Here is a 129,460-nt window from a genome sequence, read left to right as displayed (position 1 = left end):
GGAGGGTGTGGGAGAGGAGAGGAGGAGGAGGTTGTGGGAGAGGAGAGGAGGAGGTGGAGGGTGTGGGAGAGGAGGAGGAGGAGGGTGTGGGAGAGGAGAGGAGGAGGAGGAGGGTGTGGGAGAGGAGAGGAGGAGGAGGGTGGGGAGAGGAGAGGAGAGGAGGAGGAGGAGGAGGGTGTGGGGAGGAGAGGAGGAGGAGGAGGAGGAGGGTGTGGGAGAGGAGGAGGAGGAGGGTGTGGGAGAGGAGAGGAGGAGGAGGAGGAGGGAGTGGGAGAGGAGAGGAGGAGGAGGAGGAGGGTGTGGGAGAGGAGAGGAGGAGGAGGAGGAGGGTGTGGGAGAGGAGGAGGGTGTGGGGAGAGGGAGAGGAGGAGGAGGGTGTGGGGGGGGAGGAGGAGGAGGAGGAGGAGGGTGTGGGGGGGGAGAGGAGGAGGAGGAGGAGGGGGGGGAGAGGAGTAGGGGGGTAGAGGAGGAGTGGGGTGGAGGAAGGGGTTGGTGGAGGTGGGGGGGTGTCGGGGAGTAGGGGAGAGGGCGAGGAGAGTAGGGAGGGGGGGGAGTAGGGGAGAGGAGGAGAGAGTAGGGAGTGGGGGGAGTAGGGGAGAGGAGTGGGAAGAGGGAGTTGGGGGAGAGTGGGTGAGAGGAGGAGGGGGAGAGGAGATCGGGGGGAGGAGGAGGAGGGGGTGGAGAAGGAGGGAGGAGGAGGGGGTGAGGAGGAGGGGGTGAGGAGGAGGAGGAGGGAGGAGAAGGAGGGGGGTGGTGGGGGAGGAGGAGGAGGACGAGGGGGTGGGGAGAAGAGGAGATGGGCGGGGGGGAGTAGGGGAGAAGAGGAGATGGGGGTGGGGAGTAGGGGAAGAAGAGGAGGAGGTGGGGGAGTAGAGGAAGGCGGGTAGGGGAGAGGAGGAGGAGGGAGGGGTTGTAGGGTAGGGGAGAGGAGGAGGAGGCGGTGTAGGGTAGGGGAGAGGAGGAGGGAGGGGTTGTAGGGGAGAGGAGGAGGAGGAGGGAGGGGAGGGGATGTAGGGGGGAGGGGGTGTAAGGTAGGGTAGAGGAGGAGGGAGGGGGTGTAGGGGAAAGGAGGAGGGAGTGTAGGGTAGGGGAGAGGAGGAGGGAGGAGGGTGTAGGGTAGGGGAGAGGAGGATGGATGGGGATGGGGTGTAGGGAGAGGGGGAGGGGGTGGAGGTGGGTGTAGGAGGGGGGTGGGGTGGGTGTAGGAAGGGGAGGGGGGTAGGGGAGGGGGGAGGGGAGTGGGGTAGGGGATGATGTAGGGGAGGAGGGAGTGGAGGGGGTGTAGGAGAGGGGAGGGAGGGGGTGTAGGAGAGGGAAGGGGTGGGAGGGAGGTTGGTATATGGGGAGGGGGATGGGAGGGGAGGTGGGTGTAGGAGAGGAGAGGGGAGGGGGATGCGGGGGGAGGAGGGTGGGGAGAGGGAGAGGGAGGAGGGTGTGGGAGAGGAGAGGAGGAAGGTGTGGGAGAGGAGAGGAGGAGGGTGTGGGAGAGGAGAGGAGGAGGGTGTGGGAGAGGAGAGGAGGAGGGTGTGGGAGAGGAGAGGAGGGGGTGTGGGAGAGGAGAGGAGGAGGGTGTGGGAGAGGAGAGGAGGAGGGTGTGGAGAGGAGAGGAGGAGGGTGTGGGAGGAGAGGAGGAGGGTGTGGGAGAGGAGAGGAGGAGGGTGTGGGAGAGGAGAGGAGGAGGGTGTGGGAGAGGAGAGGAGGAGGGTGTGGGAGAGGAGAGGAGGAGGGTGTGGGAGAGGAGAGGAGGAGGGTGTGGGAGAGGAGAGGAGGAGGGTGTGGGAGAGGAGAGGAGGAGGGTGTGGAGAGGAGAGGAGGAGGGTGTGGGAGAGGAGAGGAGGAGGGTGTGGAGAGGAGAGGAGGAGGGTGTGGGAGAGGAGAGGAGGAGGGTGTGGGAGAGGAGAGGAGGAGGGTGTGGGAGAGGGAGAGGAGGGGTGTGGGAGAGGAGAGGAGGAGGTGTGGGAGAGGAGAGGAGGAGGGTGTGGGAGAGGAGAGGAGGAGGGTGTGGAGAGGAGAGGAGGAGGGTGTGGGAGAGGAGAGGAGGAGGGTGTGGGAGGAGAGGAGGAGGGTGTGGGAGAGGAGAGGAGGAGGGTGTGGGAGAGGAGAGGAGGAGGGTGTGGGAGAGGAGAGGAGGAGGGTGTGGGGAGAGGAGAGGAGGAGGGGTGTGGGGAGAGGAGAGGAGGAGGGTGTGGGAGAGGAGAGGAGGAGGGTGTGGGAGAGGAGAGGAGGAGGGTGTGGGAGAGGAGAGGAGGAGGGTGTGGGAGAGGAGAGGAGGAGGGTGTGGGAGAGGAGAGGAGGAGGGTGTGGGAGAGGAGAGGAGGAGGGTGTGGGAGAGGAGAGGAGGAGGGTGTGGGAGAGGAGAGGAGGAGGGTGTGGGAGAGGAGAGGAGGAGGGTGTGGGAGAGGAGAGGAGGAGGGTGTGGGAGAGGAGAGGAGGAGGGTGTGGGAGAGGAGAGGAGGAGGGTGTGGGAGAGGAGAGGAGGAGGGTGTGGAGAGGAGAGGAGGAGGGGTGGGAGAGGAGAGGAGGAGGGTGGGGAGAGGAGAGGAGGAGGGTGTGGGAGAGGAGGAGGAGGAGGGTGTGGGAGAGGAGAGGAGAGGAGGAGTGTGTGGGAGAGGAGAGGAGAGGAGGAGTGTGTGGGAGAGGAGAGGAGAGGAGGAGGTGTGTGGGAGAGGAGAGGAGAGGAGGAGTGTGTGGGAGAGGAGAGGAGAGGAGGAGTGTGTGGGAGAGGAGAGGAGAGGAGGAGTGTGTGGGAGAGGAGAGGAGAGGAGGAGTGTGTGGGAGAGGAGAGGAGAGGAGGAGTGTGTGGGAGAGGAGAGGAGAGGAGGAGTGTGTGGGAGAGGAGAGGAGAGGAGGAGTGTGTGGGAGAGGAGAGGAGAGGAGGAGTGTGTGGGAGAGGAGAGGAGAGGAGGAGTGTGTGGGAGAGGAGAGGAGAGGAGGAGTGTGTGGGAGAGGAGAGGAGAGGAGGAGTGTGTGGGAGAGGAGAGGAGAGGAGGAGTGTGTGGGAGAGGAGAGGAGAGGAGGAGTGTGTGGGAGAGGAGAGGAGAGGAGGAGTGTGTGGGAGAGGAGAGGAGAGGAGGAGTGTGTGGGAGAGGAGAGGAGAGGAGGAGTGTGTGGGAGAGGAGAGGAGAGGAGGAGTGTGTGGGAGAGGAGAGGAGAGGAGGAGTGTGTGGGAGAGGAGAGGAGAGGAGGAGTGTGTGGGAGAGGAGAGGAGAGGAGGAGTGTGTGGGAGAGGAGAGGAGAGGAGGAGTGTGTGGGAGAGGAGAGGAGAGGAGGAGTGTGTGGGAGAGGAGAGGAGAGGAGGAGTGTGTGGGAGAGGAGAGGAGAGGAGGAGTGTGTGGGAGAGGAGAGGAGAGGAGGAGTGTGTGGGAGAGGAGAGGAGAGGAGGAGTGTGTGGGAGAGGAGAGGAGAGGAGGAGTGTGTGGGAGAGGAGAGGAGAGGAGGAGTGTGTGGGAGAGGAGAGGAGAGGAGGAGTGTGTGGGAGAGGAGAGGAGAGGAGGAGTGTGTGGGAGAGGAGAGGAGAGGAGGAGTGTGTGGGAGAGGAGAGGAGAGAGGAGTGTGTGGGAGAGGAGAGGAGAGGAGGAGTGTGTGGGAGAGGAGAGGAGAGGAGGAGTGTGTGGGAGAGGAGAGGAGAGGAGGAGTGTGTGGGAGAGGAGAGGAGAGGAGGAGTGTGTGGGAGAGGAGAGGAGAGGAGGAGTGTGTGGGAGAGGAGAGGAGAGGAGAGGAGGAGTGTGTGGGAGAGGAGAGGAGAGGAGAGGAGGAGTGTGTGGGAGAGGAGAGGAGAGGAGGAGTGTGTGGGAGAGGAGAGGAGAGGAGGAGTGTGTGGGAGAGGAGAGGAGAGGAGAGGAGGGTGTGTGGGAGAGGAGAGGAGAGGGAGGAGGAGTGTGTGGGAGAGGAGAGGAGAGGAGAGGAGAGTGTGTGGGAGAGGAGAGGAGAGGAGGAGGAGGAGTGAGTGGAGAGGAGAGGAGGAGGTGTGGGGAGGAGAGGAGAGGGAGGAGTGTGTGGGGAGGAGAGGAGAGGAGAGGAGGAGTGTGTGGGAGAGGAGAGGAGAGGAGAGGAGGAGTGTGTGGGAGAGGAGAGGAGAGAGAGGAGAGGAGGGAGTGTGTGGGAGAGGAGAGGAGAGGAGAGGAGAGGAGGAGTGTGTGGGAGAGGAGAGGAGAGGAGGAGTGTGTGGGAGAGGAGAGGAGAGGAGGAGTGTGTGGGAGAGGAGAGGAGAGGAGGAGTGTGTGGGAGAGGAGAGGAGAGGAGGAGTGTGTGGGAGAGGAGAGGAGAGGAGGAGTGTGTGGGAGAGGAGAGGAGAGGAGGAGTGTGTGGGAGAGGAGAGGAGAGGAGGAGTGTGTGGGAGAGGAGAGGAGAGGAGGAGTGTGTGGGAGAGGAGAGGAGAGGAGGAGTGTGTGGGAGAGGAGAGGAGAGGAGGAGGGTGTGGGGGTAGAGAGGGAAGGGAGGAGAGAGGAGGAAGGGGGCTGGAGATGCGAGAGGAGGAGGAGGGAAGGGGGCTGGAGATGCGAGAGGAGGAGGAGGGAAGGGGGCTGGAGATGCGAGAGGGGGGGGAGGTCGGGGTAGAGAGGGGAGGGAGGAGAGAGGAGGGAGGAAGGGGGGCTGGAGAGGGGAGGGAGGAGAGGGAGGGGGGAAGGGGGGCTGGAGAGGGGAGGAAGGGGGGCTGGAGATGCGAGAGGGGGGAGAGGTGGGGGTAGAGAGGGGAGAGGGGGGGAGGTGAGGAGGAGGGGGGGAGGAGAAGTGAGGGAGGGGGCGGAGTTGGGGAGGTAGAGATGGTGGAGGATGGCGGAGGGGAGGAGGAGGGAGGGGGAGGGAAGGAGGAGTGAGGGAGACTCTGACAAGGTGTGGGGGGGAGTGGGTGGATGGATTAAAGGGGAGAGGGAAGTCAGAAGACAAATCACGTTCTTCCAACCCCCTACAAGGGACAACGTTTGAGTGGATGATATCCTGAAGTCACAACACTGTCACTATTCACTTCATGCCCACTAAACCTGTGAACAATTGTACACAATGCCTATCCCATCTATGGTTGGGTGAGAGGGGGGATGGATACACTTGGACTGGGGTAAGACACGTCGGCTGGGGGAGGCATGTACTTGGACTCTGGTAAGGCACTTTGACTGGGGAGGCATGCACTTAGACTGGGGTAAGGTTGCTGTCTTCTGGGGAGCTCTGTCCTCTGTCGCTTCAGGAAGTCAAAGTGGATCGAGAAACAATTTGCAAAGTCAGTGAGACCTTGGGATGGAGGTTCCAGTTACACATTCCAGTGAAACTGCAGGGTATGGCTTATCCTCCAAGGAGACCAATGATAGACAAAGGGTTGAGCATGGTGGCCACTCTGGCAGTTCAAATAAGCACAAAATGAAATAAATGCAAGTCCTTTCTTTCTATTTAAACCTAGTGCATTTACAGTTTATATCCTTTACAGTAAATTAACCTGCAATAAAGATTATTTAAAGTTCTGCACATGATTTGATGCATAGTTTCAGAAAGATTTGCTTTTATCTCCTCATCAAAACATTAGAAAATACTTCATGCAGTGAATTACTTTGGAGTGCAGGGATTGCGTTGTTACCTCTCGTGCCTGACATGAATGAATGAGGAAGAATGCGTACAAAGTTGAACATGGCTTTTTATTGAGTAGTGCAATGGTCTTTTTGTTATTTACAAAGAGCTGAAAGAAGCAACATGAACTCTTAAACAGCCAAAGCATTGTAAATTAAGTAAGTACATGAATTGTATATTTGGGAAAGCCAGCAAACTCTTGGCTGGTGGTTCTAATGCAGAATTTACTATTTTGCTGTTAATTCTTTGCATTTGTAACAAAGTAGAAATAACTGCAGAACATTTACTAATTAATACTATAAATTAGGATGTCTATCAAATGGGGAAATGATTTAAACAAAGTGCTGTGATTTATTGTAAAATGCCACTCAGTGATGAGTTCTGGTTTAGTAAAAAGCTGGCTTACTCAAAGTCTTGTTGAGCAGTTGCCAAGTACAGTAAGCTGAGAATCCAGATCTTTCACATCAAGTGTTTTTTTGACCATCATGTTGTCGCTAGGATTTCAGCAAAACACACTGCAAACATTTTGCACGGTCAACTGTGACATTAGTGGTATCAGTATAGATGTAATTCTTCAAAATTTAGAATATTTCTGGAGAGCATTTTGAGCTATTTAACAGTAAGATGAAGTACATGTGGTTGCTGGTCTATCGCTGGTGTTTTGAAATGTATTGTACAGGTACAACGTCCGGAATTCCGCAAACCGGAATTGTCCGAAAACAAAAGCGCACTTCAGATCCTTGCCAAATGACCCTCGAGCCCGGCCCGACCCGACCTGCACGCTGTTTTAATGTCCGACCTGAAATACGGAAAAATACGAAAACCTGCATGGCCTCGGCCCCAAGGTTGTCTGATTCGGGATGTCGGATTTTCTTCTCAAATCCGAAAACTGGCATGGCCTCGGTCCAGATTTTTACCGAATTTGGGATGTTGTACCTGTACAAGAAACTTATTGATATAATCTTAAAACTTAAATTTTATTTTATTTTTTTCCATACCAGTACACTGAATACATGACTGCAGTGAATAAATATTAGTAAGGGTCACTGGAAAATCGGATGTAGTGTAATTGGTTTTTGTGTGGATATGGGCCCAAAATTTAGTCTGAGGCTTCCTGTAGGCGGATGTCTCCGACCTGCAAAAAAATCTACGACTTTGCCTGGTGGTCAGGGAGGTTCGTAGATTCATGCTCTTGGGCCTCTTGGTACCCGTGGGTAGAGGCCCAGGTATCCCAGGGGCGCATGGGGTTTACAAGCGCTCCTGGTATCACATGGGCTTGCCCAACCAATAAAAGAAGGGAATCCCCATTCATACTATGGGGAGATCCGTTTGTACGGCTGGCAATCACTTAAATACACGAACACATGAAATAATAAAAACGTTACATTTAAAATTAATTAAAATGCCATTTAATTAAATATTTTAAACAAAAAATGTAAATGTCAACGCAGCTAAAAAATAAACTTGCCTTAATGGATAGGGTTTTTAATGTATAATTGAGTGATATTTTATTTTTCTATTTTTTTTTAAAAACACTTGCGCTGGTAAAAGAAGGCCATACGCCTGCTTTTACCATACCTAAGAATTTCAAAGGCTTTCACTGGGCAGTAGTTAGGCAAATAGCCCAACTCTCCGCACGCGGAGGGCCTTTTCTTCCAGATGTGTGTGATCTGTGAAGAGGATTCTTGACAGATCGCAAGTTCCGGGTTTCAGCACGTGCGCAGTGCATGTCTAAAGCCGGAACTTACAGGGTTCCTACAGGCATGTGCGCACCTCGTACGTGCCCATAGGGGCCGCAAATTCAGCCCAATTATAATGAGATTTATGTTTACATTGCCTTTTGTAATTAGCTGTAAAGCACTTTGAGACGTCCTGTGATTGTGAAAGGCGCTCTATGAATGCAAGCCTTTCAAGTCGTTTTTTTTCTGCAAACGTATTTTTGAAGCTGTTTGGAACTTGAAGCATACTTAAAGAGTGCACATAGTTGAGACTTTTTAGGACTTTTCTAATAGTGAAATTAGCGCTTTCAGTTAGGTCATTATGCTTCTGAAGGTGAGTATTTGGCATGCAACTGGCCCCAGGCATCGTCAATGATTCCTGTAGTCAGCATTAGCAGACGATGGGGCTCGTCAAGCATGACTCTCTTCTGGTTTCTCTTCCCACAGCAGAGAATGTTTGGAACCTCTGCTCAGCATGACGAAGAATGAATCTGCGTTTGTCCCCATTTCATGGTTGAGAACCAGAAACTAATATGGCACAGAAATAGGCCATTTGGCCCATCAAGTCTCTGCCAATATACCAAATGTGCCAACTAGTCTAATCACTTTGCCCTGGTAACCTCCCTTTTAATTGTTTATGATTTTCATCTGTGCCCGCTCGCGCTGACTAGTGAAATCAATTCATCACTAGGTCTCTGAGTAGTAGCAGTCTAATGCTGAGTGCCATTAAACCAGGCCTTGTACTGCAACAACAACTTGTATTTCGCTTCTCGGCCTTTTGGCTAAGATCAAGTGTAGTATCTGTTCTTATCAGTTTAATATCCCCTATCTGGGGACCAAATATTAAATTATTTTTTGGAACAGGGAGATGGAACAGGGGCTTGCTCCGTCCACTCCACGCATCGACCTGGTATTGCAGTGTTTCCAGGAACGGTGCAGCTTCCCCTCTCGGCCTTTTGGCTAAGATCAAGTGTAATAGCGCAAAGTGATCTTTGGCGCTGGAGTTGATCTGACAAAAATGAACAAAAAAAAACTTGTATTTAGATAGTGCCTTTAACGTAGTAAAATGTCCCAAGGCGCTTCACAGGAGTGTTTTAAAAAAAACCAAATACATTTGACACCAAGCCACATGAAGAAATTACAGCAGATGACCAAAAGCTTGGTCAAAGAGGTAAGTTTTAAGGAGCGTCTTAAAGGAGGAAAGCACGGTCGAGAGATTTAGGGAGAGAGTATGCATTCTTTCAATGGATGTAGGTGGTACTTAGAGAGTGTAAAATCTCCTCCATCTCTCCCAGGGCACAGCAGTTGAGTGAAGAGAAAACTTCCAAATCTGTATTATGCCATTCTTGAGGTGGCTTTCAGGCCGGACAGGTGAATAATCCCGATTATTTCACACTAATTTCATTGAAATATTTGAACCACATCTATGGGGAAGCATCTTACTTCTGCTCGATGCTTATTCTGCCACCAGAGGTCAAGAAGTTTCCATGGTGCTTTTAGAGCTTTGCTTTTGACCAGAAAGGCTCATATTTCATTTTCCGGCTTTCTTCAGTTTTTTTTGTTTTCTTTTCTTCTGGGCCTGTTACTGCCAGTAATTAAGAGGGCTAACTAATGGTCTGCACCTAAGCCCTTGACACTGTCTTTCTGACTTCTGTATGTGAGCTGCTTTCACACTTTGAGACCTGTACCATTGTTTCCTGACAACAAGTTACAATCTTGAAGGTAAGCTTGCCAGGATTCACTTAGATCTTGAGAAATAATAGAAGTATGGATGAAAAGATAAGTTTGAGGTAAGATTTAAAGACAGCGAGTCAGGCAAGAAGAAACTTGCATTTATACAGTGCCTTTTATGCTTTCTAGACATCCCAAAGCACCATGGGATCTTTTACATCCACCTGAGCAGATAGACAGGATCTCAGCTTAACATCTGTTCTAAAATGCAGCATCTCTAATCTGTGCTCAAGTCCTGGAGTGGGGCTTGAACCCACAACCTTTTGACTCTGAGGTGACAGTGCTACCGCTGAACTAAACGTAACGGGATGGTACGGGTTAGGGCAGGAATTCCCAAGTAGAGCTGAGACAGTTAAAGGACACATACTGGCTGCTCGTGGGTTCAGTGAAGAGCTTGAACTTGCAATAAAACAGGTTTGATCTGCACCATTTATTTAAAAAAATATATTTTCAAAGGTTTTGTTTTACTTGGTAATACTCTTTTTCAAAACTGATCATCTGAGATGTATAACAGCTTGCATTTATATACCACCTTTAATGTAGTAAAACGCCTCGAGGCATGTCACAGAAGCGTTGGTAAACACAATTTGATACCGAGCCACATAGAAAGAAAGACTTGGATTTATATAGCGTCTTTCACGAACACTGGAATATTTTTACAGCCAATGAAATATTTTTGGAGTGTAGTCACTGTTGTAGGAAACACAGCAGCCAATTTGCACACAGCAAGCTTCCACAAACAGCAATGTGATAATGACCAGATAATTTTTTTGCTATGTTGATTGCGGGATAAATATTGGCCAGGAGACCAGAGATAACTTCCCTGCTCTTCTTCAAAATAGTGCTATGGGATCTTTTACGTCCACTAGAGAGAGCAGAAGGAGCCTTGGTTTAACGTCTCATCCGAAAGACAGCACCTCTGTAAATGCAGCATTCCCTCCTCACTGCACTGGAGTGTCAGCCTAGATTTTTTTTGTGCATGAGATATTAGAACAGATAACCAAAAGCTTGGTCAAAGAGTTAGGTTTTATATGTACAGTAAGTACAAATGTGATTGGCAGGTGTTCTTTGAAATCCTGTTTATCTAGCTGGACATTTTTAAAAGGTTATATTCATTTATTCTGTAATCGGTGATCTATTTTCTTTTTGATTTTTGTACTGTTGCTATTAGTGGCGTTATTTCAGTATAACAAACATCAGTTGATTTATCTGTTGCAAAGAACATCTGGCTTATTAAATGATTTTGTGAACATATCCAACAAAATCAAATTGAGGTATATTTCCTGCAAGAAGCTGTTGGCTTAGTTTCCAAATGGTAAAGCAGTGGTGGAACATTTTTCATTTAAGCAATAGGTCACAAGTTCAAATACTTGGCCTGCGATAAAATGGAGCTCTTTGCAGAAACACTAATCACCTGTCTCGTCCCACTTGAATTATTTTTCTTAGTGACCAATTAGGAATGACTTTGCTGATCGTTGAAAAGTATCTGATAGCTCAAATTATCCTGTCCTATGGATACATGCTGGTGAATGCCCTTTAGTGAGAATTGGAGGGGAGGAAGAAGAAAAATTAAAAATTCTAAAGAATCAAATAATTAACTGCATGATTTTAGTCTGGAATAATCCTTTGCTTAATTTATTTCTTTAAACTCCAAAGAAATTATATTTGGGAAGACTTTCTTTTGATGGATGCATGCTTACCTGAATTCTGGCATTGTGCTACAGGATTTGCCCTATAGCCAAATACATTGAGTTAAAATGTACTCTGTTTAAAGTAAATTTTCCTTTCAGTTTTATAATTAACAATGTTATTTTGTTACGAAACATTATTTCTCAAGCAACATCATTTCTGCTAACTTGTGGGTGTGACTTTCTTTCCACTTGGATTCTGATTGGTTTACTTTACTGTTCTTGTGTTGTGAACTATATTACGTAAGTCTTCTATCCAAAACACACGCAATTAATAATCTGAGTTTATTAAATGGCAAAAAAATGAATTAGAACAATGATATAATATTTCAAGCCATCTGACTGATTATCCAAATGAATCAGACAACAAGCGGTTCTTGTTGACATTTGATATTTTAACCAATTTGTTATGGACCTGGGTTGTACCTGCTTAATTCTTGTTTTGCTTCTGCTGTCTTTTCATCTCTGATGTAGAAGGAATAGTAGATTTTGTAAGAAGTGAAGTCTTTTTTTTAGTGAGGGGGGCGGGGAGTCAAATTTCCTACTCGTGCCTCCCTTTTTCTTTTTATAAACACTTTGTAGTTGCTTAAAAAAAATCTAGAATTTGAATTCAACCTTTCCATATTTAATATGCTCTTGAATTAATGGTGCAATTTATATGCTGAATTTTGTACTGAGAAAACGGTGACACTAATCCATGGGGTACAAATTCTACAGAAGCTTGCAATTATACAGTAAGATGAATTTACTTTGAAAATGTCAAATCTGTGGCAGTTGACAGTCTGTTGCATTGTTGCAATGGATCAGGGTTCATGTTCCCATAGAAGATAGCTGGTCTATTTCTTAATACCGGAAAAGTAGCTTGACCTTTTAATCTGACGTTGACATGCATTTAATTAGCTTAAGGGTTAAATCACTTTGGTTGCTTATAACTCAGCTGCTGCATTGGACCTACGGTTTTGTGGTCTTAGTACAAAAATAGAAGGACCTGGAGTTTTCTATGAAGTGTCACCGTGCCTTGTAGTGACTTTGTATTGCTGTAGGTAACAGCATGACAGATTTGCTGAGTGAATGACAAATTGCCCAGCTCCCATTGGAGCTACATATTTCTAACTGTATAGTGAACTGTAATGAAATGTCAGAGTAGGTTTGCTTATTATACAACTATTGGCTTGATTTCATATTTGAATGATTGATAATAGCAATTCAACCTCTTAATTAAAAAAAATTACTCCCAAGATACAGTTATACAATGACTTCATCTCTGTTTTCCGAACTGTAATCTAGACTTATTGCAAATTCTAATTGTTTTTTTAATAAACCTAAACTCTGAATGAATGCGCACTTTGTAGCTATGACTTTTCCAGAGTCTCATCTTGGAATGTACTTCAAATTCCTTGCACTACTCAAAGTAGAATCAATTTGTTTATAGCATTGATTCAAAGCCCACAATTTTAAAAAAAATACATGCACTATTACAACACTATTTGTAACTGAAAAACATCGCTGCTTCTTTCACTTTCAAGTTCCCTGTGCTTCTTTCTCATGGCATTCTGATTGAACTGCACAGTCTCACTGTGACGCGATTCTTCCGAATGAAGCACTTACACATAAACATTATTCATTGTCGAGGCTGGGCCTCTGCTGGTAAATGCAGGCACGCCTATGTTGCATTCATTTTCCTTTCCAACTAGTTTTCCTTCACCTCTGTCTGCTCTCCTTCACTCTATCTGCGATGGGATGCTATTTACATGGACATTTTGTGAAACACCTGTGTTCTGAGAAGTGAATAATTTATTTGTACCATTAAATATTAATTCAGCATGGAAACTGATATAGTATCATTACATACAGAATGATTTTCTTTTTAGAACATTGCAGGTAATGCATAAAATTCTTTGCAAATATGGGTTTTATATTCAAAGTAGCAAGGAATAAGTCAATACACCTGTGCAATCTTGCATTCCTATGGCCTGAGTAATGTATATCGTGCAATGTTTTGGAGTAATAACGATAATTTTCACAATACCATGCACGCTTGGTACCCCTGTCACATATGTTGAGTTATCCAGAGGAGTGACACTCAAATGGAATTTTGTGATCTTCCAGTACTGTGCTCTCCTATTTACTTCTATTCCTCCAATTCCCATTGTTACAATGGAGGGACTCCAACTCTGGGCTTAAAGTTTTGACATAAAACCAGTGACAGCTTATGAGGCTTGAGACTGTGGAACTCTGAGGTTGCAGCACTGCCCCTGCCACCCACCCCTCCACCCTCAAAGGTTTTGGCCAACAACTGCAGGAGGACATTTCCAACTGTAAATAACAAATGAATTTCAATAAAAATAAGTGTGCGTTTTGGTAGGAGGAATCGGAGGTGACCTACTCTTCGGAAAATAAGAGTCTAAATGGGGTAGAGTGCAAAGGGATCTTAGGGGTATAGCTTCATAAATCATTAAAAATAACATGGTTTAAAAAAGCCACAAACAGTGCAAATAAAGCACTGGGGTTTGTTTCCAGAGAAATAGAATCCACATCCAGGGTAGTTCTGTTAAACTTGTATAGAACCTTATCTGATTGACTCATGATTTGAGACCGTGAGGTGGCAATATGGCATTATTGCAGATATGCTTTTAAGTGGTTGCTGTAAACATTTTTTTTAATTCATTCACGGAATGTGGATGTCGCTGGCATGACCCGCATTTATTGCTCATCCCCAATTGCCCTTGAGTGGCTTGCGAGACCGTTTCAGAGGGGAGTTAAGATTCAACCACATTGCTGTGGGTCTGGAATTACATATATAAAACAGACTAGGTAAGGACATTAGTGAACCAGTCTGGTTTTTACAACAATCCGGTCATTTCATTATCACCATTACTGATGCTAGCTTTTTATTCCAGATTTATTTAATTAACTGAATTTAAATTCCCCAGCTGCCGAGGTGAGATTTGAACTCGCGTCTCTGGATTACTAGTCCAGGCCTCTGGATTACTAGTCCAGTAACATTACCACTATGCTACCGTTCCTCCATTAAGTTTTTGTTGTAAACATTCTTACATAGGATATAGAGAACAGAAACAGGTCAGTACAAAAAAATTAGAGGCAACATTTCTCCCTCCCTAACAGTACTGTGGAGGTACCTTCACCACACGAACTGCAGCGGTTCAAGACGACGACTCACCATCACCTTCTGAAGGGCAATCAGGGATGCGCAATAAATGCTGGCCTTGGCACCAATATCCACATCCCAGAAATGAATGAATAAAAAAAAAATTGAGCACATTTCAGGAAGCCACAGTGACTGATATCACTAATCCTAATTAAGCCATCTACTTCTATAATTCAAGCTAACTTCCACTTGCAGGAATTCATCCAGCCCCCAAAATGATGCAGGTCCCTCACTGAAGTGAGCCATCAATTTTGTACCATTTATAGTTGTTTATTGATTACAGTTGACTCAGTCATATATTCGATCTGCTATTTCTGTCGGCCAGGACTAGTCACCCTTCTCTCGCAAGTAACAAGCAGGCCAAAGGATGGCTTTGCATTAGGTTTAAATTGTAATTGGGATAATGTGAAGAGTACAAAGAGGTAAAATACTTCTATTTTACTAATTGGTGAACAGAAAGATGCTTCTGTTTTGTGATGCCGTTTAAGCAGTGAGTGCTGGCAATTTAAAACTGTTGTATCTTTTTCCAGGAGTTTGCAGCACTTACAAAAGAGTTAAACGTATGCAGAGAGCATCTGCTGGAACGAGAAGAAGAAATTTCTGAACTAAAAGCAGAAAGAAATAACACTCGGGTAAGTGAACTACAAGTGTTCAAAATATGCCATTGCTTCATTTAATTTATGTTAACTTCCAACTGTAATGAAGGCTGCCATTCGTAGCCTCTGCAGGTGCAGTCGTATTTATCCTACGTCACTTATTTTAAAAGGAGTAAATGTTTTTTTTTAATTGTCCTAATGTGGGTGAGTTCCTTTTATTTCTACATTTCCCAGACTGAAAGTGAAACGTTATTTGTATCCAGTATTTTATCTCATCTCCCCCGATATCCACCTCATAAGCATGCTGATCCTGGAAGCTAGGTCAAGTGCTGTAAAAGGGGTTTGTGTATGGACTTAGGAACCTAACAAAGTGGCGATTCTGCTTAGAAGGAGGCCAAAGCAAATTCATTGCGAGTTTGAAAATACGTTGAATTATAGAACTGTGTGGATACTTCTTTTCAAGGCTCGAAATGCACAAATATTTATTGGCTGAAAATTTCCCCAGATATATTTTAGTTTGTCAACTAATTGAAATAGTTGTGCAAGTATAAGTGTGTCAAATAGAGTAATTTAACTGTAGTACTTTCAGAATTCCTTTCTAGCTGTTAATACTCCAGCACTCCAAAAAAAAACACATGCTGCCTGATAACCACAACTTAGTGGTTAAATGTGACTTTTGTGGTGTGATACTGATTCATACAGATCAGAAAACTTCCAGATTCCATCTGCGCTGAGTGAGCTGATTTGAGCAGATGCTGTAGCATGGACACTATATTTGACTGCCAAGTAGTCGAGCTGAAGAGGTAGTAATCCTCCTGATCCAGTGAACTCTGCTGCAATGCATATGTTATCAGATTCTACCTCTTTTTTTTTTCTCTCCCCACCCCGCCAGCTGTTACCTCAGTACTTTGCCCTAATTGCTGTCTGTCCAGGAGCCAGTGGTGAAGAGCCCAGTGAGTGAGTGTGTGTGTGTGTATAATCTGGCCTGTGAATGGATTTTCTTTTAATTCACGCTGAGGTAACCTACAAAATTAGATCATTATAATAGTAACAGTTTTAATAATTAATTGAGACAAATAGATTCCATGACTTCAATATTTCTACTGCAACACTAATACAGAGAGTGGTATATTTAGAAAATGTTTAAATATCGTAACAATCTAATTTTTGTTGTTTGTTTTGTAGCTGCTTTTAGAACACCTTGAATGTCTTGTTTCTAGACATGAACGGTCCCTCAGAATGACAGTAGTAAAGAGGCAAGCTCAATCACCAGCAGGTGTATCTAGTGAAGTAGAAGTTCTCAAAGCACTCAAATCATTATTTGAACATCACAAAGCTTTAGATGAAAAGGTATTGTATTTCTGTACATCAGATTGTTCCAGACCGTAAATTTCACGATGTAGTTTGCTTTTCCTGGTATCTCAGATTGTGATAAATAAAGAGAATGCTCAGACAATTATTGCTACAATTGACCTGAAAGTAGATAAGCTTCCATAGGCTCTAAATCTTCAGTCAAATATTTTGGTGTGTGGGCTACTGATTCTCGGGGATCCTATCAGTCAGCAACAATGTGGGGGAAGAGGAGAAGGAGAGAAAAGAAGTGGAGGGCAAGTTAACCTGGGCACTTTTCATCAATTAGCCAAAAACAGGACACTCGTTCTGTCAGGTGCTGAGGGGTGTGAGAGGGGAGGGAGGAAAAATTAAGTGGAGAAAAACTAGGACTATTTTTTCCCCCTTACTGTCTGAGAATGTTGGAAGATTTTTCTCATGTTTCAGTCCACCCTCATCCATACTTTTATTACCTCCAGACTCATCTATTCCAAGATGAGATCAGCTTCTCATCTTGTACCCTTCATAAACTTAAGCTCAACAAAAACTCTGCCCGTTTCCTAACTAACTCACACCAGTCCCATTCACCCATCACCCATCACCCGTCTGCTCGCTGACTTGCATTGGCTCCTGGTTCAGCAGAGATTTAAAAAAAAATCTTCTTCCTCATATTCTGATCTCTTCGTGGCCTCGCCCCTCTCTATCTCTGTAACTTCCTCCAGCCTGACAACTTCCAAGGATTCTGCGTTCCTCCAACTCTGTCCTCTGTGCATTCCCCCACGTCCTTCGCCCCACAATTGACGGCTGTGCTTTCCTAAACTCTGAAATTCCCTCCCTAAACTTCTCCACCTCTCTCTCCTTTAAGACTCTGCTTAAAACCTACCTCTTTGACCAGCTTTTGGTCACCTGTCCTAATGTCATTTCTTTGGCTTGGTATCCATTTTTGTGTGCACTCCTGTGAAATTCCTTGGAATGTTTTACTATGTTAAATGTGCTACACAAAGGCAAGTTGTTGTTGGATAGTAATAGCACAAGAGTTATATTTTTGCAGTTTCATAATTTATATTTCGGGTGACAAAGGCATAAAGTTTTCAGATCGCCCCTTCCCTATCTCTGTAATCTCCTCCAGCCCCACAACCCCCTGCCCCCCTGGAAATATCTACGCTCCTCTAATTCTTCCCTCTTGAGCATCCCTGATTTATAATCGCTCAACCATTGGTGGCCATATCTTCTGCCTGGGCCCTAAACTCTGGAATTCCCTGCCTATTCCTTTCCGCCTCTTTACCTCTCTTTCCTCCTTTAAAAACACTCCTTAAAACCTACCTCTTTGACCAAGCTTTCGGTCACCTGCCCTAATTTCTCCTTGTGTCGCTCGCTGTCAAGTTTTTTTTCTTTCATAACTCTTCTGTGAAGCGCCTTGGAACGTTTTACTATGTTAAAGGTGTTATATAAAGCTTTCAGAAATAAAAAAATCTGTAGATGCAGAAATCTAATTTTTCAATTTGTGCAGGCTTTTGCTCTTTAGTTTTGCTATTGTAGAGCAGGCACTTTTATACAGGCTGAACTGCATGTGCCAGTGAATTGGCCTCTGGTCTTCAGTAGCTGTTGCATGCCAATTTGATTCAGCATTGGTTTTATCAAAGTGACAAATTTGAATCAAATTGGTACATTGTTCCTGATCCTCATGTTTAAATCCTTTCATGGTCTTGCTTCTCTCTATCTGTAACTTCTTCCAGCCATGCAGCCCCCACCCCAGACACACTCTTTCCCTTGAATTTGGCCTCTGGTGCATCCAGTTTTGGAATTTCTTTTCTGAACTTGTCCATTTCTCCACTTCTCTCTCCTTTAAGACCCTCCTTAAAACTCACCTGTCTGGGCAAGCTGTTGGTCACCCAAATCTAATCGCCCCTTCTTTGGCTCGGCATCCATTTCTGACTGACTATGCCACCGTGACAACGTCTTTCTATGTTAATTGCGGTAAATATAAGTTATTGATTCAATCAATAGCACTTGCATATTTGTCTGTGGTGGTGGGGAATAAAGTGGTAATTGGGAATTACATGTACTTTACTTTCATAACTTCTCTTCTCTTCTCCCCACTCGCCCTCCCCAAACATTAGTTTTATAAACTTTGGAGAGTATAGTTGTTGCCCTGGATAGTCTGGATGAATTGAGCAAACTCTGCAGTTCTGTTAGAAAACATCATCAACCCAAAGGCTTGCGTATGCATTAGAAGTCCTTTATATGTCCTCAGTAAGTAACGATTTATGGTAACACAGCAACAAAAGTTGTTTTAAAATCAAGACTAGCAGTATGTTTCTATTTCATTTTTGTATATGCTTATCAAATCTGAAGTGAAAGAATTAAATCCAGAATTGAAAAAGTTAATGTTGATCACTAAAATTTTCATCGAGCTCAGAGCAGCAACTTGCATTTATAAAGAATGTCCCAAAGTGCTTCACAGCAAAAACAGATGCTGAGCCAGGAAGGGAGAGGTTAAGGAGTCACCAAAAGCTTAAGTCAAAATAATGGGTTTTGAGAATTATTTTAATGGAGCAGAAAGAGACGGTGAGTTTATCATTTCTGTGGAGACATTAATGGTGCAACCTTAAACACAATGCAGCTATTTTAACAGAAATTTCTGTTAATTGCAGAGGATGCACAAAAGCCTAGAATTGGAGGATGGAGTATTCTGTTGGCAGGGGGTTTAAACATCAAGATTTTTTTTTAAAAAGTCTCCTGGGGGTGGGGACATTGTCGGGCAGTGAGAACAAGGTAATGGGAAAATGGGACTTGGTGTTAGACAACATTAATGCAAGAGTTTTGGACTAGTCTTTTCCTAGAACATGAAGGGTGGAGATCACCCACTGTTGACTGACTTAAAGAAGCAGTTGCAGTAGTCTGTCATATAACAATACTATAATTTCTCTGTAAATCTTAGTAAAAAGTTCACATCACACTGTAGTGGTTTAATTTCCCTCCCACCCCGGCCGGAATGTTGGGAAAACAACTTTAGTGAGGCATGAGCAATCTAGTTAACGTTGACACCTACATTGTAATGTGCATATTGAATGTTAATGTCCTATGAATTTTGCTGTTTTCTAGGTACGAGAGCGGTTACGAGTAGCACTAGAAAGAGTTAGTGCATTAGAAGAAGAAATAGTAATTAGAGAGAAAGAGGTAGGTATTTATGTTAGGCATTCCTGGCATAATTTGCTGAACTATGACACTGCTATATTCCTAATATATTGGCAACAATTTCTTTAGATCACAAATTAGAATGTAGCAAAGTAAAATGTACAAACTTGAGGAAATGTGCAGGAATAATGCACTTAATGGGATACCGCAGTGGAAGGATCACAGATGTTGTGTTTGTTATCCTTTCTTTCTGAGGAGTTACTGAGTTTTAAGCTTCTTTGTCGGACGCATTAAACATAGAAACATAGAAAATAGGTGCAGGAGTAGGACATTCGGTCCTTTGGGTCACGGCTGATCATTCACCTCAGTACCCCTTTCCTGCTTTCTCTCCATACTCCTTGATCCCTTTAGCCATAAGGGCCATATCTAACTCCCTCTTGAATATATCCAATGAACTGGCATCAACAACTCTCTGCGGTAGGGAATTCCACAGGTTAACAACTCTGAGTGCAGAAGTTTCTCCTCATCTTAGTCCTAACTGGCTTACCCCTTATCCTTAGACTGTGTCCCCTGGTTCTGGACTTCCCCAACATCGGGAACATTCTCCCTGCATCTAACCTGTCCAGTCCCGTCAGAATTTTATGTTTCTGCGATCCCCTCTCATCCTTCTAAACTCCAGCGAATAAAGGCCCAGTCGATCCAGTGTCTCCTCGTATGTCAGTCCAGCCATCCCGGGAATCAGTCTGGTGGACCTTCGCTGCACTCCCTCAATAGCAAGAACTTCCTTCCTCAGATTAGGAGACCAAAACAGAATACACTATTCCAGGTGAGGCCTCACCAAGGCCCTGTACAAATGCAGCAAGACCTCCCTGCTCCTATACTCAAAACCCCTAGCTATGAAGGCCAACATACGATTTGCCACCTTCACCGCCTGCTGTACCTGCATGCCAACTTTCAATGACTGATATACCATGACACCCAGGTCACGTTGCACCTCCCCTTTTCCTAATCTGCTGCCATTCAGATGATATTCTGCCTTCGTGTTTTTGCCCTAAAGTGGATAACCTCACATTTATCCACATTATACTGCATCTGCCATGCATTTGCCCACTCACCTAACCTGCCCAAGTCACTCTGCAGCCTCTTAGCGTCCTCCTCACAGCACACCGCCACCCAGTTTAGTGACATCTGCAAACTTGGAGATACTACACTCAATTCCTTCATCCAAATCATTAATGTATATTGTAAATAGCTGGGGTCCCAGCACTGAGCCCTGTTGCACCCCACTAGTCACTGCCTGCCATTCTGAAAAGGACCCGTTTATCCTGACCCTCTGCTTCCTGTCTGCCGACCAGTTCTCTATCCATGTCAGTACATTACCCCCAATATCATGTGCTTTAATTTTTAACACCAATCTCTAGTGTGGGACCTTGTCAAAAGCCTTTTGAAAGTCCAAATATACCACATCCACTGGTATCCCTTGTCCACTCTACTAGTTACATCCTCAAAAAATTTCAGAAGATTTGTCAAGCATGATTTCACTTTCATAAATCCATGTTGACTTGGACCGATCCTGTCATTGCTTTCCAAATGCGCTGTTATTTCATCATTAATAATTGATTCCAACATTTTCCCCACTACTGATGTCAGGCTAACCAGTCTATAATTACCCGTTTTCTCTTTCCCTCCTTTTTTTAAAAAGTGGTGCTACATTAGCTAACCTCCAGTCCATAGGAGTCGATTGACTGTTGGAAAATGATCACCAATGCATCCACTATTTCTAGGGCCACTTCCTTAAGTACTCTGGGATGCAGACTATCAGGCCCCGGATATTTTTCGGCCTTCAATCCCATCATTTTCCCTAACACAATTTCCCGCCTAATAAGGATATCCTTCAGTTCCTATTTTTCACTAGACCCTCGGTCCTCCTAGTTCTTCTGGAAGGTTATTTGTGTCTTCCTTCGTGAAGACAGAACCAAAGTATTGGTTCAATTGGTCTGCCATTTCTTTGTTCCCCATTATAAATTCATCTAAATCTGACTGCAAAGGACCTACGTTTGTCTTTACTAATCTTTTTCTCTTCACATATCTATCGAAGCTTTTGCAGTCAGTTTTTATGTTCTCTGCAAGCTTCCTCTCGTACTCCATTTTCCCCCTCCTAATTAAACCCTTTGTCCTCCTCTGCTGAATTCTAAATTTCTCCCAGTCCTCAGGTTTGCTGCTTTTTCTGGCCAATTTAAATGGCTCCTTGGATTTAACACTATCCTTAATTTCCCTTGTTAGCCACGGTTGAGTCACCTTCCCCGTTTTATTTTTACTCTAGACAGGGATGTACAATTGTTGAAGTTTATCCATATGATCTTTAAATGTTTGCCATTGCCTATCCACCGTCAACCCTTTAGTATCATTTGCCAGTCTATTCTAGCCAATTCACGTCTCACCATCGAAGTTTACCATTCCTTAAGTTCAGGACCCTAGTCTGTGAATTAACTGTATCACTCTCCATCTTAATAAAGAATTCTACCATATTATGGTCACTCTTCCCCAAGGGGCCTCGCACAACAAGATTGCTAATTAGTCATTTCTCATTACACATCACCCAGTCTAGGATGGCCAGCCCTCTAGTTGGTTCCTCGACATATTGGTCCAGAAAACCATCCCTAATACACTCCAGGAAATCCTCCTCCACTGTATTGCTACCAGTTTGGTTAGCTCAATCTGCTATACCTTTATTGCACGCATCCCTAAATTCTTGTTTGATGCTGTCCCCATCCTCACTACTGCGGTCTGTACACAACTCCCACTAGCGTTTTCTGCCCTTTGGTATTCCGCAGCTCCACCCATACAGATTCCACATCATCCAAGCTAATGTCCGTCCTTACTATTGTGTTAATTTCCTCTTTAACCAGCAACGCTACCCCACCTCCTTTTCCTTTCTGTCTATCCTTCCTGAATGTTGAATACCCCTGGATGTTGAGTTCCCAGCCTTGGTCACCCTGGAGCCATGTCTCCGTAATGCCAATTATATCATATTCATTAATTCTAATGTCAGCAGTGGCTGCCTCATGTATTGGTGATCACGGCCATTAGCCCATTTCCATTTTCAAGTTCAGTGCTTAGAACTGATACAGGATCCAGAGCCGAGCGCTGACTGAAAATAAAACGTCAGAAGGCTATATTGCCCTTCAAGCAAGAGCTTTCTTATACTGGGATGCACAATTGCCAAACCCTCCAACCTCTACCTCGGCAACTCATATATTCATAGCTGAAAGCTTTATTTTGAAACTACAGAATTTTTAAGAATTGCTCATTTTGCGTAACCAATTTAACTTCATACTTTGTTTCAGATATGCTTATTTAAAGAGCACAATGCACATCTTTCGAAGAAAGGTGTAACAGATGCATTCGAAGATGAAAATTGTGATGGTGATATTATACCAAGCACAAATGGCATGGTAGGAGTTCTTGAACTTAGATTTTTATGCTGCATTTTGTAGTTACTTCCTACAATTAACCACATCATGAACTAAGGTACATGGGAGTGATTTTAAAGTTGTAATTTAATTGGTGCAAAGGAATGATCTCTTGTACTGCAGGAATGAAGGGGAGTAGTTTATAACCACTTCAAAGCCTGAGGTTACATTGCAGGTTTGCCTGGTATCATGGAATGTGGATAATGCTTCACTGGTATGTAAAGAGGCTTTTGGTTGGTGGCATACAAAAATAAGTTCATTTATTTAACCTCCGGATACAAATGAAGAAGCTGTGCGCAAATCAGTGGGGCCGGAGGGGGCAGAATGGGGGTGAGAATGCTCATCTGGAGCTGGTATGCAGTCTGTCCTTCATAGATTTGTAGTTCTAGACAACACTTAATGCATTACCTGACTGCCACTAAATTTGCGTCAGGAACAATGTTCCCTGTAATTAATTTTTTTGTGCGTGGTCCCTTTAACTGGCGGAGCGGACCATTTGCAGCTTGAATAACTCTCCCTCCAGACAAAGGGGTGCATTCAGACCCAGTTTTTCACTTGGATCCTGGAACTCTTGACAGCAGCCATATTTGTAACACCACATGCAAAAAAGTTTGTGAATGGACCCAAGCCATCTCATTCTGTGGCCTTGTGGTGCTCTATCAAGACCGATCAATTCCACAATCTAGTTCAGCAAATATCACTTGCTACTGTTTCTATATATAGATATCTCAACATTTTTTGTAGGTGGGGAATTCTATTGGCTTTTTCCTTTTTAAAAATAAAAAGGTTACAATTGTGTACCATTAATACATTTAATGGAAAAAAAATTTGCTTTTTTTTTTTAAACAGAGATTTTCTAATAGTTCCATAAGCCACGATGAAGATTTGATTAAAGTAATAGAGCTTCAGGAGACGATAGATAAACAAAACAAGGAGCACGGGCAGGTAAAGGATCGGCTGGCTGCTCTCTCTAGTAGGGTGTCAGAGCTTGAAGAAGATCTGGATACAGCCCGTAAAGACTTGATTAAGTCTGAGGAAATAAACACTAAACTTCAGAGGGACTTGCGTGAGGTAAGAATACTAAGGTAAAGTTACTTTAAAACAGCTGTGCGAACCCAACTCAAACATGGATTTATATAGATTTCTAGGAGTATGTTTTGCCAAATTTGAATGTAATTAAAGAACGGCATTACTGCATTGACCAAACAATGTGTTATAGGAAGTAACCAGTTATTATAAATGCCATTCTTTGTGACTATTTAACAAACTGGCAACCTGACAGAAGCTTGCTTAACCATCTAATGTTGGTTTTGGGCTCCTACCGTTGGAGCGAGTGATGGCTATTTTTTTTCCAGTTAGGCTGCTAGATGAGCACTATGTTATGGTGCGTATTAAAGGTGATTACAAGTGAGAAAGCCAAAATGGTTATTTATGTAATATTGACCATGCTTAGAATGCTCCATGATTCAGTCTGAAGTTGCGGTAATACAGTATGCGGGGGGGAGGGGGGCGGTGGGGGAGATGAAGAGAAAAAGTATTGGTTCCATATGAACTGAGGAAAAATAGTGCGCACGGACATACTGGCATTTGCATAGCAGATTTAGGAAATCTGAACTTTTAGCAAAATCTTCAGAAATGTGCGTCTGATTTTTACAAACAGTACTTTTTAAAGAAATAATACAGAAAGACATTAATTTTAGTGCTGATTTTTTTTTACCAGAGGAAGTTGGAGGATGGGTAGGGCGGTGAAAGAGCAATGAATGTTCCTCATGCATGTTCTAATCATAATAGGCTATGGCTCAGAAAGATGATATGGAGGAAAGAATAACAACTCTTGAAAAACGCTACCTCAATGCACAACGTGAATCCACATCTGTACATGATCTCAATGATAAACTTGAAAATGAACTCGCCAATAAAGATGCTATGTACATACAGGTACTTTTATAAATTGAAAATCAAGTGCTCCCAGATTATACTGTTCATATTTCTATCTATTTGTAATAAAAAATTGAGGGAAGACAAAATTATACAGGACAGTGCTCAAAATTAGGATGCTGCATGTTTAAAACAATATAATGGCTTTATACCCAGGAAGTTAATTTGAGGCTGAAGGTGATAAGCAAATAATTATTTCTCTGTGCGCAACCTTAAATACACACAGCTGTTTCAATACTGGAACAAACATTATGCTTCAGCTGCTCTTTCTAACTGAATATTAGGAAGAAGAATGCTGTCAGTTTTCATTACAACAGAATGGACCCCTGGCTTTTTGGCTTGAGTTTTGCAACCCTACGCAAAAAGATCCAGTTAATTTATTTAGACAGTTTTTCAAATATCATCAGCATGTGTTTGAGCACTGAAAGGAATAGAATATAAATTTCTATGGTCAATGCAGATTCAGGACTTTTTAGTGTTAACTTTATCTAAATGCTTGCTGCAGTGCTGTCATTTGACAGATATTGCATAAGTAGTTAAATTTAAACACATTTGTCCTTTACTGGAAATGTTTTTTTTACTGTCTTGTACTATTGCATTTCTCGTGATGGATTTTTAAAATTTGTAATGGGGTCAGTTGGGCAATCGAATGAACACAAATTTGACAGTAATTTAAAACTACTTCATCAATTTTTAGTCATGCTTGATGTTTATTGTACCAAAATTGACAATAAATTGACGGGTAACTCGCTGTATATATTTCCCTTTTGACCATAGACTAAGATAAAAAGAAAAATCTGGAAATAAAACAAAACAAAACTGATGGGCATACACGACTGATCGGTCAGCATCAATAAAGATTTTTTTTAAAGGCCATTGGTGTTTTGGGTGTGTTCCCTTTATCAGGGGTTCTGATGAAAGGATACACCTGAAATGTCAGTAACTTTTTTTTTCTCGTTCCAGAAGCTGTTCAGCATTTTCTATGTTTATTGAAAATTGTAGGTGTGCCCAGAAATAGTAAAATACATCTCGGTCTGATGTCTCGCAAGCTTGCAGTTTTACTGCTGAGCAAGCGGAGCTAACCATAAAACAACCTGCTGTTAATATTGCACTGGAAGTTTAACCCTTGGAGGACTGCTGAACCTTTCTGAAATAGAACAGTTTCTTGTATATTCTGACTTATTTTTAATTACGGCTACAATGTAATTCACTTTTGCTTTATCTTGGGCACAATGCAGAATACTACTCGGGCTCAGAATAAAGGCTCAACTCTTTTATTCTATACTTTCTTTCTGTTTTGAGTAAAAATCTGCTGTGGTGCAGTAGAAGAGTTAACCAAATTCAACCAAATGCATGACAAAGGGGATCTGTTTTAAAAACATAAGAAATAGGAGCAGTATTAGGCCATTTGGCCCCTCGAGCTTGTTCTGCCATTCAATAAGATCATGAGTCTCCTATAGTTCAAGAATTTTTCTATCTTGGCCTTGAATAAATTCAATGACCCAGCTTCCACAGCTCTCTGGGGTCGAGAATTCCAAAGATTCACGACCCCCAGAGAAGAAATTCCTCCTTATCTCCGTCTTAAATGGGTGACCCCTTATTCTGAAACTATGCCTCCTAGATCTAGATTCCCCCCTCAGCATCTACCCTGTCAAGCCTCCTCTGAATCGTACATGTTTCAATAAGATCACCTCTCATTCATCTAAACTCCAATGAGTACAGGCCCAACCTGCTCAACTTTTCCTCATAAGACAACCCCCTCATCCCAGGAATCAAACGAGTGAACTTCTCTGTACTGCCTCCAATGCAAGTATACCCCTCCTTTTGTTTTATATATGGGAAAAGACAAAAATTCTCCATCTAATAAAGGGGGTTGGGGGGAAGTAACTGGTGCATTGTAGAGTGGAGAGTTCACCAGGGCACTGGAAGAATTCCCTGTTCTTCGAATAGTGATATAGAATCTTTTACGTCACCCAGAATGAGGTAACGGGGGCCTCGGTTTGATACTCGGTTTAAAGGTAGTGCATCTGGCAATCCCTCAATACTAAAGTTCCAGCTTGGACTATGTGCACAGGTCCTGGCATGGTGCTTGAAACCACACCCTCTGACTCCGATGAGAACTCTTATCACTAAACCAAGCTGACACATATTGAAGTGGCATTACCTGATCTACCGCACGCCATGCTCTCCCTTTACTTCAGCACTTGGGTTTTATCCAATCTGAATTGAAGTGAATTTCTGTAATGCTGTAAAGAATGCTATAACTTATTCTGAAGTTGAGATGACAATGTTGTTCATCGTTTAAATTTGAAAATTTAGAGTGAAGAGAAGAATCGTCAGTTGCAAGAACGGCTGGAATTGGCTGAACAAAAGCTGCAGCAAACTCTCCGAAAGGCAGAAACACTACCAGAAGTAGAAGCAGAGTTGGCACAGAGAGTGGCAGCACTTACAAAGGTAGAACATGAAATCTCCAGTGGGCTTTAAGCTTAGAGACCATGTTTAGATCACAGAATTAAAGTGAATCAAATAAGCAGAAAACTGTCTCCCAAAGATGATGTCCAATGTTAAACAGGATGATCAGTTTTTTTTAATGCATTTTTTAACCTGTTGTTATACATGTTGAGTAATGAATTTTGAAAATTCAAAATCTAGGAACTGTATTGGGATTTCACCTTTTTAAAAAAAAAAATATATATATATATATATATTTAGCTGCGTTGGAAACAATGACATTTCAGAAGTCACAACCAATCTAGCCTGTTTTAGGGTGCGTGACTCGATAACTTTCAAATCATTGCTGGTGGGAACCTAGGCTCTAATGGTAAGTGAAAGATGTTTGCTGCTTGATGCTCAGGTACCAAAGGATATTTCTATTATGAGATTTGTAAAATACAGGTTATTGAGCTTTTGCGTTAGATCTTGGAGCTCAAATACTGTTGTTCATACCCATTGGATGTAAATTAGTGCAGAAACATCTTTGCTTCTAGATTTCTTTTGGTAGGAAGAATAGGGAGGTCACTTATTACTTGGAGGGTGCAAGTCTGGGTGTGATAGAAGAACAAAGGGATCTCGGAGTACAAATACATAAATCACACAGTTGCGACACAGGTTAGCAAGGCCATAAAAGAAAGCAAACGATGCACTAGGGTTTATTTCTAGAGGGATAGAATTTTAGGGTAGGGAAGTTGTGCTGAGCCTGTATCGAACCTTGGTTGGACCACACTTCGAGTACTGCGTACAGTTCTGATTGCCATATTATAGAAGGGATGTGGGAGCACTGGAGAGGGTGCAGAGACGATTTGTAAGGATGATACCAGAAATGCAAGTGTAAAGATTGAACAAGCTGGGTGTCTCTTCTCTTGGAAAAAGGAGGGCTGAGAGGTGATGATTATGAAAGGTTTTGATAGGGTGGATACAGAGAGAATGCTTCCACTTGTGGGAAAGAGCATAACTAGAGGCCATCAATATAAGATAGTCACCAGAAATCCAATAGGGAATTCAGTAGAAAATGATTTACCGTAAGAGTGATGAGAATGTGAAACCTGCTACCACAAGGCGTGGTTGAAGCAAATAGCCGAGATGCATTTAAAGGGAGGCTAGACAACATGAGGGCGAAGGGAATAAAGGGTCATGCTGATAGATTTAGATGAGGCAAAATGGGAGGAGGCTCGAGTGGAGCATAAATGCCGGCATGGACGAGTTGGATCAAATGGCCTGTTTCTGTGTCATATATCCTGTGCATTCTGAGAACTAGCAACCACAAGCATATCACTACCTCTCCTACCCAAAATGAAGGAAGGAAAAACAATCGCTATGTCAATAACATCAATAAGCATCCACTACTTTCAACATTTACTTCCTCCACCAATGACGCACCGTGGCTGCAGTGTGTACTATCTACAAGATACACTGCAGCAACTCACCAAGGCTTCTTCGACAGCACCTCCCAATCCCACGACCTCTACCACCTAGAAGGACAAGGGCAGCAGGTGCATAGGAACACCATTACCTTCAAGTTTCCCTCCAAGTCACACACCATCCTGACTTGGAAATATATCGCCGTTCCTTCTTCATCGCTGGGTCAAAATCTTGAAACTCCCTTCCTACAATAGCTGAACACTATTGTAAATTTTCCCATTACCTTCCCCAACCATCCATCCCAAACCTATAATCGTGTGTCTCCTAAAATTACTGACCTGGAACTGATTGTTCTTGTGACCTTGGCCTGCCTTTTAAGTTTCAGTCATGGACGCATACTTGCCTTCTACAGTATCTGGCTAGCAAAACCTGAGCTTCATTCTGCATTTCTACCAAAAATAGTGTTGCAGATTGTTGATCTGATAATTACATAGGATCTAAGGCACAGCAACGGGCAATTCGGTCCAACCTGTCCATGCCGGCATTTATGCTCCACTCGAGCCACCTCCCACTCTATTGGCATAACCCTCTATTCCCTTCTCCTTCATATGTTTATCTAGCTTCCCCTTAAATGCATCTGTACTATTTGCCTCAACTACTCCCTTGGTAGCGAGTTCCACATTCTTACCACTCTGGGTAGAACTTTTTCCTGAATTCCCCATTTGATTTCTTGATGATTATCTTATATAGATGGTCTCTAGTTTTGCTCTTCTCCACTCATAGAAACACGTGATACTGAGTTACTGTGTATAGGCAAAGTGAAAAATCTCTAGTCCAGTCAGCTGCTTCTGTCCTGTGGAAGCCAGACATCATCAACTAATGAACAACTATAGGTTGTGACACATTTCAGAATTTTTGGCAATTGGGCCACGGAAGGATTTTATTGCCCTTTCTAAAGAAATTATGATAAATTCACAGAAAATCTATTTATGGGAAATGCAGATTAGAAATCTGGTTAAGTGTATACCCAGAAGGACGATTTTTGAACTCAAACTTGAGACAGTACAAGTCGTTTAAATATTCCTGTAAACATGTGCACTCATTATGTAGAACAGACTAATTCATTTGAGGAAAGGGAGGGTAGTTGCTGGGAGGCTCACTGAGTAGGTCAGTAACCGGTTTGATTGGCAGCTCAATTGGCCAAAACTTGAACACAGGAAGCTGAGAGATGGTCAGAGTTTTAGCCCTTGATTTCTTGTCCAGAATGGAAACAAAGAACGCAGAAACACATGGAAGTAGAAATTGGTCCCTGTTATGCTTGTGTTACAGGCTTAAAATAAGTGCAATAAGCCCCAATTTTGGGGACCAATATCCGGCCTGAAATTGGATCAGGCAATTTTGGGGAATCTGGGGTGGCCACCTAAAACAGCCATTAGGCTCCTCTTATACCTTCAGAGAAATTGGACTGCCCTGAGCAGAATAGGCCTTGGGCCTGCTAAGGTTTTCTAGACATTGATGCGGCCTAGCTAGGTTAAAAAAATATTAATTGATTTGGTGGCAGAAGAAGCAGGAGTGCTCTTCCAGGCGACACAGCATTCCTGATGGCCATTGCCGGCTGCGATCTGCCTCCCTCCTCTCCCATTGCCCCCTCCCCGGGGACTCGCCTGAGGCCCGAAAGTCGCTTCTTCAGTCAAGCAAGCTGCATGTGGAGGCACAACAGGTGCCTGCAGCTCGCTGCAAGTATTGAGGCCCAATGACCAATTTTTCATGATCCTCAGTCTTTGGGGACAGGGAACAATCCCTGTGCCCATTTGCTGCTTGATGGCTGACATGACCTGGAGGTGTGTGGAAAATCTGGTAAGGATGACTGGCATGGTGAGCAAGAGTGTCTACTCTATTGAAGTTCAGAGATTTTATACATGTGTGTAATTTGAAGGTTTACTGTCATTGCAGTATTCTATTTAATAATTTTGAACATCTTTTGATGTAAGTGATGCTTAACCACGATTATTTTTCTTTAATATACTGTACAACAAAATCTGTTTTTTAAATGTAAAATTGTCTTGATGTGTATAGGTTAAGTTCGTCACACTAAACACTTATTTTTTTTAATAATTTTTCCATTCATATTCAAAAAGTGGTTTTAATCTATGCATAATTCTGAGTCAGCTTGTTGAAGCTTATGTATTTTTTTCACATCTATATACATAACATTATATCCATGTATCCTGTCTCTTCATATGTATGTACTTGTGCCCATATATCTTTCCATTTCATACCAGCAAAGCATTTCTTGATAAACTACTTGTACCTTTTTTAAATTGGGATTCTTCTGCATCCATTTTCCCTGCTCATATAGTAGTTTTAACAATAGTAACCTTTCTGCTGTTTCCTGTACCTTTTTGCCTTTCTTAGTCTGATCCTTCCCTTTCTTCTGAAGATTCTACTCTTATGGAAGCTAAACTGGTGGAACTGAGCTCCATGCTTAGGAAGGTAGAATATGCAATGTTCCAGTCACTGTTTTATGCTTGCTACTTATGGCCTTCTGCAAACAGTGGCAGTCGAAGCCTTGATCCCATAGGCTGAGCTTGCTGAGCATTTAAACTTCAAATGTGCACCCGGCGATTTAAAGCACCATTGAGCTTCTGTCATAAATTTCATAAAGTGCCGCTTACACCAGGCTTTTGTGAGACCACTGGCTGAAGCTTAACACTAAAGTGGAACTGAGCTTCTTGGAAGACTTGCAATTTTCATAAGATTTATTATTTCCAAGCTCAATCTTTGCAATATTATAACTATTATTTATTTATTTGTCAGGCGGAAGAAAGGCATGGAAACATTGAAGAAAGGTTACGGCAGTTGGAGGCACAGCTCGAAGAAAAGAATCAAGAATTGCAACGAGTATGTTGATTGGGGTTTCCATGTTACGATTTGTAGAATCTAAAATGATAAATCCGATGAAACGCCAAACACTGAATCTTGTGCAGCTTGTACTATGGTGTATGGATTCTGTTGCATCTTCATAGATAAAAATCACAAAATGGAACTTTCAATATTAAATATATATATAAAATCAGCTATTTCCCACCTCGAAAAAGATAGCAAATTAATTTTAATCCCCAGTAAAGAAGTGGCGGATGGGAATCTTATGTCTCAGCGCTGCTCGTATGACTTTCTTGAACTGTTGTAATCCCTGTGCTGGTCGTGCTCCTAAAACTTCTCTAAATTTGAAATGAGTTATATACTCTTATTTTTTTTCAACTGCAAATTTAATTGTGCCTCTTATTTCTTAAGGCGCTGCATATTGCAATTTAAGGAATAAAAGTCCTAAACGGTCTAATTCTCTTTTCTCCTCATTGCCCCCCCACCCTCTCAACACACACAACCCCCAAGGCTGTGTGCCAGTCCACTGGAGTGACAGAAGAGGTAACAAGCCTCTTGTTTTGTGTATGTACAATGCCTGTGCTTGGAAATGGACTTGGGCTGTAGGGTGCCAGGAATGCCCTGTTGTCACCTGCTTAGTCTTGCCACTTATAAAAGCTTTACTCTACTTCTATCTAATAAATATTTGAGAAGTTTTATTTTCAGATTGTTGGTAGATTGGCAATATTAGTTATTCTACCACCAAAATTAATGTTTTCCCACCAATGATTGTCATGCTAGGAGCTATCCACCTATCTTGTTTGTATGTTAAGATCTGATATCGCTTCAATAACAGATTCAATTCAACTTTTAATCAAACTTGACAAGTTTCACAAACTCTGGGTTCCTCTTAAAAATGGCCATGCTGGGAACTTTTTCATTGGACTGTAAATCTGTAAATGTTCTAGGCTTAGAAATATTTCATTAGCTTTTCACTAAACTTGATTCTTTTCTGTATGTGCCAAATACCTATATTTGTTTAAAAAAAAACTTTTGGATATAACACAAATACATGTGTGTTCAATACTGGTGTAAAGCTTGTATTCAGATGGACGAGCATATGCTTTTAAAATGAATTAAGCATGTACTTGTGTTTAAAATTAGGTTATTTTTCTCTTCTGTGTAGTGTCTAATGACCATTTGAGTAGTTATTTTTGGGGTTTGGTATGTCTAGTTTTTTTTAATCAATCCATCTATTTATTTAAAAGGCTCGGCAGAGGGAAAAGATGAATGAAGAACACAATAAGCGCTTATCAGACACAGTAGATAAACTCCTGTCAGAGTCCAATGAAAGACTTCAGCTTCATCTCAAGGAAAGAATGTCTGCATTAGAGGAAAAGGTAGTCCATTTAAAAAATATATATATATTATATCTTTGTAGATAGACGTTTTACGTCGCTTGGTGATACGGTATTTTCAGCAAAGTTTGGCTACAGTTCAGAGGGCCATGGTTCAGATACTGAATAGACTTCATATACATTGAAGCTTGGCCATCCATAATTAAATTTTTCAGTGTTTCTACCATGTGATTAGAAAGAGAGATTCTTAATGGCCAAGAGAAGAAAATTGGCATAAAGAACCATGTTGCTGCATCCATTAACAGCTGTGATGAAGCCTGTTGCTCAGTCTTCTCCCACTTCTTGGCTGATGAATAGTATGCAGGTCGAAAAACATGAGCAATTTGGGAGATAAAATTATTGATTTGGATAGAAGCAAGATAACTCGAAAAGAAACCTCTCTCCTATCTCATCTATTTGGCATTTTATGCATTATTAATATTTATATTAATTTTGAATTGAAATACCTGTTTAGAATTTCCTGCTGTAATGTTGAACTATCTGGCATAAATTGTCCTGCAAAATATTATTTCAGAATTCCCTTATTCGAGAGCTTGAAAATACAAAGCAGCTGATTGACGAAACACATCACGAGAAGGTAGGTTTCATTTGTAAAGATAAGATTTCTCATTTATTGTATTAACCGCCATCTGATTTATTTCAGCTCTCTCCCTACTCGTTGCCTTGAAGCACACTTTGAAATGTAAATAAGCTGTGCTTCTAATTAAAACTTCATGTCCGTGATTCAGCGTTTTAACTTTATGGAGGAGCTTTCATCTTGTAACTTGTTCTTTATACCTGTAGTTTGGACACAGATCGTAATCATTTAGCATCCTTTAAAATGCATTACGAGGGAAAGTCTTTTTCAAAACAAAAATCCTATTTTACCTGATGGACCTTGCCCAAAATTTCCACAAATAGGTCAGAAAATGAACAATTTCATGGAATATCTTTGCTGCTATCTTGCAGTAGTTGATTTGTAAAGCTGAATTGCAATCTTATTTGCAAGACCCATTTCAACATTTCGGGGGGGAGGAATTGCGTAGTCCCCCATTTGAGGTCGGCAACAGTCGCGAGGCAGGATTTCCTGTGCCAGGCGAGGAAGTCCCACCCCGCGACCTAAATTCGGGTTACCGCCCCCGAGAGCAAGTGGAGCGCAAAATCTGGGTCAGTGAGGGATGCGTAGCACTGCCACATAGACCGAGCACTCCCCGTCATTAAAGGGGAGGGCCAAGCTGCCGACTCTGCGAGGGAGAAATGATTTCCTTCCTGGATTCCTGGGGTGGGCTGGAAGATTGCAGCACGGACCCCGCGATTCAACATCCAGCAGGCCGTGACTGGTAAGTCGCCCTTTTTTTTTCAAATCGCCACCTCCCCTTTAAATTTCGCCCTGCGCGCAGCCTACAGCCCAGCGGTACTCCATCCCTGAAGCTGTTTCTGGCATCTCCGGGGCGCTACCAAATTTTTGCTCTAGGGCTAAAACGGGTCACTACGCACGGTGGTGACATCGTTGGCGGAGCGGGCGCTACCAGTTACTGCTGCCGCTAAACTCCCGCGGATTTTCCCTGGGGTCGTTAGCCCCTCCGCGCCCAGAGGATAAGTCGTTTGCGTCCCCCGGGTTGCTAACGGGATACATAAACACCCCGAATCTCTCCCCCAAAGATTTTAATTATACAGTGAAACTGGATTATAATTTTTCACATTGTCTTTCATGTGTTTAATGTTAAAGTAGGGTTAAATTTAGATTAAGAATGTATTGGGACTGTCAGTAGATTTCTCTAGACAAATTGCACTACATTTTATATTTTTTAACTGCATTTTTTTTCCAAAAATTATATTTTATATTTCAGGATCAATTATTGGCTGAAATTGAAAACTCACGAGCTGAAAATGATCAGTGGAGAGTGAAAGCAGCTTCTTTTGGCGATCCTCTGCATCATAGGTATCGTCCAGAAAATACCATTCAATCCACCAATTTGCACAAAATTGTGTAGTTGTATATTTGACACTTCCCTAATTTGTACCATAAGTTTTTCATTTATATCTCGGCTCATGGTTTTTAATCAACTGGAAAATTTTTTTAAATCTAAAAATCACGAATAGAAAAATGCTCTACTATGCAGGCCATGACCATTGCTTTATGCGCAATATTAGCTAATATAAAATAATTATTTTCTGTAGTAGCCGTTCAAGAAATTTAGGGCTAGAAATGGGGCGATTTTTGCGACCGGATTTTTGGTGCTATTTCACCCTTTTTGGCGCAAAACCCAGTCATCAGTCAAATTCGGTGATATTTTGCTGCAGTGCTTTCCACGTACCGCTGGGGAGACGAGCACTGCCGTGCCAGAGACCCTAAATAGTGTTTTTGCTAAAAATTTGGGAGTCTCCGCATCCTTAGTCTACGCTCAGAATACCGACAGGGTAAAACCTGTCCTGCAGCCCTGCAGTAAGTATTAAGACCTGCAAAAAAAGGTCAGTTAAAGTTTTTATTAATTTTTTTTTTTTCAGCGATTCAATAGATGTGTTTTGTGACTTTTTTTTCACTTTTTTGGGGATGTTTTCTCCTCTCTCCCCTCCCCCCCCCCCCTGCCCAAGGCGCCTCGTGCAATGCCGTTTTTTGCCGCTGCGCAAATTAAAGATTGAATTTCAGGTCTACTAGCGGTAGCAAAGCGGAAACGGTAATTTTGGCAAAAAAATAAAATTTTTCCTGGAAAACAAATTTCTAGCCCATAATGTTCTAAATGTTTTTGATCTCGTATCTTTGGCTTGCCTTTCCTCAACGCGTCAATTTCAAAATTCTTGCCCTCTTGCACTCATCGCTCTATCCCTCACTCTTCCGTGTCCAGTCTACCTCCTTCAATCCTGTGTTCCAGCACACACACCAACTCTGGTCTCCTTTGCATTCCCCACCTCCATCCATTTACCTTTGGCGACAGATCCTTGAACAATTTCTGTCCCAGACACTTGCAGTGCTCTCCCTTAACCTCTTCTGTCGTACTACCTTTTTCGACTCCTTAAAACTTACCTTTTTGGTCTTGCCTCCAAGCACCACCGCCCTGACTCCTCCTCCACCATTGTTTTTGCGAAATGCTTTGGGACTTGCATTTTCATTCACTTAACATGATAAAAGCAGGTTGCTGTATATCCAGGAACATTAAAACACCTCTTCAAAAAGTATAAAGGCAAAAATTACTTTTTCACGTATATCAAATTTGAAAATGATGATACTTGTAAACATTGAGTACCTTGTAGCATGTAGATAAGAAGTAATGGCAGCTCCAATAAGATACAAATTCAGAATTTTTTACTTTTCCTGACCAATGACTTCTCAGAATAAAATGCTGAACAATCCATTTGAATGAGATCCTAAATTTGCTTCATACAATATCAACAAAACACCTCGTGCCTGATTAAGATTCGCATTTAAAATGCACAAACCCAAGAAAAGAGAAGCTAACTTGTACTTTTTTTAAAGACCAAATTGGGCCTTGTTCATTTACATTGATACTTGCATGTCCAAATATTTATGACATTTTGATTGTCCCTTAAAAAGTTTAGTACTTCCCCCTAAACACGCAATTCTTTCCTGGTTTGGGAAGAAGATTTCCAGGTACCATATTTTCCCAACCTGCTAAGGTATTCAGTCGCAAAGAGATAGGCAAAAGTGGTATGGTTTACTCTTTGATTTGTCCCCATGTGAAAGTGCCTATTTGGTCTTAAGTACCTCCTCCTGGCAACTCTGACAAGCTGCTGGACAGAGAAGTGACAAATAAAATATTTCTCCACCATAAATGTCGTAACTTCCAAATTATGTCGACACTTTCAATCTTTCTTTCTTGTATTTATCATCAGTCAGAAAGTTTCCGAAGAAAATGTGGCATCTTTATCCTCATAAGTTATCCCCTCCCTCCTAACGAGAAAACAGGCACTCCTGCTGTTTACTACTACCAATAAAGCAGATAACTGAAGAGCACATTTGCTGTGTCTCCAGTCCAGGCTGACGCGCAAGTCTGAGCCGGTCATGCCGCAGGAGGAAGCAAAAGTTAGGGATAGAATCATGGACTAGTACAGCACAGAAGGAGGTCATTTGGCCCATCGATTCTGCACCGACTCTTTCTCACTCCTCTTCGCTCTAGAATTAGTTTGAATTCCGATTTGCACTGCACAAGTTTAGCATCCATGTCAAGTGATTTTGATTTCACACTGAAAGCTAAGCTTGTTGTGTAAATGCATACTAAATCCGCAGTAGGCATTGCTGCCTTCAGCGTGTTTTATTGAGAGATTTGTACAGTACACAGTCTTCAAAGCTGCAAATTGAGGCCTACTTGGAGAATGGCCATGTCAGTGTTTGTTTGCAAATCTGTAACCATGTGAACACTGAGCTGAAATGATCATATGCAAGAATACTGATTTGAAAATTACCAATGAATACAGTGCATTTCATTGACAAGTATTATTTAAGAGCAAAACATTTGTAATGAAAGGAAAACTGCCAGTTGCGGCTGAGCTCTCTGCCCCAGGAATGCATGGTAGTTATTTGGGTGCCGAAGCCAACAGGCTCTGTGGGGTTTTTCATCCTGCATGCCAGGAGCATGAATTCATAAAATCTACCCTTTAATCTGCTGTCTTGCATGTTTAGTACAAAAAACATAATGTATGTATAAAAAAAAAACCTACCCATATCCCACATTCAATCCTCTGTTAATGCTTGAAGTAGCTGTTTTGTAATTGCAGCGTGACTTTCATGATCACATCAGACTGATCCTCCTGCACACACTGCTGTTTTACAAAAAGTATTCTTTTGTGTCTTCCTCTCTCCCCTCTGCTCCACCATCAAAGCGGGATACCAACTCATTCAGTTACCCTTATAAAATATATAGAAAAGTTGCTACAAAGTCCTCCATAGTTCTTATGTGGGTTTTTTTCACATAAGGACTACTCAATTTGTAATCAATATATTTGATATTACTGGAGATTCCAATTAATTAATTATCATCTAACAAAATGTTTTTGTTTATTACTCAGAAGTATAAGTTCAGTACTTCCAGCAGGGAGCCTCGCTCAATGGGAATGTGGGTTGGAGACGTCGTCTTGATGTTGTTCTATCCCCAATGTGCGAGACTCCCTGCTGGATGCAGATCACTGAATTTATCCAAAAATGTATAACCAATGTTGAATGTGTTTTTTTTTCCTAGCAGGCCACATTTAAGTAGTACCTCCGATTTTAGGTACCCATTAACATCTACATCTGAGGTAGATAATCATCCAGATTCATACAGCAGCACATCAGTATTACGTAGAACTCAGAAGGGCCGCTTAGCAGCTTTACGAGATGAACCTTCAAAGGTAAAATTTTTCGCTTTATTCTTGTGTGGAATGTTCTACTTTTGGCCGTTTCATCTTTAACCTTTTGGGGACATAATGCATGCATCCAACACTAAGAAATGGGGGGGGTCGATTTTAACCCTACTTGCCCAGCAAAAACTGGGTGGTTAAAAAAGAGCAAGTTTCTTACTGCTCTGGAGCGTAACCTTTTTGCGTCATTTTGGATTTTACCCTGCGGGTGGATGAGACACCCATTTTGAAGCAGACGGGCCTTCTGAATACAAATCTATTTCTTATTGCATCAATGGGAGCCTGATTGCTTTTTAACTGGGCAGCCGGCTGAACCATGTCTGAAGCTGGTCGGCAGACATGAGGCCCTGCAAGGTAGCTGTAAAAATTTTCTTTGTTGGGTGCAGGAGTGTTCCTCCGAACCCTGCAAGGAAAGTCGGAAACCTCCCCTGCCCCGGACTCTCCCTCCCCTCCTCTCCCTACTCACGAAACGTCCTCCCTACCACTTGTGTGGAAGATGGTTAAGGGGCGCCCATTCTTTCACTACTGGCAACTGCTCTGTATCCTTTGCACTTCTTGGCGAGGTGGGGAATCAGCTGCATTTAAATGAAACTCTGGAGTTAAAATGCCCCAAGTCTGAAACTTAGGCCAACACTCACCCCGTCCTGCCCACTCGAAATACACTCGGGGTTAAAATTAATGACAGTAATTGTATAAATCTGCATTACATTACGTTAAGGTCCTTACAAAAGGTGCACAACCAAATAAAATAGTTTTTATTTTAAGGTCTGTGCTACTCTGGGTACATCAAAACTCCAAACCGAAGTGATACTTCCATTCTGGTGTGACTGTAATGCATCTTCTCATTTTCTTCCTTTGTTTTGTGAAATGGAGAAAAGAAAGAATGAGGAGGGGGGAAGTAACAAAGATAAAATGCAGAAAAAGAGAAGAATAAATTTGGCAAAATGGAAAAAGTAGCAACTTGAATAAAGTAAAGAATGGAAGGGGAAAATTGGCACTCCATATTTACAACCCAGTAACTCAGCAATATTGGTGAAATATTGGCCCGGAAATTGCGGGCAACGGCGATTGCTGCTGACCTCGGAAGAAAGATGCCCTCAAAGATCTCGCAATCTCTGTGGCAAAGACTTTAGCCTTCTCGACCTTAATTTGACTGTAGCTCTGTAAAAAGGGGATCTTGAGCTTTTAGAGCAGCAGTGATGTTATCAAGATGTCTATGCAGGTAATCATATTGAAGAATTCTCAGTCAGCAAACCAGGAAATAAAAAGCACTGATTATCATTTCACTTTTGAAAAATTTTAGAGAGAAATAAAGATTGGGACATACACGTGGGATTAAGGACGAAGCTGAAATATCAAACAAATTAGTCTTTCGGAACCAAAACATTTTTTCAGAAGTCAATACACTTCCAACAAGGCATAACTTTTTATGGGGTGTTGAACAACGATACTAGATCAGAAAAACTTAAATTTCTGTCAGTTCAACTGATTTCATTGATTGTCGGCTATGGGAAGTTATTAAATTATTTTAAATTCATTCAGTATATAGGGCTCAAGTTTCAGCCCCCCCGCTAGAACGGCGCACATCGGAGAGGCCCGCCTAATTTGTCGAACAAAAATTGCACCGAATACTTATCTTGCGATTCTCCGATATCTGTAGGCCCGTTTCCAGTTCGGCGCAGCACAGTAGGAGCTGGCTGCAGCCCTGCGCCAAAAACAGTGCCGGCAGCTGCGCGCGTGCACAATAGCTCCTCGCCCTCCCAGCGTGTCCTGTCTCCGGGTGACGATCCTATCCCTGGCCAAAGGGACGTTGCCCCTATCCCTGGCCGAGTGGCCTGACACATGTTACCTCGGCGATGGCGGGGCCCGCCCGTCCGGCATCTCGATGGGGGTGGGCTGCGCCTGAAGTTCTCCGTGGCAAGCGGCGGGGCCTGCCTGTCCTGCATCTCGCTGGGGCCCGAAGTCCTCCATGGCGGCCCGTCGTCATCATCGGGTCCCGTTCAGCCCTCTACCCAACCCCCCGGTCCTCCCCTCTCTCTCTCTCTCTCTCTCTCTCTTTCTCTCTCTCTCTCTCTCTCTCTCTCTCTCTCTCTCTCTCCCCCCCGCCGCCTCTCCAACCGACCCCCTCTCTCTTTCCCCCCTTCCCTCGCTGTCCGAGACACTGGGGGGGGGGGGCTGTCCCAGCATGCTGTTGGAGGGCTCCCAGTGCTGAAGTAGGTAAGTAAAAAGTTAATTCTTTATTTATTGATTTTTTTTGATTGATTTATTACATTTATTGACTTATTTATCATTGATGATGGCTCTATTTGTAAAAGTGAAGTGTTTAATGCTTGTAAACCCCGCCCCCGCCCCCCCCCCCCATCTCTCGTTCCCTACGCCTGATTTATAAATGTAGGCAAGGTTTTTCTGAGCGTACAAAAATCTACACTTACTCCAAACTAACTTAGAATGGAGTAAGTTTTCACTGCCTAAACTTGCAAAACAGGCGGAAGTGGCTGGACATACACGTGGGATTAAGGACGAAGCTGAAATATCAAACAAATTAGTCTTTCGGAACCAAAACATTTTTTCAGAAGTCAATACACTGTTAAAACCCCAGTTACGCCTCTTCCAACAAGGAAAAAAAATCTCTTCTAAAATGAAACTATTCTAACTCACTAGAACTGGAGCAAACTAAATGCCAAGAATTGCAATTTCTAAGATGCTCCATTCTAAACTAGTTGCTCCAAAAAAAATAGGAGCCCTCAGGCTGAAACTTGAGCCCATAGACAGTTTGTGTTGCTCTGTAATTGATGTATACATAATTAGATACTTACTTCCAACAAACAGATGGCCACTCATAACAGTGGGTTGATTCTGTGGTAATTCTACTTACCTGTAATCATGCCTAATGTCTCATTGAAACATGCAACTAATGTATACCATTTAAGTAACTTTAGGTGTATTCAAATGATAATGCACTTGTATTTTTGTTTTCTGTTTCCTGCTGCTTTTCTGATGGATTTCTGCAGCATGTAAGTTTGCGTCCCATGTGTTGAGTGCAAAAGTTTTCAATCCCAGATTCTTTCAAAGTGCCACTTGTCAAGTAACAATGTTTTAACTATTTTCTGTTTAAAGTAGGACTTGTTTGGTGACTTTTCACTTTAATTTACCAAAATTCCCTGGATTCTGGGGAGGTCCCAGCAGATCGGAAAACTGCAAATGTAACACCCCTATTTTTTTTTTAAAAAGAGGAGGCAGACAAAAACCAGGAAACTATAGACCAGTTAGCCTAACATCTGTGGTTGGGAAAATGTTGGAGTCCATTATTAAAGAAGCAGTAGCAGGACATTTAGAAAAGCAAAATTCGGTCAGGCAGAGTCAGCATGATTTATAAAGAAGTCATGTTTGACAAATTTGCTGGAGTTCTTTGAGGATGTAATGAACAGGGTAGATGAAGGGGAACCAGTGGATGTATTTGGACTTCCAGAAGGCATTTGACAAGGTGCCACATAAAAGGTTCCTGCACAAGATAAAAGTTCACGGTATTGGGGGTTAGCATGGATAGAGAGTTGGCTAACTAACAGAAAATAGAGTCGGGGTAAATGGTTCATTCTCTGGTTGGCAACCAGTAACTAGTGGGGTGCCGCAAGGATCAGTGCTGGGACCCCAACTATTTACAATCTATATTAACGACTTGGAAGAAGGGACTGAGTGTAACGTAGCCAAGTTTGCTGACTATATAAAGATGGGAGGAAAAGCAATGTGTGAGGAGGACACACAAAATCTGCAAAAGGACATAGACAGGCTAAGTGGTCAAAAAATTGGCAGATGGAGTTTAATGTTGGAAAGTGTGAGGTCATGCACTTTGACAGAAAAAAAATCAAAGAGCAAGTTATTATTTAAATGGAGAAAGATTACAAAGTGCTGCAGTACAGCGGGATCTGGGGGTACTTGTGCATGAAACACAAAAGGATAGTATGCAAGTACAGCAAGTGATCAGGAAGGCCAATGGAATCTTGGTCTTTATTGCAAAGGGGATGGAGTATAAAAGCAGGGAAGTCTTGCTACAGCTATACAAGGTATTGGTGAGGCCACACCTGGATTACTGCAAGTAGTTTTGGTTTCCATATTTACGAAAGGATATATTTGCTTTGGAGACAGTTCAGAGAAGGTTCACCAGGTTGATTCAGGAGATGAGGGGGTTGACTTATGAGGAAAGGTTGAGTAGGTTGGGTCTCTACTCATTAGAATTCAGAAGAATGAGAGGTGATCTTATCGAAATGTATAAGATTATGAGGGGGCTTGACGCGGTGGATGCAGAGAGGATGTTTCCACTGATGGGGGGAGACTAGAACTAGAGGGCATGATCTTAGAATAAGGGGCCACCCATTTAAAACTGAGATGAGGAGAAATTTCTTCTCTCAAGGTTGTAAATCTGTGGAATTCGCTGCCTCAGAGAGCTGTGCAAGCTGGAATAAATTTTAGACAGTTTCTTAAACGATAAGGGGTAATGGGGAGCGGGCAGGGAAGTGGAGCTGAGTCCATGATCAGATCAGCCATGATCTTATTGAATGGCGGAGCAGGCTTGAGGGGCCGTATGGCCTACTCCTGCTCCTATTTCTTATGTTTTTATGTTTTCCATTATTTATCATTATGAATAGCAGACTTGTGTTCAGAGAAAAATAAATCTAACATTCCACAATAACTGATGCCTTTCTGTGTCAATCTAAAGTAGAAGTCTGGAATGTGTCCAAAGGCATCGCATCTTCCAAATTTCTAGATCAAAATATCCTGATTAACTCACATTTTGAAGGAAAAAAAATAATGAATCATAAACCACTCACTGTTAAACAAACATGACATTTAGCTCGAGTCCCATTGACTTTAAACATATCCATCAAAAACCATATGTAAAAATTAATTGCATCTTATTACTAGATTTTGCTTTTATTCAGAAGCTATGAAAAGGCTGCCAATCAACGAACAGCTACTATGCTAAAGCTAACCGAACTGTGGAATTTTCTTCACATCTTTGGAGCTTTCATGTTGTATCTCTATGTACCCTACTACTAAGCCCTACAAATTAAGTTTATACCATCAAAATACATCAATTTAATTAGAGTTTTAAGAAAAATTAAGCTTACCCAAAATTATAAATGTTGCCATTGTATTTGAGGTGTCCTTGGGCCTTGGGGTTTGATCTGCACCATACCTACAGCTTGGATCTTTCAAGTCGCCTTCAGTTGTTGGAAATTCTAGCCTCAGAGAGAAATGCAAGAAATAATAAACTTGTATAAAGCATTGGTTAGGTCACAGCCTGTGTGCAGTTTTAGACACCCTACTATATGAAGGACATTGAAGACAACAAATTCACCAAAATAATTCAAGAATGGGAAACTATAGCATTGAGTATAGACTCCAGGTATTGGAACTAAATCTACTGGAGCAAAAAAGTGTCCAAAGGAGATTTAGTGGGGTTTTTAAAGCTATGAAAGGCTTTCAAAGAGTCAATAGGGAAAGATTTTTTTTTACAGATTGCGCCATTAAATAAAACTGCTGGGCTGGAGGTGTTTGGTATAAGATTTCTTTTGTCATTGAGGGGAACTGATGTTTGCACTGGATCCCAAGTTGGATGTTTCTGAGGTATTATGATGCTTCACTAAGTCATTATGGTTGAAATCAGTTTTCGGCCTGGATCTTGGCAAATGACCACCTGTTAATACAAGTGAAGTTTCGTTGGCTTAACCATGGGACAAAAACCTTCTTGATGCGGCACTGTGCCAACATCGGCCTCGGCAAGTGCTGTAAATCCAGCGTAGGAGGAAAGGGACAGAAAAAAAAATCTTTATAGCGTATATACCTCAAGAAGGATGGAAGGGTTTTGAGGAAACGAATAAACAAATTACACTTCCATATTAAACAAATACTGTAAATCCACCATAGGAGACAGGGCAAAAAATACTTTATAATATAAAACACTGAGAAAGGGTTTTTGGGGAGGAAAAGCAAACATCTTAAGCAAGTTTTGTAAGGTAGTAAATAGTATTACACTGTACATATTACGTTGCGAAGGCCCGATTTCTTTCAGTGTCAGTGATGTAATAATTTTACCTCATGTTGGCCGTGATATTACTTAAGTAAATTTGTTGTATTACAGCGATGGGCGAGCCATTGACAGGTTTAGGCTGAAGCGGGAGCATGGTATACATCAGGAACCAGGTTCCAGGCTATCTGAATATCTTTGAAGAAGGAAAAGACTTGCATTATGATCAACTAATTTCGGACGTTCTTTTCTAACCGTAGCTGAACTATATAGCCGGGCTCGATAACTTCACGTCTGTCTGTAAAATAACTGTCAGAACCAGACTGTTGGAAATAACCCCATCTAAATTCTCTTCAGAAGAAAATGAAATGTGTCACATTGCATGTTTGGAATGACAGTAGTTTAGGTTCCTGTAATGTTTAAAAGATGTTGAAGATTTGGATTTTTTTTTAAAAAGAACAATTTGCCATCTCTTGCCCCCTGCACAATTTGTAGCCCATGAGAGTATTTATTGGACACATGAAACCTGTTTATTCACACTTGGATCTGGATATCATTGCAATCTTCTAATCATGTAGCCTATAATAATGCATGTCTCACAGTACATGACCAGTGCAACTTCTACCCCTCGTCATTTAATGTCCAAATTACACCCACTTCATCTAATCCTAAAGTAAAATTTGCCTATTCTTTCCATTTCCAAGCTTAACTAAAATGTGTCTACATTTGTGTGCGCGATCGATTCTAAAAGTAGATGATTAAGCTGTTTATATCAATACTTTGAATTAGAAAGCATATTTTATTGCAATAAAAATAAAACTTTCTGAATTGATTCTTTTGAAAGAGGTGCAGAATTCAATTTTAACTTCTATAATAATTGACCAATAATTTCTTATGGTATTAATAATCATTATGGATCTTTATCATACTTTTAAAGACATGGGCCCTTTTTCCCAATTACTTGAGTTGTGATTTATTTGCAACATTTTGTTTAAAGTAAACACTCCCAAAAAGCTGTTGATGCCGGGGGTCAATTAAAAATTTTGAAACTGAGATTGACGGATTTTTGTTCGGCATGGGTGTGAAATGTCACGGAACCAAGGCAGGTAGATGGATTAAGATACAGATCAACTATGATCTCACTGAATGGCGCAACAAGCTCCAGGGGCTGGATGGCCTGCTCCTGTTCCTATTTCATGTTTGCGTATTTCGGTTTCTTGTTTTCTGAGCGTATTGCATTACACTTTTATGAGCAGGTCCAGACGCTGAATGAGCAAGAATGGGAGCGTGCACAGCAAGCCAGTGTCTTGGCTAATGTGGCCCAGGCCTTTGAGAGTGATGCCGAAGTGTCAGATGCAGAAGATGATAGGGAGACGATATTCAGCTCTGTTGATCTGCTGTCACCAAGTGGTCAGGCTGATGCCCAAACATTGGCTATGATGCTTCAAGAACAGTTGGATGCCATCAATAATGAAATAAGGTTAGTCTTGTTTGTTTGTTTATATTTTAGAAAAAGATGACTTCAGTAAATATCTACAACAGTAAAGGAGCTTTGCATTTGAAAACTACTGAATAAAAGATGTTCGTGTTGAGTATATAAATTGGCTTGAAAATGATTTCAAGCCAAACAAATGACTAAAATATTTAAGTTACAGTATGTCATTCTATGAGGCTTAATTAAAATCTCAATGGAGGAGTGCACAGTGTGTTTCATTTGATAACTCCACTTGTTAGCTTGGGGAAAAACTTATGATACTTAAATTTGGAATCTTCTCATTTGTTATTTTGTACTAAGATTAATTTATTGGAGAGAGAAAATGAAAAAGGGATCTAAGTTTTTACCAAATTATTTTGCAGGCTGATCCAAGAAGAAAAGGAGTCAACACAGCAGAGGGCAGAAGAAATCGAGAGTCGAGTGGGCAGTGGTAGCCTTGATGGTCTGAATCTTTGTCGGTACAGAGGGGGTACACTCCCTGCATCATTTACTGGTTCATCCCTTGCCAGTTCCTCTCCACCTGGTAGTGGACACTCCACGCCCAGACGAACCCCTCGAAACCCTGCTCATGAGATTGACAGGCTAGGTGTCATGACCCTGGTAAGTTTAAAAGCTTTGTATTGTACGGTAGCAATATCTTTATCATTAGCAGTGGTCCTTTGTAAAGCACGTGGTCACATACTAACATTGAAATTGCTCCGTGCAGTCAGAATATCTACTATTGATGAATGTGCATTAGCAGTGTTTTGGTTTACAATGATTGCAAGTTAAGGGAATTAAAGAAAATTGGTGGATTTTTTTTTTATGTACCCTACGCAGGCAAGTTGAATATAGACCTTTCTAAAAACATCATCATGATTTTAAGTGATTCAGTTAGAATTATGGTGAACATTAATTTTAGCCCAATATTACCACCCTGTGATTTTGAGATAACTTTAACCAAGGTTCATGTATTTTAGAATGTTGAGCTAGAGCGTGTACGTATTTCCATGTTTGTCAGTATGTCTGTCTTGTCACTCTGAAGATGACATTACTAAAAATAAGAACTTGAGCAAAATCCTTACTGATGAATTTGAACTGCAATATATTTAACTTTTATGTATCTTGTGAAGGAAGAATGATGGGCAACAGGGAACAGGGAGACTCCAAAATCTTACTGGTGACTAATCTTAACTTTAGAGCTCTTAATACTGCGAGAAGAAATAGTTGATCACGAACATTTAGTACTTTGTCTCGCCTTATTTCCCAGGCCTTAACCTTAGCATGTGTTGTTTGTGGAAGTAGAAAGCGGTGAAGATGTGAGCAGTGCTCAACTTCACCAAATATTGAGCGACACATCTGTTTTAATCATTGGCATGTGATTCCAGTTATACCAAGTACTTTGTTGATAACCAAATATATTGGCCCTGAAATTGCGGTCGGAGGCGTATCTCCGGAGTACACCTCCGACCCACAAAATCATGTTTAAAAAAATTTGTCCCTGGGATGTGGGAATCGCTGTAGGTTGCGAATCGACCTGGTGGCAGCGAGTAATGGCCCACGGATCCCAGGAACGCAGGTGGTGCAGAGCATACCTGGGATCACGTGGATCTGGTCCTCCAATCACAAAGCAGAATTCCACTTGATTCATTTTCGAAGGGAATCCCCTAATGAGATGTAATGAAATCCTGAAATCAAATGCAATTACAATTTTCCTGAATTGGAATTTTATTCATAATGACCTTCATTCCACCAACCTCGATTAAATTTTTTGCTAATTTTAGACATCATTAAAACTGTAATCCAGGCCAATATTTGCATAAACTTATTTCATACACTGTACGTGCATAATTTACAATATGAAAATGTTTCATTAATGGCATAGCTATCCCCTTACGCTGATGCAAACAGGCCCTGTACCCGTTTGCATCAACCATAAAACCTAGGTGGGCAATTGCTGGCCAGTCGGTGGTCAAATAGCCCCACTCTGTGCTAGCGATTGCTTTTTCATGGCCCCCATGGATGGCTTGTCGTTGACGGACTGCAAGTTCCAGATGCAGAAATCCCGAACTTGTGTATACACACAACAATTTCAAGGCCAATATTCATATCTTTTTATTGTCGAGATTACTGTTGATACTGACAATAATAAGGATTTTAAGGCCACACCTGATGGCTATATGCCACCACCACTGATGCAGAATACTACATTCCCCTGGGGACATGTAATGATTATTTATTTGGTTTGGTATGTAGCCAAGACTCTCCTTCTGCCTTTAAAACGTCCGTCAATTATTCTCATGGCTTTCACTCTGTATGTTACCATGAATATAAGTGGGCCAGAAAGCAGCATCTCATAAATTGTAGAAACTCGTATGAAATACATGGAACTAAAAGTATTCTTTGGGCCATGTGGCACATATGATTAAACATTGCAAATGCCTCCTTTATTTTCTTTCTGTGCGGTCTCTGGTGGATGGAATTAAAGTTGAGCTTTGCAGCTTTCAGTGCAAGATTGTTTTCAGGCAGAGTTACCACAAGAACTGTCTGGATAATGTTAAGTAACTTTATGAAGTGCTTGCTTTCAGGTGAGTCTGGTTGTCTTTCAGAGCTGTAGATTCATTATTTGATTAATACACTACAGTATCGTATTTAAGTGCAGCTTTCACTTCAGCTTTTGGTGGCGTAATGTGTTATTTCTCATGTCGCCATTTTCTTGTTCCTTCTTTGTTTAATCTGAACTCCGTTCCTCCCTTTTTTCCATGGCAATTTTAGTCTGTTCCAGCATTCTTTCCTTATCCAATGCTCTGATTCTCATCAAACTTTTTTTTTTACACATCACATTATCATCGCTCAGTTTCATCGCATAGCCATTCTGAAAAAGCAAAAGGATTCTTTTAGCTTATTCAATTTGATGGTTGCATCGCAGCTATTGGTTGCCTGTATTTTGCCTATGCAGAACTTTGCATCAGGTGACGTAGTTATCCCTTGGTATGACCTGCAAACAGATGATTTATTTCTTGTCCATCTAGTTCTTTACTAAAATGTAAGAGCTATCCTTTGGAAAGTGGAGAAATGTGCAACAACTGTATTAGATTGTACTAAACTGTTAGCAGCAAAATGTAATAAATGTTGCTCAAACAAGATGAATAATTTAATGGCCAAACAGGTTGACTACTTGAGATGCGTGATGTGTCAGATGAAGCCAACTAATGTACATATTATATCAACACAGAATATAAATTTCCAGTTAAGCCATGTTGGGGAAACTAGTCTAAAATATCTCTAGATAGACCTGGAAATATATAACACAGCTGTACAAATTGACTTCTGTATTACCCTGTGGTTTTCAATGTTGACAGCTAAACCACGACTGAAGGGTAACCATTAGCTGCTTTGCAACAAGTGTAATTCATGAAGAGTTAATATAGCCCATATACAGTAGATAGCTAGCTGTAGCTGCTCAATTTTCGTAAAGAATGTGAGTTTAATCCTTTTGAAGACTTCATCTGTAATCATCAAAAACGCTTGGTCTCAACAAACGCAAACCTTTTTGAAATGAATAAAATTTATACTGTTCCAAAAAAAATCTACCCAGCCTTCCCTGTTTCTCTGTTGCTTGTGTGATTTCTGATGCAGCTACATCTTGTGTAATCTTTTAAATCTGTTTTTTAACCTTAACTACTCTCTCTTTTCTTTGCATGTGTCTGTCAGCCTAGTGATTTAAGGAAGCACCGTAGGAAGGTAAATGTATAAAAATGTATAAAACTTTGATTACCTGGCATCAGGTTGTTGTATGAGACACATTATGGTAATCTGCATTTCAGTCACTGCAACAGTAGCATCTCCCTGCTGAGTAATGTGGTATATTCCTTTTATTCCCAGCGCCCCCCCCCCCCCAAATCCTAGTCCAGAATATTTGTGTAATGTCTCTTTAAAGTACAAGTGAAGCAGCTAATATTGCACAAAATCAAAATTCACTTATCACCATTCCTACTATTCTTAAAGTTGGAAGGTTTGACCTTATTCACCACAAGACCTCTGAATTCAACACTAGGGTGGCTTTGGTATGGAGGATGGCTATCTTGTAGTGCTATGACGAGCCTACTTCAGAGATTCCCCAAGGCAAGGGTTTGCAGATTTCTGTGCCTCTCCTCTCTGTGATAACTTCTGTTGGTGCCATCAGAATGAATAACACTAAATTATTTTAAAGGATTGCTCACAGTCTTTCCTCCCCAACCCCTGTGCCAGGTCCATAATTTCCTATTGCAGTCTTTAGTGAAGATTGACGAACAGTTAGGGACACCAACCCAGATTCTCCCAGCACAGAGAATCTTAAACCCTTTGATCGCCTCAGGTGTAGGATATGTCAGTAAAGTACCATGCTGACTTTGTTTGTCAGAGGAAAGCTGCAGAGCACTGTAAAGCCCCACGGGCAGCAACCATAGGTATCACATTGTCCGTGAGTAAAGAATATTATGTAGGTAACAAGTTAAACTGATGTAAGCTTTAGCAATGTGATTGACTCTTAACTGCCCTCTGAAATGGCTTAGCAAGCCATTTAGTTGTATAAGGTGGCTCACCACCACCACCTTCTCAAGGGCAATTAGGGATGGGCAATAAATACTGGCCTTGCCAGTGATGCCCTCATCCCATGAATACATTTCTTAAAAATTTACCCAGAAAATGTTTTTTTAATGTCTGCAACTACTTACTTTAACATACTCAATATTCTAATAAATTAGTTCGCACAGTACCTGAACTGAGAAGATAGTGGGGCTAAGTGTTTAATGCTCAGAGGGTTTGATCCTCATTTTGTTCATTTTTGATCCAAGCCATGTTGGGTGGAAGCTATGGTGTTTTCTCCATGGGGAAAAATCGACTTGGACGTCCCATCTGGAGGTAGAGTTGTGAGTCATTGCAGAGTTGTGAGTTGGGGATAAATTGTGCAAAGAAAACATAACCCAACTTTTATGTTCACACTTGTAACCTACATGAAAGTCAAAACCACATCCATGGTTGTAGTCTGCAGGACTTCAGAATGCTGTACGGTTGTCCCATTATACAAAGAAAGAAAGATTGGTGCTTGCTTATCTTTTTCTTTCCTAACAATACATCTGCTTCACTTGACACCATGGATTTTTCTGCTCTTTTGTTTGTGGCTTTTGCTACTTTTCATTTTGTTTATAAACCTGCAAAGTTATGTAGATTGGTTAATAAATTTGAAATGAGAGCTCTTGCATTGTCTAGTTCTTTCCAAAAATCCAATGTTAGAATCCTGTACTTTTATTTAAAATTTACTCTTCATTTGTAAAGTATTGATGCAGCTTCCTGTGCCATGATAATTCTGTACCAGTATCGGTTTGTTGATGTAAGCTCCTTTGTGCCTGTGAGATCAATGTGACCCTAATGTAATGTTTGGCTTATGTAATGGTGTCAGCTTTTTGTGAATCCAGTTCTGTATTAATTGACTTTTTTTTTAACTCATTTACAACAACTTCTATAATCTCAGATATCAAAAGAGGACGCGAGGGAAGACAAAACAACGATAAAGTGTGAAATCTCACCACCCTCCACACCAAGGTCCATTCGATTGGACAGGGTTAACCAAGGTGCCGGTCATACCATCAGTCAGGAGGACATTCGGGACATAAGAAGGTGAAACAATTTTCCAAATAGATGTAATTCATGCAACTATTTGCTTTCCCATCTACATTTCTTTGCTTAGTCGGTGAGCTAATCTACAGAAATACGGTACAATATTCTAAACAGATCTGATGATCAATCTGGATATTGGGATATTCGTGGCATTTTAGCAACAAAAACTAATGTAGAAATGTATTTTGATCTTTGACTAGGTGAGCAGTTGACAGACATTTGTTACAAACTGATTTTGGCAAAATGTTGACGTGAAGCCACTTAACCAGGAAGTCATTTAACCAGGAAGTTGTCATATAACTGATTACATTCAAACACATAATACTGAGTAGGGTATTTAATTGTCAAGAGAATTGGTTAGCACAGCATTGGATGGGCAATCAAAGCTAATTTTAGAACCTTCGCTAGAAATGTATTTAAAACACTGGCATGTTTTACTTGAAAGTCACATTCAGTTGCCAGAATGGTATTTGCTGTCTGCAAATTCACTTAATTTATATTTTTTGAATAAACTCACCAATTTGGAATAATGTCTGCCTAATATTGCATTCATTATTTGAAATCGTAGGGAGGAGTGATTTGTTTTAGAAAATTGCCTAATGTAGATTTGAAAAATTGCTGTTTTGGATAAGAGTATGTCTATCATTTTTGTGATAGAATCTCGATGCTGATAACCTTACTGAAGGCTGAATGTGTTTGGTCCGGTGCTCAGATTTTGGGTGCCTTATTGATAAAATACTGTTGTGGGTCCTGGAAGCTCGAGTGAAATTTTGTGGAATACAGAATTGTCTTTCTTGATTGAAAGTAAAGCTTTTAATTGTGAATTTCTCTAGTCCGGCAATTTTGAATCCAGACTGCTTGAAATTTGCTTCTACGTTTTTAGATTGATGATGCAGCTTAAATTGAGTTAGGTTACTGTTCTTGCTGTTGTATGTTTGAACACACAGGTACAAACACTAATTCTCTCTTTTTACTTTCCTAACTTAAATACTTTTTTTATATACAAATGTGTATGTGTATACACACACACAGTTCAACTGGGTCACAAGATGGCCAAGTCAGCAACCCCAGTAGCAGCAACAGCAGCCAAGATTCTCTTCATAAAGCCCCCAAAAAGAAAAGTATAAAGTCTTCTATTGGGCGCCTGTTTGGTAAGAAAGAAAAAGGTCGGCTTGGACAGTCCAGCAAAGATCCCACAGGGCAAGGTTGGTTTGGAAGTCAATAAGTAAACTTTGGAATAAGTTTTAAGTTTACTTTTTTGTCATTAAATTTATATTTTGTTGACTATAATTTGCTTTTAACCCCTATGTATCTGAAGTCCTACGAGATTTTGTCCCTACATTCACCTAATTTGTTCATGTTCTACTTTCTTCTTTCTCTTTGACCAAATGACTGTCCATCAATCTTAGCCCACTTTCCTTGCTACCTTTCCAAGTTCAGGTTGCACCTCCACTCTGGTGTTCTTGATTGATGTTTTGATTTGATTTGAATTTTGGATTGCTTTTTGTGTTTAATTTTTGAGTGCACGTTGGTCGTAGACTTGGCATGAAAGCTTTGTTGTAAAAATAGCCATATAGTTCAGTTAATTTTGAGAGCTGAGTTAATAACTACTGATGTTCATCATGTGGTAGTTTGACCACCTTCAGGTTTTACCAAGATGGGGAACCTTTTTGGAAATGGGGGTCAAATAAAAAGACATAGCATGGTTTAAAGCGTAAGCTGCTATTTTTGCTAGTCTGTACCCAATGAGCAGCTTTGACTTTATAAAAAAAAAAGGAAAACTAGTGAGCGCTTATTTCAGAAATCATACAAAGCATGATTCTAGAATCCCTCTCCTCACCTTGAACAAAAATGTTTAAGAAGCTCTTAGTCCCATTCCAGATTATTACAATTTTACACAATCTGATGAGTTGATTGCCGAAAACATTTGTGGAAATTAAACAATAGCTGGTTTTTAGTTCATCTGTCAGTCTGAAAGCGAGTTCATTATATGCAATAAGTTCAAAGCGTTTTAACACACCTGCCACAAATCTGTAGTTTTTAAAATTTAAAACAATTGTTTTCCAAAGCAGAATTTCTTCAATAAAATTAGTTATCCCTGCGATTTTAATCTTCAGGGTCACCTGAATAACTTGAGGCCTCAATTGGACCTAATTCTGTATGTTGCCTTGACTCAACACTGTGAACTCATTTCTAACATGGGCACAATAATGACATTAGCTAGTAAAACTTTTTGGTTTTTAATAACACCTCCATTTAGAAATATCCATTGATTTGCACTTGGGATAAACCTTTAACTTTTTGCCTGGCATTGCACACTATAGAAACTGCCCAATTTTCATTTCCATTAAAATCATCACCAAGGCCAGCTTTATGCCCAGGCAGCAAGTTGAAAATCTAACCCATAGAGTTGTGTGGACTCCTGAATTTTTTTTAAATTCAGTTCATGGGATGTGGGCATCCCTAATTTCCCTTGAGAAGGTAGTGGTGAGCTGCCCTCTTGAACCACTGCAGTCCATGTGGTGAAGGTACTCCCACAGTACTGTTAGGGAGGGGGTTCCAGGATTTTGACAATGAAGGAACAATGATATATTTCCAAGTTAGGGTGGTGTGTGATTTGGAGGGGAGCTTGCAGGTGGTGGTGGTCCCATGCGCCTGCTGCCCTTGTCCTTCTAAGTGGTAGAGGGTGCGGATTTAGGAGGTGCTGTTGAAGAAATCTAAAGTGCACGGCACTGTTAGAATTTCAAAATGTGATCTGAGGCATTGATTTTTTATTTTTTCTTTTAATTGGCTTGTGAACATTGCATTTGCTAATTTGTTTTAATTTGTGAGGGAGCTCAACCTTAATTAAAAAGCCATTTTGTTTACTCGTGTCCCCTACTGAAGGCAATGAAAACTTGTGAATTGACACTAATGAGTGTAGAGAAGCAGGCTTCTCATTGTAATAGACAGAGCGGGCACTTCCATTATTTTATTTGGTACTGCATTTAGTATCCCTACCAAGGTCAGAAACTCATCACATCAGGAAAGTTCAATAGTAAATGTCTGCAAAGACTGGTCTTTTTAAGTAGGTTATTGTGAGTCATTTCATAACGATGAATTAAAACACTCTAACAACACAAATTCTCTTGCATGTACGTAGATGTTGAGTTACAGCAGCTTATGTAATAGCAATCTATTTATAATGCTCTCTTCGTGACCGAAGGGCATCCTAAAGTGCTTTACAAATTGGAGAATGAAGGAAAGAAAGAAAGAATTGAAATGGGGTTGGGGGGGGTGGAGTTGAGAGGTGAAGAGAAATGTCTTTAATTGGGTTTTAAAAGCAAAGATGCAAGAGGTGAGGCTAAATGAAGTTCTAGAAGGCAGGGGCATGGTAATTTAAAGAGCGGCTGCCAATGGAGAAAGGATAGACTAGTGTCCAAAGAGTGAAACACTGAAGGGACCCCTTGGGTAGGATGGGGCGAGGCTGTGGAGCCATTTGGAAGAGAAGAGAAGATAAGGATCCTGAAACTGATTTGTACAGGGATCCACTGGAGCTTAGCAAGGATTGGTATATGGAAGAGCAAGGTTTTGAGCTGATATTCTAAATGACTTGCAGCTTGTGGGAGTGGGAAGGCTAGCCAGCAGCGCATCAGGAGAAGTTGACCTTTGTAAGAAAAGCATGTAGCAGAGTCTCAGCAACAGTGCGGGAGAAGTGCAAGTGGCAATGGTGGAAGGAAGCAGTCTTGATGACTGAGCAAATGTGAGAAAGAAAGCTCAACATGGGTTTAAGTACATTCTTTGGAAGAAAAGATTGAGTTCAAATTCTGTACTCTGACGTTATCCTCGTGCTATTTTGTTTTATCAGCCCCAGAAAAAGTGCAGCCCATATTTATTTGCATAGTAGAAAACAAATGTAATGAAGCAGGTTTTTAAGTACTTGTACTTGATCTGACCTTTCCTACTAGCTTTTGAGCAATGCAATTGGCATGGGTTTTATTTAATTCCAAGCTTGTGCAATTAGTGAATATAATCTTTGGGGGCGTTTTGTTTCCTGATATGCTGAAGTACTTGAATACCATTTGCTAGCAAAAAATAGTATTAAAAGTGTTTGCATGTCAGAATTGAAATTTTCTTGTCTGCATTAATATTACTTGCACACATTAATACTTTTGGGGACAATAACTTGTAATTGCTGTGTGTAATGTGGAGTGATTTGATATCTGGATGATGTTTTCAATGTTAACTGTTGGGGTGTGTATTACTTTTTGCTTTCCTGCATAATAGATGGGGGACGGTTGGGTAATAAGTGGAACCAGCATAAAATTTTATCACATTTTAATTAATATTTTGAAATCATTTTTAATAGGTATTCATTAGGCTTATTAATTTTGTATTCTGAACACTGAAATTTCAACTGGAACCTTAATTGAGCTAACAACAAGCAATCATAATTTTTTTTAAATAATGTACACTTTCTCTCCTTTCAACTGTTTTTAAAAAAAAATGCACATATAAAAATCACCTGTCTTTTTGGATCTCACACAGCCTTCTGAATTCCTTTAGACTCCCAACCACTAACTGCCCACATGCATACATACATCTGCTGAGTTTCCTTCATTCTGCTCCCAGTGAGCTATTCAGAGCTTTCGATGTCCAGGCTTCTCGCAGCTTCCTCTTGAGCTCCTTTGAAAGTGTTGTTACATTTTTGATATTTTATATTCAGGTGGGGGGTAAATAAAATGTAATTCAAAATCCAATTCACAATATTTGACTTGAAACTAGGTTAGATAATTTACTCCCATGAACGGTATAATGATTTAACTTTAAACTTTATAGCTGGCCTACCAGATATGGAAACCTGTCCTCAGGATACCTTGGGACTCAGTAAACTTGGCCAAGCAGAAAAAGATAGAAAGTTGAAAAAGAAGTAAGTTTTCTTTTCAAACTTTTTCTGAAGTAGTAACAAAAGTGCATGGCTATTTTGACTCCATTACACCAATTATTATTTTTTTAAACTGCAGTGGTATTTAAAATCGTTCATACTGCACAAATGGCAAAGTTTAAAATGCACACCAGCAATGTCTTTTGAACAATGTATGAACTGAGAAGGAAACTTGGCTCCTCCCAATACCCTTTCCTTCCCTCCCCCCCCCACCACATCCGTTCCTTTCCCCAATCATTTTACTTTTCATTTAAAATTAGTGTTTTACGCATTTTTTTTTCTTCATTTCTTTCCCTTCTTATGTTATTATTCACTCCATGACCTTAGTAGTAAATCAGGGTAAGTTCATTTATCATTAACTTTCATGAATGCATTGGGTTTGCTCTCTGGCTCTATGTCAATGTCTGATGGCAAAGGGAACTTTGTTTTTCTCTGGAATGTGTTGAATGCAGGAATATAACTTGGAATGCGAATATTTCCATTGGGTTCCAGTTTGTAAACAAGAGGGACATTATTATTTTTAATTAAATGTGTTTTGGACAGAGTATAGCAAACGGTTTAAAAAGTGGGTGTAGATTTAAAATGTTGTAGCTTCACCCAACAATCTTAAGAGTTCCAGACTTATAATGTCAGCCTTCCAAACAGAGGATCGCAGGTTTGAATCCCTGACTGAGTTGGCACCATTGGTTAAGTTTCACCAGGCTAGTTGGGAGAAGAAATGGCTGTGTATCTGTCCTACCTCATCATAGAATTGTGCCTCTGCCAGCCAGTCGTGAAGCGGCATTATTGACTGTGCTCTGTGGAGGTACCTGTGGATCAAGACCTGTATTTAATGCTGGAAGTGGTGATATTGGAAGTTGAGTCTTCATCGCCAGATCTGGCTTAACCACCACAAGCAATACAGTCTCAGCAGTGAAGTCCTGTTTCTCCAGAAAATTCCTCGTGCACAATATACTCGCTCCCATCACCTTGATGTTACCAAGCTCCGTTGCCTAAAGAGTATCAGTATTCCCCTTGCCTGCCCAGGATTCTTGTCTTCAAATTGCTTCATAGCTTTATCCAATTCGACTTCTAAAATCTACAGCCGTATCTGCTGGCCAACACATGCTGTTCCTCTGACTGGATTATTCTTTGTTCCTTGCCCCCTCAACCCTTCCAGCATCGACAAATCTTCCAACCATTGTGTGTCTGTCCCCTAGAATGTCTTCCTAAATATTTCTATCTTAGAGCCTCACTCTGCTTTCAAATGCATCCTAAAAATATGCATCTTCCACTCAACTTTCAATTCCAAACCCAAAGTTCCTCACTTCCTGCTCAATATCCAAATCTTTTCTCTCCTGCGCCCTCCCCAGCCCCTCATAAAGCACTCTGAGATGTTTTTGTATGGGAAGCACCATGTAAATATAAGTTGAAGTTTCAGGGATGTGGAGTAATATTAGTACTTTATCATAACCTCAATAACTGGAACTCTTTGAAAATGAAAATACCATTTGGTGAATGGTAATGTGAATTAAAATGGTGTTTTTCTGTGTGGAGCTTCACTGTGTAACCAACACCTTCCTTGCATAAAGGAATGAGTTCCCTGACTTCTCTAACTGTCTTTTGCTTTAAAAAAAAATAACAATGTTTGCTCATGCTTTCCCATGAATATTTCATGTCGCAAGTTTTTATTGGTCTAACGCTCTCTATCTGCATGTACTAAGTAAGTATTTTAAAACTCTTACAACATAATCTAACTGTCGTAAAACTACAAGACTGTTTATTTTGACCTGAGTGTGTCGGGTGAAAATTAATAATGGTAGTCTTTTTAATTTTATTCATTTGAAATGAATCTGGTTTGTTAATAAGATATTTGTACTTTAGGACGGAATTATTGGAAGAAGCACGAAGACAAGGTCTACCCTTTGCACTATGGGACGGGCCCACTGTAGTCGTATGGCTGGAGGTGAGATTGCAGATTTTAAATGGAAGGTTAATGCAACTTGGGTTATAAAAAATATAGCTTGTGTTTTTTCATAATACTAGTCAATTTTCTATAGTACACAGGATCAATCACAGAACAAATCATGGTCTTTAGGTGAAGAGGAATGAGAAGATAGAAACATAGAAAATAGGTGCAGGTGTAGGCCATTTGGCCCTTCAAGCCCGCATCACCATTCAATAAGATCATGGCTGATCATTCCCTCAGTACCCCTTTCCTGCTTTCTCTCCATACCCCTTGATCCCCTTGGCCATAAGGGCCATATCTAACTCCCGCTTGAATATATCCAATGAACTGGCATCAACAAATCTCTGCGGTAGGGAATTCCACAGGTTAATAGCTCTCTGAGGGAAGAAGTTTCTCCTCATCTCAGTCCCAAACAGCCTGCCCCTTATCCTAAGACTGTGTCCCCTGGTTCTGGACTTCCTCAACATCGGGAATAATCTACCCGCATCTAACCTGTCCTGTGTAATTGGACCAGGTTGTGCAGACAATAGTTCAGTCCCCATTTTAAAGTCCATACACTCTGTCCCAAATTTAAATAATACTTGGATTTTATATTGCTACTTATAGTTAAATAGCAAAACTAAGGGCAATTGGTGATGCAGAGATGTAGATTTGGGTGGAGCCTAGTGGGTCTACGGTACAGGCTGAGGCGTTGGCATGTACCAAACTGAAGTGCTACAGTGCCACTACTGGCCAAAGGATATAATTACAACATTGCAAACTTCATAGAATCATAGAATGATGCAGCACAGAAGGAGACCTTTCTGCCCATTGTGCCTGTGCCGGCTCTTCGAAAGAGTTATCCAATTAGTTCTATTTCCTTGCCCTTTCCCCATAGGCCTAGAATTTTTTTCTTTTCAAGTATATATCCAATTCCCCTTGGAAAGTTACTATTTAATCTGTTTCCACCACCCTTTGATGCAGTGCATTCCAGATCAGCATAACTCACTACGTTTTTTTTTAAATTCTCCCCAAACTTAGACAAGTTTCATTCAAAAAGTAGACACACACATTTATATTGGGTGGGGGGGTGGTGGGGAGCTAACACAAAACTCTTACAACAGAAAGTAAGGTTTTGTAAACCACAACTGCAGGGAGACATGGGGGATAATTTTAATCTAACCCGCCCATCGGTTTTGTGGCCCGCTCGATTTTAATCTCGATTGAAGTCAATGAAATATTGGTCAGAGTGTAAAACGGGCGTTCCACCGATGATCTGGATTTTCCGCCTGGTGAGTTAGGTTGAAATTGGCTGCATAACATTTTTAAGTTGTGGTTGGTCAATTTGTGAAGTAATTTTTTGTACATCAATCTCTACCCGGAGCATTATACTGATTGTGTTTTTGTTTCCAGCTTTGGGTCGGAATGCCAGCTTGGTATGTGGCAGCGTGTAGAGCCAATGTAAAAAGCGGTGCTATTATGTCGGCCTTATCAGACACAGAAATACAGCGCGAGATTGGCATCAGTAACCCTCTCCACAGGTTAAAATTGCGTCTAGCTATCCAGGAGATGGTATCACTAACCAGTCCTTCAGCACCTCCAACATCTCGAACGGTAGGAACAAATCTCATTGCTCTAAGATTAAAACTAGTAACTGGATACATGAACTTTTCCAACGGTTCAGTAAGAATTTCAGTTGTGTGCCATGTTTTGTTTTGGAAATGATTTATTTTGCTGTTTTGAGTCTGTGAAGAGTTCACTACATATTGTGGAAGCCGATGCTAGAAAGTGTTTTAAGTTGGAGGCGATAAAATGCAATGTTTTATTATACCTGTATACTTATTTTAAGCAGAATCTTGTATAGAGTTATTAAGATAACCTCCTTCCCACGCCTGAACTGATCGGGAATGTCAGTCCTCAGCCACAAAGCTAGATTTTAGCAGCCTGATAAATAATAGTTTTGCAACTGCTCTGGCATCATTTTAAGGAACTGTAGCTTGAGCTTAAGCTAGCCTCCTTAAACATACCTGTTGCTTAATGATCTGCCACCTCTCCTCTTTATTACTGCTTTCCTGTCATTGGATTTGGTTGGGTCTCTATGGGTCATGTGATTAGTCCACTGGAAATGTCTGGTTAACACATGAAGAAATGGAAACTCTTGCTGCTACACCGCAAACGGTTAGTCCCACATGTTTAGTGGCTTCGGTCCGTGATCCCTTCCCCCTGTATCTTGTGCTTTCCAATCTTGTAAACGTGGTTATATATATTCAGTTGTAATTACTTTGGGGATTTTATCATTTCAATTGAAAATTAAAGTGGATGGATGCACATATACACATTGTGCATATGGCTTACTGAAAAACAATGTCTGTTAGTTTGGATTCTATCTTTGTTGTATCTCACCCAAGGGACTTTGCTATGTAAGCGGTACAACTCTCAGCTTTAATGCAAGTATAATCGAACATCCTTTCTATCAAATATGCAATAGGAATTGTGGAGGAAGCTAGATGGCCTACTCACATTCCGATCATATGAACCATTACATAATTTACAACTTGTACTGTACACAGCATTACATTATATTCTGTGCTGGAAGTTATCACAATAATGTGACTATTTTCAGAGCAGCTTCCATGAAACCGTAAAATAGCTAAACCTTGTGTTTGACAATCTTGATATATAGAAGGAACTTTAAAAAATAATATACCAGTTTTGTATCTGAATACATTCCTGTGGTTAAATAGCAAATACATAGTACAGAATATCGTCTTAGCAAGCAACTTTATTCTACTTATGAGAAAGATCATGATGTTTTCCTAACCAGTAACATAAAATGAGCATCCAATATTATCCATTGTATCTCATATGATTACAGACATGAGAGAACTTTATTTGCACATTGAAAATAATTCAAAGGATATTTTTCTTGTGTAGTAATCGTAGGTCTAAATTAATAGTATGCTTGTGTAGAAAGGTTGTTTCAAAATGCAGATTCATCAAGTACATATTTTCTATATCAGCCTAACAATCTATTGCATGACTATTTATTTAGCATGGATGTTTCTTTTAAACTTGCGCTTGAGGAATCTGTGCTTGGGATTTCACAGATTGCTGGTTTGTGTTGCATCCATTAGTAATACTGTCTGTGAGCTTACTAAACCAATATACCATTATTAACTTTATGATCCATGTTTTCCCCATGCTTTTCTAACTGCTTTAACATCAGGATGATGAAGAGGGCAGCTGGGCCCAGGTGGGCTTTTTAAAAATACATGTTTACTTGTTAGTTGGTAACTTGTTCTCCCTTTATTTGCTTGTGTTCTAATGTTAAAGTATTTCTCAAAGGCAATCATTTACACTAACTTAACATTTGCTGAGAATGTAGTTTTACACGGCAGTAAGACGATGTCTATTTTAAGACTGAATTATGTTTAGGTCAATATAAACAATGTGTTAATTGCCTGGGTTTGTTCCAGACTTCATTTCATGCTGTCATTAAGGAGTAAAAACCTGTTTCATTTGCCAACACTGATCCCCAGGATTAATAATCAAATCATTAAATATATGTCTTTGGTAATTAAAGTGGACTCCATGATAATATTGTGTATTTTTCTTTTGCGGGGAGTTAAGACTTTAGCATATGGGGACATGAATCATGAGTGGATTGGCAACGAGTGGCTTCCTAGCTTGGGTTTGCCTCAGTATCGCAGCTACTTCATGGAATGTCTTGTTGATGCTCGAATGCTGGACCATTTGACAAAAAAAGATCTACGGGGGCAGCTTAAAATGGTCGATAGCTTTCACAGGTACATTTCTTGGTGCTAGGTGCATCGTCGCATTCTTCGGATGATCTGGTAGTTTAAAAAAAAATGTTCTAGTATCAGACATGCAGGGATCATTTGATTAATTTGCTTTTGAAATTTTTATCCCTGGAATGCAACAATTAATTTAGGCTGTTTTGCAGTGCAAAAATCTGCACAACTTTAAATATATATATTTTTCTAAGTTTGTTGGGGAGATTATGGTGCAAGTTTGTAATTTTTTTTAAAAAGCCATAAGTAATTCAACCATGTGAACATTTTAATGAAATTTCAACACCTGATACAGGGTATATCTCTGCATTCATTTTAATGAATCTATAATCCCCACGCTTGCAGATGAATGAAAACAGCTCAGAAAAGTATCAGCTGAGCTTAAGTTTTTGTTTTAAACAGTTTTGAGTGGAAAAGCCGATCTTAATTGAGCCAGGATTGAACAAGTGCCTCTTTTGCTGTTTATTTGCTGGAATTAAGCCACTTTAATTACTTTAAAGAGAGACAAATGACGTCATTGCGTATTTAACACTTCTGACATATTCCAGCAATAGTTTAGTTTACTTGTCACTTCCTGAAGATTAATCAAACTGCACGAAAAGTTAAATTGAAAGATAGCTATTTGGATGGATTCAACTGCTTAGGCTGAATCAAAATTGTAATCCGAAAGAAACATGGAAGTGTTAAAATGATTGGTGAAGTCAGGAATGGGTTTTTAACAACATCTGAATATTGAAATAAATTTTAAAAATGTAAAGGAAAAGATAAACTTACATTAAGGATATAAAAAATTAAACTGGAAGGATAAAAAATTTAAAGAAATTATCAGGAAAATAAACTTACCAGAGAACGATAAAAATAATTGAAGGTAAATGTATGAGCTCCAAAATGCTTGCTGGTTCACTCATGGTAGGCTTTGCCTAAATGTCTGTTTTGTTTTTAAACAGAAAAAGCCTACACTGTGGAATAATGGCTTTAAAAAGACTAAATTATGATCGCAAAGAATTGGAAAGGAGGCGTGAAGATGGCCAACATGACATTCGGGGTAATGGTTGTTGTGGTGTGGTGCTCTTGCCTCTGGTACAATCTCGCTTCCCAGGCCAACAGTGACCCAGCTTGTTGTGTGATACAACTCTCTCTTGGTCTTTATACTTTCAGGGCTTGAAGCAGGTTTTCAAACCAAAAACAGCCCAATATTTTCGATTTGGCTCCCTCCAAAATGGATAGTGAGACCCAGATAGAGGAAAACCTGCAACATTAATTTAACTAAATAATGTATAGATTTTTTTTTAAAGATGGCAGCCCTGCTCTACATCTCCACCACATGAATAGATCCCTCCATTGCCTCTGTTGCCAGACTGCAAATGTTTTATCTCATAATACTCCTGTGAAGCGACTTGGAACATTTCACTACGTTAAAGGCGCAATATAAACACGTTTGTTCACAATTTTTTTGTTAAACATTGGGAAGACTGAAGCTATCACTTTTGACCCATGGCACCGATTCCATACCCCTCCCAAGCCACATTCGGGTTGACCCAGACTGCTTGCAACCTCAGCACCCCATTTGACCCTGACCTGAGTTTCCAATCCCATAACCTCCCAGTTCCACAATATCTCCCTATCTCAGCCCATCTGCTGCTCACCCTTAACCATGCCATTGTCACCTCCAGACTTGACTATCCAACTGCTCTCCTGGCCGGCCTCCCATCCTCCACCCTTTTTAAAAACCAGCTCATCCAAAACTCTGCTGCCCATGTCCTAACTCGCACCATCACCCCAGTCCCTGCTGACCTACATTGGCTCCCACTTCTCCAATGCCTTCCATTTTTAAAATTCTTATCCTTGTGGTTAAAACCCCTATCTCTGGAGCCTCCTTCAGGCTTACAACTGCACCACTCCATCCAGAAGTCACTCATCTTCAGACCATGATCCCTTGTGCATCCCCCACCCCTGCTCTCTGCCTTCAGCTATCTAGGCCTTATGCTGTGACACAAATTGACCAGAAATAGCAGTGAACCTGGGGACTGGGAGAAATTTAGAACTCAGCAGAGGAGGACAAATGATTTGATTAGGGCAAGGAAAATAGAGTAAGAGAGGAAGCTTGCGGGGAACATTAAGACGGACTGCAAAAGTTTCTATAGATATGTAAAGAGAAAAAGGTTCGTAAAGACAAACGTAGGTCCCCTGCAGTCAGAATCAAGGGAAGTCATAATGGGGAACAAAGAAATGGCAGACCAATTGAACAAGTACTTTGGTTCGGTATTCACTAAGGAGGACACGAACAACTTCCGGATATAGAAGGGGTCAGAGGGTCTAGTAAGAAGGAGGAACTGAGGGAAATCCTTATTAGTCGGGAAATTGTGTTGGGGAAATTGATGGGATTGAAGGCCGATAAATTCCCACGGCCTAATGGACTGCATCCCAGAGTACTTAAGGAGGTGGCCTTGGAAACAGCGGATGCATTGACAGTCATTTTCCAACATTCCATAGACTCTGGATCAGTTCCTATCGGGTGGAGGGTAGCCAATGTAACCCCACTTTTTAAAAAAAGGAGGGAGAGAGAAAATAGGGAATTATAGACCGGTCAGCCTGACCTCAGTAGTGGGTAAAATGATGGAATCAATTATTAAGGATGTCATAGCAGCGCATTTGGAAAGAGGTGACATGATAGGTCCAAGTCAGCATGGATTTGTGAAAGGGAAATCATGCTTGACAAATCTTCTGGAATTTTTTGAGGATGTTTCCAGTAGAGTGGACAAGGGAGAACCAGTTGATGTGGTATATTTGGACTTTCAGAAGGCTTTCGACAAGGTCCCACACAAGAGATTAATGTGCAAAGTTAAAGCACATGGGATTGGGGGTAGTGTGCTGACATGGATTGAGAACTGGTTGTCAGACAGGAAGCAAAGAGTAGGAGTAAATGGGGACTTTTCAGAATGGCAGGCAGTGACTAGTGGGGTACCGCAAGGTTCTGTGCTGGGGCCCCAGCTGTTTACATTGTACATTAATGATTTGGACGAGGGGATTAAATGTAGTATCGCCAAATTTGCGGATGACACTAAGTTGGGTGGCAGTGTGAGCTGCGAGGAGGATGCTGTGAGGCTGCAGAGTGACTTGGTTAGGTGAGTGGGCAAATGCATGGCAGATGAAGTATAATGTGGATAAATGTGAGGTTATCCACTTTGGTGGTAAAAACAGAGAGACAGACTATTATCTGAATGGTGACAGATTAGGAAAAGGGGAGGTGCAACGAGACCTGGGTGTCATGGTACATCAGTCATTGAAGGTTGGCATGCAGGTACAGCAGGCGGTTAAGAAAGCAAATGGCATGTTGGCCTTCATAGCGAGGGGATTTGAGTACAGGGGCAGGGAGCTGTTGCTACAGTTGTACAGGGCCTTGGTGAGGCCACACCTGGAGTATTGTGTACAGTTTTGGTCTCCTATCTTGAAGAAGGACATTCTTGCTATTGAGGGAGTGCAGCGAAGGTTCACCAGACTGATTCCCGGGATGGCGGGACTGACATATCAAGAAAGACTGGATCAACTGGGCTTGTATTCACTGGAGTTCAGAAGAATGAGAGGGGATCTCATAGAAACGTTTAAAATTCTGACAGGTTTAGACAAGTTAGATGCAGGAAGAATGTTCCCAATGTTGGGTAAGTCCAGAACCAGGGGTCACAGTCTAAGGATAAGGGGTAAGCCATTTAGGACCGAGATGAGAAGAAACTTCTTCACCCAGAGAGTGGTGAACCTGTGGAATTCTCTACCACAGAAAGTTGTTGAGGCCAATTCACTAAATATATTCAAAAAGGAGTTAGATGTAGTCCTTACTACTAGGGGGATCAAGGGGTATGGCGAGAAAGCAGGAATGGGGTACTGAGGTAGCCTGTTCAGCCATGAACTCATTGAATGGCTGTGCAGGCTCGAAGGGCCTAATGGCCTACTCCTATACCTATTTTCTATGTTTCTATAACCTCCACAAAAGATCTTCGCCTCTCTAATATTGTATTTTCCTTCAAGACCCTCCTTAAAACCCACCTGTTTGACCAATTGATTGGCCATCCCACCTATTATCATCTTTGGCGTGGCCTCCCTTTTTGTTTGATTACCCTCTTCGAAGCATGTCAGAACATTTTTCTACATTAGACGCGCACACATTAATTGTTTTTATCACACATTATCCAGTATGTATTATGAGTATCGTTTAATACTTAACGACCGCCGTGGCTTAAGAATAAATTTGCACAGTTTGTTCAATTAGATTGTTTAGATCTGATCTTACAGATTTGTAATCTGTTAAATATTGTAATGCAAAATGGACCACCTTCCCTCTGATGATTCTGTTCCCTTTACTTTTTACAGATGTTATGGTGTGGACTAATGAGCGAGTAATACGCTGGGTGCAGTCCATTGGACTTAAGGAATATGCAAATAGTCTTTTAGAAATTGGAGTTCATGGTGGACTACTTGCCCTAGACGAACTTTTTGATTACAATGCACTAGCTCTTTTGTTACAGATACCAATGCAGAATACACAGGTAAACAAAGGGAGCTAACATTTCAATATGTAGGAAAACCAGTTTGTGTACACTGTTTTCCAAACACTAATTTCTTTTAGACCAGCTATCAATCAAGTGAAGTCTTTATTTTAATTGCCTGTGTTTCACTTGTATGTAAAATTAAAATTTTCTGTCAAGTAGGTTTTTATGGTGTGATATGCAGTCTTGATAAAATTGCATTGTTTTTAGATAACATTTTTACGATAGTGAGCTTAAATGCATACAAGACGGAACATCCCAGTAATACTGCGGGGGAGAAAAACCTCACATTTTCTTCTTGTAGAAGTGGACCAAATACCAGTATATAAGCTGAACAACAGGTGATGTGATGCCAAAGGTTGGAGCTGAAAAGTGCAAGAAAGTAATGTGAAGTGGTATTGTGAGAAGTTACTTCTACTTTCGAGGGAAGTTAAGGGATTTAAGACATTTCCAGGGATTTTAAATTCAAAGATAATGTGCTCTCAAAACTGAGTGCATACTCTTCAGATTTACAAGAAGCTGTTTCCAGCCTGGTTATTTCCTTATACCAAAGTAGCATGAAGGATTCTAAAGATGATATATTTTTTGGCAGAAAAAAAATTGATGCATCATGTCCTCCAGGTCCCCTAAGATACCAAATGGATCTGCTACTGCTCTATTCCTGTTCAACATGTTGGAAAGTTGGCATTGGTTAGCTTATCTGAGAATGGAGGGAGTGGCTCTGTACACTGCATGCCCAGAAGAGTGCTTTGGGGGTGGTGCAATGGGAAAACTAATCTAGGACGCTATGGCCCCAAGTTTCCACATGATTTGCTCCTGATTTTTAGGAGCAACTGGTGTAGAACGGAGTATCTTAGAAATCGGAATTCTCGTCATTTAGTTTGCTCCAGTTCTAGTTAGTTAGAACAGTTTCACTTTGAAACAGAATTTTTTTTTCAAAAGGGGGCGTGTCCGGCCACTTACGCCTGATTTCAAAGTTTCGTGAGTGAAAACTTACACCAAACTAACTTCGAATGGAGTAAGTGAAGATTTTTGTACGCTTGAAAAAAACCTTGTCTACACTTTAGAAAATCAGGCGTAGGTTACAAATTAGGTGTAGGGAACGAGGCGGGGGGCGGGGGCGGGGGAAGGGAAGTCATTAAATTCTACAATCAATCCTTAGTTATACTTATACAAATATTATACAAATAAATCCAACCTGAATAAAAATTTATAAGCAAAGAAAAGATTAAATAAACCATGTTCCTACCTGTGTGAAAGTGCTTCAGGCAGGCCTTTCATGTTGGAGACAGGCAGCGGTGTGGCGTCAGTGTCTCGACGGCAGCGGCAACAAGCTTCGAGCTGAGCTGCAGTGCTTGAGGCAGGCCTTCATTCTCTTCGTAGCTGGCCGCGAAGAAGCAGCACCGGACGGACCCGAGGCCATTCGGCCATGAGATAGCAGCGGCGTCAGTGGCTGGCCGGCAGCCGAAGAATCAGCAGCGGACCGACGTGAGGCCATTCGGCCATAGGATATCAGCGGCGTCAGTGGCTGGCCGGCAGCCGAAGAATCAACACCTGACACACACAGCTCTTTATGGTGCTTGAGGCCATTCGGCCACGCTTTAGGGGCGGCGTCAGTGGCTCGACGGCAGCCGAAGATACAGCAGCAGCCTTCGAGCTGTGAGAGGGACTGAGGCCATTTGGACAGAGAGAGGCAGCCACATCGACAGTTTTATATTTAAATTTGCAGAATGGGTGCTGCATTGTCAACACCACGTATTATGCAATGGTTTGCCATCTTTGTTCTTGGTGGACGTTGATCCATTGCAAAGTTGAATTGGCACTCTTATTTCTCCAAACACACAGTCCTTAATGTGCATGCACCAATGCAAACACCGGTTCTGCAAGTGTAGCAGTGAAAAGCTGAACTCACTGATTTCAGCAGGTGATTTATTCAGCAGTGCTGCTAAAAGCACTCCCTCACACACAGAAATATCAAAAAAAATTAAATTACAAGCCTTTGCAGGGTCCAATAAACAAATCTTCACTTTTTCTGCAGTATTTTTAAAAATGGCCGAGTGCCAATGTTTGTGAGACTGCACGTGCGCGCACGCTCCAATGCGCACGCGCAGGGTTGCCGGCACCACGAAGGCTAATTTAAATTGTACACGCCCCCTGCTACTTAGAAAATCAGCGCGAGTGTTAGGCTCCGCCCCCTGCTGCGAAGAGCGCACCGCGCCAAGCAGACATCGAGCTCCAAGGAGCTCGAGAATATCGGACTTTTTTTTAGGTGCAGTTTTCGGCACGAAAAACAGGCGCCCAGCTCGGAGGTGCGCCGTTTTCGCCACGGGACGAAACTTGGGGCCTATGTTCCCACCTCAGTAAATTTGAGCGTTTCAGATCAATTTTCTTTCCTGAAATTTTGTTCTACAGTAACCTGCTGCTGATTCATGGTACCCACAGCTTAGGGACTTGTTGGGTCAGAATTGTGTTTTATTGTATTGCAGCACCAGGGGACTAAACACTTCCAGTTTGGAGCTGTTTTTACCAGTTCTTCTTTAACCAAAGTATGGGTAATGGTGATTGAGAGATTCAATTGGATTTAGTTTGGTCTGGGTTTTTCCATGGTGTTACAGAAGGCAGTAAAAATAATGCATGGCGAGAGGACAGAGTTGTAAATGGGCAACGATTGGGATGGTGGGAAGGAGGATACTGAAATACCTATTTCTGGGTCTGGACCAATGGTGCTTGTAACTGATGTGCTCAAAATCATGGAAGGGAGGTTAAAGTTTTCCGAAAAAGGAATACAATTTAGAGAGATGGCCAGGGTTATATGGCTGAAAACTGCCCCATTAAAAGACCAAAGGCTCTGCTGAAATTGAGACCATGAGCTGATCAAGCTTTATTAAAGGCTAACTTACTGAGCAGCATCTCTGCTGAAAAAGGAAGGGAATTGGCCTTTCTCCAACAGCTGGAGTGAATTAAAGTTTGGGTGTATTTCGAGACTAAGGGCCTAAGTTTCCCCAGGAGTACCTTTTTTTTGGAGCAACTTGATTTTTCTGGACTATCTTTTTAGTTGCAATTCTGGCCATTTAATTTGTGCCAGTGTAAGTGAGTTTGTTAGTTTTTTAGTTTATTTTTCCCAAAAGGGGGCGTTTCCAGCCACTGCCCCCTGTTTTAGGCATTTGGCCAGCAAATAGTTGCTATAAACTAACTTAGTCCAACGTATATTGCCACTTCTGTCCGCACAGAAAAACCTTAGTTAAGGAATCGGCGCAAGTAACTACATTTAAAGCAGCACCAAGCACCAAAACAAAGCACAAAAAATAATAAGCCAATTAATTAACAAATAAAATATAAGGAACCCTGCACCTAAAGCACCAAGACCAAAGTAATAAGCAATCAATAAATAACAAATAAAAAATAGAAGGGACCCTGCACCTAAAGCACCAAAATCAATCAGTAAATAACAAATAAAAAAATAGAAGTCCTACCTTAGGGAACGCAGAGGCCGCCGATGAGGGAGCCCATTCGGCCAGGGCTAGGGATGACTTGCTTCGCGCCCCTCCCACACAGCCTGCAGCACGTACTCTCAGATTCGGCCTGCCAAGAGCTACTGCACATGCGCGCAGACCCTAGTGCGCATGTGCAGAAGCGTGCCGGAACCTGGCTCCACCCCCAATCCTCCATTGGGCCACACGACGCCACGACCGAAGAGAAGCTGGGGAGCGGCCAGAATACCAATGCCTTTTTTCGGCGTGCTTGGAGGCGGACAAAAACGGCACACCTCGGGTGAGCACGCGAGAAAAACAGGTTAAGGAAACTCTAGCCCATAGGGAGTATCTAGATAAAATCAAATTGCCAGTACTTCAATGATTATCTGCGTCCTCCGATTTTTGGGGGAAAGGGGTATTGTATCTATTATGTGAGTGCAGACAAGAATGAGACTTCTGGCAAAAAATAATTGAATTCCTTAGATCCAACTATAGACCCCATGTATCATTTTCGAGTGATGCTGGCAGGACACAGCAAGTCAGTCAGCACCTGTGCAGAGAAAACGGCAAGTGACTGTCTTGGGTCAAACCCTTCAGAACTGATTTACTGAAAGGGAAGTAAACATTCTAGTGTAATCGGGGTGGAGGGGGAACCGAGATAGCCCAATCACAGAAAATAGAATGACTTGAATCCTGCTTAAAAGGGAAGCAGGAAATTGTTAAATGACTTAAATAATTATATTAGTGAGGCAATGGTAAAATATGTTAAAAGAAACAAAATAATGACAGAAAGGATGATGTTGATTGGGGGTGGTGGGAGGAGGGCGGTGTGCCAGTCATTCTCCTGGGGGAAAGGAAGGCAGGTAATAGTTCTGGATGTGAGCCCTTTAATGGAACCGTGTGAAGCTTTTTTGGAAAGAGTTCTGTCTCCAGTCTTAGTATTGGCCTGTTTTTAAATGTCCTTTTTGCAGGTGTCCTATACTCAGTGTCCAGCATTTCAGTTTTCGGTTTAGCCTGAATTTGCAGGCTTTCTCCTTTCCTCTTCTAATCAGAACATAAGAAATAGGAACAGGAGTAGGCCATTTGGCCCCCTCGAGCCTGCTCCGCCATTCAGTAAGATCATGGCTGATCTGATCATGGACTCAGCTCCACTTCCCCGCCCGCTCCCCATCACCCTTTACTTCCTTATCGCTCAAAAATCTGTCTGTCTCTGCCTTAAATGTATTCAATGTTCTCCCCATTATTCTCATTCTTTTCCCTGGGTGGGTCTCTCACCATACTTGCCCATCCATTGTTTAGTTTTTTAAATAAATTTCAATTGCCTCACTGACATGAAATTTTTTGTCATTGAGCAATTCCCTGCTTTGGGTTTAAGCAGATTGCAGGTCATTTAGCCCTTTAATATCTTCCTTGTGATTAGATTGTCTTGTTTTTCACACCACCCTCATTTCCTTAATTCTACTGAAACACTTGTGTAGCCTTCTGATTTCACTTTGGAAGACGGTTCTGCCTGAAACATTAACTTGACTTTTCTCTCCACAGATGCTGACAGACCCTGCTGTACAATTCAGTCTTTTGCAATTTTGTTTTATGTACTCTTTTCACCTGCACTGGAAAACCTGCCCTTCTAGGAATCCCAGTCATAAAACCAAGATTGTACAGTTGGTTCTTGTGCATCCCTCACTTCGCCCCCTACCATTGGTGGCCATGCCTTCAACCGTGTAGGCCCTAAGCTCTGGAAATCTCTGCCTCAGCAACCGTTTCTCCTCCAAGACCCTCCTTAACACCTACCTCTTTCACCAAGCTTTGTCGCCCTTCCTGATGTCCCTTTTGGCTCAATGGCAATTTTTGTCTGATTATGTTCCTGTGAAGCGCTTTAGGATGTTTTCCTATTATATAAATGCAAGTTATTGTTAGGACTGTCTCCACCATCATTGTGCCAGGATGGCATACCTCTGGCCCTCTTCAGTTGTGTTTTATTTTAAAACAACAACTGCACTATGTAAGTGGGTTGCTGCAGTTTGAAGTGCGAAATGTGTATAGCCTGTACCAAATCTCTACATTCTCAGGAGCCACTAGTGGAAGTTTATGGTTTCTGTGTGGTCCATTTTATATTCTGCAAATATATTTACAATGGGTAGAGTTTTCAGAAAGCAGTACTAAAATGGAGTAGCTGATGATGCACCTCATGGGTACATATGTCTGTAGTGCTGTAATGTTTTGAGTGGCGATCCTTCATTAGAACATGGTTTTGATGAAGTGCATGCCAGTGTTCTCTCTCAAATTTTTGGCCCACACAGCCCCTTTATGGACTGCACGGGCCATTTAAAATTTCAACACATTCTATTTAAAAGCCGACTCACCAGCTGCGCGGGACTCTCGAAGCGGGGACACGTTTCTTGAAGGGAACGTTGGCGTACACCCAAAGCAGTAATCTGTCCTTTCACATTCAGATGTGGATTTCCCGATTTCTAGCCTCATAGTTCATTTTTCTGTTATCTGTGCTCAGCGTTTACTCCCAAGTGTTTTTATCTACAAAGGTGAATTTTTACAAGGGGAAATGGGAAAGTTTTTTTTTAGTCATTAAAACAGTTTGTTCCAATACTAATGACTGATCTGGCAGCTGATGGTGCTGCACTGTGTGAAATTGGGAAATGCTGCGTGAGGAGAGAGCACCATCTGCTGGCAGGAAGCTGTTGTTACAGGAGTAAATTAGTAAAATCTTGCTGTGACCTAGCGTCATCTATTTCCTTTAAAAATAGTGGGCATCCAACTTTTTGGGGGTTATTATCTGTGCTGCTAGCCCACCTATGTCTGTGTTTTGTACGTGAAACTATCGAATGAGTGATTAACAATCTGTGCTGCTAGCCCACCTATGTCTGTGTTTTGTACGTGAAACTATCGAATGAGTGATTAACAAAAGCATCTTCGAGCAGGAAGTTACGATATAGGCCTAGAATTTCCTGTAGCACTGTAATCGATTTTACGCCATTGCTTTGCCAATTTTGTCGGGTCAATTAACCTGTGCATCTAATCAGACTACACCAGAGTGTAAGAAACCAGTGTGATTTAAGTGTAACAAAGAAATGCCCTTATGCTTTGTCCTGACATTTCAAATCTTTTAAGCACCGATACAACAGCTCAAAGTCGATTACAGAAAATGAATCACATTGAATTTCAAAAACCTTTGCTGCAAATAGTGTTTTAAAAGTGAATGCTTCCATCTCTATAAAATGTAGTACTTGTAATATTCAAAATGGGCACCCTCAAAAAAAAAGGATCTTGCTCTTATGGCAGTCGCTCTTTTCTACCTATTCTGTATTTTCAAACTAGCAATTTTCAAATTACGATTGGAGCCCTTGTGACATAGGGAACTATCATCCCCATCTTAACCGATTTAGATTTAAATCCACAATCGGAGGGTCACACAGCAGCCTTTGTCCCAGTGAGGCAATTTTAATATGGGCATTGGATCAAAAACTCTCCAGGGAGCTCGTCCAGAGCAACAAAGGAACTGAGGTATACTATGGTTCTTATAGTTTTAAGAAAGAGAAACCAGATTGCCTCATCGCCTTTCAAATTTGTCCCCTTGCTCTTTTGTGCAAGGTTTATTTTTTAATTCTGCTTCAAATGATCAATGACTATCAAAAGCAAACACCCGATTGTTCTGGGTGATGTATATGCTCAATGATCACATGCAAATCAAATGCACTCTTAACTGGAAACATGCAAACACGAACATGCAAATATACCTTCTAAATAATTTCTAAACATCTACCCAATGAATTTATTTCTCAAAACATTTAAGAAAATGTTTCAAATAGTTTCCAGGAAACTATGCTCTCTCTGGTAACAACTAAGTCAATTCCATTGAGTTAGCCGATCTCTTCAAAGAGATTATAAATCCAAAGGAAGCCTGTGTTCCTACAATTTTGGGTGCAAAGTTGCACCCGTTCTAAACCTGGTAAATGCAGGAAATTTGAGTTTTGCACTCTTTTGGGTGGGAGCAGGGAGGCGAAATCGTGGCTTTGCTGAATAGTGGTGGAAGGCTTTAGAGAACCGACACACATGATTGAGGGCGCAGGAAGAAAGGACTGACGTCAGGTCCAATTTTCCTCTATCTTGTGCACCGGAACTCGGTATTGTGCCACGATTATGCTGTTTTTTGGCTGCAGATTGACAGGAAATTTTGGACCATGCAGTCGTGTTCAGGCGGTTGGGGTTCTTGATATAGCTGTCTCCTATGTGGTTGAGTCCCTTCCTACTGTCATTGAGTTATTAAAGTATCTCCTCGGCCCTCCAAATGGCGTTGGAATGTGGGCAATTTACTGGCTTGAGTTGGGGTATAACAGGGGCATTCTGTGTTACTCACTATATGCTCTTTCCTAACTGATTGGGCTGTGTATTAGGACATCAGCTGACTGCTTGAGATTTGTCAATTGCATCCCAGGGAAACCAAGAGATTGGAGCTGAGCGCAGTTACATAAGAAATAGGAACAAGAGTGGCCATACGGCCCCTCTAGCCTGCTCCGCCATTCAGTAAGATCATGACTGATCTGATCATGGACTCTGCTCCACTTCCCCTCCCGCTCCCCATAACCCTTATCCCCTTATCGTTTAAGAAACTGGCTATTTCTGTCTTAAATTTATTCATGCCCTTTAGTTTTAGTCACTGAAAACATCCTCTCTGCATCCACCTTATGCTCTTGTACGTTTCGATAAGATCCTCTCTCATTCTTAATTCCAATGAGTAGAGGCCCAACCTATTCAACCATTCCTCATAAGTCAACCCCCTCATCCCCGGAATCAACCTAGTGAACCTTCTCTGAGCTGCCTCCAAAGCAAATATATCCTTTCGGAAATATAGAAACCAAAGCTGCACGCAGTATTCCAGGTGTGGCCTCACCAATACCTTGCATAGCTGTAGCAAGACTTCCCTGCTTTTATACTCCATCCTCTTTGCAATAAAGGCCAAGATACCATTGGCCTTCCTGATCACTTGCTGTACCTGCATACTATCCTTTTGTGTTTCATGCACAAGCACCCCCAGGTCCTGCTGTACTGCGGCACTTTGCAGTCTTTCTCCATTTAAATAATAACTTGCTCTTTGATTTTTTTCCTGCCAAAGTGCATGACCTCACACTTTCTGACATTATACTCCCATCTGCCAAATTTTTGCCCACTAACTTAACTTGTCTATGTCCTTTTGCAGATATTTTGTGTCCTCCTCACACATTACTTTTCCTCCCATCTTTGTATCGTCAGCAAACTTGGCTAAGTTACACTCAATCCCTTCTTTCAAGTCGTTAATATAGATTGTAAATAGTTGGGGTCCCAGCACTGATCCCTGCGGCACCTCACTAGTTACTGGTTGCCAACCAGAGAATGAGCCATTTATCCCGACTCTGTTAGTTAGCCAATCCTTTATCCATGCTAATATATTACCCCCAAACACTGTGAACCTTTATCTTGTGCAGTAACCTTTTATGTGGCACCTTGTCAAATGCCTTCTGAAATTCCAAATACACCACATCCGCTGGTTCCCCTTTATCCATCCTGTTCATTACATACTCAAAGTTGGGGGCAAATACCCAGCACTTTTATGCCTAGTATTCAGTCGTCTGAAAATGCCATTGATGCGATTCTGTCTGCAAACCAGGAGAAGATAAGGGCCAAGATAAAAGTTCACATGTACAAGGATGTATTTGGAGATATTTTCATTGCATTCCTGATAACCCAGTGGTTTCCATGGAAACAGTTGATGGGGAAGATATTCTGAGCATGGGCAGTGTACCTGTTTGGGGAGCCAGATTGAATCACGCAGAAGTGAGGCTATCCAAATGGACGTTTGCAGAAATTGAAAAGCCTGAGCTTTTTCTGCAGGTTTTGTGACCATAAAGCATTAGTCCTCAATCTCTTCCCCTTTAAGGGTGTTCTTGTGCACATTGAAGGCGGCAATTTTTTTCTGGCACCTATGCTTTTTAATGTCCAACTGAGATGGTTAGCAGGTAAAAGAAACTAATGCCCCGTGACATGCATTATGAAACCATTGAGGTATACAGGAAATCAGTTTAAAGTAGAGCCTGGCATTGGCTCAGAAATATTCAACAGGCACCAGATATTTTATTTATACTTCGACTGAACAATTTCCTGAGGAGTATTGTTTCATCTGCTATGTATGGAAAAGAAAACAAATATTTTTAAGACTCCACACTTGACAGCTGGTATTTTTCATGTCAGCTATGCATTTTGTTCATACTGGCCCTTTGTAAGCCAGTTGATGCTCCTGGCGTTTTTTTATTCAATCTGGGATGTGGGTGTCGCTGGCAAGGCCAGCATTTATTGCCCTTAAGATAAGCCGCTGCCTTTTACTGCTGTTGTCCGTGTGGTGAAGGTACTCCCACTACTGTTAGGGAGGGAGTTTCAGGATTTTGACCCAGCGACAATGACAGAACAACGATATACTTCCAAGTCAGGATGATGAATGACTTGGAGGGTAACTAGCAGGTGGTGGTGGTGCTCCTATGCGTCTGCTTCCCTTGTCCTTCTAGGTGGTAGAGGTCGCGGGCTTGGGAGGTGCTACCGAAGAAGCCTTGGCGAGTTGCTGTAGTGCATCTTGTGGAGTCAGGTGGTGTGACACTCGCCGCACAATACCCAGCCTCTGCTTGTTGCCACATTATTTAATGTGGTTGGATCAGTTAAGTTTCTGGTCAATGGTGACTCCCAGGATGTTGATGGTGCAGGATTCGGTGATGGTAATGCCATTGAATGGCAATGGACGGTGGTTAGACTCTCGCTTGTTGGAGATGATCATTGCCTGGCACTTGTGGCGCAAATGTTTCTTGGTACTTATCAGCCCAAGCCTGAATGTTATCCAAGTCTTGCTGCATGTGGGCATGGACCGCTTCATTATCTGAGGAGTAGCGAATGGCACTGAACACTGCAGTCATCAGAAAACATCGCCACTTCTGACCTTATGAATGAGGGAAGGTCATTGATGAAGCAGTTGAAGATGGTTGGGCTGAGGACACTGCCCTGAGGAATTTCTGCAGCGATATCCTGGGACTGTGATGATTGACCTCCAACCACCACATCCATCTTCCTTTGTGCTAGGTTTGACTCCAGCCAATGGAGAGTATTCTGCCTGATTCCCATTGACTTCAGCTTTACTAGGGCACTTGATGCCACACTCAGTCAAATGCTGTCTTGATGTCCAGGGCAGTCACTCACCTCGCCTCACCTCTAGCATTCAGCTCTTTTGTCCATTTGGAACACAGCTTTGATGCTCGTGGTTGTGTTCTATTGATGATCTAACCTATTCCTTCTTAGATTAAGCAATCATAGAACGCTGCAGCACACAAGTAATTCTGTGTCGATGTTTTACTCCAGTGGACCCAGCTCATCTAATCCCACTCTTCTGCTCTAATCATTAATCTTTTTCAAGCAACAATCTAATTGCCTCTTCAATAATTTAATTGTCTCTACTTTAATGGTGATTTGCGGCAGAGAATTCCAAATTCTAATCACTATCTGCATAAGGATTTTTTTGCTGACCTCCCCTTTATTTGTTTTTGTGATTATCTTCAATTTGAGTTCTGTTATTGGCAGTATACCTGGAACCTCGATGTAAATTCACAATCAGGGCTTTGTTAATTCCAAAGGTGGCGGGGCAAAGAGAAACCACAAGGCTTGCTGCTTCATGCCAAAAAGCTGAATTCTGGTGAAAGATGTGAGAAATTTGGGCTTCTCGGCCTTGAAAAGATACACCTTAGAATTGATCTAATAGAGGATTATAAGAATAGGCAAATCTTTTTCAATTTAAATTTTCTACTCTGATCTTGATCTGTTTTACTGAAGCAATTCTATTGAGTTTTGTTTGAAAGCTGTTAACGCAGTGTCTGTTGACTATACACTAGTTTTGCTATTAAATAGCAGGCTTGTGATGAAAGTAAAGTGCATGGGGTGCTGTATTGCACAGGAAGAGGGATGTTTGTGAGATGACAAGTTCAATTCCAAACAACATTAAAGGATAATTGCACTCCCATTGGAATCTGTACCTCCTGAGTAATCTACTCCCACCACACTGTCTTGAGATGCTCGCTGTACTTTGGATAATTGTTTTCTTTATGTTCAGCGTAGTACTGCAATCTGTATTGGATGATTACACTGAAAGGCTTTCAATTTACATTAAGAAGTAATGGTGACATTTATGCTTGCAGGCTCGCCAATCGCTGGAGAGAGAATTTAACAACCTTTTGGCTCTCGGAACGGACAGGAGACTAGATGATGTAAGATTCAAACCTAATCTTTTCTTCACAGATTCTTGTGATTTCCAGATCCTTCCCCATTCATTCAACTTCCACATACAAATAGGGATTTAGTGATGGTTCTGTTCAAAGAAACTTCAAACACTAATTTTATGTCACTGTAAATCGGGCATATTTTCTACAGTTAATGAATCTGTATGTCGCTGTGGGCAGTTATCTACAAGAACAGATAACTGGAAATAACTAATGAAATGGTTTTATTTCCTTGCCTGTAAGGAGGATGAAAAGGGTTTCAGAAGAGCACCTTCCTGGAGAAAGAAGTTCCGACCAAAGGACGTACGGGGTCTGACGCCTGGATCAGCAGAAACGTTACCTGCTAATTTTAGAGTTACCTCAACAATGTCTTCACCCTCCATGCAGCCAAAGAAGATGCAAACAGATGGTAATTATTGATTTCCTATTGGATGACATTAGTTGACACTTTATATTACTATTTCAAATTGCTACTGGATGTGATCCTACGATAAACGTTTAAAAGCTTTGAATGGTCTTTTGCGTGTGTAGGAACTTTTCATTCCTTAACTTGGCTTGATTCAATGAGGTTTCTGTTGTAAATAAAATTGAATGCCAGTTTATGGCGCACATTGTCCGTGAATGCTAGCTCAGAGATCAAAATGTCTTGGCTCATAAAAATATATTTGCCACAGCTTTGGACTGTTAGCCCATGTGAAAAATAGTCATCCGCTCTCTAGTAAAATAACACCAAATGATAACATTGGAGCGTTACTGATGTTCCAAAAGCATGCCTTTTGAGAAGAATTTATTTTCCTTTTATGATGTGTGCTATTGTGACCTTTTTTAACCTAGAAATTTAAGCCATTTGTCAAGGCCCATAATGCAGGGCATCACCTAGCTTGAAAAATATAGGTGATGCAGTCTCCGACACCAAGAACTCTGAGGTTATGAGGTGTCAGATGAACTCCTTTCACTGACATACTTACATTTTGGTTTTTTTTAAACAAAGATTTTAATTACAGCCTGGATTTCATCACAGCTGAGGCAAGCAAAACATTATCTTTACATTTCCACTGGAATTTCGTCTATCTAGGCCTTATCAGCCTGAGCTCCTGCTGCTAATCACTACCTGGCGACTTTCTATTGGAAAGTCATGTGTGCACAGGGTCTTTGAATAGTCAATGGGATTTTTTTACGTCCACCCGAGGGGGAAGACGGGGCCTCGGTTTAATGTCTCATCCAAAAAATGGCATTTCCGACAGTGCAGCACTCCCTCACCACTGAGCCACAGTAAGCAAGAGCAGAGGAGTTCTCCCTGGTGTTCTGGCCAATATTTATCCTTCAATCCAAACTTAAAAATCAGATAATTGTCACATTCTTGTTTGTGGGAGCTTGCTGCGCTCAAATTGTTGGCGGCCACGTTTCCTACATTACAACAGTGATGACACTTCAAAAATACTTCATTGGCTGTAAAGTACTTTAAGACGAGATCGTGGAAAGTGCGATATAAATGCAAGTTCGTTCTCCTTTTTCTTATAGTCAGCATTCACTGTCTTGGCTTATGAAAAATGATCAATTGGGTAAGGTCCTGGAGGTAACCACACTCCATGAAAGTGCACCCCAGCATGAAGCAGAGCTTTTCTAGGAGGAGAGGCAGGGGCACAAGTAATCTAGTTTATAACACACATGTTACAGTTTCTATTGGATTTTTCCAAGAATAAATTCTTGATCTGAAGATTGGTATAGACATTCACCACACTTTTAAGCCACAGTTGATGCATAATGTAAACATCATTTATGGAACAATACCACAATAATCAACAGCCTCAGTGCTTCCGAGTAAGATCACGTTTGCTTCAAGGCACATACACGTCGTGATGCTTGTTCTCGGTTATTGCTTGCATGTGGTTCAGACAGCGTTCATATCATTCATTCAGCCGCTGAGATAAATTAGGCAACTTGGAGTCTTTCAGACTGTACTTAGAGAAAATTGCACCAGTTGCTGCATGTGCTTGTCTAACTGGGAATAAGGAATTATGAGCAATGGTTGGACTAGGAAGATGAAAGGGTCACCATATTATTAATCTGCTAGATCAAGTGCATGATAAAAATAATACCTCAATTTTTAAAGGCTGTCAGTATTGTAAGCTCTTTCCCCATATTCTTTAATATTTCCCGTGTTTATCTCTAACACCCTCTTAAGCATTGTAATTGACTGCTGTGATGTGTTCTTTGAGTGGGGAGGAAAAGTTCTTTTACCCTCCCTTCAATGTGAGATACATGTCCTGTTTCTTCTCTATAAATTAAATCCAAAAAATATCAAAGGACTTGTCCCTAAAGATGTGGTTTGATTCCTTCATTTTTAACAGTTGCAGGCTCAGTAGCCTTGGCTAAATATGAAGTTACATTTTGTGAGGCCCTGCGCTAGACAACCAACTCGACAGGTGCTTATCTGATTACATGCTGGCTGCACGTGGGCCCCACCAACAGTGCATGGTCTTGAAAAATCTACCCTCTAGTACTTGATCAGGTGCAGCCTATGTCACAATAAGAATCTGCAGCATTGTAAAAAATTTGCTGTCCTTACAAACCTAGGAGGGAATATTTGCTCTTAGAAATCTGATTTGGGCTGTGAAATTTTAAATCTCCTCGGGTTTCGATGCCTGAAGAAACAATCAGTTTTGCTTGTGCATTTGTGAAATGCCTGATCTGTAACTAACTGCATGTTTTCTGCATGCTATCTCTTTTGGTGCAAATCGTAGGCAATGTTTCTGGGGAGCAAAGAATGGATTCTGCTACTGTACGAACCTATTCGTGTTAATTTTGGGTAAGTATTCACACCGCAGTATCTCCCTGCCAAGACCTCTGCATGATCACAGGCAGACGGTACCTTTGTTTTTAAGATTCAGATGGGAATACTGTGCGTCTTCACAATATTTTTCCTTTTATTTTAAAGCAGAGATTTCTTCAGCTGCCTGCACTGAGTCGAAGATGTATTTAGGCAAGATAATAAGCCAATGGCTGAGTGGCAGGGAGAGTTGGGGACTGCAGTGACTTTTTAAAAATAATGAGATTTGGCTGTGCACCCTCTGTCTATTTACTACAAATTGTTCTATGTCTGGCCCCATTCAGAATTTGCAAGTGTTGTCATGGCCAAATTATCAAGTAAATCTTCCAGCCATTAGAAACCTTAGCTATTGAGCACATGAAGGTGTGTTTGGAGATGCATCTTGCTGTCAGTACTTTAAGTACTAGTGCTTAACCATCTTGCAGAGGGCAAGTTTGTGCAATGTGAAAGACCCCTGATTTGAGTGATGTGGAGTTCATGGTTAGTATTTTAGTCTTTGTAGCCTCGAGTTTTTAATGTTCTCCTGATCTGTAAACCCTACACTATTCTCAGGCCAACAGGGTGGAGAGGTGATCTGCTCTTAAGTCGGTCAGTGCTGCTGTTAAATGAGTTTCTGCACATGTGTGGGAAAGAGACTTGTCCTAGAACATTGCACTTTTGATTGTAATTACCCACGCAAAGGGAGCCCGCGCAATGACACTTTTTTGGTAACTTTTTTTCCGAAAGGAACTAGGGTAGGTTTTGTTTTCCTTTTAAACCTTAACTGAATATTTGTGTGGCCTAAGGTGTCCCAATATATTGCTTTAGCTTTGTGTGTTAATTATGAGCATAGCTCATCGAAACACAACTTTGTAATCTTAGGACTTGGACGCCCGGACACTGCCTGCTTTTCATCTGTATCAGAGAGCTTCAGGCCGATTGTGATGCCATATACATGAGCATAAACTCTCCAAAGGAAACCTGGTCCAAGTCGATGGATTCAGCGAGGGTTCCCAGTTCAGTTATGCCAATTAGTATGCGCATGTGTATGTAAATCCTTTTATTCAAAGATTGACCATTTTAAAAAGTAAAGAAATAATTTAGTAGGCTTTCTGCTTGTAGGGTTGAACAACACCCACCATCAAAAGATGAATTGCAAAATGAGGGGTAAACCCAATATGAACAGAACCTGCTGCAATCATAGTGCGACACACAGTCCCTTTCCCTGTTTAAGAATATAAGAATTAGGAATTCAACAAGATCATGGCTGATCTGGCCGTGGACTCAGCTCCACTTATCCGCCCGCTCCCCGTAACCCTTAATTCCCTTATTGGTTAAAAATCTATCTATCTGTGATTTGAATACATTCAATGAGCTAGCCTCAACTGCTTCCTTGGGCAGAGAATTCCACAGATTCACAACCCTCTAGGAGAAGAAATTCCTTCTCAACTCGGTTTTAAATTGGCTCCCCCGTATTTTGAGGCTGTGCTCCCTAGTTCTCGTCTCCCCGACCAGTGGAAACAACCTCTCTGCCTATATCTTGTCTATCCCTTTCATTATTTTAAATGTTTCTATAAGATCACCCCTCATCCTTCTGAACTCCAACGAGTAAAGACCCAGTCTACTCAATCTATCATCATAAGGTAACCCCCTAATCTCTGAAATCAGCCTAGTGAATCATCTCTGTACCCCCTCCAAAGCTAGTATATCCTTCCTTAAGAAAGATGACCAAAACTGCACGCAGTACTCCAGGTGCGGCCTCACCAACAACCCTATACAGTTGCAGCAGGACCTCCCTGCTTTTGTACTCCATCCCTCTCGCAATGAAGGCCAACATTCCATTCGCCTTCCTGATTACCTGTTGCACCTGCAAACTAACTTTTTGGGATTCATGCACAAGGACCCCCAGGTCCCTCTGCATCGCAGCATGTTGTAATTTCTCCCCATTCAAATAATAATCCCTTTTACTGTTTTTTTTCCAAGGTGGATGACCTCACATTTTCCAACATTGTATTCCATCTGCCAAACCTTAGCCCATTCGCTTAACCTATCTAAATCTCTGCTGCCTCTCAGTGTCCTCTACACAACCCGCTTTCCCACTAATCTTTGTGTCATCTGCAAATTTTATCACACTACACTCTGTCCCCTCTTCCAGGTCATCTATGTATATTGTAAACAGTTGTGGTCCCAGCACCGATCCCTGTGGCACACCACTAACCACCGATTTCCAACCCGAAAAGGACCCATTTATCCCGACTCTCTGCTTTCTGTTAGCCAGCCAATTCTCTATCCATGCTAATACATTTCCTCTGACTCCGCGTACCTTTATCTTCTGCAGTAACCTTTTGTGTGGCACCTTATCGAATGCCTTTTGGAAATCTAAATACACCACATCCATCGGTACACCTCTATCCACCATGCTCGTTATATCCTCAAAGAATTCCAGTAAATTAGTTAAACATGATTTCCCCTTCATGAATCCATGTTGCATCTGCTTGATTGCACTATTCCTATCTAGATGTCCCGCTATTTCTTCCTTAATGATAGCTTCAAGCATTTTCCCCACTACAGATGTTAAACTAACCGGCCTATAGTTACCTGCCTTTTGTCTGCCCCCTTTTTTAAACAGAGGCGTTACATTAGCTGCTTACTAATCCACTGGTACCTCCCCAGAGTCCAGAGAATTTTGGTAGATTATAACGAATGCATCTGCTATAACTTCCGCCATCTCTTTTAATACCCTGGGATGCATTTCATCAGGGCCAGGGGACTTGTCTACCTTGAGTCCCATTAACCTGTCCAGCACTACCCCACTAGTGATAGTGATTATCTCAAGGTCCTCCCTTCCCACATTCTAATGACCAGCAATTTTTGGCATGGTTTTTGTGTCTTCCACTGTGAAGACTGAAGCAAAATAATTGTTTAAGGTCTCAGCCATTTCCACATTTCCCATTATTGAATCCCCCTTCTCATTTTCTAAGGGACCAACATTTACTTTAGTCACTCTTTTCCGTTTTATATATCGGTAAAAGCTTTTACTATCTGTTTTTATGTTTTGTGCAAGTTTACTTTTGTAATCTATCTTTCCTTTCTTTATTGCTTTCTTAGTCATTCTTTGCTGTCGTTTAAAATTTTCCCAATCTTCTAGTTTCCCACTAACCTTGGCCACCTTATACGCATTGGTTTTTAATTTGATATTCTCCTTTATTTCCTTGGTTATCCACGGCTGGTTATCACTTCTCTTACCGCCTTCTTTTTCACTGGAATATATTTTTGTTGAGCACTATGAAAGAGCTCCTTAAAAGTCATCCACTGTTCCTCAATTGTGCCACCGTTTAGTCTGTGTTTCCAGTCTGCTTTAGCCAACTCTGCCCTCATCCCACTGTAGTCCCCTTTGTTTAAGCATAGTACGCTCGTTTGAGACACTACTTCCTCACCCTCAATCTGTATTACAAATTCAACCATACTGTGATCACTCATTCCGAGAGGATCTTTTACTAGGAGATCGTTTATTATTCCTGTCTCATTACACAGAACCAGATCTAGTGCGGGAAGTGCTTCTTTATTTTTCCCCGTACTGATAACCAGCACGGGACGTGCCTTCAGTTTCATAGGGAAGTGGCAATGATACAGCAAATGTTGCATGCAAACTCCTTTTAGCAGTGTACCTGGTGAAGATAGTTAAAAGCCCAAGTGCTTAAAACCATTGAAGTGGATATATTTGAAGAGCGGGAAGTTAATCTGATATACTTGGCTAACCAACGCCACCTGAATAGTCTACCTGATTATTTATGTGACTGTTTGTGGGATTTTGCGGTGTACGAATTGCTTTTCTAAATAACCATAGATACTACACCTTAAAAGTAATTCATTGGATGTGAATTGCTTTCCGATGACCTGAGAATGTGAAAGGCACTAAATAAATGCAAGTTCATTTGGTTTTTGTGTGCATTCCATCCTAATTTATTTTGCCAATTATATTGAATTTATTTGAATTTGTTTCAATTTTAGCCTATGGAGCACACATTTTCTAGACTGATTTGGGTTGTGATCTGAATTCAAGAGTTTAAAAAAAAAACCTAGCTAAATAATTAGAAGGTCTATATTTTTCGGGATTTTATATTATTGCACTATTTTCTGCTGTCTAAATTTCTTTTTTAAAGTTTGGAATGTGGCTGCCAGAGTTGCATAATGTACTACTGTTCCCTCATGTTAACTCTTAAGTCATTTTATTTCACACACAATGTGACAGATTTAGTAATTTAAATTAAACAATGTAAATAAAATACCAATGTAAAGAAAAAGAGCGAAACACATCGGATTAACAGATAATTTGATATAACTGCCAGAATTCAGAGTAAATTGTGCTATAATTTTGAGGGCAGGAAGATAAAATACAATAACTAAAACATCTATACTTTATTGTAGTAGTACGAGAACTATTTCAAATTAGTGAATTGCTCAAGCTCTTTCTCAGTTATGCGCTGAAGCATTCTGCTGTGTTTCTCAATGGTTACTTCAATAATGAATAAAACATTAATTTTATTCCAAGGGGAATAAGAGTAAGGAAGTCTTGCTACAATTGTATAGAGCCTTGGTGAGACCACACCTGGAGTACTGTGTACAGTTTTGGTCTCCTTATCTAAGGAAGGATGTACTTGCCTTGAAGGTGGTGCAATAAAAGTTCACTAGATTGATTCCTGGGATGAGAGATTGTGTAGAATGGGCCTAGACTCTCTGGAGTTTAGAAGAATGAGAGATGATCTTATTGAAACATACAAGATTCTGAAGGAGATTGACTGGGTAGATGATGAGAGGATGTTTCCACTGGCGGGCATGTCTCGAACTAGGAGGCACAGTCTCTGGATAAGAGATAGGCCATTTAAGACAGATATGGAGGAATTTCTTCACTGAGGGTTGTGAATCTTTGGAATTCTCTGCCCCAGAGGACTGTGGATGCTGAGTCTCTGAATATATTCAAGGCTGAGATAGATCAATTTTTGGAGTTTAGGGGAATCAAGGGATATGGAGATCGGGCAGGAAAGTGGAGTTGAGGCCAATGATCAGCCACGATCTTATTGAATGGCGGAGCAGGCTCGAGGATCCGTATGGCCTACTCCTGCTCCTATTTCTTATGTTCTTAAAATCGTACTGAAAGATGGTATGTGATAAATGAAAATTAATGTTTTGATCATGATGACTTGGTTGTGCAAGTGAAGTTAGAGACTTTTGTATTGCGAACAATGCAAATAAATTACAATTGTGCACTTGCAGTTTTACACCAACACAAAGCAACGTAGTGGAACCATGGCAAGTACTTTGGAAGAAGTAGAATTTAAATTTGTTTTGAGATAATTGTTTTCCCAAACAGCATTCCTGAAGTTACATTTTTGTGATAGTCCTGATACTAAATCCTTGACAACTTCAGTTCTGCCACACTAGCCGTGTAAAATTATTTTTTTTTTCATTTCTTGTCCGTGCATCTCTCCAGTCTTGGCAATGAAGTTACCCTGCAGTATTGGTACCTGTTGTATTTAGCTCTGTGTCTAGTTTAGGTATTTAATCGTGTTGTTTTTATTTTTCAGTTCATTCACACTATTTCAACAGATGATGACGCAGCATTCAAAGCCTCTGTGCAGGAACTTTACATCACATGAAATGCTGGGAAAGCCGGGAGATCTGTGATGTAGCAATATTTCTAACTTGGACTTAATATTTTACTACAGAGATTTTAATTAGTTGAACCACGACTCACGAGTACCCTAGATATAAAATTTTAGAATAAATGTTTCTTATATTTATGTAAACCTGTTTCAATATTGATTTATTGTAGATCTGGCATCTCGCTTTAATTGTGTACTCTTGCTTAGAACACATTTATAATTATGTACAATTTCTTACATCAATTTTCTTTACTCTTAATCATATTTTTTTCAAGGAAATGTACCATATGTCTGTATGTATTCATCCCTGTGAAAATCATGGGGGTTTTGTAAATCGTTATGTAATTACTACAGATATTCAGATGTTTTTTTATAAAGTTCAGGACAAAAAAATGGGTATAATGGCATTTTCATGCTGTTTTCCCAAAAGAAACTGCATGCTGACAGCACGAAGTGTGTTGATGTTGTAGTTAGTCTGAAGTCTGTAATTAAATCCTTAAACCATCTCTTCGCATTTTTAAAGCTGTAAATTCTTGTCCATTTTTCAGTATGGTTAATGAATAGATGGATATAATCAGAGATGTGACTATTGAGGAAAAGGTGGGATTGAATGCGAGTAAAGGAACTCCTGCCATAACTCCAATGTTATTTCCTCCCCTTACTTTACTCTTAAGAAAAGGCTGGTATAACTTTTCAATGGACCAATATCAATGACAGTGATGTCAATTGGGGGGGGAAGGAAAGGAGGAGAGCAGGACTATTCAACTTGAAAAGTATAAGAAGCGGGGTACTTTTAAAAATAAAATGAAAGCCTTATTTATTTTTCATGAAATATGGTTAAGTTTTTGCAACCCTTTTCTAATCTATAGATATTGTGCATTTTACTTTTTAAAAGACGACCCATAAATAGGAGATCGGGAAAATGTTATCTTGGCTTCATCAATAAGAGTGTTCAGTATTTTTAAATAATCCATCAACATGTCAGCTGCAGTTTTGTTGGTATCATGGTGAGTTATGTATTGTGTACCAACACATTGTAAATCTGTCCTAAAGCTATGCTGAATGGTCAATTTTTAATGTATGATGGCCTGAATCATGTACTGTTATTTGTCCAATATTTTGTTGCTGTCTGAGTTTCTCTCTCTGCCTTCTTGTAACAAATTATGTACAGTCTATACAGTACTTTGAACTATTTTTATCACAGTATTTATTGCTTTCTTTCAATAAAATACTTAAACTTTTATTTTCCACTGCCAATAAACGAAAAAGAAAACAAGTTATTCAATGTGTGAGGCTTTTGCAATGCAAGGTGCTCTCGACTTATTCCATCAAATTGAGCAGTGGCTTTCGAAAATGGGATCGCCCGGAGCAACAACTTGTATTTATATAGCATCTTTAAAGTAGCAAAATGTCCCAAGGTGCTTCAAGAGCATTATTAATCAAAATTTGATACAAATTCACAACAGGAGATATCAGAACAGCTGACCAAAAGCCTGGCTGAAGAGGTAGGTTTTAAGGAGCATCTTGCGAGGCGGAGAGGTTTAGGGAGGGAATTCCAGAGCTTCAGGCCAAGGCAGCTGAAGGCATGGCTGCCACAAGTGGGAGCGATTAGAATCGGTGATACCCAAGAGGCCAGAATTAGAGGAGTGCAGAAATCTTGAAGGCTTGTAGGGCGGGAGGAGGTGACAGAGATAAGATGGGGTGAGACTATGAAGGGATTTGAATGCAAGGAGCAGTGGATTTGCATACCATCTCTGAGACCTAAGTTTGAATAGAGCCTACTCGATATATATCAATTTACTCGATATATATCAATTCTGGCTGTAAGAAGCTGAGGTGAATTGAGTTTGAAAAGTCTCAATCCAGTTCCTGCTGAGTACGAGTTCACAACACAACTTCTCTCAACTAAACAGTAACTCAGCAGTCGTACTTTGAGATCAGAGGGCTTCATGTAAGATATTCTTCTGAGGTCCTAATTAATGTATAGCTTTGGGGCAACATTAAACATTTTTACTCTGGCTTGTACTAATCTTGAATAGAGAATGTTTAATGCTAATTTTGAACATTAAAAAGGCAATATATGTAATGCCTGTGGTATCTGTCATCTTGAGTAACAGGGCACATGACAGAATGGAAAATAAAAATGTTGAGCTGACATCGTTATCTCAGCTTTTCAAATGTTATCTCATCTTTGTGTTGACTCTTCAGTAATATGTTTTAAGAACATAATAGGAACAGGAGTAAGCCATACGAACCCTTGACCCTGCTCTGCCATTCAATAAGATCATGGCTGATCTGATAATTGACTCGGCTCCACTTCCCCACCTGCTCCCCATATCTCCTTATCATTTTTTTTTTTAAAACTGCCTATTCCTTTCTTGAGTTTATTCAATGTCCCAGCTTCCACACCTCTGAGGCAGTGAATTCCACAGATTCGCAACCTTCTGAGAGAAGAAATTTCTCCTCATCTCTGTTTTAAAAGGGCGGCCCCTTATTCTAAGATCATGCCCTCTAGTTCTAGTCTCTCCCATCAGTGGAAACATCCTCTCTACATCCACCTTGTTAAGCCCCTCATAATCTTATACGTTTCGATAAGATCACCTCTCATTCTTCTGAATTCCAACCTTTCCTCATAAATCAATCCCCGAAATCAACCTAGTGAACCTTCTCTGAACTGCCTCCAAAGCAAGTATATCCTTTCGTAAATATGGAAATCAAAACTGCACGCAGTATTCCAGGTGTGGCCTCACCAATACCTTGTCTAGCTATAGAAAAACTTCCCTGCTTTTATACTCCATCCTCTTTGTAATAAAGGCCAAGATTCCATTGGCTTCCTGATCACTTGCTGTACCTACACACTATCCTTTTGTGTTTCATGCACAAGTACCCCCAGGTCCTGCTGTACTGCGGCACTTTGCAATCTGGAGTAGCGTTTTATATAGAGTAGCGAGAAACAAACTCCACTGATCGTTATGTAACATTACAATGCAACTTCTCCATTTGTGTTAAATATCTTCAAATGCTTATTGTTCTGTTCAGAGTAACCTGCCATGTGTATAGCCTAACTACCCTCGTTCCTGCATCGAAATAAAATGGTGGTTGGTCCCCCAGTAGGAAGGCTGATAGAATTCAGCTGCTTGCACGTAAGCCTGCTCTGCGATAGAGACGTCTGCTTTTATTAATCTACATATCGCTTAACTCCTGCTAAGGCTCTTTTAAATCTGGTCAGATAATTCAGCACTTAGCAGGCAGGAAAAGAAATAGTGCAAACTGTGGAGCAATACATTTTAAAAATGGGTGGGGAGAAAGTTTTCCTTTTGGTGTGGAAGCAAGTCATCCTCGTTCGAGGGACCGCCTATGATGATTGGTCTCTGATTTGTTAAACGATAAAGTCCATATATTTTGATGCCAACTCATGTTGCTGTAGCCTCAATTTGTTTCTGTGACGCTCTAATGATTATCTGCATCTAACACAGCCTGTTCTGTGCCGAATTTGACCTTGGATTCTGCCTAAACAGATTTTGATGCTGAAAGTCTCTGTTCTCTTAGCAAAATAAAACTTTTGCTTGGTTTCTCTTTTCTGTCATAGCATCCCTGAATTAACAGTTTTCAGTCATTCTTCCTGGATGGGTACGTTGTGAAACGGGCCCATGCTGAAATTGGTTACAACCTCCCTAACCCATGATCTTTACCACCTAGAAGGACAAGGGCAGCAGGTGCCTGCAAATCGTTGGGTCAAAATCTTGGAACTCCCGAACAGCAGTATGGGAGTACCTTCACCTGCAGCGGTTCAGGAAGGCTGCTCACCACCACCTTAAGGGTAATTAGGGGTGGACAATAAATGCTGGCATTGCCAGTGACGCCCACAGCCCAGGAACAAATTTTTTTTTAAGTAATTTGCCTTCACGTGATTAGCTGCACTCTCTCTAACGGGGTACTATTATAAATTTGGAGACCCTTGTATACATCATTTCCATTACCCCCATGACTTCTTAATCAGATTCTTCACAGTTGTATAACCAACTTCTTCATGGGCCCATTTCACAATGGGTCGTTCAAACTTAAAGTTGTGTGAATAAACTCAAGATGCCTGAATTTAGCACCTGCAAACTGGCATACTGCTACTAAAGGCTACACTAGTTATTGAATGGATGGAGAAAATAGTGTTTTGTGCAATTTATTACTGTTTTGTTTTTTTGGGGAACACCTTTGGTTAAGATAAGTCAGCAACTATGAACTAGTCCTTGCCCTGTCAAGTGAACAAATCTGTAACAGCTTTATAATCTGGAATGTAGTGTGTTTTTAGTGGTTTGCCATGTTGGTTTGGTTTATATATTGCTTTAACAATTTGCAATATGGGTATTGCCGACATTACCCACACGTGTCTGTGCTAATTAAATATACCCAATTAAATATTGGGAAGACCAAAACCATTATCTTTGGTCCCCGCCACAAATTTCGTTCCCCAGCCATTGACACAATCCCTCTAGCATCTGTCTGAGGCTAAACCAGACAGTTCGCAACCTTGGAGTCATATTTGACCCTGAAATGAACTTCCGATCTGTGGTATAACTAAAACTGCCTGTTTCCACCTCAGTAACATCACCTGTCTCTGTCCCTGTCTCAGCTCATCTGCTGCTGAAACTCTCATCCATTCCTTTGTTACCTCTAGACTTGACTTCCAGTGTACTTCTGGCTAGCCTCCCATGTTCTACCCTACTTAAACTTAAGGTCATCCAAAACTCTGCTGCCCATGTCCTAGCTCGCACCAAGTTCTGTTCACACATCACCCCTGTGCTTGCTGACCTACATTGGCTCCGGTTAAGCAACACCTCAATTTTAAAATTCTCGTCCTTATTTTCAAATCTCCCCATGTCCTTGTCCTTGTCCTTGTCCCTACTTATTTCTGTAATCTCCAGCCCCACACGCCCTGAGATATCTGCGCTACTGTAATTCTGTCCTCTTGAGCATCCCTGATTATAATCGCTCAACCATTGGTCGCCGTGCCTTCAACTACCAAGGCCCTAAGTTCTGGAATTCCATCCCTAAATCTCTTTACCTCTTTTAAGGTGCTCCTTAAAATCTACTCTGCTGTAATTTCTCCAAATGTCCTGTGAAGCACCTAGGGATTTTTTATGTTAAAGGCGCTATATAAATACAAGTTGTTGTGATGTGTTTTTTTTAAAACATTTCTCTGCCAATATGTCCCTTGTGAATTGTTTTGCAGTATTTATTTACATGGAGTAAAATAGTAAATACAGAAACTCTCTTTGTGCATATTAATTAGAGGAGTTTTAAGTCCTCTCAAAAGTTCCAGTAATCTGTGTCTGGAGAGAAATCTTGCATTACACCTGAAATATGAACTCATCTGTTCTCTCCCCAGATGCTAAATGACCGACTGAGTGTTTCCAGTACTTTTTTGTTTCTTGCTTTACTTGGGGATATTACTTCCTTATTATTTCTTTGAGGAACTCTAAGATTTCATTGGAGCATCTGGGACCTTAGTGAATGGTGGGACCAACATTGTATCTCCTTAACCAATGAGCTTTAAGGATTGAGAAAGCTGAAGGAGCAACAGAGAAGGGGAGTGAATTGGAGCCAAATCAAATACAGAAAGGGAAATAAAGAGAGGGCAAGAAAATGTAATTAAGATAGCAAAGAGAGACAAAGGAAAAGCAAAAAAAAAAATTTCTACATTTTTCAATCTCAAAAGCATTTACTACATATAGAATGCAACTGAAGCGATAAATTCAGAAGCAAAATACTGCGGTTGCTGGAATCTGGAATAAAAACACAAAATGCTGGAAATCTTAGTGGGTCAGGCAGCATCTGTGGAGAGACAGCAAAGTTACTGTTTCTAGTCAATGACCCTTCATCAGAACTGGAGTGTTCGGAAAGAACAGATTCTTAACAAGCACTGAAAGGGGGAGGGGAAGAAAGAACAAAAGGGCAGGTCTGTGACGGTGGAAGACAGGAGAGATTAGAGAGACAAAAGAGATAATGGCCTAAATTCAAATGGTAATGCCAGGAGTTAGAAAAACATTAGTCAAGATAGGGTGTGAATGATGGGATAATGATCAATTGCCATTAGAGACAAGGAGAGAGAAAAAAATAAGCAGGCTCTGGGGTGGAGGAAAGGGAGCCAAATATTAGCAGCCACTACACTTAAATTGTTGAACTCGATGTAAAGTGCCTAAATTAAAGATGAGGTGCTGTTCCTCGAGCTTGCATTGAGCTTTGTTGGAACAGTGTAGGAGACCGAGATGGAGAGCTCAGAGTGGGAGTGGAATGGAGAATTAAAGTGACAGGCAACCAGAAGCTCAGGGTCACACTTGCGGTCTGCTCTGCAAAGCTGTCACCCAATCTACGTTTAATCTCCCCAATGTAGAGGAGACCACAGCGTGAGCAGCGAATACAGTATACTAAATTGAAAGACGTACAAGTAAATCGCTGTTTCACTTGGAGGAGTATTTGGGGCCCTGGATAGTGGGAAGGGAGGAGGTAAAAGGGTAGGTGTTGCATATCCTGCGCTTGCACGGAAAGGTGCCGTGAGAAGGGGTGGGGGTGACTGTGGAATGGACCAGGGGTCCCAGAGGGAGAGTCCCTTTGGAATGCTGAGAGGGAGGGGAGGGGAAGATGTGATTAGTGGTGGGATCATGCTAGAAATGGCGGAGAATGATCCATTGATCGTGGAAGCTGGTGGGGTGAAAGGTGAGGACCCTCTGTCGTGGTTCTGAGAGGGAGGGGAAGGGGTGAGAGCAGAGATTCGGGAAATAGAAAAACACACGGTTGAGGGGAATCCTCTGTTGAGGAAAAAGGAAGACATGTTAGAGGTACTGGTGTGAAAGGTGGCGGCGTCAGAACAGATACGACGGTGAGGGAACAACTGGGAGAATGGAACGGAGTTCTTACAGGATGCGGGGTGGGAGGAAGTGTAGTCCAGGTAGCTGTGGGAGTCAGTGGGCTTCTAGTGGATACTGGTCGAAAACCTATCCCCAGAGATGGAGAAGTCGAGGAAGGGAAGGGAAGAGTCGGAGATGGACCATGTGAAGGGAAGGAAGGTTGGAAATTGGATGGAAAGTGAATGAAATTTTCAAGTTCAGGGCGAGAGCAGGAAACAGCATTGATACAGTCATCAATGTACCGGAAAAAGAGGTGAGGGAGGGGACCAGAGTTGGACTGGAATAAAGAATGTTCCACATATCACATGAAAAGACAGGCATAGCTACAACTTTAATTTGGAGGAAGTGAGTAGAGTTAAAGGAGAAATTGTTCATTATGAGAACAAATTCAGCCGGGTGGTGATGGATGGGGGCTGGTTGGGCCTCTGCTCGAGGAAGAAGTGGAATGCCCTCAGGCCATGCTGGTGGGGGATGGAAGTGTAGAGGGATTGGACGTCCATAGTGAAAAGGAGATGGTTGGGGCCGGGAAACTGGAAACTGTTAAAGTGGCAGAGGAGTCGCGGATGTCGGTGGGAAGAGAGTGGACAAGGGGAGAAAAAATAGAGTCACGATAGGAAGAAATAAGTTCTGTGGGGCAAGAACAGGCTGAAACAATGGGTCTACCGGGGCAGTCCTGTTTGTGGATCTTGGGAAGGAGGTAGAAGCGGGCTGTGCGGGGTTGGGGATCTATGAGGTTGGTGGCTGTGGAGGGAAGATCTCCAGAGGACATGAGGTCAGTGAGGGTCTGGGAAATTATGGCTTGATGTTCAGTAGTGGGGTCATGGTCCAGGGGGAGGTAGGAGGAAGTGTCAGAGAGTTGGCGATCAGCCTCTGCAAGGTAGAGGTTGGTTCACCAAACAACAACAGCACCACCCTTGTCAGCAGATTTGATGACCAGGTTGGGGTTGGATCTGAGCGAGCGGAGTGCTGCAAGTTCAGAGGGAGGTAGGTTGGAGTGAATGAGGGGAACAGAGAAATTGAGATGGCCGATCGGCAACTCTCAGAACTGCCCCGGTAGACCTATCGTTTCTTGCTCCACAGAACTTATTTCTTCCTATCTCAACTCTATTTTTTCTCCCCTTGTCCACTCTCTTCCCACCTACATCCGCGACTCCTCCGACGTCCTCCGTCGCTAACAGTTTCCAGTTTCCCGGCCCCAAATATCTCCTTTTCACCATGGACATCCAATCCCTCTACACTTCCATCCCTCACCAGGATGGCCTGAGGGTGTCCTGCTTCTTCCTTGAGCAGAGGCCCAACCAGTCCCCATCCACCACCCTCTTCTGCCTGGCTGAACTTGTTCTCACATTGAACAACTTCTCCTTTAACTCCACTCACTTCCTCCAAATTAAAGGTGTTGCTATGGGAACCCACATGGGGCCTAGCTATGCCTACCTTTTCTTGAGATATGTGGAACATTCTTTGTTCCAGTCCTACTCGGGTCCCCTCTCTCACCTCTTTTTCCGGTAAATTGATGACGATATAGATGCCGTTTCCTGCTCTCGCCCTGAAATTGAAAATTTCATTCACTTTGCATCCAATTCCCACCCTTCCCTCACCTTCACATAGTCTATTTCCGACTCTTCCCTTCCTCGACATCTCTGGGGATAGGCTTTCGACCAGTATCCACTATAAGTGCACTGACTCCCACAGCTACCTGGACTACACTTCCACCCACCCCGCATACTGTAAGGACTTCATTCCATTCTCCCAGTTTCTCCATCTCTGTCGCGTCTGCTCTGACGACGCCACCTTTCACACTAGTGTGGGAGCACAGTCTCGCATTTCTGAACTCTTTGCTTCAGCATGCGGTCTGAAGTTTGGATTAAGAAAACAGGAAGATTGAAGTTTGGATTAAAAAACAGGAAGATTGGAAGTTTGGATCGAAAAGAGACCGTTAGACAATGTGCTGCCTTCCAGCCAGTGAGATGAGTAACTGGTCATTATCTCTATGTTAAATATTTGATTGTACCTTTGTTACATCTGTAGGTTAAACAAGCAATGTTAAGTATTTGAGTACCTTGTTACGGTGGGAATAATAATCTGTATGTTAAACGATTCAGAAAGCAGTTCGTCATGATTGTCTAAATGCAAAGAATAAGAGTTCAAAGGCTTTTTCAGTATAAAGATGAGACTCACACACACACACACACAGAGCAGAGACACTTGGACACCAGAGACACTGGACATTTGGAAGGTGTGTGTGTCTCAAGCAGCCACGGAAATCAAAGCAAGCTGCCTTTGTGAAGTGTTCTCAGTAACTTTCATACTTGGTTTCTTTAGTATGAATGTTCAAATAAAAGATCCGATTCTGCCTTTACTACAATTGAGTGTGCGCGGGTAATTCGACGTTAAAAGCAACGAAGCGAAAAGAACAAGAGCCATTTACAACAACTAGTATCTCTGACATGTCTTCCTTTTTCCTCAACAGAGGATTCCCTTCCGCCGTGGTTAACATAGCCCTCGACCGTGTCCGTTCTATTTCTCGCACCTCTGCTCTCACCCCTTCCCCTCCCTCTCAGAACCATGACAGGGTTCCCCTTGTCCTCACCTTTCACCCCACCAGCCTCCATGTTCAATGGATCATCCTCCGCCATTTCCAATGTGATCCCACCACCAATCACATCTTCCCCTCCACTTCCCTCTCAGCATTCCGAAGGGACCGCTCCCTCAGCGACACCCTGGTCTATTCCACAGTTACCCGCAGCACACCCTCCCCTTCCCACGGCACCTTTTCGTGCAAGCGCAGGATATGCAACGCCTGCCATTTCAAACCTAGAAACATAGAAAATAGGTGCAAGAGTAGGCCATTCGGCCCTTCGAGCCTGCACCACCATTCAATAAGATCATGGCTGATCATTCCCTCAGTACCCCTTTCCTGCTTTCTCTCCATATCCATTGATCCCCTTAGCCGTAAGGGCCATATCTAACTCCCTCTTGAATATATCCAATGAATTGGCAGCAACAACTCTCTGTGGCAGGGAATTCCACAGGTCAACAACTCTCTGAATGAAGAAGTTTCTCTTCATCTCAGTCCAAAATGGCCTACCTCTTATCGTAAGACTGTGTCCCCTGTCCCCAACATTGGGAACATTCTTCCCGAATCTAACCTGTCCAGTCCCGTCAGAATCTTATACGTTTCTATGAGATCCCCTCTCATCCTTCTAAACTCCAGTGAATAAAGGCCCAGTTGATCCAGTCTCTCCTCATATGTCAGTCCAGCCATCCCTGGAATCAGTCTGGTGAACCTTCGCTGCACTCCCTCAATAGCAAGAACGTCCTTCCTCAGATTAGGAGACCAAAAATGAACACAATATTCCAGGTGAGGCCTCACTAAGGCCCTTTACAACTGCAGTAAGACCTCCCTGCTCCTATACTCAAATCCCCTAGCTATGAAGGCCAACATACCATTTGCCTTCTTCACCGCCTGCTGTACCTGCATGCCAACTTCCAACTTTCAAGTCCTCCCTTCCCTCTATCCAGGGCCCCAAATACTCCTTCCAGGTGAAACACTCTGATGCATCAACTGAAATTGTTATTGGGCCGCTTGCATGATCTAAACTATCAATGTTTGTTCCTGTTTTGTCTCTTTTGTCTTATAAAATTCCTGTGCAGCACCTTGGGATGTTTTACTGCATTAAAGACGCTATATAAATACAAGTTGTTTATGATTTTTCCTCTATTGTTATCTTCTATTGGTTCCTAAGAAGTGATGCTTTTTCCAAAAGTTTTATTATGAATTTACCCATGTAGGTGGCCAAAATCAAGGGCTGGATTTTCGGCTTTGATGATTTCAGGGTGGTAATGGCGGCGGAGCGGTAAAGTTTGCGTCCGGGAACAGTTTGCGCCTCAGTCAGCAAAATTGGGCAGCTGGGCCCTGAGTCTGGGGCGCAGCACCAAGAGAGGCGTTGTACACCTCTCTTACGGTGTAAGCATGGGAAAATCCCGAGCTAAAGAGCCGGGCCGGGAATACTCCAAGAGACGCCTGGGGGGGCGGCGGGGGAAAACCCCACAAAACATTTCCAATACATAGCCCATGAGATCACGACATAAATCACAAAAAAAAGAAAAGAAAAAACAATCACATTTACCTTAGGTCAGCATTATTTATCTCTCTGCAGTCGGTATAGGTTGGACCGTTTGTTTTACCAGGGGTTCAATGCGGGGCGTACGGTTCGGGCGAGAGTCAGAAACTGCATCGATGTCGCAACCAGGGCCGGTGCTGCTCCGTACTGCCGCAAAACCAGCCCCGAAATCCCCGGCGGGGCGCTGGAGGCTGACCGCTCGCCCAGAAGTCCTCACCGCCGTCATTGCAGCCGCTCTGGGGCGAAAAACAGCACAAAGGACTGGAAAGTCTGCTCCCAAGAGTCTCCACATGTTTTCCATGCACTCTGTTATTTGAATAGCATATGATCACCAGCTGAAATTTTCATATTGTTAATGATCAACAAATGCCAACTCAGTGCCTTCAAAAAATACATCGTCCCTGAAAATCAGTGGTCTTTCCAACATACTCCAGCTGTAACTGCATAGACTGCACCAGAAACTAGATCAGGTCCAGATACAGCTGGAGGTGGCGATTCCAATCGACTAGTTGGAGGTGGAGCCTCTGCTCATCCCAAACATGGCCGTCGGCATAAGACGGGGTGAGGAGGAGACTCACTACGTTGGGAGTTTCCACTTTCCTATTCCTCTCGGGTCTGGTGCAGTGTCGGTGGAGTGATGGATGTGGGAACCCCAAAGATTTTTTGAAAAGCGAAGCAGCCCCCTTTACAAAGGGGCAACAATTTCAACTTTGGGGCGGAGAGGGGTCAGACTTTTAAGCTTATCAGCAGGCCAGTGCCCTAGATGCACCCCTAGCGGCATGGACACCCATCACATGCAGGACGTCGGAGGAGCCTTTTCCTGACTCAGAAATCCAACCGGGGCAGCGGCGAAGGTTCCTGTCTTCTCGGCAATAATGCACTCAATCGCAGATTTTCAGGGCCATCTCTTTAGGATTGACACTTCCAGTAATGTTTAAGTCCTTCCTGAATTGATCATCTTCGGACAAACCCCATAGTATTGTATCATTCATTGATGCATTGACACTAAGGTTTTGCGACTCACTTTTGGATCTGGCGCAATACCAAAGGAAGCTGTAAGAATCTGTACATACTACAAAGAGTACTAAAAGTACCTAAATTCTTTTGTTCTGTTCCAGTCCCTGGAAACTTGTGCATGCTTCTAAGTTATTTAGCATCAGAAAACATTGCTATAACTTCTTCATGAATTGCAAGCTTGAAATAGTCTTCGTAATAGCTGAATGTAGAATGCTTTTTGGTTTTCTAAACAGAAGTAACTGTCAATTGTCTTGCAAAAAACTTATCTTGCATTCGGTCTCTGGGGTTATAACAAATTCCCAATTTTGCATTTTGTAATGTATGCACATGAGAGTATGCTCACAGGTTTGTAGAGCTGTTGCATTGTGAATGGTTTAGCCAGTCACGTGATGTTCACAAGACTCAATAAAACCCCTGTCAACTGAATCTAGGTCATCCATGATGAGGTATGCAGATGTGAGCCTAGTGGATGAACTGGTAATGTGTAGTGTGATTGTTAAACCTTTGTTAATAAACCAACTTGTTCTTAATAGCAATGTGTTGCTATGAATTCTTAAGCAAAGAACCCATGAAGCAAATACATTACACATTTCTTTTGGCAACATTTACTAATGAGGTTACCTATTCATTTGGCTCGTTTATTTTCTTTGAGAATCCAATTTATCTGGCAGCATTTTTTATTTCTTCTGCATTGCAAACTACTTTGTGAGTGGATTACTGGGATGACTTATTTATGAATCCCGATCCATTGTTCCCATGGCAAACAATCCAATCCTTCAATTGCTCTATCAATCTTTCATATCGCATGTTATTTATACCCTATACTGAGTAAACGCTTTTCATTAAATCAAGTTTTTAACATTACTCAAACCTAAAATTGATTGGACATCTATTGGCAGTGGTACAAATGACAGCTTAGACTCAGTGTCCGTGTATGTAGAAAAAGGACTTGCATTTATATAGCGACTTTCACAACCTCAGGACGTCCCAAAGTACATTACAGCCAATGAAGTACTTTTGAAGTGAAGTCACTGTTGTAATATAAAAGACGGTAGCCAATTTGCAAAGCCACAAGGTCCCACAAACGTCAATGAAATAATGACCAGATAATCTGTTTTAGTGATGTTGGTTGAGAGAGAAATATTGGCCAGACATGGCTCGACCCTGGACAAGGTGGACCACTTTCCATACCTCGGGAGCCTATTATCAGCAAGGGCAGACATCGATGATGAGGTTCAACACCGTCTCCAGTGAGCTGCCTGAGGAAGAGAGTGTTTGAAGATCAGGCCCTCAAATCTGGCACCAAGCTCATGGTCTACCCGCCCTCCTGTATGGCTCAGAGATGTGGACCATATACAGTAGACACCTCAAATCGCTGGAGAAATACCACCAATGATGTCTCCGCATGATCCTGCAAATCCCCTGGGAGGACAGACGCACCAACATTAGTGTCCTCGACCAGGCCAACATCCCCAGCATCGAAGCACTGACCACACTTGACCAGCTCCCTTCGACATTGTTCACATGCCTGACACAAGACTGTCAAAGCAAGCGCTCTACTCGGAACTCCTACATGGCAAGCGAGCCCCAGGTCAGCAGAGGAAACGTTTCAAGGACACCCTCAAAGCCTCCTTGATAAAATGCAACATCCCCACCGACACCTGGAAGTCCCTGGCCCAAGACCACCCTAAGTGGAGGAAGAGCATCCGGGAGGGCGCTGAACACCTCGAGTCTCGAGAAGCAAGCGCAGGCAACGGAAGGAGCATGCGGCAAACAAGTCTTCCCATCCACCCTTTCCTTCAACGACTGTCTGTCCCACCTGTGACAGAGACTGTTATTCCCGAATTGGACTGTTCAGTCACCTAAGAATTCACTTTTAGAGTGGAAGCAAGTCTTCCTCGATTTTGCGGGACTGCCTATGATGATGATGATTGGCCAGAGCACCAGGGAGAACTCTCCTGCTCTTTATCCTAACAGTGCCATGGAATCTCACTCAATACTGCACTGGAGCATTAGTCTAGATTGTATACTCATGCCGCTAGAGTTGGATTTGAACCCACAGTGTTCTGATTCAAAGGCGAGAGCGTTCCCACTGTGCCACAGCAGCACACCTCCCTTTAGCTGTTTATTGAGGTCCATTCTGCATTTTCTGCCAAAATCATTTATACATAAATGTGATCAAACTTGTTCATCATTGCACCATTGGAGATTTCTCCCTACTCAAATTTCAAATAATTATAAGTATTGTAAGGGGGCGGTGTTGTGGTCTCTATGAGGGGGTCAGGTTCCCTTCTGACCAACTTGAGCGGTTTGAATCGCTCCCACTCCCTTGGGTTCTGTACTCTGGATTTATTTGGGGGGTGTGACAAAAGTGCAAAGGGCACTGGTTTGATGCAAAGAACTTTGTTTTTATTACAGTCAGGGTAATACAGGCTTATTACTCTAGTAAGAAAATACAAGGCCAAACTTAAAATCACTCGAATAAAGAACAGTACAACGAGAGGTACAAGGTCAAACTTAAAATCACAAATCACTCTAATAAAGAACCATGCACTACACATTCAAAGGGGGGTCACAGTAAATTATACCTCCCACCTCCCAATACCTAATTCTAGCTAGGTTAGACTCCAGGGCATGCAGGGACTATGCTTACCAACCCTTTTGACAGTTAATGGTAGATCGTGGTTGTTTTTCCCTTGATACCACATTGACTGTGGTCGGTCGCTGCTGTGATGGTGATGTTCTTGCTTCCTTCAGGACTTCAGGGCTTCAAGGCTGGCGAAGTTAGTTTACAACTGTCGCTTTGGTTTCTCTCCTTGTCTTGATGACACAGCGTAGTGTGGTACTAGTCTGTCAGTCAAAGTGTCATCTGAGGTGGTAGCAGCCTTGTAACTACTTCGCAACCACCTAACCTTTGTTGAAAACAGGACCAGTTTTACGATTTCAGTGTTTCTAATCTGAGCGCCAAATCTCTTCAAAATCCTTTGTATAATTTTGGCGGGCTTGGTTCTTCTTTGTAATATTTTGGTGGGCTCATTAAAAGTTGATATATTTTGGGTGAGTTGATGTTCGAAAACTGTTTCCTGATGGAAATATTAGTTTTGTAATTGCAATGTCCTTTTGTACTTAGTCTTTTGCATACATGCTGGTTTGGGCCTCTTTGTGATGTATATGCTGAAATGGTTGTCCAGACCCATGTTGATGGGTAGCTACCTCTGGGTATTTTGTGATGTTAATGTCTCTTGTGGGGGAAGGATTTTCGAATACTCATTCTTCCAGACAGGTTAACATAGTGCTCACGCCCAGGTAGCTTCACTTAATCAGTCTGTCTCTGCTAGTTCCGTAGGTCCGCCCACAGCCTTGAGTTTGTCTTTTAAAATCCAGAATTCTATTAAAGTTCGTAGTTTCTTCCATAAGCACTTTAGAGTTCCAAACTTATCGGTAGATAGTCCCAAATTAAATTTTCTTTCGAATGAGCCCAAACACGGGGTGGAGGGGGGGGGGGTTCTTGTGAATTTTACATTCCTTCATACCCCCTGTTGACATTCCACACTCTTGAGTGTCAATCAAGGTAAGCAAAATTCCTGCTCCCGAGAGTCAACCTTCCCTGCATTTATACTAGCTAAACATTACCTTGCATCCCCTGTTGAAATACAATGCAATATACAGGCGAATACTGTCATTACAATTCAGTTATAGCATAGAGGGTTACGATGTCCTTCTTTTACTCGGTTTTCACAGTAAAATGACGGTATCCAGTCATACACAACTTTAAGTAAAGTAAAATAAAACACATAGTAACACATTCTCAAATAGCATAAAGGTCCATAGTCAAACACATTTTAAGTTCAGTAAATAAAAGTACATAATCAAACATTTTTAAGTACACTCTTACAGCACTCGATATTCTGCGGTTTACAGCAGGTAAAATCAAACACAAATTAAACATGGCACGATGGTGTCACCCCTCCCTGCGCGATTCCCAAGGTCGGCCAAGGAGCGTATAGCACCCTCTGGTGCCTGACCTGACGGCCTTTGCGTTTCACTCAGCAAGTGAGACACCATAAGTAAAGCATAATCGTGAGTTGACAAATAACTGAAGTGTGGGAAGCGATTCTGATCCAAACTGGGACCTCTATATTTCTGAAAAGGTCCCACCAAGGTGGAATGGTGATCTCGAGAATCTTTTTCCCTATCTCAATTGTTTTCGGTTCTAGAGTGTAGAATTGTTTTTGTGAGATAATTACAGCTTTCAGCAGAGCGGTAAGGTGTTAGGGTAGAGGGGGAATTGCATAGCCAAAATGTACAACATAATCCTGCAGGTTTGTAATGTTTTTCTTCACAGTGAGGTGGACAGTGGAGGATTCAGGAATGGGGACAATCCGTTCCTGGGCCACTTGAACTGATGCCTCAGGTTTGAAACAAGAACTGTTGTCACTTTCCGGACACGAGAAGTGTCCATGTTGGTAGTGGGGCGCACTGGTGGTGACACAATATGTCCCAGCCCCTATGTATGTTACCTGTGGAGGGACATGGTCTTGTGTCATTACTTCCATGGTGCAGTTAATAGGCTGTGCCCCAGCAGCTTTAGACCAACACTGTATGGGCACTTACAGTACTGGGGACACAGTATTACCTGTGCACCCCGGCTCCGGCACCCGGAGAGGTCAGTACCCTGTTGGAGCAGATTTTTGGACATAATAAAGCCTAGGGGGACACTTGACTAGTATACCAAACATTTGTCTCCCTCGAATGAATTTTGTAAGAGACAATACTGATGCATTATTGTATGCTTGCCTTTACTGGTTGTAGGAAGCCTGACACTTTTTTCCTCTCTGTGATAACAGGGGAATTAGTCCTCTTCTTTGTTTATAATGGCCTGTCACAATGCGAGGCTGGCTTATATCAAGAGCCCAGCCTTGAACGGTAATTGTATGAAAAGCTTTGTAAACCTAGTAATGCGATGACTGGATATAAGGACTGTTGCTAAGGCACGTGATGTAAAGTGACGTAATTTGTAAGATAAAGGAACCTCGCAGGCGATTTCAAATTGAGAAGGTGGTTCAGCAGGCGCGGGTCTCTAATACTTCTCCCAAAGCTTTGACTCCGATTTAATAAACCTCTCTTTAAATACAGTCTCGGAAATATTTTTCCACAACAAAATGGCGTCACGAACAGGATACTGTCCGATCAGATGTGATCAATTAAGACAGTATCTGGAATCTGGTGTTAGAGACTGAAAGAGAGGCGTACGGGCACGACAGGATAGTGTATAAGGTATGAGTAGGTAGATAGCGGGAGGAGGCTGACTAACCAGTTTGATTTTTTCCCTTTAGTAAATAAGGTCGGTGTAGTAGGGAGCTGATCACTCCAACCTAGAGCTGAAACTCCGGTGGTAAGGAAACACGCTAGCTTTGTTGTGAAGACAAAGGGTCCCCACAGAGTAGTCGTGGCCATGAGTATTACAGGAACAAAGGGAAACGTCCGAGACTGGCGAACATGGAAGGTAAGGAAGGGAATGTAAAACGCGGGCCGCCCGGGTCGTTAATTAATTAATTGTAACTTGCGTAATTATGTAATGCCATAAAAAAGCTGATAGTGACTATCTTAAGTGACATATGGATCCAAAAAAATAGAGCCGGCAAACCAATTAATAAGCTTTGTTGAATGAAGAGAGACTTTTGTGAATGAGTGAGAGTCCTGTGTGATTTTTTGACTGCGGAATGAATGTTTCTGAAAGTCTGTTTGGAAGATTAGTGCAGCTCCACCCACTTTTCCAAACAGAGTGAAAGTTTATTTAACCCTTTGTAGGGTTGTCCTGTATGTGGGAAGTTTTAAGACATTTTAAGTTAGGAACGCAGGTGTGGATATATTCGGATGATAAGTTACGGAGCTAGGAAATGCACAAAGGATAGGTTTGTTGAGTAAAAGATAAAAAATACATGGTCCCGGTGGTTGAAAAAAAAGAATTTATTTGACACGCTCACTTACTTGTCGAAAGAAAACATGCAATGATTGATTACATTGGGTTGAAAGACATAAATTTAGTCTAGGAATGAGATAAAGAATGCCTTTTAAAACGCTCCCATTTTCCTTTGTGTAAAACCTTGACACGAAAGCTTCAAGCTCAGTAAAAAAAAAAGGGTTTTAAATAAAGATTGGCATTACAAAATTTGAAGTGGGATTCGGAGATATTAAGAGAAGGCACAGCAAAATACTGAGATGGATTCTAAACTAAAAAAAAAGTTAATTAAATTAAATCTGATCTCTTAAAGAGAAAAGGAGGAAATAAAACAAAAAGGTTTGGAAACAATCTCGAAATACCTTCAGGGATCAGGTCAAACTCCTGGGCGAGTGGCGAGCTATCTACGAAGGTGTAAAAGGGACGTTTGAAAAAAGGTTAAAACAGCAAGCTTTGGCAGTTTAGAAAAGACATTTTAACGACCTTTAAACTGGAATTTGAGATAACGAAAAACAGCCCTCAAAGCCTACGTGCTAGACTCCGTTCTAGTTATGGAGAAAAGAAAAAGATAAAGATGCAACTTTGAAAGTAAACAAATTGAATGATTGGAAAGAAAAAGTGTCTTCGATTGTCTGAAAATTTCATTCACTTTCCATCCAATTTCCAACCTTCCTTCCCTTCACATGGTCCATCTCTGACTCTTCCCTTCCCTTCCTCGACTTTTCCATCTCTGGGGATAGGCTTTCGACCAGTATCCACTAAAAGCCCACTGACTCCCACAGCTACCTGGACTACACTTCCTCCCACCCCGCATCCTGTAAGAACTCCGTTCCATTCTCCCAGTTGTTCCCTCACCGTCGCATCTGTTCTGACGCCGCCACCTTTCACACCAGTGCCTCTAACATGTCTTCCTTTTTCCTCAACAGAGGATTCCCCTCTGCCATGGTTAACATGGCCCTCAACCATGTCTGTTTTTCTATTTCCCGAACCTCTGCTCACACCCCTTCCCCTCCCTCTCAGAACCACGACAGAGGGTCCTCACCTTTCACCCCACCAGCCTCCACGATCAATGGATCATTCTCCGCCATTTCTAGCATCATCCCACCACCAATCACATCTTCCCCTCCCCTCCCTCTCAGCAATCCAAAGGGACTCTCCCTCTGCGACCCCTGGTCCATTCCACAGTCACCCCCACCCCTTCTCACGGCACCTTTCCGTGCAAGCGCAGGATATGCAACACCTGCCCTTTTACCTCCTCCCTTCCCACTGTCCAGGGCCCCAAATACTCCTCCAAATGAAACAGCGATTTACTTGTACTTCTTTCAATGTAGTATACTGTATTCGCTGCTCACTCTGTGGTCTCCTCTACATTGGGGAGACTAAGCGTAGATTGGGTGACAGCTTTGCGGAGCACCTCCGTTCTTTCGGGTCATTATGTTCCCATATGGGATAGGGCGCACCATGGATGAATTACGTAACCTAGAGAGGGTATTGGAACAGATAGCTAACGATACTGCTGAAGCTCTGGAGGACATCATGGCCGAGATGGTAGCAATACGGACCGTAGCATTACAAAACCGAATGGCCCTCGATCACCTGTTAGCTGAAAAAGGGGGAACATGTGCCCTGATAGGATCTGAATGTTGCACTTACATTCCTGATAAGTCAGAAAACATAACCAACCTCGCTGATCACATAAGAAGGGAGGTAAAGAAGTTATCCACGCCAGTAGGAGGACCTGGCTGGTTTGACTGGCTATTAGCGGAATCCTGGGGGTCCTATCTTATGCATGGAGTAATTATTCTGGTTGTAATAATAATTACTTGCTGTCTGATTATCGGATGTTTTAATATCTGCTGTAAAGTTATGATGGCCCGACTGATGCCAATAGCCAGTGTAATCGTCGAAGAAGAAGCACACCTGATGAAAATACCTGAAGACACAAAGGATGAAGAAACAGACGACGTTGACACCGACCACTATCTTTGAAGGGTAGCCTAGAGCTACAGGCAAGGTGGACATACGGAACACCAGGGAAGTAACATACCCCAAAGGCCGTATATATGTAACACCATGCTACCATCATTGTGGTCATCTGGATTTCGTGAACATCCTCCAGGACCAAAAGGGGGAACTGTTGGAGTAGATTTTTGGACATAATAAAGCCTAGGGGGACACTTGACTAGTATACCAAACATTTGTCCCCCTCGAATGAATTTTGTAAGAGACAATATTGTATGCTTGCCTTTACTGGTTGTAGGAAGCCTGACATGTTTTTCCTCTCTGTGATAACAGGGGAATTAGTCCTCTTCTTTGTTTATAATGGCCTGTCACAATGCGAGGCTGGCTTATATCAAGAGCTCAGCCTTGAATGAAAAGCTTTGTAAACCTAGTAATGCGATGACTGGATATAAGGACTGTTGCGAAGGTACATGATGTAAAGTGACGTAATTTGTAAGATAAAGGAACCTCACAGGCGATTTCAAATTGAGAAGGTGGTTCAGCAGGCGCGGGTCTCTAACACTTCTCCCAAAGCTTTGTCTCCGATTTAATAAACTTCTCTTTAAATACAGTCTCAGAAATATTTTTCCACAACAACCCGTTACAGCGTGCTCCCACTTTATGGGACCGCTGCGAAACAAATGTGTGCGCCTCCCTGAATAACTCCAATGTTCTCCACCCGGTATACCGGTGCGGGTCGGGCTGTCCCACCCATGACCGGCATCCTTAGCACTATTCCTATAATAGTGTGGTTAGATTTCCCACAGTCTACTGGGACAGGGTAGGCTTCAGAGGCTAGATGGAGCTGGCACGGGCTTAGTGAACTGCTGTACGGGTGGAGGGCTGCGAGGTGCTTGTTCCTGATCCAAGAGGGGACTACACCTTGTTTTAAATTCTCCAGGTTGTTGCGGTCCTCGCCCAACAACCATGCCCCATATAGTACGCACACCTCGTTCTGTGCAGCCTGGTCCAAAGCGTTTCTATCCTCCCGTATGAGTGCATTCACTGTCTGTGCATGTTTTTCCAGCTCAGCCACTATTTCTTTCAAATGGACAGTCATAGCCTGGTCCTCGTGTAGTTCTGATCCTACTACGGTGTTCTCCTATTTCAGGATTTTTCTCAATTGGATCTTTAAACTGTTTATCTGTGTTTGCAGTTCTATGTCATCTAGGCTATTTATTACAGAGGATGCTGTATTGTAGGTAGTGAAAACGCTGTTTATGATTCCCCTTCTAGGTCTCCCTGAGCCCATGATGTCCCTAGCGTTTAGGGTGTATAGGTCTACTTTGTCTACATTTCTAAAGTCTAACTCGTAAAATTTCTTGAACATGTCTCTAAGTAGGGCCTGGTATAGCAGCTCTGTTTCATTCGGACATCATGCAGGTAGGTGTACCTCGGTAAGGTTTAGAATTACTGAAGCTACTGCATAATGTACCCCTGATATAACACCTTTTCAGTCGGTACCAATACTAATCCGTTTCCAAGTCCCTTGGTGGTGGTAGGACACCTTTCTATTACTGTGCATATTGGCGGGGTTGTGGGCAGGGGTTTCCTAATGTGTGCTCTTAGTTCGGTGGCGTTAATTGGGAGTGGGGAGTGTGGGACCATGCACCCGTTTAAGCTAGAATCCCACCCCATCCCTTCCCCTTCATCTTGGCGATTGATATGCCTGCGGGACAAATACTCACTGATCCCCACATGCAAACGGATTCCCACCATTTGTCCCAACACACTTTTACTCCTCCCAGAGTCCCCGTGATGGTGCGGTACGTAACATTACTGAGTCTTTCCCAGTCCGATTCCTGATCCATGCGACCTTGCTGAGTTTTCTGAGCCACCACCATCTTCCCAGGAGAATGTTCCCTTTGCAAGTCAAACACACACGCTTTCCCTTTGTGACACTGACTCGGGCAGCGATGATCCTCACCTAGGGGCATGGAAGTGAGGTCTCCCCGTAGGTAAAACCTTCCTGGCTGGAGTAGCGGGTAGAATTAGATCCCAGCCACCCTGGCCATCTTCGCTCGTGGGCGTAAACGGCGAGTTCTTCCACATCTCGGGGACCACCCCCGGCGGTTACAACCGGTGCTCTTCCTCCAGAACACCTGTAAATGAGGGATTCTTCCACGTCTCCTCGATCGCTGCTGCTTATCCTTATCAGGGCGAGCAGGAATAGGATACTTCTCATGTTGACCTATTTCTTGTAGGGGCACATAAAACAGATTGTCTAGCCCGGAGAAAGTTCTCCGGCTTGACAAAGGTGACCGAGTTCCAAATTTGGGCTCATAGTCCTTAATTGACTGGCTGTCTTATTCAGTTCCTTGTGGACTGATTTCTGTTGCTTACTTTTATCTCACAGCCGTTTTACTTGTTATCTTACCGGTGCTTCCTTCATAGCTATACCGGTAGATTCTTCTTACTCCCGGGTGTTACCTGGCCTGTGCTTCCTTTAACAGCTGCACAGGTAGATTCTTTTCCTTACCCCAATTGACTACTACATAGATACTCATCATTACACAGATAATCTTACACTATTCTAACTTATTCACTAAACATCCTTAAATTCACATCGCTATATATGTACATCTGCCACCCGTCTCTGGGTGGCCAGGTTAATTCCTGCCTTCTTTCTTTCTTCTTCTTCCGCTGGGTGTCCAGCGAGGTAGGTACTTAGGGTTAGACGGTGCAGACCGACCTAAGTACCCTGACCAGACGTGGGTTTGAGTCCCACACTATCGGGGGAACGTCCCCTCCGGTGCTGCAGCACACCGCTCCTTTGGGGGTGATACGTCCTTACTATACAGTATAAATGCACATGAGGCCCATGCTTGAGAGAAGGTCAGTCTGTGACCTATCATTTATTTCATAGCACTCAAGTGCTGGAGTGGGTGGAGCTTCGCCTTTTATATCTGAAGGTCCAAGTTAGGAGTGTCTCCCACAAGTTCACCACCTAGTAGTCAGTGTTCTCACAGTGTACAACTTAGGTCAGATTATACATGGGTTACAATGCTGGTTGAATACATGACATCACCTCCCCTGCCAAAGTCTTATTGGGATCACAGGTTAAGTCTCTCTGGTGGTTTACGCTCCCTTGTAGAGCGCCTGAGTTGGGGCTCCAGTTGTTGGGCGTTGGCCTGAGTGTCTGCTGTTTGCGGTGCCTCAGGCCTGTCCGGACTGCCCACAGTGACTGGGCTCTCCTCCCTTTGGTTCCTGTGTTCGGTCACCTGTGGTGGAGTGAACTCTACATTGTGTTCTTCCTCTGCTTCTTCTATGGGGTTGCTGTACCTCCTTTTTGTTTGATCCACGTGTTTGCGGTAGATTTGTCCATTGGTAAGTTTAACTACCAGAATCCTATTTCCCTCTTTGGCAACCACAGTGCCTGCGAGCCATTTGGGCCTTGCAGCGTAGTTGAGGACAAAAACAGGGTCATTTACATCAATACATCGCGCCCTCGCATTCCTGTCATGGTAGTCATATTGTGACTGGCGCCTGCTCTCGACAATTTCTTTCATGTTGGGATGTATAAGGGATAACCGGGTTTTGAGCGTCCCTTTCATTAGCAGCTCTGCGGGTGGAACCCCTGTGAGCGAGTGTGGTCGGGATCTGTAGGCCAACAGAAGGCATGATAAGCGGCATTGTAGGGAACTCCCTTGGATTCTGAGCATCCCCTGTTTGATTATCTGCACTGCTCGTTCTGCCTGGCCGTTTGAGGCCGGCTTGAATGGTGCCATTCTAACATGGTTAATTCCATTGCCTGCCATGAAGTCCTGGAATTCAGTGCTTGTGAAGCACGGGCCATTGTCGCTGACCAAGATGTCCGGTAGACCGTGGGCGGCGAACATTGCCCGCAGACTTTCTACCGTGGCAGAGGATGTGCTTGAATTTAAAATGTCACACTCAATCCATTTGGAGTAGCCGTCTACTACAACCAAAAACATTTTCCCCATGAAAGGACCTGCTTAGTCCACATGGATGCGTGACCAAGGCTTGGCGGGCCATGGCCAGGGGCTAAGGGGGGCTTCCCTGGGCGCATTGCCCAGCTGGGCACACGTGTTGTACCTGCGAACACAAAGTTCCAGATCTGCTTCTATCCTTAGCCACCAAACGTGTTACCTGGCAATTGCCTTCATCGTGACAATGCCCGGGTGCCCATTGTGGAGTTCTCTGATGAACACCTCTCTGCCCATCTGGGGCATGACTACACGGTTTTCCCACAGTAGGCAATCGGCCTGAATCGAGAGTTCATCCTTGCGCCTGTGAAATGGTTTAAATTTCTCAGGGCATGCCCTGTACGTGGCTGCCCAGTCTCCATTCAGGACACATTTCTTGACTAGAGACAATAGCGGGTCTCTATTTGTCCAGACTTTAATCTGACAGGCTGTCACGGGTGAGCTTTCGCTTCCGAAAGCTTCAACAGCCATGACCATCTCAGCAGCATGCTCGATAGCCCCCTCAGTGGTGGCTAGTGGGAGCCTGCTGAGTGCATCGGCGCAGTTTTCGGTGCCCGGTCTGTGCCGAATTGTATAGTCATAGGTGGCTAACGTGAGTGCCCACCTCTGTATGCGGGCCGATGCGTTTGCATTTATGGCCTTGTTATCGGCCAAAAGGGACATTAGGGGTTTGTGATCTGTCTCCAGCTCAAATTTCCTGCCAAACAGGTACTAGTGCATTTTCTTTACCGCATATACACATGCGAGCGCCTCCTTTTCTACCATCCCGTAGCCCTTTTCTGCCTGGGCCAGACTTCTGGAGTCATAAGCTACCGGCTGCAAGTGACCCTTGGCATTGACATGCTGAAACACACACCCGACACCATAGGACGACGCATCGCACGTTAACACAAGTTTCTTACATGGGTCATATAGCGTTAACAGATTGTTGGAACATAACAAATTGCACGCTCTATTAAAAGCCCTTTCCTGGCTGTCCCCCCAGACCCATTCGCGACCTTTGCGTAGGAGCACGTGTAGCAGCTCTAGCAGCGTGCTCAATTTGGGAAGAAAGTTACCAAAATAGTTCAGGAGCCCCAGGAACGAACGCAGCTCCGTCGTGTTACGGGGTCTGGGTGCTCTCTGGATCACTTCCGTCTTGGATGCAGTAGGGCTGATCCCATCTGCTGCTACCCTCATCCCCAGGAATTCTACCTCTGGATCTAGGAAGATGCACTTCGCCTTTTTCAGTCGCAGACCTACCCGGTCCAGTCTGCGTAGCACCTCCTCCAGGTTGTGGAGGTGTTCTTCAGTATCGTAACCCATAATGAGGATGTTGTCCTGAAAAACCATCATCCCTGGAATCGACTTGAGGAGGCTTTCCATATTTCGTTGGAAGATCGCGGCGGTCGAGCGAACCCCGAACGGACATCTGTTGTACTCAAACAACCCCCTTGTGTGTCGTGATGGTGGTCAGCTTCTTCGACTCACTCGCCAGCTCCTGGGTCATGTAAGCAGAGGTCAGGTCCAATTTTGAAAAAAGTTTGCCACCGGATAGTGTCGCAAAAACGTCCTCTGTTCTTGATAGCAGGTACTGGTCTTGGAGTGACACCCGATTGATGGTGGCCTTGTAATCGCCACATATCCTGACCGACCCATCCGTCTTGAGCACCGGCACAATCGGGCTCGCCCAGTCACTGAATTCGACTGGCGAGATGATGCCTTCCCTCAGCAGGCAGTCCAATTCGCCTTCTATCTTTTCCCACATCACGTACGGCACCGCTCTGGCCTTGTGTTGTACTGGCCTGGCGTCCGGGGTTATGTGAATCACTACCTTGGCCCCCATGAAAGTGCCAATGCCGGGTTGAAATAATGAGTCAAATTTGTCCAGGATCTGTGAGCATGATACTCGCTCCACAGAGGAAATAGCATTGACATCGCTCCATTTCCAGTTCATGGCAGCAAGCCAACTCCTCCCCAGTAGTGCAGGACCGTCCCCTGGAACAATCCAGAGTGGCAGTCTGTTCTCCGAATCTTTGTGGGTCACGACTACCATGGCGCTGCCTAGCACCGGAATGATCTGCTTTGTGTAAGTCTGTAGCTGTGCGTTAATCGGCGATAATTTTGGCCTCCTGGCCTTGGACGCCCACATCTTTTTGAACTGTTTGATACCCATCAGGGACTGGCTGGCCCCCGTGTCTAGCTCCATTGATACTGGGATGCCATTGAGGAGCACTTTTATCATTATCAGTGACGTCCTGGTGTATGAACTGTATACGTGCGCCACATGAACGCGCTGAACTTCAGCTTCCAGCGATTTCCCCAGCATTCATTTCTACAATTTCTGCAGGTATTTTGCTCATCTCTGCAAACTCCGGCTGAGTGTGTGCCTCCACGCCTCCAGCATGAGCTGCTGTTGGAAACAAATGGTCCCTTGCCAGTCGATCGTCCCTGACTGCCCCTGTTATTGCCCTTGAGTGTGCCATTAACAGGTGTTGATGGCCCCATTACTGGTCGCATTGTCCCTCGCAATGGCGTGAATCACCGTTCAGCTTGCCATTGTCTCTGTCGAACTCCCCCTCTGGGTTCGACTACATGTTAGGGCATGCCCGACTGCCCTTGTCTGCCTGGAGAACTGTGTGCTGCTTTAACAATGTTGAATCTCTGTCCCAACCATTCCTTAACACAGTACCTCTCGTCTGTTCTGCTCGTGGCCATGCTTGCGTGGTTTAAATCCCAGTTTCTTGTCGCCATTGATACGTCCTTACTATACAGTATAAATGCACACGAGGCCCATGCTTGAGAGAAGGTCAGTCTGTGACCTGTCCTTTATTTCATAGCACTCAAGTGCTGGAAGTGGGTGGAGCTTCCCCTTTTATATCTGAAGGTCCAGGTTAGGAGTGTCTCCCACAAGTTCACTACCTAGTGGTCAGTGTTCTCACAGTGTACAACTTCGGTCAGATTATATATGGGTTACAATGCTGATTGAATACATGACAGGGGGTGGCTGCCTGGTCCCTTTCTTCCCCTGGGGGTTCTGCCTGGACGACGGTTAAGGGCTGGGGACTCTCACTTGGTGGCTGGTCCACCGCTATCTCTTCTGGGGGTCCCTTGTTGCCCGAGACTACCGGCTGGGTGTCCCTGCTCGCGGGCTGGTCTCTGACCTTGGGTGCCCTTTTGCGGCTGGTCCCTTTCCCAGGTCTGAACCAATTCAAATTGGAGCGCTGGTGACCACGGTGTCTTTGGCCGTGGTGTGCGGGGAGTCCTTCTTAAGGCTCCGGCTGCTGGGGGTGCGTCCGAGTCCCAAATGATTGGTGGGACAGCTCCTCCAGTAACACAGTCCACCGCTCCTCTAGGTGCAGTCTGTGGATTTGCCACGTCCCCTGTGGGAATTCCACAGTCGGGGTCTGTTGGCTGGGGGTCCCTGTCTTTTGTGCAGTTTACAGGTTTTGGCTGTCCCTTATGTTTTGCTGCTGCCCCTGGGTTGAAAAGTTTGCCTTGATTTATATGGAACCACTTTGTTCGGCAGGGCAATTTTATGGCGTAGAGAATGGGGCTTGCCTTGTCGACAATGTGGTACGGTCCCATGTACAGTGCCTCAAAGACCCCTACTCTAGCGTAGTTTCCCACCATAACCTGGTCCCCTATCTCCCACTCGTGGTGATTGCGGGGTTCTAGCAGCAGTTGGTTACTCCGATGCTGTTTTCCCATGTTGTTAGCAGCCTGCCAGTGAATCTGTTTAAGTTGTTCAAATAGATTCCTGACAAAGCTGTCCCGGTTCGCTTCCCTAAGCTGACCTTCCGTGAGTACCGGGGCTAACATATGGGTGGAGATTCACATGGCTCTGCCGGTCATGAGCTCGTACGGGGAGTACCCCGTGCTCTTTGACTGGCTGGCCCGGATCCCCATGAGGACCAGTGGTAGGACCTCTACCCACCCTTTGGGTGAGTCTCCTGTCTCTTTGCGCAGCCTTTCTTTGATGGTACGGTTTAAACGCTCCACAGGCCCAGATGACTGCGGGTATTGGGCGACATGCCATTTTCCTCTGATGCCGAGTACGTTAAGGGTCTCCTGCATCACCTGCCTGGTGAAGTGACTCCCTTGGTCAGACTCCACGTATTGTGGTAGTCCCCATCAAGAGAACACTTCTTTGACCAGGATCCTGGCTGTTCCCAGGGCAGTGACTGTTTGGCATGGGAAGGCCATTTGGTGAATACATCCACCAATACTGGGCAGTACTTGTAACCTCCCTGGGCAGTGGGTAGGGGCCCGATGTAGTCGATTTGGATTGACTGCCAGGGTCCCTGTACCCTCCTGATATGTCCCATAGACACCTTTCTTTTCTGGGGGTCGGGGTTGTTGGCCACACACACCAGACAGCTAGCGCAGAACTCGCGGATGTCTTCCCTGAGTCCTGGTCACCACCCTGCCTGTTACACTCATTGCCAAGTGGTCTCAGGTCCAGGGTATCTTGCTTCTGGACCCTCGTGGGCCAGCTGGAGGAATTATCTCCGGTGTTGTTGTGGTACTACCCATTGCTCCCCCCTGAACAGCTGCGGTGCTATACGGGCCGTCTACCCTTTTCCCTTTTGCTAGCGTGTTCAGGACAGTTTTGAGGACGGGGTCTTGGGTCTGGACCATTTTTAGGTCTGGGGGCAAAGCTATCCCTGCCTTCTCTGCCGTCCCCATCTTGCCCCGACTGCTACGATGGGTCCTAGGTTGTACGGATCCCAGAGTTTGCCCGTGTGGGCACCTTGCTTGGCTAACATGTCAGCCTGCTGGTTTCCCTTGCTACGGAGCTCTGTGGTGAAATGTGCCTTCACCTTATGTATGTAGATATTCCCTTCCTCCCCTATGGCTTTCATGATCTTTTCCAGTAGGGGCTTAATTGCCAGGGGTCTCCTGTCTGTGGATGTAGTCACCGGTGCCACAGGTAGTGGCCTGGTAGTTTCCTCCTTCTCTTCCAGGTTTACCTGGGGCGTACCCGGGCTTATTAGGCATACCGTGCCTTTTGCCTTGGACAGAGCAAGGTTTAAACTTTTAATTTGTTGCTGGCAGGGACCGTGGTCTCCCGATTCAAACCATTAGTGCTAGCTACTTTATACGCTGCTGGCACATCTTTTAATCTTTCCTGGAGCTCTTTTACTTGTCGGGTGAGGCGAGTGCTTTCCTCCCTCAGTGACTTTTCATTACTTTTGGCCTCAGTAATCTGACATTGAAAATAGTCCTGACTGTTTTTAAACCTTTCCATTAACTGGGTCCTTTCCTGTTTTAGCTTAGAGTTCTCCCGATAATCTTTCTTCTGACATACCCCTTTCCTGGTAGTCCTCTGCACATTCCCATAACTCTGCCTGTAATGTTTCATTCATTCTGTCTCGGAGTTGGACCTGTCGCTGTAGACAGACCAACCAAATTGCCTTCTCTACTGCTTCTTTGTGATCTTTGCTTGCTGTCCACTGGGCTGCAGCGTCAGCTGGACGCTCAGCGCGCAATAGACTAATCACCTATTCTTTAGTTACATTGACCTTCTTATACACATAGGAGGAAATTCTCTCTTCCATTTTGGTTCTTTGCCCCAAACCAGCACTCTCCACATCACACCCCGTGTACCAGAGTCGTGCAATGGTCGCCATTTTGTAAGGGGGGGTGTTGTGGTCTCTATGAGGGGGTCAGGTTCCCTTCTGACCAATTTGAGTGGTTTTGAATCGCTCCCACTCCCTTGGGTTCTGTACTCTGGATTTATTTGGGGGGGGGGGGGTGACAAAAGTGCAAAGGACACTGGTTTGATGCAAAGAACTTTGTTTTTATTACAGTCAGGGTAATACAAGCTTATTACTCTAGTAAGAAAATATAAGGCCAAACTTACAATCACTCGAATAAAGGACAATACAAGAAAAGGTACAAGATCAAACTTATAATCACTCTAATAAAGACAGTACAAGGAAAGGTACAAGGTCAAACTTAAAATCACAAATCACTCTAATAAAGAACCATGCACTACACATTCAAAGGGCGGTCACAGTAAATTATACCTCCCACCTCCCAGTACCTAATTCTAGCTAGGTTAGACTCCAGAGCATGCAGGGACTATGCTTACCAACCCTTTTGATAGTTAACGGTAGATCGCGGTTGTTTTTCCCTTGATACCACATTGACTGTAGTCGGTTGCTGCTGCGATGGTGATTCCTTCCTTCAGTACTTCAGGACTTCGAGGCTGGAGAAGTTAGTTTACAACTGTCGCGTTGGTTTCTCTCCTTGTCTTGATGACACAGCGTAGTGTGGTACTAGTCTGTCAGTCAAGTGTCATCTGAGGTGGTAGCAGCCTTGTAACTACCTAGCAACCACTTAACCTTTGTTGAAAACAGGGCCTGTTATACGATTTAGTGGTTCTAATCTGAGCGTCAAATCTCTTCAAATCCTTTGTATAATTTTGGCGGGCTTGGTTCTTCTTTGTAATATTTTGGTGGGCTCATTAAAAGTTGATATATTCTGTGTGAGTTGATGTTCGAAAACTGTTTCCTGATGGAAATATTAGTTTGGTAATTGCAATGTCCTTTTGTGCTTAGTCTTTCGCATACAGGCAGGATTGGGCCTCTTTGTGATGTATATGCTGAAATGGTTGTCCAGACCCATGTTGATGGGTAGCTACCTCTGGGTGATTTTGTGATGTTAATGTCTCTTGTGAGGAAGGATTTTCGAATACTCATTCTTCCAGACAGGTTAACTTAGAGCTCACACCCAGGTAGCTTCACTTAATCAGTCTGTCTCTGCTAGTTCCGTAGGTCCGCCCACAGCCTTGAGTTTGTCTTTTAAAATCCAAAATTCTACAAAAGTTCGTAGTTTCTTCCATAAGCACTTTAGAGTTCCAAACTTTTCGGTAGATAGTCCCAAATTAAATGAGCCCAAACACAGCGGGGGTTTCTTCTGAATTTTGCATTCCTTCAGTATTCAGTGTTCCTTCTTTCCCCTGCCCCCCGCCTCTGCTTCAGTATCTACTAAAGATATTTCCAATTGCTGTTTACAACTTTTCTTATATACTGTGCAAGATTTTCAGTCCCCAGTAAGCTGGGCAGGGATTGAATTCCTATATTTCAGTATTTCTTTTGCTTTATTTCACGAGTCTGTTTGTTTTGTCAGTTACCTTCTGTGATTAATTTGCTTTGATTCATTTAGAAAAATCTTGCAAGTAGGAATTAGAATTTATTTGCTACCCAAGAGAATGTTTCTTTGTGAAAAACAAATACAACTAAAATGTTTAAAATACAAAGCTTTGTGCACAGTTGTCTTTAAAATATGAACAGTATGACCCAACCAACCAGTATACAACTGTTCTGACAAAGGGTCATTGACCTGAAAGGTTAACTATGCTTCTCTCCACAGATGCTGCCTGACCCGCTGAGATTTCCAGTATTTTCTGTTTTTATTACAACCAGTGTACAACCATTCTGTGCAATCCTGAGAATCAGGAATTCCAGGTGTCAATTGGTCACCTCTTCTTAGGCAAACCTTGTAAAACTTACAAAAGAGAAGCATAAAATATAAGAACATAAGAAATAGGAGCAGGAGTAGGCCATTTGGCCCCTCGAGCTTGCTCCGCCATTTAATAAGATCATGGCTGATCTGACTTTGCCCTCAACTCTATTCCCCTGCCCGCTTCCCATAACCCTTGATTGCCTTATCGTTCAAAAATCTGTCTATCTCCACCTTGAATATATTCAATGACCCAGCCTCCACAGCTCTCTGGTGTAAGGAATTTGAAAGATTCACAACCCTCTGAGGGAAGAAATTCCTCCTCATTTCCGTTTTAAATGTGTGACTCCTTATTCTGAAACTATACCCCTCATTCTGGATTTCCCCACAAGGGGAAACATCACTTGATGTTTGCTGTAAACAGCACTTGGAGTCTTAAGAGTGCATCACAGTGGAATGGTTTTACCTTCACACTGACAATCTCATTCCAGAATGCAGCAAACGGCAAGTCCATTTCAGAGATCATGTCCCACTACTTAAACTTAGTACTGTATGAAGTATAATCCCAGCCTGCTCTCCAGCCAGCTTGTATTTTAGCTGGTTCTGGGAAGGGGTTCATTCATTCTCTTTATGCGGCTTTTGGTATTCAAAAATGGCAGCCCTCCACACACATTGTGACAAAATGGAGTGCACCATACATGTCAACAGGTGTTAACAAGTGGAACAATGGAGAATTCTTCTTTGGTCAAGCAGCCAAGTGGGCTTTGCACAAGAACTGTAAACCAGACAATCCTATAACTGCACCACCGTGTGCAAAGAGACTTAATGTGCCTGTTGTTAGTATCATCAGCTACCTGACTAAGTCTCATAGACAAACAATTGCACATTTAAAGACCTCTTCGTGTACTGGAGTGACACCTTAGAAACACATGTATGTCACTAAAATGATGTTTGATTAAATCATCTGAGTTGGAAAATAAGATTCCATTTGGGATCTAGCACTGTGCTTACTGCTTTGCGAGTCCAACTCAGTAATTTTGTTGATGATCAGTCGCTCCATCAATGTAATGCTAAGGTGGTGATAAAGAAGACTTGTCTTTAAGGCTAAGTCTATTTTTTTCAATTTTGTCATTGTCTGCCCGCTTGCCTGCATATAAAAACATTCATAATTTAACGTGTTAATAGCATAAAACACTATTAGTTAGACTTTCCATTAGTGTCCAGATTGCATAAAAATGGGCGATATTTCCAGCGTTACATTGGTTTTTGTGATCGCCGGAATATCGCCCATTTTCAAACCCGTTAGTTTCCATTTTATAATTTGGGCGTTAGCAGGAGTGATGTGAAATGGGCATTAGCATTTTTTCAGTTTTTTTCTATCGTGAAAGGCCAGCGTCCATAGCAACGGTCTTTTCCCACCGTGTTGCAGGAGGTCAGAGGTAATTTGCACATGCGCAGAACAGAGAAAGAGAGAGAGAGTCAAGTGCGGTTATGTTTGGAAAGCTGGTTTTGAGGATAGTGAATAATTGATCTTTTGTCTAAAAGAATAGAAAGAATAGAATATAGTTAAAACAAAATGATGGAGCACATAGAGGAGGTGCTGGCTGATTTCGTAAAGGTGGAGGAGGAGGGTGAAGGCAGTGATTTGGGTGAGGTGGGAGCGGAGATGGGTGGCAGAAGGCGTGCAAAGCGTTTTTCTGATGCGGCTAATGCTGCCCTCGTCCACGAGGTAGAAACTCGTTGGGGCCAATTGACCCAGGGTGGTCGTGGGAAACTATCCCCCAGTGTTCATCAACGAATATGGACGGAGATCGCCAAAGTGGTCTCGTTGCTGACACATGAGGTCCATGAGCCGAACCAGTGCCGCAAGCGCTGGAACGACCTTGTTGGTTCCGGAAGAGTATTACATAGAAACATAGAAAATAGGTGCAGGAGCAGGCCATTCGGCCCTTCGAGCCTGCACCGCCATTCAATATGATCATGGCTGATCATACAACTTCAGTACCCCACTCCCACCTTCTCTCCATACACCCTGATCCCCTTAGCCATAAGGGCCGCATCTAACTCCCTCTTGAATATATCTAACGAACTGGACTCAACAACTTTCTGTGGTAGAGAATTCCACAGCATCACCACTCTCTGGGTGAAAAAGTGTCTCCTATATGTCAGTCCTGCCATTCCAGGAATCAGTCTGGTGAACCTTCGCTGCAGTCCCTCAATAGCAAGAACGTCCTTCCTCAGATTAGGATTTTATTGATGCAATGTTATGTAATGTTATGTTATGCAATGTGATGTAATTAATGATGGGATCATGAAAATCATTGTAATGCAGATTTTGTACTATCATGATGTTCATTAAATGTGATGTCTATCATTATTTTTATAGCAGTAGTGTTGCTCTCATGCATATGCCTGTGTAGCCTGTGCAGCACTTGGATACCCACGTGACCCTAGAACTGTCTCTCCTCTAATTACCTCATTTATATTTTCTAGCTCAGCCAAGAATGTAGGCCTTGCAGGCCCTACAGGAACTACAGCCACCTATGGATCCGGCGCTGGTAATTGTTTCTGTGGGTGAATTGTCCTGTAGCTAGCCCATCCTGCTGCAGGTCCTCCTCGCCACTGAGGACAGTGAGAAAGTGGAGGAGGAGGAGGAGGGTACAGCAGTAGCAACCAGTGTTCCTGAGTCCACGTCCTCCTTGACTCTTGAGGTAGCGGGGCCAAGTAACATAGAAACATAGAAACATAAAAAGATAGAAAATAGGTGCAGGAGTAGGCCATTCGGCCCTTCGAGTCTGCAACACCATTCAATAAGATCATGGCTGATCATTCCCTCAGTACCCCTTTCCTGCTTTCTCTCCATACCCCTTGATCCCTTTAGCCATAAAGGCCATATCTAACTCCCTCTTGAATATATCAATGAACTGGCATCAACAACTCTCTGCAGCAGGGAATTCCACAGGTTAACAACTCTCTGAGTGAAGAAGTTTCTCCTCATCTCAGTCCTAAATGGCGTACCGCTTATCCTAAGACTGTGTCCCCTTGTTCTGGACTTCCCCAACATCGGGAACATTCTTCCCGCATCTAACCTGTCCAGTCCCGTCAGAATCTTATATGTTTCTATGAGATCCCCTCTCATCCTTCTAAACTCCATAGTATGAAGGCCCAATTGATCCAGTCTCTCCTCATATGTCAGACCAGCCATCCAGGGAATCAGTCCGGTGAACCTTCGCTGCACTCCCTCAATAGCAAGAACGTCCTTCCTCAGATTAGGAGACCAAAACTGAAAACAATATTCCAGGTGAGGCCTCACTAAGGCCCTGTACAACTGCAGTAAGACTTCCCTGCTCCTATACTCAAATTCCCTAGCTATGAAGGCCAACATACCCTTTGCCTTCTTCACCGCCTGCTGGACCTGCATGCCAACTTTCAATGACTGATGAACTATGACACCCAGGTCTCGTTGCACCTCCCCTTTTCCTAATCTGCCGCCATTCAGATAATATTCGTGTTTTTTCCCCCAAAGTGGATAACCTCACATTTATCCACATTATACTGCATCTGCCATCACCTAACCTGTCCAAGTCACCCTGCAGCCTCTTAGCCTCCTCCTCACAGCTCACACCGCCACCCAGTTTAGTGTCATCTGCAAACTTGGAGATACTACACTCAATTCCTTCATCTAAATATCATTAATGTATATAGTAAAGAGCTGGGGTCCCAGCACTGAGCCCTGCGGCACTCTACTAGTCACTACCTGCCATTCTGAAAAGGCCCCGTTTAACCCGACTCTCTGCTTCCTGTCTGCCAACCAGTCGCTATCTACGTCAGTACATTACCCCCGATACCATGTGCTTTGATTTTCCACATCAATCTCTTGTGTGGGACCTTGACAAAAGCCTTTTGAAAGTCCAAATACACCACATCCACTGGTTCTCCCTTGTCCACTCTACTAATTATATCCTCAAAAAATTCCAGAAGATTTGTCAAACATGATTTCCCTTTCATAAATCCATGCTGACTTGGACCGATCCTGTCACTGCTTTCCAAATGTGCTGCTATTTCATCTTTAATAATTGATTCCAACATTTTCCCCACTACTGATGTCAGGCTAACCGGTGGTGTTTTCGCTCTCCCTCCCTTTTTTAAAAGTGGTGTTACATTAGCTACTCTCCACCATAGGAACTGATCCAGAGTTGATAGACTGTTGGAAAATAATCACCAATGCATTCACTCTTTCTAGGACCACTTCCTTAAGTACTCTGGGATGCAGCTTATCAGGCCCCGGGGATCTATCGGCCTTCAATCCCATCAATTTCCCCAACACAATTTCCCGCCTAATAAGGATATCCTTCAGTTCCTCCTTCTCACTAGACCCTCGGTCCCCTCGTACTTTGTTGCGGGGCACCCAGAGTGATTCAATGCCGGCGCTGACCTCGCGGAGGTTGTTTCGACGCAGTAGGACTGCTCCAAGACCGGTAGATCGGAGTGTAGACATGGTTAACTTGTCCAGGAAGAGCGTTGAAATTGGTTGGGAGCTCCTCCAGGCAATGGGAGGTTTATCTTCCCAGGTTGCCACTCTGTCCGCAAACATTAATGATAAGATGACGTGGATAGCGGTGGCCCTGGAGATAATAGCAGGAATACTGGTGCCAGAGGGTTACCAGTGGTCCCGGAATCCTGCACTGCACCCCAAAGTACTGCCCTTGCCAGAGACACCCGCAAGCCAGGAGGAAGCTCTTGCTTCTGGCTCGGAGGACATTTCCTTGGAAATGTCCTCTCCAACATCGGCCCAAGCAACGGATCTGCCGTCAGCCCCCCAACCGGTGCACTGCAACAAAGCGGCTTGGTGTTGGTAGGGGAAGAGGTGGGGTAAAGACCCAGGGGGTGGGGGGTGGGGAAGAAAAGGAGGGGCGTGGCCGCAGGTAGGGATGGAAGGAGGGAGGGAGGGAGGGAGGGAGGGAGGGAGTGGGTTTCTTAGTTGTTGTATGTTTACTTTTAAAATAATTTGTTGCCTGTTGGGTGGGTGGTTTATTAGTTGTTTAAATTGTTTGTTGTTGTTTTCCAGTTTTTCAATGTTTGGATGGTTTGCATGCGTTTTTATTAAAATCCTTGTTATATTTGTTGTTATTTACTGTGATGTTAAAATGTTCAAAATTTGGGGTGGGGTGGTGGGGGGGAGTGTGTTGTGTTGTGTTATGTTTTTGACATTTAAAAAAAACTCTTTACTAACATTAAATTTTAAAAATTTAACTTAACATTGTTGTGCATTGTCTTCAGATAGCTGTAACATTAAACACTGGTGAGTCCATACCATGAAAAGTGAACATTAAACGTAACGTAAATCAACTGTAACTGTAACAGTCACCAAAATAATGCAAACCATTCACTTATGAGCTGCAGACAACAGTCTTGCAGCTGAGTAACTACCACCAACGTTATTTCAAGCAGAGCGTTAATTTATAAGCTGCTGACCCAACAGTCTTGTTCCTGCGTATCCACCACGGGCCCTTTCCTGTGGTCTAGAGGGGAGTGGGGGCATGGTTTCAATGTCAGCCTGACCGTCTTCTCCGAGGTCATCGTCCACCTCCTCTTCTTCCTCTTCCGCCTCTCCTCTCTCCTGAGGTGGACCGGCAGTCCCATCTGGCAATTCTTGTCCCCTCCTGATAGGCAAGTTATGCAGCATGTAGCATGTCATGTATCTTACATTATTATATATAACTGTATCCTAACATGCTATACATGACTGTAATAAGATATGACCTGTAACCACCAGCATACCTTACCACGAGGGGTGCACTTGCAAGAGACAGGTATATAAGGACAGGTCTCAGGCAAGTGCAGCATTCCAGAGCTGTGAAATAAAGGTGCAGGTCCAGAGTGACCTTGACTTCACTACATGCCTCGTGTGAATCTGTACTGAGGGGACAGGACTTTACAGTGGCGACAAATTACGTGATTACAGAATCCACAGAATGGCGAACAACGGATCAGATGAAAAGTACAATGCGGGAGACAATTGGGAGGACTTTATAGAAAGGTTCCAGCAAAGCTTTGTAACTAAAGACTGGTTAGGCGACGATAAGGCAGACAAGAGAAGAGCCCATCTCTTGACCAGCTGTGGCTCGAAAACATACGCTTTAATGAAGGATCTGTTGGCACCCGAGAAACCAGCAAGCAAGTCGTTTGAAGAATTGAGCACACTGGTAAGAGACCACCTGAAGCCAGCGAGCAGCCTACACATGGCCAGACACAGGTTCTACAACTACAGATGCTGTGTGGGCCAGAGCATACCCGACTTCGTGGCGGAACTTCGAAGGTTGGCTAGTTTATGTGAGTTCTCCAATGAACTGAGGAGAGAAATGCTGAGAGACTTTTTCATTGAAGGAATAGGCCACGCAGGCATATTCCGAAAGCTCATAGAGACCAAGAACCTGACCTTAGAGGCAGTAGCACTAGTTGCACAGACATTCTTGGTAGGGGAAGAAGAAACGAGGTTGATTTACAATGCAGGTACGACAACTAACGAAATATCGGAACTAGAAATTCACAGCACTAAACAAGCTGCTACCCTCACACACAGACAAAACCGGGAGAACAGGCTCTCGACAGCAGGCAGAAGCCATCAAGGGCCACAGGAACGGCCGTTCACACCTCATCAACCCACAATGCGAGCAAACTACAAACTGAGAGAAGCTCAAGAGAGATCAGCCAGGCGCAGCTCATTCTTTGGGAACACTTTGAACAATGGAACAGGTCTGTGCTGGAGGTGTGGGGGTGGGCACTCGTCAAGGGGATGTCGATTTCAGCAGGCTGTTTGCAGAAATTGTGAATATACAGGGCATTTGGCCTGCATGTGCAAAAAAACGGCAGCTCGGCTAGTATACGAATCGGATGGGTCGGAAAGCAGACCAGAAGATGGTGGAGACAGTACCCGGGACACCGATGTACAGCAGGTCAACACGATCAATGGCCGCTGCTCCTACAACAGGACGCCTCCTATAATGATGAGGGTCCTACTCAATGGGATATCTGTCAACATGGAGCTGGATACGGGAGCGAGTCAATCTCTCATGGGCGCTCAACAATTTGAACAACTGTGGCCGCATAAAAGAGACAGACCAAAACTCACAAGGGTCAACACCAAACTAAGGACCTATACCAAAGAAATCGTACCAGTCCTCGGCAGCGTCATGCTCTCTGTCACACACAAAGGGACAGTGAACCGACTTCCCCTGTGGATTGTCCCCGGAGACCCCCCAGCACTGCTGGGGAGAAGCTGGCTGGCAAAACTAAACTGGAAATGGGATGATGTCCATGCCATGTCATTAGAGAAATGGACCTCCTGCTCAACAGTTATAAAGCGATGTGAACATCTCTTTCAGCCAGGTGTGGGCACTTTCAAAGGGGCCAAAGTCAAAATCTACATCACACAGGATGCTAGATCAGTCCATCACAAGGCCAGAGCTGTACCCTATGTGATGAGGGAACAGATTGAACACGAACTAGACAGGCTTCTGCGGGAAGGCATTATATCACCTGTGGAATTTAGCGACTGGGCAAGTTCCATCGCCCCAGTCATGAAGCCTGATGGATCCGTACTAATCTGTGGGGACTACAAATCTACCATAAACAGAGTCTCCCTCCAGGACCAGTACCCGCTGCCCAGAGCGGAGGACTTATTTGCCAAATTAGCTGGCGGTAAACTTTTCTCAAAATTAGGCCTCACATCTGCATATATGACGCAAGAATTGACCGAGGAATCCAAGCTACTCACCACCATCAACGCACATTGAGGCCTTTTCATGTACAATCGATGCCCATTCGGCATCAGGTCGGCAGCTGCCATATTCCAGCGCAACATGGAGAGTCTGCTCAAGTCCATCCTGGGGACGGTTGTATTTCAAGACGACATACTTATCACGGGCAGGGACACCGACTCCCATCTCCGTAATTTGGAGGAAGTACTAAAGCGGTTGGATCGGGTAGGCCTACGAGTCAAGAAATCCAAGTGCCTGTTTCTCGCACGTGAGGTTGAATTTTTGGGCAGAAGGATTGCCGCTGATGGAATCCGCCCAACAGAGTCCAAAACAGAAGCAATTCGCCTGGCACCCAGGCCCCGGAATGTCTCAGAACTGCGCGCCTTTCTCGGGCTACGCAATTACTTTGGGAACTTTATGCAGAACTTAAGCACGCTGCTGGAGCCTCTCCACGTGCTACTCAGGAAGGGGTGCGATTGGTTTTGGGGGGACGCCCAGGAACGCGCCTTCAATAAGGCACGCAACCTTCTGTGTTCCAACAGTGTTTTGACTTTCTTTAACCCAGGTAAAAAGCTAGTTCTCACATGCGATGCGTCAGCGTATGGTGTCGGGTGTGTTTTGCAACATGTCAATAGTGCGGGCAAATTACAACCCATAGCTTATGCCTCCAGGTCACTTTCGCGGGCGGAGCGCGGGTACGGAATGGTAGAGAAGGAGGCGCTCGCATGCGTGTACGGTGTCAAAAAGATGCACCAATACTTTTTCGGGGCCAAGTTCGCGTTAGAAACCGACCACAAGCCCCTCACGTCCCTCCTATCCGAGAGCAAGGCAATAAACGCCAATGCCTCAGCATGAATTCAACAGTGGGCACTCATGCTGGCATTCTACGATTATACCATAAGGCACAGACCAGGCACAGACAATTGTGCCAACGCGCTCAGCAGGCTACCCCTGGCGACCACGGAAGGGTCTGACGAACAGGACTGTGAGATAGTCATGGCAATCAATGCCTTTGTGTCCACAGATTCACCCATGATGGCTCGCCAAATCAGAGTCTGGACGGCCAGCGACCCCACATTATCCTTAGTAAAAAGATGTATCCTAACTGGTGACTGGGCAGAGGCTCGCGATGCCTGCCCCGAGGAATTAAAACCCTTTTACAGGCACATGCATGAGCTATCACTACAAGCAGACTGCCTGATGTGGGGCAGCCGAGTCGTCATGCCTCTGCGAGGCAGAGAGGCATTTGTCCGGGAGCTCCACTGCGAGCACCCGGGGATCGTTCTCATGAAGGCCATAGCCAGATCCCACGTCTGGTGGCCTGGTATTGACGCGGACTTGGAGCTCTGCGTCCGAAGGTACACCATTTGTGCCCAACTCAGCAATGCCCCCAGGGAGGCTCCACTGAGCCCCTGGCCCTGGCCTACCAAACCGTGGTTGCGGGTGCACGTAGACTATGCGGGCCCATTCATGGGCAAAATGTTCCTCGTAGTTGTAGATGCATTTTCAAAGTGGATCGAATGCACCATTTTAAACTCGAGCACAACCTCCACCACTGTGGAGAGCCTCGCAACCATGTTTGCAACGCACGGAATCGGTCAGTGACAATGGCCCGTGCTTCACCAGAGCAGAATTCCAAGACTTTATAATTGACCACGGCATAAATCATGTCAAGACGGCACCGTTCAAGCTGGCCTCCAACGGCCAGGTAGGACAGAGCAGTGCAAATCATTAAACAAGGCATGCTTAAAATCCAAGGTCCCACGCTGCAGGGTCGCCTGTTGCGACTGCTACTGGCATACAGATCTCGTTCTCACACACTGACTGGGATCCCCCCCCACGCAACTGTTGATGAAAAGGACTTTAAAAACAAGGCTCTCATTAATCCTCCCAGACATGCACGAAATCGTTGAGGCAAAGCGCCGTAAGCTGACTGAGTAGCATGACAGAAATTCGAGGGGGAGATGGAATGAGATAGGGGACAAAGTGTTTGTACTAAACTATGGCAGGGGTCCCAAATGGCTTGCAGGGACAGTAACAGGCAAGGAAGGAAACAGGCTACTGGTAGTACAAATGGACAATGGCAAAACCTGCCGGAGGCATGTAGACCAAGTCAAAAGCAGATTTACCAACAACATTGCGGAACCAGAGGCAGACTACAATGTGGAACTCGCACCACACCTGGTGGACAGACAGAGGGAACAACCTGAGGAAAGGGCAATCCCAACAGACAGCCCAGGCAAGTCAACAACAATCACACCAATCGAAACAGACAGCCCAGGCGAGATACCAGCAACCACACCCAAAGAAAAATAGACACCAAGGCAAACAACTGAACCACAACTCAGACGCTCCACGCGAGAGCGTCGACCACCTGAGAGACTGAACCTATAAAGACAATAAGACTTTGGGGGAGGGTGATGTCATGTATCTTACATTATTATATATAATTGTATCCTAACATGCTATACATGACTGTAATACGATATGACCTGTAACCACCAGCATACCTTACCACCACAGGTGCACTTGCAAGAGAGAGGTTTATAAGGACAGGTTTCAGGCAAGTGCAGCATTCCAGAGCTGTGAAATAAAGGTGCAGTTCCAGAGTGACCTTGACTTCACTACATGCCTTGTGTGAATCTGTACTGAGGAGACAGGGCTTTACAGAGCACACCACAATGAATTGAGCGACCTGCTCAGGCTGGTATTGTAATTCACCTCTTGAGTGCTCCAGACATCTGAAGCACTGCTTAAGCACTCCAATTGTCTTATCGACGATATTGCGTGTGGCTATCTGGCTTTCATTGTATCGCTTCTCAGCTTCTCTGCCTGGGGCTTATGCGGGGGGTGTCATCAGCCAGGTGACGAGGCCATATCCTTTGTCACCAAGCATCCAGCATTGACCTTGTGGTTGACTCTTAAACAGGTCAGATACAGTGCTCTCATGCAAGATGTGCCAATCATGGATGCTGCCTGGAAATTTTGCATTTACTGCCATGATTATTTGCTTGTGGTCGACAACGATTTGCGCATTCATGGAATGGAATCCTTTTCGGTTCCGAAAAACCTCTGCATCCTGAAAAGGTGCTTGCATGGCTATGTGCATGCATACTGTACCTTGGGGAAGTTTGCTATTCTCGAGAAACCTAGAGCCCTCTCACCCTGTGCCTCCCTGATCATAGGGAAGCTTATAAAGTCCATCCTCCGAGCGTAAATGGCTTCAGTCACGTGTCGAATGCAGCAATGCGTGGCATGCTGAGAGATAGCGCAAATGTTGCCAGCTGAGGCCTGAAAGGAGCCCGATGCATAGAAGGAAAGTGCCGCAGTTACCTTGACCTCAACGGACAGTGCGGTCCTGATCGGCTGCAGATCTCCCCTAATGAGCTGGCATATCTCACGATGACCTCCTTTCGGAAGCGCAGTGTCCTAAGGCACGTGTTCTCGGATAAGTTCAGGTGAGACCGCTTCTCCCTGTAAGTTCGTCAGGGTCAAGTTCTCCTCCTCCTCAGTCTGCCAACTCTTTGATTGGGCACATAATGCTCTTCAATGTACCTTCTCCCATCTCTAGTCTGCAGCATGTGAGTTGTCATCAATACAGGCTGAGAAATTACAGGCCCCATTACAATTACTATTATATCTATTCTTCACAAACAATAAATTTTCTCACTAAAACTCAAAATAAATTTAATTCGTCCATAATATGATAAGATCTTTCTTCAGATTTTATATTCACCTTAAAATAACTCACAGATTTAATCAAAACTCCCCAGAACTTGAAGCAGCCTTTTATATGAAAAGTCCTCTGATTTACAAAATGGCGTCCACACCGCTGGGTTAAGCAAGAACGTCCTTCCTCAGATTAGGCGACCAAAACTGAACAC

The 129,460-nt window shown here is 43.0% G+C and overlaps 1 protein-coding gene and 1 non-coding gene across 6 annotated transcripts; both read left to right on the top strand.

Annotated features, from left to right (window-relative positions):
• The first annotated feature begins 8,036 nt into the window (after nucleotides 1-8,036).
• On the top strand, nucleotides 8,037-8,218 carry LOC139258369 (U2 spliceosomal RNA). The gene has a single exon (XR_011592370.1). It is a non-coding gene; the product is annotated as a U2 spliceosomal RNA (small nuclear RNA).
• Nucleotides 8,219-14,416: 6,198 nt separating this feature from the next.
• On the top strand, nucleotides 14,417-88,211 carry LOC139258367 (liprin-alpha-1-like). 5 transcript variants are annotated; one of them, XM_070874743.1, is made up of 28 exons: nucleotides 14,417-14,494; nucleotides 15,644-15,808; nucleotides 18,893-18,967; nucleotides 22,273-22,380; nucleotides 23,248-23,469; nucleotides 24,190-24,336; nucleotides 26,656-26,790; nucleotides 30,610-30,687; nucleotides 31,012-31,095; nucleotides 32,325-32,456; nucleotides 32,989-33,051; nucleotides 34,304-34,395; nucleotides 37,652-37,799; nucleotides 45,090-45,313; nucleotides 45,691-45,928; nucleotides 49,022-49,051; nucleotides 50,820-50,965; nucleotides 51,998-52,170; nucleotides 55,784-55,874; nucleotides 57,753-57,834; nucleotides 59,230-59,430; nucleotides 61,447-61,622; nucleotides 62,576-62,673; nucleotides 65,994-66,169; nucleotides 77,862-77,930; nucleotides 78,186-78,351; nucleotides 80,687-80,751; nucleotides 86,337-88,210. In XM_070874743.1, exons 2-27 carry the CDS (start codon nucleotides 15,698-15,700, stop codon nucleotides 80,743-80,745), a joined length of 3,324 nt encoding a protein of 1,107 aa, XP_070730844.1. In that variant the 5' UTR covers nucleotides 14,417-14,494; nucleotides 15,644-15,697; the 3' UTR covers nucleotides 80,746-80,751; nucleotides 86,337-88,210. The 5 variants fall into 5 exon arrangements, with proteins under 5 accessions (XP_070730844.1, XP_070730845.1, XP_070730846.1 ...); XM_070874745.1 differs by lacking the exon at nucleotides 14,417-14,494 and adding an exon at nucleotides 17,908-18,040 and having other exon boundaries at nucleotides 15,723-15,808; nucleotides 37,649-37,799; XM_070874746.1 differs by lacking the exons at nucleotides 14,417-14,494; nucleotides 15,644-15,808 and adding exons at nucleotides 17,749-17,764; nucleotides 17,908-18,040 and having other exon boundaries at nucleotides 37,649-37,799.
• Nucleotides 88,212-129,460: the final 41,249 nt, after the last annotated feature.

Source organism: Pristiophorus japonicus, unplaced genomic scaffold, assembly GCF_044704955.1.
Source record: "Pristiophorus japonicus isolate sPriJap1 unplaced genomic scaffold, sPriJap1.hap1 HAP1_SCAFFOLD_947, whole genome shotgun sequence".
NCBI classification, from domain to species: domain Eukaryota; kingdom Metazoa; phylum Chordata; class Chondrichthyes; family Pristiophoridae; genus Pristiophorus; species Pristiophorus japonicus.
The sequence above is the reverse complement of the archived record's forward strand: the minus strand, read 5'-3'. Positions and strand labels throughout refer to the sequence as shown.

Coding starts and splice junctions, on each gene's coding strand:
- LOC139258367 (XM_070874743.1), top strand. CDS start 15,698: ATGACAGTAGTAAAGAGGCAAGCTCAATCACCAGCAGGTGTATCTAGT. Junction 50,966..51,997: donor GACATTCGGGACATAAGAAG/GTGAAACAATTT, acceptor ACACACACACAG/TTCAACTGGGTCACAAGATG. Junction 52,171..55,783: donor CAAAGATCCCACAGGGCAAG/GTTGGTTTGGAA, acceptor TAAACTTTATAG/CTGGCCTACCAGATATGGAA.